The 144,179-nt window shown below is 48.3% G+C and overlaps 1 protein-coding gene across 1 annotated transcript; it reads right to left on the bottom strand.

Moving 5' to 3' along the window:
• Window positions 1-27,632: 27,632 nt before the first annotated feature.
• On the bottom strand, window positions 27,633-90,259 carry LOC144102800 (uncharacterized). The gene is made up of 3 exons (XM_077635960.1): window positions 89,331-90,259; window positions 27,923-28,065; window positions 27,633-27,854 (listed from the first exon to the last, which is right to left on the bottom strand). The coding sequence occupies exons 1-3, from the start codon at window positions 90,028-90,030 to the stop codon at window positions 27,633-27,635; spliced, it is 1,065 nt and encodes a 354-aa protein (XP_077492086.1). The 5' UTR covers window positions 90,031-90,259.
• Window positions 90,260-144,179: the final 53,920 nt, after the last annotated feature.

Below are 144,179 nucleotides of genomic sequence, written 5' to 3'. Positions count from 1 at the left end.
TACCCTGACCGGACTGTCTAGCGGGCCGAGCCATCTACGCATCTACTGGTATCTATTGGCTCTGCTGCGCATCAGGAGCTCTACAACGACGACTGCGCATCGACAGGCGCCTGCTGACGCCATAAAAAATGAAGCGCGGAATCGACTTGCTCGGTTTGGCAGCGGTGTACCGGCGGGCACACAACTTAGAACGTATCACTGCTCTTGCACCTGACAGCGCAGTGACACCTACCCAGACCGGACTGTCGAGCGGCCCGAGCCATCTACGCATCTACTGGTATCTACTGGCTCTGCTGCGCATCAGGAGCTCGACAACGACAATTGCGCATCGACAGGCGCCTGCTGACGCCATAAAAAGTGGAGCGCGGAATCGACTTGTTCGGTTAGGCAGGGGTGTACCGGCGGGCACACAACTTAGAACGTATCACTGCTTTTGCACATGACAGCGCAGTGACACCTACCCTGACCGGACTGTCTAGCAGGCCGAGCCGTCTACGCATCTACTGGTATCTACTGGCTCTGGTGCGCATCAGGAGCTCGACAACGACGACTGCGCACCGACAGGCGCCTGCTGACGCCATAAAAAGTGGGGCGCGGAATCGACTTGCTCGGTTTGGCAGCGGTGTACCGGCGGGCACACAACTTTGAACGTATCACTGCTTTTGTACCTGACAGCGCATTGACACCTACCCTGACCGGACTGTCTAGCCGGCCGAGCCATCTACGCATCTTCTGGTATCTACTGGCTCTGCTGCGCATCAGGAGCTCTACAACAACGACTGTTCATCGACAGGCGCCTGCTGACGCCATAAAAAATGAAGCGCGGAATCGACTTGCTCGATTTGGCAGCGGTGTACTGGCGGGCACACAACTTAGAACGTATCACTGCTTTTGCACCTGCCAGCGCAGTGACACCTACCCTGACCGGACTGTCTAGCGGGCCGAGCCATCTACGCATCTTCTGGTATCTACTGGCTCTGCTGCGCATCAGGAGCTCTACAACGACGACGGCGCATCGACAGGCGCCTGCTGACGCCATAAAAAGTGGAGCGCGGAATCGACTTGTTCGGTTTGGCAGGGGTGTACCGGCGGGCACACAACTTAGAACGTATCACTGCTTTTGCACCTGACAGCGCAGTGACACCTACCCTGACCGGACTGTCTAGCAGGCCGAGCCGTCTACGCATCTACTGGTATCTATTGGCTCTGGTGCGCATCAGGAGCTCGACAACGACGACTGCGCACCGACAGGCGCCTGCTGACGCCATAAAATGTGGAGCGCGGAATTGACTTGCTCGGTTTGGCAGCGGTGTACCGGCGGGCACACAACTTAGAACGTATCACTGCTTTTGCACCTGACAGCGCAGTGACACCTACCCTGACCGGACTGTCTAGCGGGCCGAGCCATCTACGCATCTACTGGTATCTACTGGCTCTGGTGCGCATCAGGAGCTCGACAACGACGACTGCGCATCGACAGGCGCCTGCTGACGCCATAAAAAATGAAGCGCGAAATCGACTTGCTCGATTTGGCAGCGGTGTACTGGCGGGCACACAACTTAGAACGTATCACTGCTTTTGCACCTGACAGCGCAGTGACACCTACCCTGACCGGACTGTCTAGCGGGCCGAGCCATCTACGCATCTTCTGGTAGCTACTGGCTCTGCTGCGCATCAGGAGCTCTACAACGACGACGGCGCATCGACAGGCGCCTGCTGACGCCATAAAAAGTGGAGCGCGGAATCGACTTGCTCGGTTTGGCAGCGGTGTACCGGCGGGCAAACACACCTTAAAACGTATCCCTGCTTTTGCACCTGACAGCGCAGTGACACCTACCCTGACCGGACTGTCGAGCGGGCCAAGCCATCTACGCATCTACTTTTATTTACAGACTCTGCTGCGCATCAGGAGCTCTACAACGACGACTGCGCATCGACAGGCGCCTGCTGACGCCATAAAAAGTAGAGTGCGGTATCGACTTGCTCGGTTTGGCAGCGGTGTACCGGCGGGCACACAACTTAGAACGTATCACTTCTTTGGCACCTGACAGCGCAGTGACACCTATCCTGACCGGACTGTCTAGCGGGCCGAGCCATCTACGCATCTACTTTTATCTACTGACTCTGCTGCGCATCAGGAGCTCTACAACAACGACTGCGCATCCACAGGCGCCTGCTGACGCCATAAAAACTTTAGCGCGGAATCGATTTGCTCGGTTTGGCAGCGGTGTACCGGCGGGCACACAACTTTGAACGTATCACTGCTTTTGTACCTGACAGCGCATTGACACCTACCCTGACCGGACTGTTCTGCCGGCCGAGCCATCTACGCATCTACTGGTGTCTACTGGCTCTGCTGCGCATCAGGAGCTCTACAACGACGACTGCGCATCGACAGGCGCCTGCTGACGCCATAAAAAGTGGAGCGCGGAATCGACTTGCTCGGTTTGGCAGCGGTGTACCGGCGGGCAAACACACCTTAAAACGTATCCCTGCTTTTGCACCTGACAGCGCAGTGACACCTACCCTGACCGGACTGTCTAGCGGGCCGAGCCATCTACGCATCTACTGGTAACTACTGGCTCTGCTGCGCATCAGGACCTCTACAACGACGACTGCGCATCGACAGGCGCCTGCTGACGCCATAAAAAGTTGAGCGCGGTATCGACTTGCTCGGTTTGGCAGCGGTGTACCGCCGGGCACACAACTTAGAACGTATCACTGCTTTGGCACCTGACAGCGCAGTGACACCTATCCTGACCGGACTGTCTAGCGGGCCGAGCCATCTAGGCATCTACTTTATCTACTGACTCTGCTGCGCATCAGGAGCTCTACAACGACGACTGCGCATCGACAGGCGCCTGCTGACGCCATAAAAAGTGGAGCGCGGAATCGACTTGCTCGGTTTGGCAGCGGTGTACCGGCGGGCACACAACTTTGAACGTATCACTGCTTTTGTACCTGACAGCGCATTGACACCTACCCTGACCGGACTGTCTAGCCGGCCGAGCCATCTACGCATCTACTGGTATCTACTGGCTCTGCTGCGCATCAGGAGCTCTACAACAACGACTGTTCATCGACAGGCGCCTGCTGACGCCATAAAATGTGGAGCGCGGAATTGACTTGCTCGGTTTGGCAGCGGTGTACCGGCGGGCACACAACTGAGAACGTATCACTGCTTTTGCACCTGACAGCGCAGTGACACCTACCCTGACCGGACTGTCTAGCGGGCCGAGCCATCTGCGCTTCTACTGGTATCTACTGGCTCTGCTGCGCATCAGGAGCTCTACAACGACGACTGCGCATCGACAGGCGCCTGCTGACGCGATAAAAAGTGGAGCGCGGAATCGACTTGGTCGGTTTGGCAGCGGTGTACCGGCGGGCAAACACACCTTAAAACGTATCGCTGCTTTTGCACCTGACAGCGCAGTGACACCTACCCTGACCGGACTGTCGAGCGGGCCCAGCCATCTACGCATCTACTTTTATCTACTGACTCTGCTGCGCATCAGGAGCTCACAACGACGACTGCGCATCGACAGGCGCCTGCTGACGCCATAAAAAGTGGAGCGCGGAATCGACTTGCTCGGTTTGGCAGTGGTGTACCGGCGGGCACACAACTTAGAACGTATCACTGCTTTTGCACCTGACAGCGTAGTGACACCTACCCTGACCGGACTGTCGAGCGGGCCGAGCCATCTACGCATCTACTGGTATCTACTGGCTCTGCTGCGCATCAGGAGCTCGACAACGACGACTGCGCATCGACAGGCGCCTGCTGACGCCATAAAAAGTGGAGCGCGGAATCGACTTGCTCGGTTTGGCAGCGGTGTACCGGCGGGCAAACACACCTTAAAACGTATCCCTGCTTTTGCACCTGACAGCGCAGTGACACCTACCCTGACCGGACTGTCGAGCGGCCCAGCCATCTACGCATCTACTTTTATCTACTGACTCTGCTGCGCATCAGGAGCTCTACAACGACGACTGCGCATCGACAGGCGCCTGCTGACGCCATAAAAAGTGGAGCGCAGAATCGACTTGCTCGGTTTGGCAGCGGTGTACCGGCGGGCACACAACTTAAAACGTATCACTGCTTTTGCACCTGACAGCGCAGTGACACCTACCCTGACCGGACTGTCAAGCGGGCCGAGCCATCTACGCATCTACTGGTAACTACTGGCTCTGCTGCGCATCAGGAGCTCTAAAACGACGACTGCGCATCGACAGGCGCCTGCTGACGCCATAAGAAGTAGAGCGCGGTATCGACTTGCTCGGTTTGGCAGCGGTGTACCGGCGGGCACACAACTTAGAACGTATCACTGCTTTTGCACCTCACAGCGCAGTGACACCTATCCTGACCGGACTGTCTAGCGGGCCGAGCCATCTACGCATCTACTTTTATCTACTGACACTACTGCGCATCAGGAGCTCTACAACGACGACTGCGCATCCACAGCCGCCTGCTGACGCCATAAAAAGTGGAGCGCAGAATCGACTTGCTCGGTTTGGCAGCGGTGTACCGGCGGGCACACAACTTTGAACGTATCACTGCTTTTGCACCTGACAGCGCAGTGACACCTACCCTTTCCGGACTGTCAAGCGGGCCGAGCCATCTACGCATCTACTGGTAACTACTGGCTCTGCTGCGCATCAGGAGCTCTAAAACGACGACTGCGCATCGACAGGCGCCTGCTGACGCCATAAGAAGTAGAGCGCGGTATCGACTTGCTCGGTTTGGCAGCGGTGTACCGGCGGGCACACAACTTAGAACGTATCACTGCTTTTGCACCTCACAGCGCAGTGACACCTATCCTGACCGGACTGTCTAGCGGGCCGAGCCATCTACGCATCTACTTTTATCTACTGACAATACTGCGCATCAGGAGCTCTACAACGACGACTGCGCATCCACAGCCGCCTGCTGACGCCATAAAAACATGAGCGCGGAATCGACTTGCTCGGTTTGGCAGCGGTGTACCGGCGGGCACACAACTTTGAACGTATCACTGCTTTTGTACCTGACAGCGCATTGACACCTACCCTGACCGGACTGTCTAGCCGGCCGAGCCATCTACGCATCTACTGGTATCTACTGGCTCTGCTGCGCATCAGGAGCTCTACAACGACGACTGTTCATCGACAGGCGCCTGCTGACGCCATAAAAAGTGGAGCGCGGAATTGACTTGGTCGGTTTGGCAGCGGTGTACCGGCGGCCAAACACACCTTAAAACGTATCCCTGCTTTTGCACCTGACAGCGCAGTGACACCTACCCTGACCGGACTGTCTAGCGGACCGAGCCGTCTACGCATCTACTGGTATCTACTGGCTCTGCTGCGCATCAGGAGCTCTACAACGACGACTGCGCATCGACAGGCGCCTGCTGACGCCATAAAAAGTGGAGCGCGGAATCGACTTGCTCGGATTGGCAGCGGTGTACCGGCGGGCACACAACTAGAACGTATCACTGCTTTTGCACCTGACAGCGCAGTGACACCTACCCAGACCGGACTGTCGAGCGGCCCGAGCCATCTACGCATCTACTGGTATCTACTGGCTCTGCTGCGCATCAGGAGCTCTACAACGACGACTGCGCATCGACAGGCGCCTGCTGACGCCATAAAAAGTGGAGCGCGGAATCGACTTGCTCGGATTGGCAGCGGTGTACCGGCGGGCACACAACTAGAACGTATCACTGCTTTTGCACCTGACAGCGCAGTGACACCTACCCAGACCGGACTGTCGAGCGGGCCGAGCCATCCACGCATCTACTGGTATCTACTGGCTCGGCTGCGCATCAGGAGCTCTACAACGACGACTGCGCATCGACAGTCGCCTGCTGACGCCATAAAAAGTGAAGCGCGGAATCGACTTGCTCGGATTGGCAGCGGTGTACCGGCGGGCAAACATCTTAAAACTTATCCCTGCTTTTGCACCTGACAGCGCAGTGACACCTACCCTGACCGGACTGTCGAGCGGGCCCAGGTATCTACGCATTTACTGGCATCTACTGGCTCTGCTGCGCATCAGGAGCTCTACCACAACGACTGCGCATCTACAGGCGCCTGCTGACGCCATAAAAAGTGGAGCGCGGAATCGACTTGCTCGGTTTGGCAACGGTGTACCGGCGGGCACACAACTTAGAACGTATCACTGCTTTTGCACCTGACAGCGCAGTGACACCTACCCTGACCGGACTGTCTAGAGGGCCGAGCCATCTACGCATCTACTGGTAACTACTGGCTCTGCTGCGCATCAGGAGCTCTACAACGACGACTGCGCATCGACAGGCGCCTGCTGACGCCATAAAATGTAGAGCGCGGTATCGACTTGCTCGGTTTGGCAGCGGTGTACCGGCGGGCACACAACTTAGAACGTATCACTGCTTTTGCACTTGACAGCGCAGTGACGCCTATCCTGACCGGACTGTCTAGCGGGCCGAGCCATCTACGCATCTACTTTTATCTACTGACTCTGCTGCGCATCAGGAGCTCTACAACGACGACTGCGCATCCACAGGCGCCTGCTGACGCCATAAAAAGTTTAGCGCGGAATCGACTTGCTCGGTTTGGCAGCGGAGTAGCGGCGGGCACACAACATAGAACGAATCACTGCGTTTGTACCTGACAGCGCATTGACACCTACCCTGACCGGACTGTCTAGCCGACCGAGCCATCTACGCATCTACTGGTATCTACTGGCTCTGCTGCGCATCAGGAGCTCTACAACGACGACTGCGCATCGACAGGCGCCTGCTGACGCCTTAAAAAGTTAAGCGCGGAATCGACTTGCTCGGTTTGTCAGCGGTGTACCGGCGGGCACACAACTTAGAACCTATCACAGCTTTTGCATCTGACAGCGCAGTGACACCTACCCTGACCGGACTGTCTAGCGGGCCGAGCCATCTACGCATCTACTGGTATCTACTGGCTCTGCTGCGCATCAGGAGCTCTACAACGACGACTGCGCATCGACAGGCGCCTGCTGACGCATAAAAAGTGGAGCGCGGAATCGACTTGCTCGGTTTGGCAGCGGAGTACCGGCGGGCACACAACTTAGAACGTATCACTGCTTTTGCACCTGACAGCGCAGTGACACCTACCCAGACCGGACTGTCGAGCGGGCCGAGCCATCTACGCATCTACTGGTATCAACTGGCTCTGGTGCGCATCAGGAGCTCGACAACGACGACTGCGCACCGACAGGCGCCTGCTGACGCCATAAAAAGTGGAGCGCGGAATCGACTTGCTCGATTTGGCAGCGGTGTACCGGCGGGCACACAACTTAGAACGTATCACAGCTTTTGCATCTGACAGCGCAGTGACACCTACCCTGACCGGACTGTCGAGCGGGCCGAGCCATCTACGCATCTACTGGTATCTACTGGCTCTGCTGCGCATCAGGAGCTCGACAACGACGACTGCGCATCGACAGGCGCCTGCTGACGCCATAAAAAATGAAGCGCGGAATCGACTTGCTCGGTTTGGCAGCGGTGTACTGGCGGGCACACAACTTAGAACGTATCACTGCTTTTGCACCTGACAGCGCAGTGACACCTACCCTGACCGGACTGTCTAGCAGGCCGAGCCATCTACGCATCTACTGGTATCTACTGGCTCTGGTGCGCATCAGGAGCTCGACAACGACGACTGCGCACCGACAGGCGCCTGCTGACGCCATAAAAAGTGGAGCGCGGAATCGACTTGCTCGATTTGGCAGCGGTGTACCGGCGGGCACACAACTTAGAACGTATCACTGCTTTTGCACCTGACAGCGCAGTGACACCTTCCCTGACCGGACTGTCTAGCGGGCCGAGTCATCTACGCATCTACTGGTATCTACTGGCTCTGCTTCGCATCAGGAGCTCTACAACGACGACTGCGCAGCGACAGGCGCCTGCTGACGCCATAAAAAGCGGAACGTTGAATCGACTTGCTCGGTTCAGCAGCGGTGCACCGGCGGGCAAACACACCTTAAAACGTATCCTTGCTTTTGCACCTGACAGTGCAGTGACACCTACCCTGACCGGACTGTCTACCGGATCGAGCCATATACGCATCTTCTGGTAGCTAATGGGTCTGCTGTGCATCAGGAGCTTGACAACGACGACTGCGCATTGACAGGCACCTGCTGACGCCATAAAAAGTAGAGCGCGGAATCGGCTTGCTCAGTTCGGCAGCGGTGCACCAGCGGACACACAACTTAGAACGTATTCCTGCTTTTGCAGGTGAGCCAATTTTTCCTAATCGCTTTCTGTACTTTACTACTTGTGCACTGCTGCCGAATATTGCTCTATATTGGCATCTCCTTTCGTTCTTTTTGTTGTGCTGCAATGCGATGACGAAAGATGCGAAAGACTTAGCTAAGCAGCTTGATGAATTCCGAAGGGAGATACGCGTTGAAATGCGCACACTCAAGGACAGTGTCAAGTTTTGATCGGACACTTGTGATAATGTGAAAGAAATTCAGAAAGGCATCAAAGAAATCAAGGACGACATGAAAGAACTCATTCGAAAAAACAGAGAACTTGAAAAGAAAAATCTGGCCTTGCATGCTCGAGTTCACGAACTAGAACAGTAGCAGAGGTCCAACAATCGAGAAGTCACAGGACTACCTGAAAGCTGTAATGAAGTTTCTGCAGTTAAAACCATAGCAGAGACAGTGGGTGAGGGAATTACAGATGCCGATATTATCATATTATCATATGCGAATTCCCGTGATAAAAACGTAATCATCCGCTTCACTCGCCGGTCAAAGCGAAATAGCATCTTGGTAAAGGCCAGGAAGAGACGCCTAACAACTGAATTTCTTGGATTTGATGGCCCAAGAGAGTGAGGTTTTGTTAATGAACATCTCACTAGAACAAATAAGGTGCTGCTTGGTGCTGCTATTTCTCGTAAGAAGGGAGCAAGCTGAAAGTTTGTTTGGACGAGCAATGACAAAATTGTTGCAATGCAAAACGAATGTCAACACTTCTACGCATAACTCGAATGCGTGATTTCAATCTCATCACGTCAGAACCTAGGCCCCTCCAAAACAGTAGACTCCTCATGAGGGAAAACGGGCGGCAAACCTAGAAATCTTCGACAAACTCCAAAATGCTTGTCCCAGTCCTTCCCACTGATTTAAAAACACACCTTGGAATTGAAAACCTTTTCGACACTCCTCTGAAATGCTTTCATATTAATTCCCGGTCTCCCTGCAATTAATTTGATGAATTTTTCATGCTACTGGGAAGTTTTGGTTTCGACTTTGATGTGCTGATGATATCCGAGACGTGGTATCTAAATGACCATGTGCTCACGCTTGCCTCATACGAAACTTTTTGCCTAAATCGCCAAATATAGGGAAAGGTGGTGGTATGTCCCTGCTGGTGAATGCTTTCATGTAGTGTGAACTGCTTTCAGAGCTAAGCTTAATAACTGATTGTTGCGAAGTTCTCACAGTTCTCAGCAACTGTACTGTTTTCTCAGTTTTTTACCGCCCTCCCAGTGGTGATAAAAATGCTTTCCTGGAATGTCTCGACTCCCTCTTTCAATTCATTGATCATAAGAAGTATAACATTGTGTGAGGCGTTGATTTTAACATTGATAAGTTGTGTAATACTACTATTCCGAACAATTTTAAAATTCTTCTTTCCTCAAATGGCTCCTCAAAATTAATAACAGAACCAACTCACATTACTTCCAACACGGACATTTGCTTGAACTTTTTGTTACTAATTTTGATATCACCCACATTAAGAGTGATGTAATCTCCTGCGATATTAGTGACCACGTGGGAATTTCAGTGTGGGAAGAAAAACATCGTTCAAAGAGGCTGTCTGATCAGCCTTAATACCGCCAAATAGTCACTGAGCATCGACTAAACCCCTTCCGCAAAGCAGTAGAAAATGAGACATGGAATGAAATTTCTTCTATAATGTGTCCTAATAGCGCATACTACACTTTTTTACAAAACTTTATCGCTCTGTATCAAAATAAATTTTCCCTTACGAAGGTAACAATACGAAGAAGAATTAGAAAGCCATGACTTTCATCTTTTTTACTGCATCACTTCAAGGTAAAAAACAAACTTTACTGGAAATTTATCAAAACGAAAGAGCCTAATGACTGGACACCGTACAAAGCTTATCGCAACCAATTAAACCGCGATATTAGGACCGCTAAGGACAGTTACTACAGTGATATCTTTCAGAGTAGCGCTGGTCGTAAGGATATATTGTTGAAGCAGCTTTCCAACATCATTAACCCTTCAAGTATTACCAAAGCTCCTGATATCTTAACAGTTAATGATGTTGAGATGAGTAGTTTCTACTTGGCTAATGCGTTTAATGATTCCTTCCTTGATAACTCGCGGTCACAATATAACCCGGAAGCGATCGAATTTCTTGAGACTAACAACTCGCAGAGTGTTTTTCTTACTGCAGTTCACAATGAAGAAGTTCGATGAATCTTCAGGGAACTACACAATAGCACATCGCGTGCTGCGGACGGACTTCAAATTTCTTCTGTTAAGTTTGTCAGACGATAATTCACCCTCACTGAGTCATATCTTTAACCTATCTTTTAAAACTGGTACGTTTCCCACGAAGATGCAAGATGCAAGAGTGCTGCCTGTATTTAAAAAAGGTGATCGCAATAATATCCTCAACTGTTGACCAATATCCCTTCTACCAGTGTTTTTCAAAGGTCTTGAAAGAGTGGTCGCTAAACGCCTGTACCAATTTTTGGATCGCCACGCTATTATCACCCTCTCTCAACATGTTTCCAGAAAGGCTTTTCTATTGACACTGCATTGGTGGCCCAAAAAAATTTATCATAGAAAACTTCGAAGTAAAAACATTACACTTGAGGCTTTCATAGACTTTAAGAAAGCATTCGACAGCACTAGTCATCAGACTCTTCTTGCGAAAATTCAGAGATATGGTATCAGGAGCCATGTGCTAGAGCTAGTTCGTTCTTATCTTTCGCACAGATATCAATATGTGGATATCAATGGATTCTCCTCACAGATGACTCAAATCAAAACTGGCGTCCCGTAAGGGAGTACCTTAGGTCTACTTCTGTTTAATTTATACATCAGTGATATTATCACTATTATTTCAATGATGAATCATGCTCAACGATGAATAGGCTCATATTAATGGTTTTAAATATAATGGCATAACATGGCATCATTGACTTGGTGTTGGTTTGGCAATTTCAGTGAAAGATTGTTATCCACATACAGTATTAGACGACTTTTCGGTAGTAACCCTTGATGTTGAATCTTTGTCAGTGTTTTTATCTAATGTCATAGTTGTCATATATAGGCCCCCCGCCGGCAAGAAGTCAAATTATTTCCAATTTTTAGAAAGTTTGCTTGAGCACCTTATTACCGCGAATCTTCCGTGTGTGGTCATGGGCGATGTGAACATCAACTTACTCTGCGAGGACTGTAGCACCCGTGATTTCAACGATATTGTTTTTCTTATGAATGTTGTAACCACATAAACTCTGCCTACCAAGCTAACTACTCAGACTGCCACATTATTGGATGTTTGTATCACTAGCCAGATGTCTTCAGGACCTTTGTCTGGTGTACTCAGTGGCGATATTAGCGATCATTTACCCGTATTGTGTTTTATCCCTGTTTAACGAAACACACCTTCTACTATTAGAGTCGGTTACAGATGTAGAGAAATTCATGACGTCACACTATCCAAATTTAAAGCACTAATGGACAATAAATGCTGTGACGTGTGTGTGTGTGTGTGTGAAAAACTTTATTTCAGGGAGGAAGCTTGAGGTAACCGGAGCAACCTCTCGCAATCTCTAAGTGGGCTCCTCATTACAGGAGCCCATTGGCGACCGCCGCGACTCGGGCTTGGTGGACCAGGGCCTTCTGGCTTGCTAGGTCCGAGCAGCCGAGCAGGGCTGCCTCCATGTCCTCCCGGGTGGGGTTGGGTTTGGGGGTGATGTTCGGGGTTGACTGGCATGCCCACACCATGTGAAAGATGTCCGAAGACTTCTCCGCACAGTGTGGGCATTCTCCTGTACAGGCAGGATCAAAGTGTTTTAAAACTGCCGGGCACAGCAGCGTTTTAGTGTAAAGGCGGAGGAGTGTGCGTTCCTCCACCTTTGTGAAGCCCTTACAAGGCTTGTGATAAATTGAATGGTCGAATTGGAATAATTCAGTAATTTCTCGAAAAGTGAGGGCCGGATTGGGTTCGGGATCCGTATCCAAAGGGTCTGAAGGCGTTGCCCGGAGAGTGAGCGCGCGGGCGGTGGCGTCTGCCGTTTCATTGCCTTCGAGGCCTATATGAGCTGGAGCCCATACAATCGTTCGAGACGCGGGGGCCCTGAGGTAGTCACTGTTTTGAAGGATGCGATGCGCAAAGCGAGGAATGTACCCCTGTTTAATATCTCTGCAGGCCCCTCTCGAGTCGGTGACGATCACTCGCGACTCCTGGTCTGCGGCGGCTAACGCGATGGCAACTTCTTCCGCATGTGTTATGTATTGAGCTCGGAACGTTAGGCCATTCACCACGATTTTTTGGTGGACGACTGCGGCCGTGTGCCACCCCCCATGGTGAGGGCCTGAGGCGTCCAGGTAGAAGATGCCATCTTTGTTCCCATAGTGAAGGGCCAGTTCCTCCGCCCGCGCAACGCGCCTGCCACTGTGGTCGTCACGTGTCATGTTGGCCGGAAGAGGGCGTACGTGCAGGGCGTATCTCCAGATTTCAGGAATGCGTACGCGCTCTTCCGTAAGTGTTGGGTGGTGGATGTGTAGTCGGGCTAATAGGCGGCGACCCGACAGCGTTTTTGAAAGCCTTGTGTATTGATTTGTCAAGTGCGCCTCCCGGAGCTCCGCGAATGTGTTAACCATCCCCAGGCCCATGAGACGCTGGTTGGATGTGGTGATCGGGAGATCGAGGGCACGCTTGTACATCTTTCTGAGAATCACTTCGAGGGCGTTCTCATCAAACTTGCGCAGGTGGAGGTAAGGAGTCGAGTAGAGGACTCGACTGGTCACGAATGCATGCGCCAGCCGCAAAGCGTCTCTGCACCGTAACCCCCCGCGTTTGTTGGAAACCCGGCGGACCATCCGGCCCACCTGGTCCCCCACCTTGCGCAGTTTTGCTAGTGTGGTATCAGCCCGTCGATGTTTGTGGATGAGGAGACCAAGTACTCTAATCTATCGTGTTCGGGTATCGGGCCGCTGGCCAGAGATAGTTCCATTTTGGTGGCGCACTGAAGCGACGGGCGAATGTGCACAAATTCGGATTTGGACGGTGAGCACTGAAGGCCGCAGCGGCGGGCGTAAGCGTCCACGATCTCCGTCGCTTGCTAAAGGTTGGCCTCAATGTCTCCAACCGATCCGTGTTTGGCCCAGATGGTTATGTCGTCGGCGTACAGCGCGTGCTGGATGCCTTCGACCTTCGCCAGCTGAGCCGGGAGTTTCATCATGGCCAGATTGAAAAGTAATGGCGAGAGGACCGCACCCTGTGGGGTTCCTCTCGTTCCCAGTTTATATGGGCCGTGTTCTTCGTCTTGTATTCGGATGAAACTTCGTCGATCCGAGAGAAATTGCTTGATGTACTGAAACGTGTTATGTCCACAGTTCGTTTGGGAGAGATGTTGCAGGATGATTTCGTGTGTGACATTGTCGAAAGCCCCCTTCAAGTCAAGGGCGAGTACTGCCTTATCGTTGAAGGGAGGTTCGACAGGGTTGAGAATTTCTCGGTCGAGTTGAAGCAGAACATCTTAAGCGGACCTCTGCGGGCGGAAACCGAACATGGTGTCTGCGAATGTATGTTCATTTTCCAGAAACCCAGACAGCCTATCCCGCACCATGGTCTCCATCAGCTTTCCCGCGCAAGACGTGAGGGAGATGGGGCGGAGGTTGTCTGTGTTAATGGCTTTGCCGGCTTTCGGAATGAAAGTTACCAGGGCGGTCTTCCATTCAATTGGTAGAGGTGCCTCACCAAGCCACATCGAGTTGAAAGCGAGGAGGGTTTCATAGGCGGGATCGGGAAGATAAGCAAGCATTTTCACAGTTATCTTGTCCCTGCTCGGTGCCGTTCCTCGTTTCATTTTAGCTAGGGCCGCCTTGAGGTCATGCAACTGGAACGGTTGATCCCGATTCGCGTTCTCTGAACCTGCATACGAGAACTAGGGAAGAACCGACAACTGAGCTAGTTGGTGCATCTTTAAGCCGTGGTAAAAACAGCGCAGCGACGACAGACACAGAGAAGACAGAAGAAGACGAACAAGCGCTGACTAACAACTAAAGTTTATTGGAAAAAACACAGGTATTAATACACTCCTAAAACAACCAGGGAACACGCCCCTCTTAACATCCTTCTAATCGTGCGAATCTAGATACTTAATCTCACATTCGTGAAGAAGCACTGACGGTGTGCTGACGCATGCATCACCATTCGCGTGGATGCGATACGCCTCACACAGTTCCCTTGTCAATTTATCCCTGTGCCTGCAAACAACTTTTGTCTCATGGAAAAGAGGGTTGCACATTTTTTTGTCGGGGGAACCTGGGATATTATTCAGGGGGCAATCTCTAAAATGTAATGCAAGGTTGGACGATGGGGGACCATTTAACGAGGTATGATGCTGACGAAGACGGGTGTTCACACATTTTCCCGTTTGGCCAATGTATTTCTTGCCACAGGAAAACTCAATGTCATACACTACGCTTTCAGCACATGACGTAAACTTCTTTTGGTGGTTTATTTTGCAGGCTCTACTCCCGGTTGGTTTCTGTTTTTTAGCCTTTGCTTTCCTATCTATTATGGCACAAATTTTTCCAAGCTTTTGCGGGGCTGAGAAGAGCACTTGAATTCCATATCTGGCGCCTACTCTTTTTAAGTTGTGTGACAAACGATGAAGATATGGTATAACCGTATGCCTCTTCATGCCTGACGGCTCTGATGGATGGCAACTCTTGAAAGATTTTAGTTTCCTCAGCAATTTATTGCAAGCAAGCACGATTACCTCTTCCGGAAATCCTGCCGATTGTAATCTACCAACCTGCTGATAAAAACTATTCTTCATTCCATGCACACACGATTTCGAAAGTGCTGATCCTAAACATGCAACGGCTATACCACTTTTAACTAATTTAGAATGGGCTGAGCGATAACTAAGCAAGGGCTTCGCTGAGCGCTGTTGAAAAGACCAGCAGACATGATCAGGGTTCAGGACCATTCTTAAGTCTAAAAACTGTAGCTCGTTTACCACCAAAAGAAGTTTACGTCATGTGCTGAAAGCGTAGTGTATGACATTGAGTTTTCCTGTGGCAAGAAATACATTGGCCAAACGGGAAAATGTGTGAACACCCGTCTTCGTCAGCATCATACCTCGTTAAATGGTCCCCCATCGTCCAACCTTGCATTACATTTTAGAGATTGCCCCCTGAACAATATCCCAGGTTCCCCCGACAAAAAAATGTGCAACCCTCTTTTCCATGAGACAAAAGTTGTTTGCAGGCACAGGGATAAATTGACAAGGGAACTGTGTGAGGTGTATCGCATCCACGCGAATGGTGATGCATGCGTCAGCACACCGTCAGTGCTTCTTCACGAATGTGAGATTAAGTATCTAGATTCGCACGATTAGAAGGATGTTAAGAGGGGCGTGTTCCCTGGTTGTTTTAGGAGTGTATTAATACCTGTGTTTTTTCCAATAAACTTTAGTCGTTAGTCAGCGCTTGTTCGTCTTCTTCTGTCTTCTCTGTGTCTGTCGTCGCTGCGCTGTTTTTACCACGGCTTAGAGAACTAGGGTTCTCCGGGGTCCTGCTTAGTGCAAAGATACTGGTCGCGCAGTTTGCGTGCTAATTTTGATGTTTTTCCATCGGAGCTATGAATAGCTCGTTGGAGATGTTTTTGTGTCTCGGCGCGGGTTTGAGTCGGGTCAATTAGGGCGCGGAAAAGGCGCCACGTGCTCGGGCTCGACATTTGTCTGGCCGCCGTGTTGCAGCGGTCTACCCAGTTCGAGTCGGCGAGTTGGGCCGCGTACTCTGCCGCTCGCTGGGTGAGCTCGGCGATGCGAATATTGAGCTTTCTGTTACGTTTTTGGGGGCGCCATCTGCGGACGAGGCTGTGCCGCGCCTCCCAGAGGTGCAGAAGGTGGTTGTCCACCTCCGGAGTGGCCTCCGAGAGCTGAATTTGTGTTTCCACCGAGCGAAGGTGTGTAACCAATCCTTGTGCCCACGCGTGGTAGCCTTGTTCCTGGATAGACGCCGAATTGATGTAGTTTTGCCGGAACTTATTCCAGTCTGGAAGCCGAGCTTGTGCGTGGGGTCTTGCCAATGGTTTAGTCCTTACGGTGGTATTGATAAGGCAATTGCCACTACCGAGGGTTTCCTCGGTGTTGATCCATTCTGCGTGTACAATGTTTTTGGTAAAGGTGAGATCCGGACATGTATCCCGGGTCACGGAATTACCCAGCCGCGTTGGATATGCAGGGTCAGTGTGAAGAGTCAGGCCCAGCGTGAACGCGAGTTCCGCTAGCTTGCGTCTCCGCTTCTCTTCACGCACGTATCCCCATAGTGTACTGTGGGCGTTGAAAATGCCCACAATCACCAGGGGGTCCCTGCCCGCAGCCTTTAGAGCGCGGCTAAAGAGTGCTGCGAACGTTACATTTCTGAGTTTGGGGGAACAGTATATGTTGAGTACGTGGAGTGGTGCATCTTGTTTCTTGAGCGGAAGAAGTGTTACCATCGCATAGGAATATTCTGTGTAAAGTTCCAAGTCAACTAGATTAGCCGTATAATTTTTATGCACGCAGACGCAGGAAGAGGGGTCCTGCTGAAAGGGGATGCAATTTGTGAGGGTGACGCCACTCCCTGGCTCCTGGAGGGCATCCACCGCGGGAAGAGAATCGAAAGTTGAAAGGTAAAGTCGGAGATCCGCCCTCTTTGCGCGAGAACGGAAGCCCCGACAGTTCCACTGGACAATTTGGACGGGGGTGGCCGAATTGGTTCTTGGGGAGCTCCTGATCTTAGGGCTGCTCGTCATGGTCATTTAGATTGAGGAGGGGTTGTACTGACACTGCTCCGGAGCCGACACTCGCAGGAAGGGGGGTATCCTCCATACCAGAGAGTGAGCAGTTGTCGTCGTCGGCTACCTCGGGGGTGCGTCTAGAAGTTTTGTGAGGGCGGCCGGGTAAGGGATCGCCGGGCCTGCGCGAGGAGCGCAAGGAATTCGCAATTTGTTGGGCAATCATCGCGGGGATTGTCTCTGCAATTTGGAGATGGCGTTTACCATCAATGAAATTTGATTTTCTGTAGCGGCGAATCGGGCCTCTGTGGCCCCGAGGCGGGCCTCGAATGCGGCCTCCAAACTTGTCACCGCCTTCGGTACCACGAGCTCACTCTCCATTACCTCAGCCGCGGGAGGCGAGGGGGGAGAAGAAGACTGGTTGATTTTAGATTCCAATTCGTTAATTTTCTTTAGCAGCATCTCATTTTGGGCCCTGAGTGCTGCTATTTGATCTTGCTCGGCGCTATGCGCCCTTGGAAAGGGAGTGGAAAGGGGGAGAGAGAAGCAGCCCCACCCGAACCGCTCACCTGGTGGCCATTTTTGACTGCGTTGACCCAGGCCCTGGTATCACCGCGCGTTTCTGTCGACTGTTTCGCCAGTCCGCCGTGTGGTGGCGACACCTTGGATGGTTGTTTTGCAGCACCTCCGGTAGGTGGGTTCTCGGTGTTGGAGATTTCCTGGCCATGCTGATCGCCGGGTGGCCCAAGATAGCGGCTTTTCTTCTTGGACGCCGTTTTTTTCTTTTTCGTCTTGGGTGTGCGGAATTTTGCTGCACAGTCACGAGAGCTGGTGGCATGGGAGCCACCGCACAGAGAACACCGGGGAACACAGTTGTGAGGAGTCCGCACCCCCTCCACTAGCGGAGCTTGGAATCCGCAGAGTCCACAGGTGTTCGATCGCAGGTTTGGACACGCATCAGCGCGATGCCCGACGACCCCACGCTGGCCGCACGCCGGGATAGTTTTTTAGTAGTTTCTCACAGAGACGACCATGTTGTCATAATGTACGTAACGGGGCTTCTCCTTACCCGCGAAAGTGATGCGTGCTTTGTTGGATGTTCCGAACTTCCGGATTTCCAGGATGGTGCCGGCGCGCCAGCACACTCGGTCTTTAAGAGTTTCCGTGGTGTCCGAGTTACGGACCACGATCACGACGTGGCACATGTTGCCGCCGTCTTGTCTTAGGTAACCCCGAAGCAGGATCGACCCACTGTCGGAATTTACTGCGAAGTCCCCGATAAGCTGGTCGGCCTCCTCGATGTCCGGGGTATGCACAATGATGAGGTTTTGCTCTCGTGAGGGTAGAACGGAGACGGCGCGGGCCCGTTTCAACCCGAGGTACGCTGAAATGGCAGTGTCGTAGCCGGTTTCTGTGAACGCCTCGTGAAGAGAAACGCTTTCTATGGGCTTTATAACTATGACGTAGTCTTCAGGTGTCGGTTTGGGCATTGGACGCGTCTTCCACTTCGAGAACGCCTTGTGATTGCTTCCCGTGGCGCGCGTCGCGGGAGCGTTCACGTTTCCGACCGACGAACCGGCGGCCGGGGCGGCGCCGAACGCCGCCATCCGGGCTTTGTCTTGGGAGCGGCGTGCAGCCGCTTGAAGCAAAGCTTGACTCCGAATTTCGGGAGTAACCGTCGAATTTGAATCTCCGGTGGTGGGCACCGAGGTCCACAACATCGCCTCAGGGTCGTAGCCACGCACTTCTCGCGCGGAAGTCACCATCTTGTCCTCGGCGGGCCAATTCCACCAGGCCAGGCGTTGGCGACGCCGTTAGGCTTAACGACGGCGCCGACGTGGTCGGCCGAAACACGACCGTAAATTTAGAGAAAATCGGCCTACCTGGACGAATTCGGAGTCCAGGTGTTCCGCTTCGTTTTCCGGCTCGTTTGACGCCAGTTTTGCCGGGGTAGAATGATTTGGGACGTGGCCCCAGCCGAAAATCGGCGGAGCCGAAGAGACACGTCTGCTCACGTCGCGCGCTCGCAGCGCCCCCAATGCTGTGACGATATATACGAAATTCAGGATGTAGAAGGCCTTATGTTGTATTTATTAAGAACTTTCTTAAATGGTACAATGAAGCCTTTTCAATCCGTGAATAAAAAAATCCCATGAAATATACCCTGAATGACCATATCCCTCTATGAACGTATCCGCAAGAAAAATAAAATTTTCATGAATTTTTCCAAACTCGTGATATACCACTGTTTAATAAATACAAGGCTTTCAGAAACAAGCTAAACACTGACCTTAAATACACCAAAACCAATTACTCTGTCCAGCGTTTCTCCAAAATACGCGATAATTACAGGAAAGTCTGGAGAGAACTCAGCTTCTTACTTGATAACACGGTGCCGTGTAATATTGATGAAATAGTCACGCCCGATGAACAACTTACTGGTCATCATTTAGCAACAGCTATGAATGAGTTTTTTGCGAATGTAAACGATTCTATTGTTGATGAGCCTGACCATTATACCACATATCAAAACCTCATCACGCCCATACCGAATTCGTTAACGCTTATCCCAACGACGCCTAATCAGGTGGCCATGTTAATGCACAACATTGAAAACAACATATCAGTTGGATACTATGACATAAAGCCTAACTCCTTAAAGTATGTGTCCGCGTCCGTATCAGAAGTTCTAGCTCATATCATAAATCTCATGTTCATAACCGGTGTATTTCCGAACGCCCTGAAGGTTGCTAGAGTTTGTCCGATTTACAAAGGTGGCGACGGAAACGAAATTACTAATTACAGACTTATTTCTGTTCTGCCCCATTTGTCTAAAATATTTGATGGCGCCATTAACCGCAGGCTACAAAATTTCTTCGCCAAATATAACATCATTAATAATTCTCAATACTGGTTTCTGAAGAACAAGTCTACAGAAAATGCGCTGCTAACAATTAAAGACAAAATCATAGATAACAATGAAGCGAGAAAATGCACGCTTGCTTTGTTTTTAGAATATAGAAAAGCTTTTGACTGCGTTCATCATACTATTCTCCTCCATAAATTAAATCATTGCTGTGTGCGTGAAATTTCTTCAGCCCTGTTTTCTAGTTATTTAGACAACCGTTTTCAGTATGTCCGCACTAACTCACAAAATTCACAGAAGCTTTCCATCACACAATGTGTGCCACAGGGCTCAATCTTAGAACCGCTCTTATTTATAACTTACATTAATGATATACGTAATATAATAGATTCAATAGACATGGTAATTTATGCTGATGACATAAATATTTTTTTCAGTGAGAGAGCTCTGTGCACACTTGAAGGTAAGACAAATGCATTCTAAAATAACCTTCACTCCTGGCTGCAGGCAAACAGTGTCAATAAATATTTCGAAGACGAACTACGTAATTTTCAGGATTATTAACACTATAGAACGACATCTGCTTAACATTTATTATGCTAACACTACGATTGAAAGAGTTTCCAGTCACAAATTCCTCGGTGTTTGGTTTAAGTGAGACATTGTTTTGGAATACACATATTTTGAAGCTTGCTTCCAGTCTAAGCAGAACAGTTGGCTGCATTTACCGACTGCCTGACATCATACCTACGTGGCTAAAGATATCAATGTTTTATGCACTGTTTTACTCCAGAATCTGTTACTGCATTCTCGTCTGGGAAACTACACCTTCCGGCAATTACGAAGAGTTAATTACGAAGCAAAAGAAAGTACTGAGAGCAATTGAAGGGTATCACGGCCGACCACAAAACCTCCGATCAGTGCCACTGTTCATCACATACAGCATACTGAAGTCAGATCAAATAACGTCTTCCGACTATTTCGACATATTCACAAAAACCGACTATACGTTTCCGTTCCTGACAATTCTTCCAGAAAATACCACTTCAGAACGCTAAGGAAGCTGGTTCCTAAATCCGATCCAATTACGGTAAACAGGCACTACGCTATCAAGTTCCTACAGCCATAAATAATTTACCGCCACCTCTTGACTTCAGTTCGTCAACTTCGTGGTCCCATAAGAACCTTAAACATTACTTGATAGATAGTAACATTCATATTTCATCATATTTGACTCGAGATTTCCGTACAGTTACTGTGTTCATCCTGTGAATCCTTTGTTTGATGATTATATATTCTGATGGGTATATCTTGGTTGTGTTGCTTGTTCTGTGAACTTCATGTAGAAAAGTGTGTGTTGCAAATTGTTTTTTCTGCATTAGTATGTTACAACCTTCATATGAGCGCTTTCTTTTTCCGAACCTAAGCTACAAATAAGATTTTTTGTTTCTTTTTTTGCCATTGCATTGCCAACTGTATATGGGTGCCGAGGCCTTTGTCAGGCGAGTCATCCTTTTGCCTCAGCTCCCCCTTTCCATGGATAGAAAATAAATTGAATTGTATTGAAATAAGAATACATACTTTATAATATACGCGGACGACACAAATATATTCTTCAGTGGTTACAACCCCGATGACCTCATTATCCTTTCAAATAAGGCTCTTTCAGCACTTGTCCGCTAGGTAAACTCTAATTCTCTACAGCTAAATGTTTCAAAAACGAAAACAATGTACTTTCGTAAGAAAGGAAAAATATTAGGCTTTTCCATACAACGTTGCTGTGCCTCGAGTAGTATAGAAATTGTTAACAGCTTTAAAACATTAGGAATCTGGTTTGCGAAAAAACTGCTCTGGGATACACATATTGATCATATATGCCTTAAGGTTTCTCGTGTAGTTGGCGTACTATCACGGCATCGCCAATTTTGTACCTCAATTAAACTTCTTCTGTTTAACACCGTCTTCATGTCAAATTTGAATTACTGCAATCAAGTTTGGAGAACTGCTCCAAAGACCACTCTTCAAAATATTTAGTTCCTTCAAAAGAAGTCCTTAAGAATTTTTTTCAACCAACCCTATGATCACGCTTCCGCATCCCTTTTTTACAACAGTAACGTGCTGAAAATACTTAGTCTCTATGATATACTTCTGTCCTTGTGCTACAAAGAGGAAACACTGGACAAAATTTCAACAATATCTCAAATCGCTAAGCTTGAGCTCCTAGTGCCTACATACCCGCTGCACCGTCTACGGCACTGTACCGCTACAGATGGTTAGATATTATCTTCCCGCACTACTCAACCACCTCTTTGGTGCAGGCATTGACATTAAGACAGCAATGCTGACCTCCGATCTTTCTTTCACTAAATAACTCTAGTTTTCTTTCACGGTTTGTGGATGTTATGTATTTCTATACGGTCAAAATATGCAGTCTCGTTGAATGCTTAGCGTAACAGGTCAGCACTCCAATATCATGTTGTCTTCATTCATGCATGTTGAAAACTGTTCTTTTTTATGCGTTGTCATTGGGTTCACTGAAGTGAAATTGAGTGCTACAACCTCTGTATATAAAATGCTTAAATAATGCTTTCAGTGCATCTTTTGATTTTTGTGTATTACTTATCCTTTATGTTATTTGCGCGCTTACTTTGAGTTTCCGCTGTTCATCCATAGATTGTGAATTAAGCCTTAGGTTTATGATTGCCTTTCTTGTTTGCATGTGACCAATAGCGCCACTGTTGCTAAATGTTGTGGGCCTCGTGAGCTTGTCAAGCTATGGCCTTTTTTTCCCGGCGCCCACTGCTCTCTGTAGCAAGAAATAAATAAACTGAAACTGAAAGCTGAAACTGAAAGGTTACGGGAACCTGCATTATCAACGATGTTACGGTGCTGCCTGAGCCTATCTTTTAAGCATCGTCCTGTCTGGCCAACAAAAAAACCTATTACAAGTGAGAGGAATGGAATACACACAATTTTTTGGCACGTCACAAATTTTCACTGATCCTTTTTGGGGCAATCGGGGATAGTTTTCTCTGGGTTGTTGACATGCAGGCACAAGCTTGATAATTTAACGGGGGCCGAAAAAACAACCTTTACTAAGACACTTTTTCCAACACTTTTCAAATTATGCGAGATCTTGTGAAGGAAATGACTTCTACTCGCTTTCTTTTTTGACATTCGGGACTGGAGGAGCGTTTCAGTTTCTTCAACAACCCATCGGCCACAGACGAAAGAGCGTGAAGTGGATAGCCACAGGCAGTTAGCCTGTCCGCCTGGTTACTAAAACTGCTTTCGATTTGATGTAGACAGGATTTAGTAAGTGCACTCGTGAAGCTTAACATAGCGATTCCTCTTCTAACAAGGCTCACCGGAAAAACTAGGTACTGTTGTCATCTCTTGTTGCCCGGGCTAGGCGGAACCCCGCGCCGCTGCTGTTTCTCGCTTTTCCACAAACTTCCCGGCCACCAAGTCGCCGCTCGCGGCGTACACAGATATGGTTAGAAAACAGCATGAATTGACGCTGTCTGCGTACCATAACCGTATCGATGCTTACGCACGTTCAACGCAGGCACATTCGCTCTTCAAAAGTTCAGCGTATGCTGAAGTTGAATGCTCTAGAGACACTCGCAACGATAAGCCTAGTGGCGCCATCTGCTTGTCTTGACGCGAACCATTATGGTCAACAAAACCGACGCTCTTCTTTAAGACTAGCAGCGGCAGAACCGTCACTCTTTATAAAAAATAAAGCAAATTTATCCTTATACGTTTTCTTATAGGTGAGGTGAGACGAAGAGAAATACCGGTGCCCCATTTATCGCCAGTGCACGCGCTGAAGAACGCAGCAACAAAGACGAATTCATTTCAAGGCGAGGGGTCCTGCTTCGAATGGCGCCCCTATGTTTGTTGCCGCGAAATTTTTCCGGCGGCGGAAATCGGTCCCCGAGCGATCGGCCTCGCCGTGCTGCTTTCCGCCCAGGTCAGCGTCAAAACCGACCCATTCCGTTTCGCTCGCCAGATATTTAAACAAGTGCGAATGCGCCCTTACTAAGAGACATGATAAAAACTATGGCTAGATAACGCCGAGAATCTTTGTACTGTTTGTTCAATATTGAAAAGTACTGACACGCGGCTTTATTGCTTTGTTTGGGTGGAAGACGGGACCAGATTTAAACTGATAGATCGCATCCAGGTGGAGCCCATTCTTGGTTGTTCAAGGCTGTTGTAACATTGCACGCCGTATCCCGAAAGTTCGCTATCATGTTTCAACTGAGGACGGTCGAGAGCGGCGGCCATTTTGTTCGACGACCGCCGACCATGGTTGTTGCTTCGCCGCCGCCGAGTCATTCAGTTCATTGTGGGCACAAGTGAGCCTAATAAAGAGCTCCGCTTGGAAGCCATTTTCGCTGTCTTCCTGCACGCCGGTCTGCCGTCACCAACAACACCAACAAATGACATCTGGCCGATGTGGTAGGTAGCCGTCCATATACCGGACACCCCTTCAAGTCGTGACGCCAGCAATCTGCGCTTCGCACCAGAAGACCAACCACCAGTTCACCGTGTCAGCCGACACCTCCTGGGAATCAACCTGAGTTCTGTACCCTGCCGGACCGCACCGGACAACGAAAAGACGCCGCAACGTCAAACCATGGCCTCGTCACAGACGTCGACGTCAATCGTCCTGCAGCAGCCGTGGATGCCGCCAACATTCAGTGACTCCCCAGGCGAAGGCACCGAAAAATGGTTGCACCAATTTGAACGCGTGGCATCATTCAACAGCTGGGATGACGCGAGTAGAACAGGATACGTTTTTTTTTCTTACTACAGGGCTCAGCACATACTGCACTTGTATGAAAAGCACGGGTCTTCCCTAACGACATGAGGTCTATTGAGGAGAAAACTTTTGAAGGCATTCACCAGTGTCGTGAGGACAGAGCCGAACGACTCCTGGAGTCCCGATTCCCGCTTCCGAATGAGCCCCTCCGCTGTTAATTACGTCGAAAAAATGAAGAGCCTCTTTCGTCGCACCAACCCCCATGTGACCGAGGAAAAGAAACTGAGGTTTTTAATGCGGAGCGTCAATGAACGAACCTTTGGCAGCCTCGTCCTCCAGCCGCCAAAAACCATCGAGGAATTCATGAAAGAAGCCTGCACCTTTGAGAAGACTCTCGACATCCGTGCTCGGCAGTACAACCACCCTTCCTCTGTCTGTACAATTCGTCCGGACACGATGACAGCCAGCAGCGAGAACTTGCGGAAAGTTATCCGCGATATCGTACGCGAGGAGCTACGCCAATTAATGCCATCCTCTCCACCGCCTCAAGCAGCGACTCTCGTGGATGTGGTAACGGAAGAAGTGCATCAGGCTCTTGGCACCCCGACTCCGACCGCCACAGAAGCCCAGGCTATGGCCTAAGTCGCTGCAGTGCGCACTCCTCAGCCTCAACGCCCCCGCCCCCCTCTACCTCATCTCCGACATGAATTACTTGTGCCAGAACCCTGCCTCCATGCCCCCGCCTCAGTCGGAGTCTCATTCCCGGCTAAAAGGAGGAAAGCAACGGCAAAAATAAAGTGGAATGAGAAGTAGCCTGTACCTGCAAAGACTCACCAGGCTTAAACTAATCAAAGAAAAAATGAACAGGGCCCATTCGGCCAAAATATTTATTTTGGTAGAAAAAAGCCAATTGTAAAAATAAAATTGTGGGCACGGTAACTAAAAACGGCGTCCTAAAGGTTCAACGAGCACAGAGGAGTGAAAAAGTCGCCACGTGAGCTGATTTGTTGATGAAGGAAAAAGACTTTAATGGTAGTATGAAATGCCCAAAAATAAAAACAAACACATAGACACACAAAGTAAATTAAAACAGTGAGAATGAAGATAAGGAGAAAGATAAGGAGAAGATAAGGAAGACAAGGAGAAAAAGTGCAGGTGATGAATGGTAGAAGTAGTGTGAAAAAGATAAGCAGACAAACACACAAAAAGGAAAAAAGAATAATGCACGAAAAATACTGCCCTGACATTGAAAAAACAGCAAACAAAAGGAGATTAAAGGGCCCCTGTAATCAAATACACCCCATAAAAAAATTAAAAAGAAACACGCACATGCACACACACACACGCACTGAAACCGTGACATGTTCGCAGAGGAGCGGACGTTAAAGACGTCGACCTCATGTAGACTGATCGTCTCCCCTGAGAAACCGCAGTGCCACGGGAGAAAGAGGGAAAAAGGAAAAGAAAGGAAAGGTAAAGAGAAAAGAAAACAAAACAAAAACAAAAATTGAAACCAAAAATAAAAAATCTAAATACCAATTTAAGGGTGGTTCGGGCAGGCGGCCCCTAAAACACTCCAGGCCGGCTCTCGAAGTGCGGAAACAGGCGAGCGGAGGTCATTCCGAAAAGAGAAAGTCGGGATAGTGGGGGCGCCTCTTGGACGCGCACCCTCTAGATTAGTCTCCGTCCAAAAGATATGTTGGCCCCGATTACATGGGCCAACAAACGACGTTAGAGCCCCACGCCTGTCGACCGGGTCGGACGATAGAAAAAAAACCGTAACAATTGAGTGCTGCGCCCAACCTAATTCGGGAGGGCAGCACCAACCAATGCGACTATTCGGCATAGGTGTGCACAAGAACGGGGGTCGCCCAGCAAGCGGCTCCAAACAGCCGAATTCCCCCCCCCCCCTTCATGTGACCGGGCAGGCCGGCCACCGCAGCGCTGGTTATAGGGCAATCAAGGATGCAATGTTTTACGTCGCCCGAAGGTGCCCCGCATGGGCACTACAGCGACGACGCGAGTCCAAACATATGGAGGTACGCGGGGAACCGACCGTGCCCAGTCACGAGCGCAACGATGGGGCGTATGGGCGGAAATGATTGCGGAATGTTAAAAACGTCGGGCACCTAAAGGAGAAAGTTCCGGTGCCCTGTTGTTCTCACGCCACCACGAGGCCCATCTGGCGCGGACGACGGCGGAAAATGCAGCTCGCACCGCGACTCAGGAGCGCAAGACGGTAATAACGCGAGGCGACAAGCTGGCGTGGGAGGCCGCAATATCAGCAATTTCGTTGCCCAGCACCCCTGCATGGCTCGGCACATGAAAGAGTTATAGTGGCCTTGTTTGGGCAAGCGTGTAGAGGTCGGATTTTATGTTCGAAATTTCGACATCACGCGTGGCATATACTGCGAACGCGGAAAGAAGTGTTAACGAATCGGTGTAAACGAAAACTGGCTGCGTTCCGCGAAGCGACAGCGCAAAGCGGACTGCCTCCGTGAAGGCAACGAGCTCCGCAGCGTAAGGGCTGGATGCCCCCTCCACCCGGAAACGGTCGACCGCCCGGAGCCGACCACGCGGACCGAACGCCACAAAGGCCGCACCCGCAGAAACAGAGGTGTACGCACCGTCAGTATAAACGTGATGCGCCAGCAGCAACGCCGTCGCCGACAGCGACAGCCTCCGAAGGGTGCCGCGAGGAATCGTTGAAGGGCTGTTGGACCTCGACAGCGCAGAAGGACCTCGTCCTGAAAGCGATGTTTCGCCGACGGGAAAAGAGGTCAAGCTCCTCGTTGAGCCTGTCGAGGTCTATCGCCAAAGGTGGGCCGTACAGGAGTACCTGCAACGCCCTCGTGCTCGTCGTGGAATAGGCCGCCGCACACACCAGAAGTGGGGACCTCTGCACAGACACGAGGCGAGAGCAGAGACCCGAGTGTGGACACTCAGTCCACCAAACGGGCGATGCGTACGCAAGCGCAGGCAACACAACCTAGCTGCAAAGCAGCCTCAGACGAGCAGGCGCCGGCGTGCAGCTGATGAGCGAGAAAGTCGCAAGGCGAGCGGTCAGCGTCTCGGCACGCTCCTTGAGCCTCTCCGCGTGGGGAATGAACGAGAGGGTGCGATCAAAGACGACGCCGAGCACCTTGACGGCAGGCCTGAATGACGGGCGGGCGCCGCCAAGGTGGACTGTAGGCACGGTGTGGCCATCGCCCTGCTGGGAAGAGAAATGAGCACGCTCACCGTCTTGTCGCGGGAGATGGTTATTCTCGCTTCACTCACCCATGCGGCGACTCGGCCGAGCGCATCATCCGCTAATTGCTCGAGCTCATTTCTGCTGGCTCCAGGCACCAGATAGACGACGTCGTCCGCATACGCCTGGAGCGACACACCCTCCGGCATGGCCACCGCCAAAAGGCCACGCACTATTATGTTGCACAGCAAGGAAGACAGCGGGGATCCTTGCGGGCTACCCAAGGTGGGACGCGCGACCGTGTCTCCCGCGAAGGAACGGAGAACCACCTCTCGGTCAGGTAGGAATGACCGGAGCAATGCGCAGAGGTTCCTCGGGCACCCCCCGTCGGCGAGAGAACTCAGGACCAAGAGGTGCCACACGCTGTCAAATGCCCCCTGGAAGTCTATGGACACAAGCACTACGTGCAGGCCGGCGTCTCGCATCTGCCTTAATTTTGAAACTAGGGCGTAAAGGGCTTAACAGCCCCCCGCCCTTTCGTGAATCCGAATCGGGCCTCGTGATGCAGTCCACGACGGCTCAACAAATGGTTCAGGCGATTAAATCACAGCCGCTCCAGCACTTTCGCCACGGCAGAATTTATATCTATAGGCCGATATGACGCCGGTACCTCGGGCGGCCGACCGGGCTTCAAGAGGAAGATTATTCTTCCCCTCCGCCAGATTCGGGGGAAGTAACAGAGGCGGAGCGCTGCATAAAAATGTAAGAAAAAAATTTTAGTGCGCCGCCAAAATTGCGTGCAGCATGCGGGGACAGATCCCGTCGTGGCCCGAGGCCGTTCCCAGCTTGGCGCGAGAGACCGCCAATTCGACCTCGCCAGACTGAAAGGGAACGTCCTCCGGACCGCCCAAGACAGGACGAGCCGCCGCTGCGCGCAAAGCCACATGCGCAGGCGCATCGAACTCTGTCGTGTCGCCGGGAACGAGTGTTCCGAGCAGGGTGCCGGCCGTCTCCAATACACACTTGCTCAGACCTCCCTCCGGCCTCAACACCGGAGGGAGCAGGGGGGCCCGCGCAAACAGACGAACGCCCTCTTAAATTGTCTTCCAAATAGGTTTTCTAAAGTGGCCTCACGCGCGTGCTCGCGCGCGGCCGCCTCCCTCGCAGTCGCCACGCTGTTCCTGAACCGGGCCAAGGCCGCGTTTAAGTCGGCCCTGAAATAAGCGCGATTTGAGTCGTCGTGCACTCGCTGATACCGCCTGCGCAGCGCGCGCACGCGTTTGCGCTCAAGGGCCAACTAGGCCGTCCACCAGGACGCCTTCCCTCCACCCGAGGGAGGCATCCCACGGGCGGACGAGTAGCGCCGGCGCCCGCGGTCGAAAATTTCATGAAATTTTGTTATCGTCATTTCCAATGTCATTCCCGATCGAAGGTCGCCGCCGACCACCGCGGAAAAGAATGAAGAGTTACGCAGGGCAGCCATAAAGCGCGCCAAACCGCGAGTCGTTAAAATTTTCTCCCAGGGCACGTCGCCCGCTCCGAAATGGACCTGTATGTGGCGATGTTCCGACAACGTTTCCGTGTCTGCCACCGGCCAGGCAAACCCCGCGAGCGCCATGTTGGAAGTGGCGAGCATAACGTCTTTCCAACTGTCTGTGTATCGTGTGGAATAGGTGGGCGGAGACGCAGGGTCGTTCAGCGCTAAAAGGTCGGCGGCCGCGGCGAAGCGCAAAAGCTCGCAGGGCGTCGCCAAGTTCAGGGCCCCAGACCTCGTGCTTCCCAATGAAGTCCCCCGCCACCACCGCCGGAGTATCGGCTGCCAGCGCGAGGGCAGCCGAAACCTCTCCGAGGACGGAAGTCATCGGACAGTGAGGCGGCGGCGCGTAGACACTTAATAATAGAAAACAGGCCGTGCGGTGCGTGAACCGAACGGTCACTTCCCGCGAGGACACGTAGTTGGGAAAAAGGTCTACGCGGGTCCGCCTAACCAGAATGGCACACCGCGGGCAGGTCGGGGCGGCAAAAACCGCCCATTCCTGGGGTACGGACGGTATCGCATCGTCGCGAACATAAGGGTCGGAGAGGAGTGCGAAGTCGAAACCAACAGCCGCAAGCAACGACTCTCATAGATGTGGTACGGGAAGTGCAACAGGCTCTTGGCACCCCGACTCCGACCGCCACAGAAGCCCAGGCTATGGCCTTCGCCGCTGCAATGCGCACTCCTCAGCCTCAACGACACCCCCCCCCCTTCCCCTCTGCCTCCTCTCCGACATGAATTACTTGTACCAGAACGATGCCTCCCTGCCCTCGCCCGCCCAGCCTACGAACGACGCTCTATCTCCTTGAAATCCGACGCCGGGAGGGCTTCCGACAGCCGACCGCTCAGGTTCCACTGCGGTGAGGCCTTGAATATAATAGCAAAAATTCATCTCGGTTTCAGGATGAACTCTACAACCGTTTCTTTGACTGTTCTTTACATTTGAATTAAGGCGCTGCGAAATTTTCTTAGTATATACAGCGTGTTCATAATTACGGTTTACTGAATTTTAAAAAATGTGAAACGCCAAACACTAATGCCGCTTTTTCAGGTTGGTAATGCTGCCAGGCGGACACAAATTGGAATAATATTTGTCTTCATAAATGCAATAATTAGAGAAAATTCATTATTAACTTTTAATTGGATGAAGTCAGCATGCAAGTTTAGATTGAGAATTTGGAGGCAGTTGCTTTCGAAGGCTATTCTATTTTGAACAATTTTATTACCGCGCCTGTGTCCTCAGATGCGTACATCTAAAATTACGCATTCGAGACAGTGGTTCTAAGCGTGAAGCACCTCCCTCGTGTGACGCCGCTGTTGCGTATGGCACTCCGCCTTGGAAGAGTGTGCAGCGAGCGTCATCACTTCTTTCCACCGGCTGCACAAGCGATGGCTTAAAGAAATAGCTCTGCCTTATCACCGACCGAACAGTGATTAATCAGTTTCGATCGCCAAAGAAAGCGCTGGCCCAGAACGAAAAGTCATCCGCGTCGCCGCTCGCTGCACACTCTTACAAGGCGGAGCTCCATACGCAACAGCTGCGTCACACGAGGGAGGTGCTTCACGTCGAGAGCCGCTGTCTCGCGTGCGTAACGAGGTGAACTGGGATGAAATTTTAGACGTCCGCATCTCAGGACACAGGCGCGTTACTAACATTGTACAACTCAGAAGAACTGAGGATTGGGCGAGTTGGTGGTGATCCATCATAATATAAACCCGCGCTAAAAAAACACAGACAAACGACGACACACTCAGAGCCTTCTGTGTGTCTAGTCTCGTCCTTTGTCAGTGTTTTTTATCGCTGGTTTTTAATACGATGATCGTATACAATTGAATAGCCATCGAAGGAAACTGCCTTCAAGTTCTCAATATAAACATGCACGCTGACTTCAGCCAATAAAAATTTGTTGAATTAATTTGTTAATTACTTAATTTACGGGTATAATTACTACTATAATTTGTGTCCGCCTGGTCGCATTACCAGCGCGAAAAAGCGGCATTAGCTTACGGCGTTTCACTTTTTTTTTTAATCAGTAAAGTCTAATTTCGAACACGCTGTCAGGAATGTCGTGAATGGGCACTATTCATTGGCCGTTTATTTTTTAGGCGCAGGAATGCAAGAGCCCTGTTTCTTTATTAAAGCCCCAAGGAAGGGTGTGTTTCCAATTAGGGAGCAATTAGTCATTAGCAGGGATGCTGTGATGGCAGGAAGCGAGTGCATCTGTCTTTCGTCCAAGAGGACCGTGGTTCGATCTCGGTCCCGCTGCTACTCTATGCCGGAAAAAAGAAAATCTAAGTGTTTACGGAATCAAAATTACCATGCCTTGGATGCGGCCTGATATTGGCGACCAGGAAGACAAGAATGTTCAGTTATGATCTCGAATTTCTATTAATTTTTTTATTATAACATTCTCATCCCTCATTTCAGGGTTATTATTGGGAGTTAAAATGCTACCTATCATAAGAATAAACATCCCACGCTTCCGATACGTAAAATTGCAGAACACAAAGAACTTAAACCAATTGACACCAATGTTATCTACCCGATTTACCAAAGAAATGTGTGCCATTCAAATACGTGCTCATCCACAGACATCTGATTTCTAGAGTCAGTCATTGACTACATTCAGAAATGCTGTTACCCTTGACGACTCAGTGGCATGAGCTCGCAGTTTGTTCCGCGGCTCCATAGCATGTGGAAAAAAATTAGAAAAGAAAGATGGTAGTTGTGGACATATATGGCGTCATTACTTTATGCTGATTCAGGCGGTAGTCCAATCTGCCTAGAGGCTGGAAATAACATTCTTAAAATTTTAATTTTACATTATATATTTGGTAATTTGTTTATAATGTCGGCTTTTGACGTCTCATGTCTATTAACTCTTTACCGCATGAGTTTAACCACTCAGTTACTAATCAGTTATTGAGTTAATGAATGCAGTTACTCAGTGAATCTGTTCATCTACTTTTTGAACAAATGAATCTCATCGCAAGTCTGCACATTTTTTATTTCAGCCAAAAAATTATCTAGTGTTGAGCCCATGCTACAGACACAAATTTTAAGGAAGGCCATTCCAGAGGTTTGTATGACAAGAGTTTAACGTTTTTCGTTGCTCTCCCCAACTTCGGTGTTAGGAAACCGAGCTTCCTATTGTACAGGGAAGTCGAAAGCTTGTTAGCTGTCCACAAGCACACTCCCTTCTAGGGGCGGGGTATGCAGCCGAATTTCCGGAGCATGTTTCTATCAATAAATATACCGAATGCTTACTCTTGGCTACGGAGGTATATTGCCACTGCAAAACATAGTAACATCATGCAGTTAGCAATGGGAGGAGGCTTTAAAAGCTGCACGGGAGGACCTGAGGTTAGCAAAAAGCTTAAACTGAAGTGTCTTAAAACCTTCGTTCCTGATAGATTATCGCATGCTTTGAAGGGGGAATAAGTTTCCGTTGCCAACCCTCAATATTCCGTATATTTAGTGATGTTTATCTACGCCATGAAATATGCCAACCACAAAAACACGCCTCGAGTAAAACTGATAGTACTGATGGAATGTTCACGAGAATATGTTTTGTCATGTTCATGGTTTGGATCGTGTTTCTAGATATTCTCATCTGAAGAATTTATTGAATTGGTATGCTACATCACAATTTTCTGCTACAAGTTCAGTCTCCAGTGTGACCTGCTTTACTGTTCCTCTTGTCTTCTCAACGAAATGAAGAAGTTTTCAAGAGAATTTTGAAAAAAAGCAATAAAAGTTTGAATAATTTTTTTTGCCTATAGTAACAAATTTATTCTGCGACGTATTACGAGTATGTCGTTAGAGTCAGATTTACTTGTGCGCAATGTTTTAAATTCGGGCTTCGTTTCAGTGATATATATCTGGTGACCCTCCGGTCTAGCTGTTTCGTTCACTTTAGTCAAGTCAGAACATGCTGATCAACAGAAATTTTGCTGAGAATTTTAAGACGCGGTCGGAACGTTTTTAATTATTCATTTCCCGGTGCAATTTTAAGTTTTACTAGTTTCTACTCGAGCCACGGGTTCTGCAGTTGCATAAGCGACAGCGAGCACATCTGGAAAATAATGTTATGAACATATATGCCATTTGCGACGTTGACTTCAAATCCGCCAAATTTGTTTGCGAGGAACAGCAAATGTATCAATGACTGTGATTTAGAGGATATCCTAGTAGTTTGTTTACATATTTGTCTTAAATTGGGGTACAATATAAGATCCACTATTTTTTCCGCACTAGCAATTTCTGCATGCCCAGGAGAAGTCAACCCCATTCATTATCTTGCAAGTTTAAATCCTCGATTATTATCAGGCGGTACTTCTATTCACATGACTACAAAGGATGGGGTCGCTCGGACGGCTGCACCACTTCCTCAATGGGCTCGAGGAGAAGGCCGCCAGGCCATTGGGATGCCCCGGAAGGTTCAAATCCATCGCATTATGATGGGGGACGGCGTCCGCGCAGTATACACGAAAAAACACAGAAAAAAGCTGGATAGCCATGACACCATCGAGTACCTCAGCGAGGCCAGCAGTGAGGACGGCTTTGAGACTTACCTCAGCCGGAGAACCAAGAGAAGACTGCTAAGAGCTGGATCGTCATTCATTGAGTCCAGTGCAAAAACAAGTGGCAACACACCGACACACACCACTCTCATCCTTCCTGTGCAGACAACCGACAACATGAGGCGGTGTAGGTTTGAAGGTTTATTTCCGCAACTAGGTGTTGCGAGGACAGCCAGTAAAAAAGCTGTATAGACAGCTTGAAAGGTCCTGGCTTCCTCTTACAGTGCAGCATTGATGGCGGCAGAAAAGGACATGAAACAAAATGTAAGGAAAAAAAACACGCATGTTCAGTACATAGAACGACACATGTACGTTCAGTACGCAGTACATTCTGCATGTAAAGGAAAAAAGAACTACTTTAGGTCCAAGAGCCTATAAAGGCAAACGCAGAAAGGAGAAAATAAGGGACAGCAAAATTGACACATCCACTCAAAATGGTAATAGCAAGAAAAAAGAACTACAGAAACAATTGGTTCAATTCTTTCAGAGAAATATTGGAGACATCAAGATTCTTGTGGCAGTACAACTGGTTCAGAAGTGTCGGTAAAGTATGCTGCAACATTTGTTTACCATAGTTTGCGCGGCATTACTTAACTTTCCAAAGCTCTGCTGCGCGGGTATCATACACAGTACAGCTTTGCTCTAACCCAGCAAGTGTAAGTAAGGAGTCATCATTTTTCATTATGGCGAGTTTATATTTATGGCACAGCCTATAATTATACATGGATTTCAATGGAATAACGTTGTGCCGGTGGAAAAGGCTCGCAGTGTGGAAGAAATACGGCACTTTAAATGCAATGCGTATAATACGTTTTTGTAAGACTGAGTTTGTTAATATTTTCGGCTGTTGTTGTTGCCCACACCATACATCCGTAGTTGGCTATGGAAGAGAACAAAGAGTGATAAAGTAACATGTTGACTGACGTAGGAAAATGAAAGCAATGGCGGCGCATGATACCAACTGTTCTGGAAAGTTTCTTAACGACGTAATTATTATGGTCATTCCACGACATATCTGCTGCAAAGTAAACGCCTAGAGTTTTCACAGTCTGCACAAATTCTATTCTGGTATTGTTTAATTCAATTAGAGGAAGTTCAAAGTGTTTGTGACGTGGGTGAAACATAATGGCTGCAGTTTTACTAACGTTAATTCTTAGGTGATTATCAGCAGTCCAAGTATTTATTTCTTTTAAGGTTTTATTAGCTCGATTTGCGAGATCAACCGTTGAAGTACCCGAAAAAAACAGACTAGTGTCATCTGCGTAAATTATGTACTTAGCAGTGCTATCGATGCGAACAATATCATTGATATAGAGAACAAAAAGAAACGGACCCAAAATGCTCCCTTGTGGAACACCAGAAGCTACCGCTTTCAACTGGGAGCATTCACCGGCAATACTAACAAACTGAGATCTATGTCGCAAGTATGAGGAAATCAGCATATGGGCTATGTCTCTAATGCCGTAGTGATCTAATTTTTTGAGCAGCACAGAGTGATTAACAAGGTCAAACGCCTTTGAAAAATCTAAAAATATTCCAAGTACCATGTTTTTTGCTTCAAAATGTTTTAGTATGAATTCTCTCTGAGCAAGGAGAGCTAACTCAGTCGATCTATTTTTACGAAACCCATATTGAGCGGTAGTGATAATGTTACATCTTTCAGTGAAGCAGGATAGCCGTTTAAGAATAACTTTTTCGATGCCTTTAGAAAACACAGGTAAGATTGATATCGGGCGATAGTTTCCCATTTCATTTTGGTTTCCTTTTTTATACACTACTGTCACTTTTGCCCTTTGCATAAGACGCGGAAAAACGCCGGAAACCAAGGATAGGTTGAAGATATGGGTAAGGCTTGATCATAGAAGGTTGTGGCCAAGTACTACACCAGGGTGGCCAAATCCTGCTCTGGTGAGAGAGTGCGTTGTCGGTTCTGGTCACCGAGATAAGGCCGCACTCCAGGCCTGGTTATGCAATTCCATCGACACGCGGATTTTTTTTTTCTTTAAACCCGGTGGAGAGTTGCGCGGCACAGGATTTGAACCCCGGTCCTCTTGCACGCGAGGCGGATGTTCTACCTCTACGCCATCGCTGCACCATAGGGTTAATTGGAGAGACATGGGAGAGGCCTTTGCCCTGCAGTGGGTGTAGTAAGGCTGATGATGATGATGATGATGATGGATGAGGCAAGGTGCAAGAATGTCGATGGTAAATCTTATGGGCTGTATCTGAAAACCTGACGCATCTGTGGCTTTACTATTATTAAGCGCTAAAAATTCTGTAATTACTTCATTTACTGTAACCGGTGTTAGAAATATTGTTTCACCATTTCGGGCACTCATATAGGACAGATTTACGTCGCCGCTTGACGTGTCAGCAAAGGAAAGGAAATAGTCATTAAAGGCATCTGCTAGATCAGAACCTTTTAATTCAATCCCTTCATGAATAATTTTTGTGGTCGGTTCGGAAGAATTACTGAAGATAGATTTTAAATCCTTCCAAACTTTTTCAGACTGTCCACCAGTTGAATTAAATCGGTTATAAATATATTGCTTTTTAGCGACGCGAAGTTGCTTTGTGACGAAGTTCCTAAATTTTTTGAATGTTTTCAGCGCTTCAGGACATCTACTTTGTAAAAACAGTCTGTAAAGTTTATCTCGTTTTCTTATCAACTGCAACATGTCCTCGTCGACCCATGGTTTCTTACTTTTCTTTGACAGGGAGAAATTCTTCAGCGGAAAGGAAGCATTATAAATGTCAGTAAGAATCTCTAAAAAATTTTCGTATGCTTCGTCAGGGTCGCTTTCCTCAAAAACATGTTCCCAGTTAACAATAGATAAGCGTTCCTTGAACTCGCATAACGTGTGATGATTTATAACGCGATAAAATGAGATTTGGTCAGGTTGTCGTTTAGAATTCGGAGCGAGATTAACAGGTATGAATATTGGCATGTGATCACTCAGAGCATAAGCAATGGTGCCTGATTTCAAGCTTTCTGTTTTGGAGTTTGTTATGAAAAGATCTAAAAGTTTTTCTGATTATGTCGTAATCCCTGTAGGTGACATAATGACATTTACACAGGAGTGAATGTTAAGTAAAGTATTGAACTCGATTGTTGTGTTATTGTTGGCCAGCATGTCAGTGTTAAAATCGCCACCTAAAATTAACTCATATTGGTTCATGTTAACCAATTCTAGGAATGAAGCAAGAAATAAAAAGAGCTCAGCAGAACTGCTTCCCGGTGGACAATAGCAGACACAAAATATCCTTGTGCCAGACTTGACTGCCAGGACTTCGTAATGGGGTGTAATACAACAAAATTCAGGCAACATTTCTGATTCCATTAGATTCGAAACTAACATTGAAACACCACCTCCCCTTCTTATGGATCGGTTCATATAGAAACACTTGTATGTCGGAATCACATAGACGTCACCTTTGAAAGTAAACCACGTTTCAGAAAACATAACAACATTGAAACAAGTTTCCACTCCTCTGAAAAAACAGTCAAGTTCTTCTTGCTTATTTCGACCAGATCTGAGATTAACATGAATGCAAGAGCAACAATGAAGATTATCAGGTTTATTGAAACTATTGATGTCAGAAAGATTAACTAGATGAGTAGAAAGAGCCATTGGAAAAAAGAGTGCCGCGTATTGCCACACATTACTGGCTTTACAACTGGTCCAAATCTGCTGGACAATGAATGACAATCGCAGGATCATGCTGTTTCCTTCTAACGAACACTTTCCCATTCCGGTGCCAAGCGTACTGGTACTCATTTTGACCTGCCCAAGCCTTTGCATAGCGCAACAGCTCACGGCTTTGACGCGTCATGTTTTCGCTGACAGATACATCCGAGTGAGCATCTCCTAAAGCTATACGCTTCTGAAACCACATGTCACGAGTTGGGAGCTTTGAAAACCGTACAATGATCCCAGACACCTTTCCTGGCTTTGAAGGAAGTCTGTGCACAACATCGACGTCATTCAAAGTAAGCTCTGGCAAATCCACAGATTTTGCTACGTCATTTACCTTTTCCATCAGATTCTCATCATTTGTCACCGTTATGGCGTGCACCTCAAGGTTCAGCTTTCTGTTTCGCCACTCAAGGTCGTTTACAGTCATTTTCAATTACTCAAAATCATCAGCGTCGACTCTGGTCTCAAGTGCACTGACACGTTTCTTTAAGGTACAGATCTCTTTCTCATGTTTTACCTGTTGCTCAAGTATATCATCGTATTTTTTTGACATTAGTTCAATAGACTTCTTCACTTCATCGACTTGGTCAGGCAGGCCAGCAAGAGCATGAAGTTTTTGACATATGCCTGCTAAACAGCCAGCAAGGTCAGGTTGCGTACTGGGTGTGTCCGAGCTTCCTGCGTTTGTTTTGCGACAGTCTGGACATCGCCACGTTTTGCGACCTTTCTCGCCTTTTCCCTTATATGTTGACGCAGAAACACCAGAGCAATTGCCAAGATGGTAGGTGTACTCACATTCGGCGCACTTGATGGCGAGTCCGCCATTTGGCAGATATTCTTCGCAGGAAGGACATGTCTCCGGCATGTTAGCCTTGGTATAGCTTGTGCAGCATACAGGCTTAAATTCGGAAAATCTTTCTCCTAACACTACAACTGATAGCACGGTAGAAAACAAGGCAGCAGAGAGCAACAAGGCAGCGGCAAGCAACAAGGCAGCAGCGAGCAAACACGGCAGCAGCAGCGGTGGTGAAAGAAAAAATGGCAAGTAGAAAAGTAGGTTTTTCACCAACCTGTAAGGCGAAAACAAAGCAGATAAGGGGCGTCCGATCACCACCGTCGCTGCCGTCCGTGTGACCCGTTTACAGCTCGGCCGGTAGAAGCGCGGGGGCGCAAAAGTCTGTGACGTCACACTTAGTGCTGTCTTGAGGCTAGCGCACAGGGTTCGTCGTTGAAATCTGCAGATGCAAGTAATTCACGGAAGCTGAGCGTCGGAAAGGCACACTGGAATATCACGCAGTCAGTCAGGGGCAGTCAGTCAGTCAGCAGGCAGTCAGGGGTAACCCACCTGTAAGGCGAAAACAAAGCAGATAAGGGGGCGTCCGATCACCACCGTCGCTGCCGTTCGTGTGACCCGTTTACAGCTCGGCCGGTAGAAGCGCGGGGGCGCAAAAGTCTGTGACGTCACACTTAGTGCTGTCTTGAGGCCAGCGCAGCAGGGTTCGTCGTTGAAATCTGTAAGGCGAAAACAAAGCAGATAAGGGGGCGTCCGATCACCACCGTCGCTGCCGTACGGCAAGTGGTATCTGTAGAACTCGAGGCCCTCATGCCTAACGAAATCAAAGACGTTCGAGAGAATGCGCGGAAGAACATTGTAGCCGTTGATGTCCACCATGCCGCTGCATTCAAACCACAGCGGGCCACGAATTTATTTGCTGGAACCCATTTTTTCAAAGACTGACTCATTCAAGCACAGTTTTTTTCCACGGACTGTTTCCGACTGGAACTCTCTTCCCGAGGCCATTTTCCAGTCCTCAAATTTTAGTAAAGCTCTTGAGAAGCATTTTCTCGAGTAAATGAGCGTTGCATTTCGTTATTCTGCTCATTGTTTGTAACCCCATGTATTTTTCTTAGTATTTGTCATTTTCAATGCTTTGTATAGCCCCTCCTACATGGGCCAATGTATTGGCCTGCAGTATTATGAAATACATAAATAAATAACTCAGCTCGGCGGATTATCAGTACGTACTATTATCCCCCTCGGCGGGAACGAGTCCTCTTCCGGCGTAATTTATGATGCCGACGAGGCTATCACGCGAGATGATTTGCCCATACTCGTGAAGCCGGCAAAGGATGGCACCGTAATTCTACGGGTATCACGTCTGGGCAATTCCCGTTGTGTGCACACTAATCTTGACCGTAACAAACAGACTGATGCCATATTTCTAGATTTTGCGAAAGCTTTTGATAAAACTCCCCACCGTCGTTTACTAGTAAAACTTGCACAGCTGAACTTACATCCTAACATACTACAGTGGATTGAGCAGTTTCTCACTAATCGTTCTCAATCAGTGTTTTCTAACGGCCACCTGTCTAACAGCCTCACGGTTACTTCGGGCGTTCCGCAAGGATCTGTACTCGGTCCATTACTCTTTTTAATATATATTAATTATTTACCTGACCACGTTTTCTGTAGTATTCGAATGTTTGCTGACGACTGTGTTATTTACCGCACTATTAATAACTCGCGTGATCAACTTAGTCTTCAAACCGATCTTAACAACGTACTTAATTGGTGTAACAACTGGCTCATGTCCCTAAATCCTAATAAACGCAAACTCTTATCCTTCTCTCGCCGCCATAGCCCGCATCGCTTCCAATATTCCATTTCTAACACCTCGATTGATTCAGTATCATCTGATAAGTATGTAGGAGTCACCTTGCCTTATGATTTATCTTGGCGCACCCATATTGGCATCATCATTTCAGCATCGAATACAACACTTGGTTTTCTCAAGCGCCATCTCCGCCTTGCCCCTCAACACGTAAAATTACTCGCATATAAATCGCTCATCAGAACAAAATTAGAATATGCCTCTGCCATATGAAGCCCGCACCAAACTTATTTAATTAATGCATTAGAAGCTGTCCAAAACCGTGCCACTCGATTCATCCACTCTTCATACTCATATGACGTCAGCATTTCTTCATTCAAAGCATTATCAGGACTACCGCCCCTTTCGTTCCGTCGTCGCATTTCAAGTCTCACCCTTTATCACAAATTATTTCATTCTTCCCTCAATCGGTCACCGTATATCACAACTGCCGCACGCATATCTCACCGCACCAGTCATCCCCTACAAGTTGCCCGGCCGCCATCGCATACTGCCACCTTTTCTGCTTCATTTTTCTTTCGAGCAGCAACGGACTGGAACGGCCTACCTCGTGACATCGTCAAAATTGCTTCATCCTCTACTTTTCAAGAACATGTAACCGATCACCTTCAGTTCTAAATAATATTCGCTGTTTTGTTTGCTCATTTCATTAAAATCCCACCCCTTATGTAATACCCCCAATACAAGGGGGCTTTAAGGTAAATAACTGAACTGAACTGAACTGAATATTTTGTTCTAAGGCGACAGCCTTCCATCACACGTGAAGGTGGGTCATTTCCGTCATGCCATGTGGCCATTCATTACGAAACCCCTGCTGTGCCACAAATGTTTAAAACTGGGTCATGTGAGCGTTGTCTGCGACAACACGAGAGTGTGCTCTCGTTTTGCCGGAGCTCAAAGCGCTGAGTCATGTAATACACAAGTGCTAAAAAGTACCAACTGCAACGGTCCTCATGACGCCTCATCTAGGAATTGTCCGCGCTTAAAAAACAACGAGCGCGCCGCTCTAAAGCAAATGGTTCGGGACAATTCTACGCACCGTGAAGCTGCCGCGACTTTTCAGAAAAGGCGTTCTCGCCGCATGAAGAACTCAAGAAAGTGTATTGCAAAAAGCCACCACATCGCCGTGCCCACGGCACCTCGTTCTCAACCACTTCCCGTCCCGCCACGTACAAAAGTGTCCAGTTCGCGAAATATCGCCAAGGATAATCACACCTCTTCGTGTGCGGATGCTTGGCCAGCGCTTCCACCGTTACGTCCTGCTGAGCCTCCTCAGCGCAAGCTTCCATCGCCGAGCTCACCTGTCGTTAGAGAAAGGCTCCCAGAGCAAGATCGCCAAGCCCTCGTGATCCTCAGGACGGTGGGCAACGCCATTCGTCCTCTGATATAGGCCCTGCAATCGTCAACCGCCCGAAGTGTCTTACTGGTGATGGACTCTCTGGTTCCAGCACTACAAGATCTTTCAAAAACACAATGGCTGGCCAGCTTCCCACATTTCGTGAAGAAGTCAGGGGCGCTGCGGTCTTCTAGTGGAACGCAAGAGGCCTAAAGTCACGAATCGCAAGTTTTCAGCAATATGTTTTCAACAACCACTTCCCGATATTAGTAATCTGTGAACCTAACTTATCCCAAGCAATCAGGATTTCCGGGTACGAGCCCTTCTTTGCTCCGACATGCAGGGAGCGCAGCAAAGTTCTTGTCTACATCCGCACCAACATTATGTACGTTTGCTGCCCAGTTCAACCCCACAATGACAATCAGTACGTGTGCTTCATAGTCAAAACAGGATCCATAGAGTTCACACTGATTGCGGCGTATGTCTCTCCGTCCTCTCAATTGGAATGCGAGAGGTTGAAGACAATTATGGAGGCAACCCGGGCTCCTTGGATTATTAGCGGAGATTTCAACGCCCACCACCAACTGTGGCGAAGTCCTATAGTCAACGCCAGAGGGTGGAATCTGGCCTTATTTGCTTCAGAAAATGAACTTTCCGTAATGAATGGGCATCCTGACATACCTGCGAGGCATTTCATACAGCAGTTGCCTATACCTGACGCCAGTTTCGTGGCCTCTGCGCCGGCGTGTCCAGTGGTTTTGTGATGTGGAGACCTACGGGAGTTACATACCCACTTACCTTAAGATTCCAGGTCTTGGGGCGTCCGGCCCAGCTAAACACGCGCACATCCACTGGACGGCATTTAAAACTAGAATGGAAAAGGTGCGTAAAGAAGCCCTTACTTCCAGTTTGGAGGACATTATAGCAACAGCAATGAAGGCTGCCAGAGGCTTCCTCACGTCAACTAGAATGTGCACCAAATTTGATGTCAAATTAGACCACCTACGTGCTATTTGTCGGCGTGCAGAAAGACGTTACAGACGGACCAAATGCGTAAGGGACCTCAGAGAGGCGCATCGTGTGCAGAGGAAAATCAAGCGACGAATGGACACGCTGGGGAACAGCGCTGGAAGTCCTTCTGCCAATCTGTGGATACTCGAAAGCCCATGTCCCTCATCTGGTGGACACTGCGGGGGCTTCGAACGCTTCCACAGCAAAGACAGCCTTTTTATGCGTTGGCTCAACATCAAAACCGTCATAAGATTGAAGTTGCAACTGACTTCTGCAGGACGATCGCGGGTGCAGTGACTACCTCGGATTCCCAGCGTGTTTCTCATGCATCACAGGATTCATCGATGGATGTTGTCTTTTCTTGTGAGGAACTTGATGCTGCCCTTGCAGAATCTAAGCGTTCGTCTGCACCAGGTCCAGATAACACAACATATGCGGGGCTGTGCCACCTTGGCCACGACGCGCGTAGAGAGCTACTCAGCCTTTACAACCACTCGTGGCAAGGCGGAGTTGTCCCTCCCCAGTGGAAATCCAGTCGCATGATACCATTACTAAAACCAGGGAAATCCCCGCTCGACCTGTCAACATACAGGCCAATAGCTTTGGCCAGTTGTGTTAGAAAAGTCATGGAAAGAATGCTTCTGGCGCGTCTTGAATGGTACCTTGACCACAGTAACGTGTATCTTAATGCCATGGCGGCTTTCCGACGGGGTCGCTCCTCTGTAGACAACGTCATTTATCTCGTGTCCACAGTACAGCAATAGAAACACCAGAAGCGCATGTGTGCGGCACTTTTTCTTGACAGCAAAGGTGCATACGATAACGTGACACGAGGCCATCCTTGATGCGCTAGAGGCTGTTGGAATCGGTGGACGGATTTATAGGTTTATCCAAAGGTATCTGACCAAAAGGACATTTTTTATTATGTGTGATGGCTCCATACCCGTGAATTACACCTACCGGGGCGTGCCCCAGGGTGGAGTGCTCAGTCATACTTTGTTTAATCTAACACTTAAAGGACTCCAGGAGTACCTACCTAATACCGTCCATATCTCTATGTATGCTGATGACATCTGCATCTGGGCCTCCTCACCGATGCGTCTCTAGGTGCGAGCAAGACTTCAGAGGGCAGAAACCATAACTTCCTCCTATCTCCGAGAGCAAGCTCTGAGCGTGTCAGCCGAGAAGTGCGCTGTAGTGGCATTCACGCGCAAAAGTATGACTCGTTATTCGCTAAATATTGACGACCATGTCATTGCCTATCGTACATCTCATCGTTTTTAGGAATTGTTATAGATCAGAATTTATCATGGAGCCCGCATTGCAGCATTATAAAGAAAAAACTATTCTCTATCACACACCTGCTCAGATTTCTTGGCGGAAAATCATGGGGATTGTCGATTCTATCAATGCTGCAACTCTACAAAACACTCTTTTTGGGATTTTTTCGGTATAGTGCACTAGTGCTTTAAAGCACACGCAAGACGAATTTGCGTGCCCTGCAAGGGGTACAAGGTCAGGCACTTCGCACATGCCTGGGTCTCCCTTGCAGCGCATCAACAGTTGCTACCATTGCAATCGACCAGGACTACCCACTCTCTACGTATATGACCCTTGAAACCCTGCGGGTCCACATGCGGCATCTAACAAGGATTCCACAGCACCACCTTGTGTCAGTGGCGAATCAAAGACCACACGCAGCATTTTCAAAGGTTATAGCAGCCCACCAGTCGTCCATCCCATCGCACGTCCCCAGGCAGCACGGCCTACCTCTGCGCTGTGGTTTCTGCGGGAGCCATGCGTGCGCCTTACAATTGCGAGCATAACAAAAATTCGAACTTATCGACACCCGCTATTAAACAGTTGACACTCTTCCTACTACTCACCGCATGCAGTGACCGGACTCATGTGTATACAGATGGTTCGGTCTCAGGTACAAGTTCAACCTACGCCGTGGTCATTCCAGCGAGACAGACCAGTATTATTCAGCAAACTTCGCATCGGACAACCTCCAATGGGTCAGAATTGGCCGCTCTTCGTGCGGCTAAGCAGTACATCGGTGCACAAACACCCAACAAATGGGCTGTGTTCTGTGACTCAAAAGCAGCCTTAAAGTGTCTTAATTCTGCTTTACGCCATGGCGATCACGATCAACTCGTAGCTGTATTACGACATCTCCAACACCAGGCGCACGACGAGGGTCATGACATCGTCTTCCAGTGTCATCGTCTTCCGGGACACTCTGGCATTGTTGTAAACGACGCAGCTGACGCTCCAGCTCGAGCGGCTCGTGGCAGTGCCAACATTGTCCAGATACCGTTGACAAGAGCCGGCGCAGCAAGTCATCTGCGAAAGCTTGCCCGAAGAAAGCGTTTAGCGTCATGGCCCTCTACTAGCAACTCCACATGCCGTCTACATCGCCTAGACCCCTTACTCCCACTCAGTCCTCCGTCCGGCCTCTCCCGCTGCGAGGCTACGCTGTTGTGTCGCCTGTGGCTTGGAGTGGCGTTCACAAATGCCTACTCCCACTTAATCGCAATGGGAGACTCTCCTGCGTGTGATATGTGTGGGTGCGACGAATCTATAGAACACCTTCTTTCTAACTGCCCTCGGTTGCAGCGAGAGCGTGCAATCCTGCCTGCAACACTTCGCCATTTAGACCCTCGGCCTCTTACTGAAGCCAAGATTCTGGTTCCTTGGGGTAAGCCTTCATCGCAGAGAACAGCTTTGAAGGCACTTAAAGTTCTTGAAGGACTCAGAACTGAGTGCAAGATTGTGAACAATCAGTGTGTGCCCTGTGTACCCAGCAAGTAACGGCAAACGGACACGTGGAAAAGTGATCATGTCCCTTTGTTCTCTCTCTTTTCTATCTCTCCCTCCGTTCCACTTCCCACGTGTAGGGTAGCATACAGGGCGCTGCCTAGTTAACCTCTCTGCCTTTCCGTCTTCCTCTCTCTCCACACAGGAGGGTTCAATAAATCAATCAATCAATCAATCAATTTATTTTTCGCATGGAAAAATACAGCGAAAAAAAGGTGACTGAAGAGAAAACCGCTTTGTTGCGGCTTCACTAAGCTCCAGTCACCCATCACCCATTAGCAGCGACGAACAATGCTCTTATGTGAAAAAATACACAGCGGAAAGAGAGAGAGAAAAAAAAGAGAAGCATACATCAGAAAATACTGGAACTGAAAAACAAAACAAAAAACAGCAAAAAGCAAACAAACAAACAAGGCATATTACATTAGTGCAATATGTAGTGGTAGCAGTATACAAAATTTTTACGAACAGCTCGGTAATACGTTTAAGGTATAGTTTTTCAATGTCTATTTGTGAAGCATTCGTGTGTGTTTTTTTTGCGTTTTCCTTCTCTGTGGGTGTGTGCTTCTTCGCTGCAATATGAATCAAGAATGTTACCAACTTGCCCAAAAACGTGTTTTACTCAAATTGTTGGTAACGTATGTTGAGCCATCATTTTACCGTAATTAGTTCGTGATGATTGGACTAGCCAAGGTGATTGATGACGAAAGCAGTAGTTAATCAAAGGTCTTTTTAGTTGCGCTAAATCAAAAAATGCATCTAAGGTACCTGCATTGGCCCTTTTGTATGAGCAGAGTAATTTATGCACGTACATGTCTTGCGCCTTAATAATCTTGTGCTTGTAAAAAAATGGTGCTGTGTGTTCTGAGAACGACACGTTTTCAACTGCTCGGAGGTCTCGTTTCTAGAGAACGGTAATTTTCTGCAAATTCGTTAGAGTGGTGTTGCCCCACACCAAAACACAATAACACAGGTTGGAATGGAATAGAGCATAAAGCCTGGACTCCATGTACGCGAAAACTCACGCGAACGCGAAGGCGACGGCGGCAAGCGACGAGCGACGCCGTCGCGCGAAGCAAAATGCATGTGTCGCTTGCCGTGTCGCTCGGATCTGCACCCACAGGAAATTTCGTAGTCGCCCGGAAGTCCCCCACGCGACTGGCCAACGAGAGCCCCCCAAAGCCGTTTCCGGTTTGTCTACGGTTTCTCACGGGTACATCTCACGAAACCCGCCCGTCGTCTTGGTCATCGCCACCGTCGATAAAATATTTGGTTTTGTAGCTGAGAGGCAGACCCGCATGATTTAAATAATTAAAACAATCTACTTGTTGGGTGCGGAGGGCTAACAGCATTTGGAGCGGGCTACGCGAGCGGGCGTACTGCAGGGAGAGATGCGTGTCGAGCCGCGGGTACCGGCGCTCGATCCACCGTGCCGCTGCGCTCCAACTGTGCAGAAACACTCGCGGCGCGCATTCTCACTGGTAAATTATAGTTTGCTCACTTACAATCAAACTGCGGTGACAGTTTATGGGAGTGTTTTTACTAAACCGGAGTGCACAGGCACCGAACGAAAGCACACCTCCCCCGTGAACTCGTGATGTGACTTCGTCTCCTCAAGCACGCCTTTGGCTATCTCCACTGCCGCTAGACCGCTGCCGTAGAGGAAATATTCCTTCGGCCCTGACTATGAGGCACACTCACAAAATTTTAAGGGAGAGAAGAGGTTACGGGTGTGTTTCTAAGCTTGAGTGCGCAAAGCACGGAGTCCGCTGCGCACGTCGCGGGTTCGCGTCGCCTGCCGCCTTCGCTTGCGTGGAGCTTGCCCACAAGCGACGGAGCAAACGCCAGCCGTCGCCGCCGCCGTCGCCTTCGCGTTCGTGTGAGATTTCGCGTACATGGATTCCAGGTGTAATAAATCACGCGTTTTACTTTAGTTGGAAGGAAATGGCGGCACTGGTTTATCATTCCTACAGCCCTGCATAATTTTGATGAAAGATAGTTAACTTGATCATTCCATGACAAATGTTGCGAAAAAATCACCCAAGTGATTTAACACATTTTTCTATTTCTACTACATACGGTGCCAAAACAACGGTCTTCGGAACATCAACTGATGAGCCACGAGCCCGAAATAGCCCGCATTTCGTCTTCGATTCGTTCAGAATCAATGAATTGTTTCTGCACCAATCTTTCAGATTGGTGTTTACCTTGTCAAGATAAGGCAAGCGTAGCAGGGGCGACAATAAGTTAGGTGGGCGGAGATTAAGAAGTTTGCGGCGATATGTGGGCTGCAGCTGGTTGAGCACAGGGTTTAATTGGACAGACATGGGCGATGCCTTTGCCCTGCAGTGGGCGTGTTCAGGCTGCTGCTGCTGCTGATGCTGATGATGATTATGAAATCGTTCCTATGGGATTTGCAGTAGCAGAAAACAATTTTGAAAAACACTGACCCCGGCATTTTTTCCTTAATACCAAAAGCGATGATTTGACATTAATGGTCCCACCACCAGAACGGGAGATCCCGCTGAACATTGTACAGCAATTAGCAACAGTGCAATAACGAGAAACTGCATAGTTGTACTATATTGCCATGAAGAAAATAATATGAGGGCGCTCTGATAACAAAAATTGCACTTCTGTGACCATGTTATGAATGTTGCAAGCATTCAGCAGACCTATTCTGAGCAATGAAATTTCTTTCGAAATGCGTTCTTCCTTATTGTCGCATGTTCCTGCGGACTCGTTACGGTTGATACGAGCAAGGTTGCCGTTGGTGGATAATTTGAGCCAAATTAGCTGCTTTGCGGCACCGTCTGGCAATGAAAATTTAAGTTTTGCTCCTTGGCCACCTTTGACTAATTCGAACTTTTATTTTGGCGCATTTCACTCCCACTTTTTCAGTGATTGCATATGCAATAGCAAGCAAGCATAAGGACGATTCATCATTTCTGAGCTCTGCTGTTGTGGTGGCCGATGCGCGTCCTGCCCGCCGGCAGGAACGTTGCGCATCGAGGCAACCGAAGATACCCGAAGCCATGGGTGCAGCCATGGGCGCAGCAATTCCGAAAAGTATGGCGGAAGAAGAAGAAACAGATTGAAGCTATTGTCGCCGCTGGTTGTGCTTAGGCAGATTCTCTTTTTACCAATCTACTCCAACCTGGGGGATTCTCCTGAAGATTGATCAAAGAACACCGTCTTGTAGATGAGCTATGTTTACGCGCACTGAACATTTAATAATTTATTTATTTGCAATATACCTGTGGCTTGAAGACCAAGCAAAGGGGCCATTTTTTCTTGTTTGTTGTGTTGACACAAAATGCCGCTATTTATTGTTCGTTAGTACCACTGTAGTCATAATATATGGCTAGTGCTCTATTTGGCTACAGATCTCGTGCAGAGATTAAATGGCATGGCTTCGTTTTGGCTAATTATAGCTTCAGATCTGGCTTCTTTTATAATCATTCCAACAGCAACCCTGCCTATGAGCCCCCTTATGTTGGTTCTGTCAAAGCAAACGCATTTTTCTAGAATAATCCGAAGCAGATAAACTGTAATCTATCTGAAGCTTATCGTGAGCCAGTGATTCGCTTTCTCCGTTTGGCTATTCAACAGCACCGGGCTGCCATAAATTGCGAGTATGTTTTTCAGGCTAGTTGGTGCCTAAGCATTCTGGGTCTTTTGCGCAAAAAACCCAGAATGCCATAAATTCTTGCGAAGATGTTCAATTTCTTTTGCATAGCCATTGTCGACGCTGATAGATCTGACATTAAGTTTCTGGAAGCTTTTAAGAAAGCTCTCTTTTTTTTCGGGAGCCGTGCATTTTTACAATTACTGGTCCAGTAGCTCCTGGTTCCTTTTTTCCCAAAACTATTAGTTTTTTCTGTTGTTTTAACCTGCGAAACGAGGCCATTCTGGAAAACATTGTCTACAGCGGCTTTTAGTTAGATTTCTATCTAAATCGGAGACTTTTTCAGGCCGCCTAAAGTATCAGAGACTGCTACTCCTCCACGGCTTCCAAATTCTGTGAATAGCTTGCTCCTTGATGGCAGCCTCAAATTTATCGATTCTAGCTCTCATTTTCTGAGTACCGCTAGGCAGTCTGATAGCCCTTCTCTCCTCGCATTCAAAACACCGATATGGTGTTCAATCGCTTTAAGTTTGCTATCCGTTTCTGCCTGGTCATTATTTATATATTTATTTTTATATTACAGATACTTCAAGGGCCCTTGGGTGAGGGCTTTACATGAGAGGTTTGCATGCAATCACCAGGAAGCATTGATCCGTTGGGGGCCTTGGATTCTGCTCAATATCACCCGACATCAACAGCAGCCAGATCACTGACCAGCAATAAAAATTGCGCCACACCTGCGAGGACACGGCAAGACTGTTACATATTTGTCGCAACTTCCGTATGAAAGAGAATTATGCCAGGAACTAACCTGCAAAACCAGCTGAGGGAGTTGACCCAGGCTGCCCCACAGGCGAGCGCCGTGCTCGTAGGGCATCTGTTTCTGTATATCTGCCGCAGCTGACGTAAGCGCCGGCTGACGCTTGCGAGCGTAAAACGACTAACATTTTCCGGGTCAGCAAACTGGAATGCCTGCATGGGCAGCACTCACGCAGTCGCATTCTGTGGTACGCCGCCTTCTATGTGATCCGGCATGTAGAACAGCAGCCCATGTGAAGCGCTTCTTGTTGAATATAAAATCCACAATACGACCTGCAAAACAAGGAGAATACGTTGAGCCATTCTGTCCGACAGGCGAGTGCTGTGCTCTCTGCTTGCTTACTAGTAAATCTCTTAGTTTACGGCCCCACACTTTATTATTGCTCTCTCAGTTGCAAGAACATATCTTGAAGAAAAAATAACAACGCACGTGCGTCTTTTGAGTGAAATCCTGCATGACGAAAGTAGCGCGGTTAGCCTTTGAATTTTTGTTTCCTTTGGGACGAAAAGCTGAGAATGTCCTTATTTTCAACATTCGTTCCACTTGCAAACATCCAGAGGCAGCAGTGTGGCACCTCATCTCCTCCCCTCTGCCCTCTCGGTCTGTCTCTGCGCGGGGTCACAAAGCCTGAAATCTTCCAGTCGTTTTATGCCGCGAGCTAAGGGGCTCCATTGTGAAGATTTCGTCCAAAAATCCAAGAGCCCCAGCCGTGCAGTGAAAAACAAAAATTCAGTTCAGTTCATGGAAGAAATGCGCATTATGAAGGCAGAAGAATAATGCCATAATAGTTTTGGTAGCTCAAAACATGCGGTGCTTGACAATCTTATCCCCTAAAAGACATTCTCCTAATTGCAGTTATTAGCATGAGAGGGTACATCAGATGAAAAGACGGAAACTTTTGCACGGTCGGGGAAAACGCGTTTTGTCTCATTCTTCTTCCCACTGGAGGGCGAACCAAAATTAATGAGGGAAACGGTAGCTCACGAAGGAAAAAAATTCCGGAAATGCGGTTTCGAAATGGCCTCATTAAGGTGCCTTGCGAATGCTTTACCCTTCTTAAGCGCACGAAGTTGTCTTGTTTCAAGCAGTTCATTTATTTATTTTTTTTGCTATATATAATTGGTCTGATTTGCATATGTACCTGCTCTTCCACAGCAGTGCAGAGAAAAAACGAGAAAGGAGCGGTTTCGAAGGTTACGATTCTTGTTCTTTAAAAACATTATCTACCTTTTAATATCGTATTAGCAGTCGGATGAACCAGCGTTTCTCTTCCACTTCAAAACAGAGGAAATGTGGTGTCTATACCTACCCCCTAAATATTTCACGAGTCGAGTATTGCAGTTGCTGCATCCTAACTCGTCGACTCCAAAGCATATTTCCAGACGCTGAACGCTCCGTAGCTTCTTAGTGCGACGTCGCTTGCGTTTGTCTTGGGGCCCCGAGAGAATATTTCACCTACTCATGGGAACAGAAGGAGGCACGAAGAAAATGCTGAGGCGCCGGGACTCAGACAGCGCAGTAATTATCAAGTTTTCGTGGTTAGTATAAGGTTAGAACTAGAGCTGCAATGGACACAGCAAAGCATGGCCGTAGGGAGAGCTCAGATTTTACCGTTCTTCTCAGGAAGGAAAAATTCGGTTGATCTATTCGTTAAGCGATTATTGATGATTCAAAGCCCATTGAAATATCTCGTGCAGCTAACAGCACTGAACCCCCCCCCCCCCCCCCGCCCCCGCCCAGTGCCTCCGAAACTGCAATAACTTCACTGCGCTGAATAAATGACGATTTGAGAATTCATATCGTGAATCGCAATTTTAACCCGAGCTTTTGCGCAAATAAGTGTAGTTTCAATGCACAGATATAGGTTTTTTCTGTTTGCAACGCATAGCATCACGAAGCTCGCGTGAATCTAGGGTCTTTGGTGAAAGTGCAAGTGTTTAACTAAGCGTACTCGTTCTGCCTCAGTTTTCTTTCTGTGAGCAGTTCTCAACAGAGCTACCCCTTATTTCCCTTGCTCAACTATTAAAGAAATGGGTGGCCGAAGGGCTTTACGATCATTAGTCTTTATTTAGCACGTAATGGCGCTTCAAATACAATCTTTCGTCTAACGTCAGGAAAGCTGAGGGTTGCGAACAAAGAAAGCCTCTTAATAGGCTCGACTGATTACACGACTCTTTATTACATCTGACCATTCTGCAAATCAAGTATTTTTTTCTTGCTGTACAGGCACACAGCTGTGTACACAAGTGTGGCTGTGTACACAAGTGTGAAACACAAGTAAATGTTATAAAGCAAACATTTTACTTCAGTCGAAGGAAAAAAACAAACTATTCCATTAATTTTGAAAGAAAAACTCCAACACGTGACATTTGGGATTGCAATACCCGTGCTACACGTACTTTTTAGTGTAGTAAACATAATGCGATTCGGCTAACTTTCCAGCCTCGTGTTGCTACACAACCTCTCCCAACCGCATTCGGTTAGATGTCATTGGAGCCGGCGGAGCTCACAGAAACATTGGAAACGCCTCCTTGTGCGGGGCGTCTTGATGCCATCATTCTGAAGCGAAAACTTTTACGATTAAGTAAGTGCCTCAGTCATGAATGTTTACCTTATGATAGAGGAAGCAGCTTTTTTTTTAAATTATACGGCCTATGTAGCTGCAGGCATGGAAGCTTTGGTGCTGATTTTGTATCTTACCAGCTTCGAGTTTGAGTCCTCAGTTAGCGAGTTGGAGTGCGTAAGAGCAGAGATCGTTAAAGTAAGCTGAAGGTCATAATTGGCGGTGTCGCATTATTTCCAATTTTACATTAAGTGCAACAGAAACGAAGGAATACGATGAAGAATAGACGACATGGGCGCTGACCTTTGTTTTGCTATGTTAAATCTAGCTAGCTCAATACGCCGTACTGTTGTCGAATTGTAAATTCGCAGCTGCGACAGACATGCATGATAGAAATGAAGTGGGCGTAATGCTTGGACAAGCACTGTTCAAGGACAAGCGTTTGACGGTCGTCGTATGTGTTTATTCTCGGTCCTTGTCGAAGTTTTACTCCCACTTCATTTACATCCTGCAAAGCCAACTTGCCCGACAATATGCTCGTCTGGGCAGACATGCAAAAGGAGCAAACAGACAGCACCAAAGCTTGAGCGGAACTTGCACACAGTGAGTGAATGTTGACTGCTCCGAACTGTTCTTGCAAATGTTAATCAACGCGGAACTCTGTTGAGTCCGAAGGCCATCCTCCGTCTGGAATGTCATTCGACTGAAATATCGTTCCGACGTGCCTGAGTAGCAGGAGTATAAGATTTTACGTCGTGAGAGAAATGCAAAACAAATAAAAACGGCACTGTTATAAGAAATAAGGTGCAAAAATACAAGTTAAAATTAGTTATAATAAAGGAAACGAATACACGCCGTATATAATTTTAGGCAGGAATTTAGTTGATGCTATAATTCAATGGCTTCATGATTGTAGAACTGCTCAGGTTTCGAAATATCAGGCGGTACAAATATTTCTTTTAAGCTGCCAGTTAGCGCTTATTTAGAAATTGTTGTTTTAAAGTGCGCCGTTGTTTCCTACTGGCATATTAATCTTGGGCAAGATGGATTTTTAAACGTCCGCAAGAACACATAGCTCTACTTCTATATACATATAAAGAGGTCTGTGCGAATGTCAAATCAAATCGGATGCCCTTGATCGCACGAACTGCTTTCTTTTAAGACTACGAAGCTATTTAACCATGGAAACTCTAGAGAGGCCCGACGATAAATGACCACACTATATAGTGGACATCAAGTGTGATATAATAGACAGTAAAAGAGAAACAGGGATATGTTATTACCGGCATGAATAAGACAGTGTAGCGGAGAAATCCTGCACAGATCTATAAAGTAGTAAAAATCTTCATGAGGAGAATGACAGATGCAGGGGCAGTGAGGAACTGAACATCGCAATAAAGAAAACCTTTCAAGGAATGCACAAGCGAACAACACATTTGGTTAGGGACAGATAACTGTATATCTGTTGAATGACGGTGGGAAAGTTGTACTAGAAAAGCTAGACGTCCTGTATACGCAATACCTCATCACCTTTAGCGGACGGGAATCTTGGGAGAACACAAAAATTCAGGGGGCCACTTTGTTGACCCAAAGTGCGGTGAGGCGAAAGCTTTTAGCGCGGTGTTGCAGCTTGTGTCACTGATGTGTGGTTCAGATTTTAATTATGTACACAATTTTTGTGAATCTTAAATATTGGTGACACTGAAAGGCGTTTCGGAAGCATTCGTCTGCTTCGACACCTTTCCGCAAATTCTCGAGCGTCCTAGACAAGGAGAACTACATCGTCGCTGGCAGGAAGTAGCGTAGTCGTTAGCACGCTCGGCTGTGGAACGGAAGGGTAGTGGTTCAAATTCAATCGTGCACAGATTTTTTTCCTTATCGAGTTGAAGAGCGTAAAGGTCGGACGGTATGAGGTCACTTCCGTTTTAGTGACTTCCGGTTGGCGATGTAACGGACGGAAAGGATCTAGACCGGGAGTATGATCCATTCAAGGCTTTAGCCTTAATATTATCATAATCGATAAGAAAGGGCCCGTCAAGGATTTGAAAAATTACACACAGACCGATCAGCTTTCTGTCTGTGGCCTACACAGCATTTCCAGAGGTAACCGCTAACAGAATCCACCTACCTTAGATTTCTATCAATCGAAGGACGGGGGAGGCTTAATTAAAGGCTACTTGAGAATGCATCTTATTCACACAAGCAACATGATGATAGAGAAATGCGTACATTATCAACAGAGAAGGGAAAATGCCCTCATTTTTACTTCTCTTACCTCACCCTCACTTTTGAATCTATCGCCCTCCTTTACCTTCGCCCTCATTTTGAAAAGTTATTCAGCTGTCCCTCACCCTCACTAAAAAAAAATTGCTGGCGCTTCCTCGCCCTCACATCATCGGCTCTCCCTCACTCTCACTAACAGTCGTTTTAAAGCTCGAGCTATTTTTTGTAGTCGCAACTTCTGGCGATATTACTGAGTAATAAACATATAAGAGAAGCCCTCAAGGCTCTGTTGGAGGAGAAGCTAGATGCTTATATTGCTGTGTGTGTGCGTGTATATTTCTGTGTGTTGTTTGAGCTAATACGTGGGACAGAACCGAGACAGTTACGAATTGCGCCCCAAAATATCACTCTGCCTTTACTTCCAGCATGCACTGCATTCATACATGTGCCGTGCATTTATAACATTTCAATGTTACCTGTCTGAACTGCTAAAATGTGTCTGCGCGTTGTTGCATTTGTGTACAAAAACTAATATGCGCCAAGAAAATTCAGAAAACAATGCAGTAGCATTTACAACAAACATTACAATAAATTCTCTGCACAGAATAAACACAGAAGAAGGCAAATTTGTAGGTTACCTAATTACCATTACCCAATGATTTTGTGATAGCATTTGATTAGAATGCGAAGCATTTATTTCGTCCGAGGGCAAAATGCAGATGATCCGTGCTAGGTGGTTATCAGTTCATGGCTAACAGCGAACTGAGTAGTCTATTCAATAGCCCAGATTTGAACGCCCAGGTCTGAACTGACCACCATGCCCTCCCATAGCTCGAGACCAGGAACTTGTATTAGAGATTCCGGTGGCGGCTCCTCTTTACAGTTCCACAATATGTAATCATAAGTGGCTATTGTGGCACATAGTGTGCATTCCGGGTTGTAATCTTCAGGTTGGATTTTTATAGTAAGTAAGGATTAATTAAGGATCGCGTCTCGAATAGCCTCCAGGTGGACTCCCGCTCCTTATCTAAGGTTTTGTCTTGAGGAGGGAAGATTTTCTTTTCTGTTTTAAAACTATTTGTAATGTCGTGATATCGTGCTAGACCGCCCATGGAGAAACGCTCAGTAACTACCGCGTCCCCTGCTCGGCTAACGAATACTCGAGCTTCGATGTAAGCCGCTTCGCTACCAGGATTCCCCGAGCCCATATCAACTCAATAGTTCTAAATTTTTTGTTTGACCCAATATGCTCTTTGCTGTCTGAGACAGTGTGCCACTCGCATACATGCATGTGGCGAATTTAGGGTCTCTTAGTATAGTATCAGCGTCGGCGTTAATGATGGACCAGCGATAGCCGCCTCTTCTGCCGTTTCTGAGGATCTGGTTTTAGTAGGTTTTTTTTAATTTCACTGCTTCTAATCTCCCGCCATTTCGTACTGTTTGCAGCATGCTCGTCAGGTGACGATTCCACGCGTACGGAAGGAAGATTATGAAGGCCGCGTTTTCAATCTACAGCATGAGAGACTGGCAGTTTAAATCACGTGAACTCGGGTGCATGACGAAGATTATGACACTGCATGCAGAGCTCTAGAGCCTGGCAGTTCGTACAGGAAGTATATGTAAGATTTCTCCCGGCCGACTGTTGATCTAAGGATGTGCATGAGTCGACTGACTTTAAACCGGAGTGGCACTGCCTGTTGATGAGCTCAGCCTTACCTCGCGTCTAGTGCTCTGTTGCTCTGTCGTTTTGCGATGTGTTTCGTAACGTTTCCTGAAAGCTATGTAAATAAATTAGTTCATGTAAATAAAATACATTTTGAATGTATTAAAAGCCATGATTTGAAAAAGTTGTGGCGATGGCGTAGTCGCCTGAAGCAGCGGCCAGCAGAGTTGGTCTGTTCGTGCCGCCGCGGGTTCAGAATACCGCTCCCCCAGCTATGAACTTTTTTTTTATTTCTTTAGTGCCGTCCCCTAGTCCTATTCTGGCTTTCCGCTGCAGTGAGGCTCTTATGATGTCGCTTAAAATAAAAATTTATTCAGACCACTTGAAAATCAAACGGGTCGCTAAAATGCAGCATATGGGCTGAATAATTGTAATCCCTAACTTCCTGAGTCCCGATATAACAATTCCTGTGGTTGCCATTTTAGTGCACTATCGCTGCCACTCCGCCGAAGAGCGGTGGTCTGTCTGTCCCAAGCCTGCTTATGACACAAAAGCTACCTTGGTCAGATGAAGTTGTGACATCATCACAAGCTGCCTGCTGGATTGCGAGAAAACTGCCCACCGTGGCAGTTCAAATAATGATTAGTCGCGAGGGATAGCTCAGGAACAGTAACCTTTGTTTCACAAGCCCCACCGATGGCAGCACCTGCCATCGCAGGGCAACCAAAGTAACTCAGCTCAGGTTCAGCGAAAGCATATAATGTCGAGATAAACTTTGCAAAACTAGGCTAATGAGGCTAGCGTGCGATAATTCGTGGTTAACCCCAACGTAAACCGCCCGTTAATTTTTTGCGTGCACAGCTGCGCATTACTTGAACGCTGATTGTCAATTCCTTACCATGCCTGCAAGAAATTTGGTTCATAAAATCAGGCGTGCAATTACGTGGCCACACGTCTCCCTATGGAACGGAAATAAAGCAAGAGATGTTCCTCTTATTTGGACAGCACTACAGCTTTGTCTTTTTTAGCACCTCGTGCAATGCAAGGCGGAGCGGACGATGATTCAGTCCAAGGTGGTCAAGCTGCTTCTTTATTTTCATGGTAAGACTACAGTGGTTGGCTTTGACCACCAGACATTGCCGCACCGCTTGAAAATAGAAAACTGAGAGCAGATATGAGTGCACTTTACTCACAATGTGAATGAAAAAATTCCACACCAACGTCGCCAACGGGCTTTGATTTGACAATGGAATTTCATAGAAGCATTTTTTCCGCTGCAGGTCTGATATCTCACTGAGCAGAAATCGGACTTCGTTGCGGAAAACAAGGCCTAAACAAAGGAATTCAGCAGCCTTACTAGGTATGATTTCTACAATTTTACTCGACAATATGATCATCTGAAAAACACGAGGCTGGTAATGAAAATGTTGACTGTGTTACCACGGTTCCTGTTGGCCCGGATGTCACCCGCACGGCCCGGTCAGTGCCCCCTTGATTGCGCAATATACAGGGTGTTTCACCTAACGCTTTACACGATTTTTAGAAAATAGGCTGTTTGAGTTAGACGGGCGCTTTTTTCGGCATAGCATTGTCAGCGGTGTAGTCGCGGCGACGGAGAAGGGGTGCGGCTCCCCGCCTTTCGTGTTCGCTTCGTGTACCTCCAAGCTGAAGAAATCTTCACCCTAAGAACTAGCGCTTTAGAACGGGAATTCATAACAGGCTGCAAAGACAAAAAACGTCAGCCCGCAGTACAGTTCGGGACACCACCCTCACCCTCAGACTGAAAATTCTCTCTCCCTCATCCTCACCTCACCATGCCTTTCTCCATCGCCCACACCTCACCATGTCTTTCCTTCCTCACCCTCGTCCTCACGAATTTCCATACGCCCATCCTCCCTCATCTCACCACGGGAAATCCTCATGAGGTGTGATTGAGGACGCCCTCACCCTCACGAGGGCGAGCCCTCGTGAGGATGTCTCTTCTGATTATGACAAACACCTTATATATTGGCTTCATAGATTACTAGAGAGCATTTCACTCAGTCGAAACTGGAACAGACTTTCCAGCATTACAGAGGCAGGGTCCAGAAGCGGCATATGCAACTGTACTCAAAAATACCTATGGCGCATGCACTGCCACTATAGTTACTTACAGAGCAATTAATAAAATAACAATATTGAAAGGTGTTTGACAAGGAGATGCGATCTCTCCAATTCCATCTGCCGCCTGTTTACAGGAGGCATTCAGAGATCTGGATTGTATAAAGCTGGGAATAAGATGTTATGGATAGTACCATAGTAATCTGCAATTCGCCGATGACGCTCCTTTCCTTAGCAACTCAAAAGGACGACTTGCAAAGCATGATGAATGACTTAGAAAAAAACAGAACTGTCGGTCTGAGAATTAGTATGAAGAAAACTAAGTAATGCGGAAGGAAACAGCTTTTTACAATTGGTAGGGAGGCGCTGGAAGCGATAAGGGAATGCGTCTACTTAGGGAGGTAGTGACTGCAAGTCGAGGCCAGCAGAGAGCAGAGTGAAATCCCTAGAATAATAAGATGTGAAGTAACCTAACAGACGATGCCGGACACCAGTCGCTTTTCCAATAAGTTAAAATTTTCGTCCTGACAGGCCCTCAGTTTTTCTGTGGTGAAATGCTTGGGAAAAATGTCTTGGGCCAGACCATTACGTTGACGGGCCAGTCATGCGTTCCACCATCAAACAAGATAAATAAGGCTCGTGCAGGAAAGCCCACATGTGCCCAAGGCTATTTTCCAAAGCATTTCGCAGCACATCAAAGAATATCATATTACGCAATATCGCATCACAGAATATTACGGTACACAAAGAAGAACAATGCCACCACTACACCCAACTGTGACCAAGGCCTTGGCTGTGACATGGCGTGAAATTCAGTCTCAAAAGTATCCAAACATATGAAAAAAACTTGTTCTTAACCACCTTCTAGCCAGACAAATGCCCGAGCCGCCAACAACACCGACCTACACTGTACCGTTCCATCTGGGCCTGCACAACATAAGCCGGTGCTGTTCCACCCATAATCCTTCCCATCCCTTCCTCTTTGGAAGATGCCCTGTCAAGCACGGGGCCGACCGACCAGCACCGGATCATAGAGCGTGCCGAGAAAATAGCGGTGGCCAACGGGGCAATGGACTGAGATCTTTTCTTTTTGAGAGCGCTTTGACCACCACAGATCCTCTAGACCAGGGAAAGCTGCTCTAGCGGGACTGCAGGATTGCGGCTGCGGATAGAGCCATGGACTGAGGGCTCCACTCCGGAAGACAAGAGTACAGTATTTAGTAAAAGGCTTTCCACCCCTTCTTCTCCCAAGAATTTAGCTTTGTATGGCTGAGCCCTAAGCAGGGGAAAGCTTGTATCCTTTAAAAAACCGCTGGCTACTGAGCGGTACTCGGGATCAAAACGAAAAGCTTCCTTCATAGCATGTCATAACGACTCCCTCATTTCCCTATCCTTGTCTGCTCAGCAGGATAAAACGATTTCGGTACAGCTCATTGGGCAAGTAATCTCAGATCATGCATGGTAGTTTACCATATCTCTAAGAAGAAAAGTACAAGCCCATTCATCTTACCTGTACTCACTTATGGGGCAGGAACGCGGAGGCTATAAAGAAAAGCGTTGAACTCCAATTGAGAACAACGCAGAGGGGTTTAGAAAGGAATTGATTGATGTGACGTTTAGCTATAGGAATAGAGTACAGTTGGTCACGCAATAAACACTAGTTAATGATATTGTAGCAGTGATCACTGGTAAAGAAGATTAAATGGCCATGGGTGGGGCATGTAGTGCGAAGGCATGATAACAGATGGTTATTAGGCTAATGGTGTGGATACTAAACGGAAGCAAGCATAGCAGTGGGCGGCGGAAGTGAAGTGTGCTGATTACATTCGGAAGCGGGCTGGCATATGGTCCCCGCAGCTGACAGAGAACATGGTTATCATTAGAGATATGGCAGAGGTCTTTGTCCTTCATGTCGCGTAATGACGCTGATGCTACGTTTTGGTTACAAATGCGAATTCTCGTTCCACATGCCAGTTCCATGTCTTATGTCGTAAAAATTCCTACAAAGCACTTGCTTACTGAAAGACTATGAATAAATAAATGGTTGAATGCTACTGAGCCGGAGTTTCCGGGCTTGAACCCGGCCGTGGTGGTCACGTTTCGCTGGATACGAAGCGCAAAATTGCCTGTGTGCTGTGCGATGTCAGTGCACGTCAAAGATTCCCCACGTAGTCGAACTTATTCCGGAGCCCTCCACTACGTCACCTCTTTCTTCCTTTCTTCTCTAAGTCCCTCCTTTATCTCTTCCTCTACGGCGAGTTTCAGGTGTTCGCCGGGATGTAGGACAGATACTGCGCAATTTCCTTTCCCCAAATACAAATTCTCAATTTTCCTCAATTTCGCTGTTACTGTCCAAGTTGTGTGAGAACCTGCGTCCAGCCGCCCCCAGACTTAACACGAATGACGTAATGCGTGGCCTGGACTGCCGTCAGCGCCAGGAAGCGATAGTAACCGGTGCGAGATACTGCCCTCGGTACGTTTACGGTGGCTGACGATAGCTGGTGTAGAGCTCGCTCTGACTTCTCTGTCACTTGTGCCTGATCGCCGCGAGGACAGCGTGCTCTTCACGGGATCATTTCTGTGCTTTTTCCTCGCCGTTGCGGCCTGCACGGCCCCGGCAACGCTCTTTGCAGTTTTTTTTTAACGCAGGAACCAGGAATTCCGCTCTAAGATGCCGCGGTTCACATCCCTTGCTTGTTTGGTCCGAATGCTGCCGGTGTAGCAATATTTATGTTATGAGAAGTGCGATGGGCTTCCAAATTATTTACTCATAAGGTCACAGGTAATCTTCGTACCAAGGACGTCAGAAACAAGCAGCAAGGCAAAAACCAGCTAATGCAGCCGGTAACGTATGACAGTAAATACATCTGCCACATGAAATTGACATACACTTCCTCATTTCCTTACTGTTCCACACTGCTTGTCGGTTTACTTTTGCAGAACAATTTACCTCAGTGTCGGGGTCCTGCTTCTTTTATTCCGCTCTGGAGATAATACATTCTGACGAGGTGTAAGAAAAGGGTTGCTCGTTTCTTGAGCACGCAAATATTTTTATGCAATTAATTTCAAATAAGTAAATGCGATAGTGTAATAGCGAAACGCGCGTACTTGTGACCGTAAAGAAACATAAGCCTGCGTTTATGCTAACTAGGAACAGGCTTGCTATCAGCCGAACGAGTCGGCTGACCTATATTAGCGGCTATTGCACTGTGGAATATTCTGTTAGGTTTTTACTGCTGCCGCATCGTAATTTGCGGGCTATCTTAAGGTTATGCTTAGAAAATGGCATCGCATGCGTGCCAAAACTTTTACGCATGGATCTATATGAATGGTATACGGACTGTAAAGACCCATAGCGATATAGGCTATTAGTGACACCGCAGTAAAGAGGTCTTGATTGATCTGTGCTACCTGGGGTTCTTCAGCAAGAGCTGAAATCGCGCAGCGCCATGGTGAGAAGGAGAAACGTCTTGTAACGACGCTGCAGCGTGTGGAAATCGTCGCGGCAGAAAAGCAAGGGTTAAGACAAGCATCATCTCAAATTAAATAAATTTGACACTGACGACCAGGGCACATGAAGCGATGATAAAGCAGTCGATCTCTTCCGCAATTGCAAACAAGCAACAAAAAATTAGCTGCTATTCAGGTACTGCTGAAAATGGTTAGAGAGCGAAAACTGTGGTATATGGGGCACGTAGACGCGGCTTGGCCTCTGTAACGTTCAGTGCGTTCCGCACACTGGATAGGCAACGCTCCCGCCCTGCCAGGTGACGGTTAAATTAATGGTTGCTAGCGAGAGGTTGGTCACCCCATGAACGCTGCGCCTTATTGCTGTATTGGCGCGTGCCTGCCGCAACGTTATCAGCGCTAATGCATGCAGCCCACATCTCTCTCTTCCCACCGCCACGTACCCCAATGTCCGATTGAGGCGTCCACGGACTCAGGGAGCCAGTCATGCGCCTTCCTTTCCTCAAATCATCGGAGTCTAGAACGTTGTCCACGCTAACGCCAATGAACATAAAGAACGCCGATGGTATGGCTTCAGTGCCGCATTTCTGCTACAACGTTGTGATTGCCAATGCATGCAGCGCACATCTGTCACTACCGCCACGTAGCTTAAAGCGCAATTCCACCTTCCTCTCTTCCCTTACGGCGCAGGGGTCATGCTAATCTAACACACCCGATAAAAAACTTGTGCCCAGAGAACACAGAGAACACAGACCAAAAACCATCGCGAAAAATATAAAAAACAAGAGAGCCGAAGAAGTAGCCTATGTCGACTCGTCAGGCGGAAAACATGGAGCGGCAGTATCGGCAGTGGTAGGTGGAGACGGTACACCCAAAATTACAGCCTCGTCAGGCACCCGAGACATAATTAAGGCATATCGCGCGTCCCCCCGGGAGAGTACGGGCATTCCCATATTATGTGGTCGATGGTCCCTCTCGCGCCGTAAATATTGCATTTATCGCTCCTGCCTCGGGGAACATGTGGTTCGCCATAACCGGGTACGGATACGTATAAGTTTGCAGTCGCCTCCACACGACTGCTTGTCTGTTGTCTAATTTCGGGTCTGGCGGGGGTACCAGTCTATGCTCGAATCTCATAATGCTGAGTATCTCCCCTTATTTTAGCATGCTCTCTCGGCTCCCTCTGTCATCGAGGGGCACTGTAGCGGCTCGGTGGTGAGATCTCGAGAAAGCTCATGGGCCGCCTCGGTGCTGGCGACGGCTTCGCGCGCCGGAGGCCAAATTATTTGAATTTTCCTACCTAGTTTTCTCTAGCCTATAATGGTGGCCGCTAACAGCCAGATTCTTCCATTGCTAAAATTTTGTATTGCAGTTTTGCTGTAAATGATTAAAAACTTCGCTTCCGTTCGACCGCAAGCTGACGCGACCGCAACTTCCTCGGCAACTTATACGCTACGCGCGCGAAGTGGCAGCTGTCACGGGATTGCCCCGGCGCTGACGACCGTTGTCAAGGTAAAACGGCCACCACCTCAGCCACTTCTACATAGGGCACCTCATGTTCCGAAATTTTCCCGATTCTAATTTATAATGCGTCGGCTCGTTTTTGCCTCCTGTGATTGATATATTCCGGGTGCACGTATTTTGGGAGGTGGGGAATGATCAGATTTTGTCTGACTATCTACCTCTAGGTTCTGCGTGGGACCCCTATCCGGTTTTATTCCAACTTTGGTCAGAATGGCTCTTCCTATCCTAGTTGTGCTAAGTCTCTCAATTATAGAGGTTCGCATCGCCTCCGCCAATTCTGCCCATGTGTTGTGAACCCCAAGAGCCATCAGTCTCGCTGTGAATGTTTACATGGGCGGACCCAGCGCTTATTTTACGCATTTTCTCGTTAGAGCCTCAATCTTTTCTTTTACCACCGCTTTCAAATTTAGATACGTACATCTTCAGCCGGGTGAGCTACGTTGAGGCCGTGAAGAAGCAATGCATCTTCACTTTTCCTTAGTCTGCGGAGCATCCCCTACCCGCGTCCCAGGCCTGCGTGCCAGGACGGGGGATTTGGGGGCTCCGAGAAGGAGCCCCAAATCATTCATTCCCCAAGTTTTCATTCATTCATTCCTAAGCACTGAGTCACCGCGGCGCTTACATTGGCCTTTTAATTCTGAGAATTTTTACACCTTTGAAAACCTCCTTTTCCAATTCTTTCAATTTTTTATTTCTTCAATCAATAAATTAATTACAAATTCGTTTCACCGCCTATCATACACCAGTCAATCATAAATCACTGGAACGACAAGTTAACAGGATACTTTTCTAAAAGCGTTAGCTCTTACTAGTTCCATTTGTCAAGGATGCGTCTGTCTGCAATAAGGTCGAATTGACCAATACAGTAGGCACGTGACAGCACCAGAAGTGGGCATTGGATTGAATTGTAAAACATTTATGGCGTCGAGAGCAGGTTGCAGGAAACACATACTAGATGGCCACTAGCCCATGGCTGGCGGCGACCTCATTGGCCCGCTCGATTGCCCGTACTTAGGGTCCCGAATTCCCGAATCTTAGGGTCCGAGATGACCAGCATGGCCTCCCACCTCTCTGGAAAAGGAAGCTGTATGAACTCTGCCGGAGGCTGATCATTTGCGCAGTTCCAGAAAATGTGGTCGTATATGGTCCTTTCGTCACATTTATGGCAGTTTGGGTCGTACTGGCCAGGGTACATGAGAGCAAGCACTGACGGATTCAGAAGGGAGCGTGTTTGCAGTCGGCGGCAGGTAACTTCCTGCGCTTTTGTTAACGATTTGCGGTTAGGGGGATATGCGCGGCTCTCCAGCCTAAAGTGATGGGTGATGTTATGAAATGAGATCAACCCATTATTCGTGAAATTCGAGTCGGAGGGCGCGCGCACTGCCCGGTCGACGAAACCTCGGGCTTGCGCGTGAGCCGACTCGTTCCTTGGATTAGACGAGTGGGCCAGGACCCAGATGAAACCAACTTCTTTTTTTTTCATTTCATTTCATTTATTTACCCTCAGGGCCGTTAGGCGTTACAGGGGGGAGTGGGAATAACATATAAGTACAAAAAACAAAAACAGCAGCTAAAAAATTTGAATATAGTTACAGCACACACTGATTTAAGATTAGTAACAGCACTAGCAAAAGGCAGCATTACACAAAGCAAACCACAAAAGAAAACAGCAGCAAATAAAATAAAACATAGATATAGACAGAGACTTATATAAAATTAGTAACAGTGTTTCGAAAGGCAACAGTATCGGTAATTTCAACAATATCGTGGGGAAGGTGATTCCAGCTGACACAAGTTCTGGGTATGAATGAATCGTGAAAACACCTCGTGCTACAAGGAGGGATCCAAACTTTGTGGCGGTGATCCATGCGTGCTGAAATATATGATGGTCTTTTTAACAACCTCTCTTTAAGATAAGGATTATGATAAATTTTGTGAAAAGTACATAATGAAGCTATTGACCTGCGATGGGAAAGAAGCGGTAGGGAAAGGTTAGCTTTCATGGCAGTTACACTACTAGTACGATGATAGTTGGAAAGTATGAAACGACAACCGCGGTTTTGAACTGATTCTAAGTCATAAATGAGAGATTCGACCCCAGGGTTCCACACCGATGAAGCATATTCTAATTTAGAGCGGACCAAAGTTTTGTAAAGTAGTAGTTTTAATGAACTCGGTGCACATGAAAAATTTCTGCGAAGGTATCCAAGGATGCGGTTAGCGTTATTTATAATGTAGTCAACATGAGGATTTCAAGACAGGTTAGAAGAGACATGAACACCCAGATATTTATAAGACGACACAGTTTCAAGAGTGATGCCATTAATGCAGTAGGTAGAGTGTGTAGTAGACAGACGAGAAATGGGCAAATGCTTGCATTTAGTAATGTTTAGCTTCATATTCCACAGGTTACACCAATCCAGTACCTTGTTATTATCTGACTGAAGAACAGATGCATCATTATCGTCATTAATTTCGCGGTAAATAACACAGTCATCGGCAAAAAGACAAACGGAAGACGATATAGTAGTGGATAAGTCGTTTATATAAATGAGAAAGAGGAGGGGCCCAAGAACGGACCCCTGAGGCACACCAGAGCCAACAGGCGAGGAATCTGAATTGACGTTATTTGCTGTTACGAACTGACTTCGGTTTGAAAGAAAGCAATACAACCATGCAAGTAATGTGGAATCGATGTTAAGGCTGTTTAGTTTAAGAAAAAGAAGCTCATGTGAAACCTTGCCAAATGCTTTAGAAAAATCCATAAATATAGAATCAGCACGGGACCCGCGATCTAGAATGCAATGCAAGTCATTTGTGAAGCATATGAGTTGCGTTTCGCATGAAAATGATTTACGGAAGCCGTGTTGGGCATTACTGAAAAAGCAATTGGATTCTAAAAAGGTAGCAAGATGAGAGTAGATGACATGTTCCATGATTTTACATGGAATGCTGCTGAGCGACACAGGGCGAAAGTTATCAGGGCAATGTTTATCGCCAGACTTGTGCAGCGGAATCACCCTCCCAACCTTCCAGTCAGTGGGAATACAGCCTGTTTCCAGAGACTGGTCAAACAGTTTGGTAAGGATCATTGAACTGTACATCTTTGTATTAACCAGAAATTTCGAATTAATGTTATCGACGCCACAGGAGGAAGAAATCTTAAGGTTCTCAATTATTCTCAGGATGCCATTTGTGTCAAAATGAATTCGATCCATGGGAAAAGCATCCAAGACCATGGTAAAAGAATGCAGCGAGAAAAAAACAACAACGAACAGAAGTGGACAGAACAGGGCGCTGACTACCAACACATTTATTCAGAAAGATGAGCAGCTTATATAACGCAGTCCAACACCCACGTGACCAAGTAAATAGCAAACGCGTTCAACTATCTAATACAAAAAAACAAAACGAAGTACACAATATCAAAGTGATACATATCTGGGTAACGCAAAGTCAGCCAAGAACCGATAAAACCGAGAGGACCACGACGAACCATAAGGTGCACGCATGGAAAATGAACAGTCAGCGACCTTTGCCGCCAATGCAGCACGAGGCAAAACGAAGACGACAATAACAAAATAGTCACCGAACAATAAGTAAAAGTCGAAGCTAAAAGCAGGGTCAGGGCCAAACGCATAACAAAACAATACAAAATGCAACGCAAAAGCTGAGTCAACCGTTCACAGTCAAACTGAGTCAAAAAAGTTGAAAGTTCTCTAGAACAAGAATTAAAAGCAGACGTGAATAAAAAAAGACGTGTTTATAGTGGGCCTAGAAAACTGGACTCCTTGTCTGTAAGTAAAATTGAAGGCGTGCTGACGCACTTGTCTCCAGCTTTGGCTATCATCCTTGCCTCAATGATGACCCTTTCATTTTCTGTCTGCGCCCGTGCTCTGACAACCGTGCGCGTGTAACATGGTTCGCAGCCTTTGCAAGACTTGCAATGGTCGTCCAGGTGCCCGCCGCTTTTGTTACGGACCCTACGGCGGTGTTCAAACAATCTCTCGTTGAGACACCTGCCGGTTTGCCCAATATACAAGCGACCACACTTCAAGGGAATCTCGTAAATGACACAGGTTGCACAATGTGTGAGTGGTTCTACATGTCTAATAGGGCAAACCTTTTTCTTTTGCTTTGTCAGCAGTGTACACACTCGTGACAATTTGCACGGGGCTGAGAAGACAAGGTTTACGTTGTTTCTTTTTGCAACCTTCTTTAAATTGTGAGACAACTTGTGAAGATACGGGATGACGGCCAAAGGAGGTCGTTTGGCCTGTTCTAATTTGCCTGCGTCTTTGCCTTGCACTTTCAATTTCTGGAGAAGAGTCTCTGAAACGCTACTCACTAGTGTTGGTGAGTAGCCAGCACTGTACAGACGTTGGACTTGGTTGTTAACACTGCTATGCATCGTATGGGGACCGCTTTTTGTGAGCGCTGCCTGGATGGCAGTAGAAACAATGCCTCGCTTGATCAATTTCGAGTAGCGCTGTCATGCGGAAGAAGACCTTTCTTAGAGCGAGGGTTGTACGTCCAACAGAGGTGGGTTTGTTCAAAACTAAAAAGTACGTCCAAAAACTGAACATCCTTGCCTCTCGGCCGTTCACAGGTAAAGTTCAGACCCCCAAAATGGGACTTGAAAAGGGCGACAATTTCAAGAATGACACGCTCCAACGAACCAGGTGGGCAACTTCTGAGGACGATCATAAAATCATCCACATACCGGAAGACCGAATGGACCACTTCACCCGGGAGAACCTGGATAATGCGCTTATCGGCTGCCGCCAGGTAGATATCACACAGGACTGGCGCGATTGATGACCCGATGCATACGCCATTCTTTTGCACGAAGTACTGACCGCTGTACTGAACAACAGTAGATTCAAGGTAGAACTGAAGAAGGCGAAGGAAATCGTCGCTGCTCACACCCGAGCTGTTCTGGAAACGCACTTCACCCGACTGTTGGATCACGTCGAGCACCACTGCGTATAGACCACCGTGCGGAACGGAATAAAACAAGTCTTCAACGTCAATTGTAAAGCCAGTCGTAGCGTCTGAACTGCCTTTGAATCGCTGTAACACCTCTGACGAGTTCCTTACCAGAAAAGGGTCATCTAAAGGTAGGCCATTCAAGTGGCGTTGTAGGTAGGCACCAACTTCAGCCTGCCACGTACCTTTTTCCGAGATGATGGTCCTCAGAGGGCAGTCAGGCTTATGGGTTTTGCCTGTGAAGAAGACTTCCAAGAAGCAGACTCGGGCCTTTTCCGCCGATGATCTTATTCTGTCGAGCTGGAAACTTGTCAGCAGCTTCAAAGCCAAAGTTTTCTGTCTGCTGGGGCGGAATTGAACCTTCTTGAAATTCTTTTCGAGCGCTACCTCAGCCTTCTCCTTGTACAAGTGGTCAGGGAGGATGACAAATCCGCCTTCTTTGTCGCTTTGCAGAGCCATAAGGTTACCCTCCTTGAGGCTTTTAGCGATGGACACGATGGGAGGCTTAGCATGCGTGAGCGAGGCCCCACAGCGACGTAGAACATCGACGCCATCCCCAATGACTCGTGCCTTGTCTTGCTCTGGTACTCGTTGTGCCAACTGCCGCACCATAGCCAGGAGCTGGTACTTGTTTGAAGGTGGTTGAAAGCTGAATTTGGGACCCTTCTGTAGGACCTTCAAGTCCTGAGACGAGATGCAAGCACCTCCGAGAACGGTGACGTTGGTCGTAGACGACTTCACTTCCTTCTTCCTTACTGGAAGGCGCAGACGGTACTGGTGTCATAGGAATTCAGCCGATTGTGCAGCGAGCTTTTTGTACTCATAATATCTGCAGCTCACCCCCGTCGAATGTGGCCTCTGGGGCGCGAACTACATAGCCAGTCTTGGAAAAGACGCACTTGTCTCGAGAGTTCTGACTTCAGATTCTTGCACATACGCCGAACATGCCCCCAAGACGGCTCCAAACCTTGTCTTCTCAGCCCCGTGCAAATTGTCACGAGTGTGTACACTGCTGACAAAGCAAAAGAAAAAGGTTTGCCCTATTAGACATGTAGAACCACTCACACATTGTGCAACCTGTGTCATTTACGAGATTCCCTTGAAGTGTGGTCGCGTGTATATTGGGCAAACCGGCAGGTGTCTCAACGAGAGATTGTTTGAACACCGCCGTAGGGTCCGTAACAAAAGCGGCGGGCACCTGGACGACCATTGCAAGTCTTGCAAAGGCTGCGAACCACGTTACACGCGCACGGTTGTCAGAGCACGGGCGCAGACAGAAAATGAAAGGGTCATCATTGAGGCAAGGATGATAGCCAAAGCTGGAGACAAGTGCGTCTGCACGCCTTCAATTTTACTTACAGACAAGGAGTCCAGTTTTCTAGGCCCACTATAAACACGTCTTTTTTATTCACGTCTGCTTTTAATTCTTGTTCTAGAGAACTTTCAACTTTTTTTGACTCAGTTTGACTGTGAACGGTTGACTCAGCTTTTGCGTTGCGTTTTGTATTGTTTTGTTATGCGTTTCGCCCCGACCCTGCTTTTAGCTTCGACTTTTACTTATTGTTCGGTGACTATTTTGTTATTGTCGTCTTCGTTTTGCCTCGTGCTGCATTGGCGGCAAAGGTCGCTGACTGTTCATTTTGCATGCGTGCACCTTATGGTTCGTCGTGGTCCTCTCGGTTTTATCGGTTCTTGGCTGACTTTGCGTTACCCAGATATGTATCACTTTGATATTGTGTACTTCGTTTTGTTTTTTGTATTAGATAGTTGAACGCGTTTGCTATTTACTTGGTCACGTGGGTGTTGGACTGCGTTATATAAGCTGCTCATCTTTCTGAATAAATGTGTTGGTAGTCAGCGCCCTGTCCTGTCCACTTCTGTTCGTCCTTGTTTTTTTCGCGCTGCATTCTTTTACCATGTTCACTGACCAACAAGCCCAAACAGCCGCTTTAGTTCATCAGATTTCTTCTACATTGGGCTCTTTTCTTTCATCCATGAGCAAGCAAAATGCAGCCATAACCTGCGTGAACCTCATCGCTATTTCCACTTGCAAGGCCAGGATCCTCTCGTTCCATATCAAAAAGAAAATTGTGCCGTTCGAAGTGCGAGTGTTGTTCGGCCCTGTGGAGCCGTCTTGGGGGCATGTTCGGCGTATGTGCAAGATTCTGAAGTCAGAACTCTGGAGACAAGTGCGTCTTTTCCAAGACTGGCTAGGTGTGTTCGCGCCCCAGAGGCCACATTCGACGGGGGTGAGCTGCAGATATTATGAGTACAAAAAGCTCGCTGCACAATCGGCTGAATTCCTATGGCACCAGTACCGTCTGCGCCTTCCAGTAAGGAAGAAGGAAGTGAAGTCGTCTACGACCAACGTCACCGTTCTCGGAGGTGCTTGCATCTCGTCTCAGGACTTGAAGGTCCTACAGAGGGGTCCCAAATTCAGCTTTCAACCACCTTCAAACAAGTACCAGCTCCTGGCTATGGTGCGGCAGTTGGCAGAACGAGTACCAGAGCAAGACAAGGCACGAGTCATTGGGGATGGCGTCGATGTTCTACATCGCTGTGGGGCCTCGCTCACGCATGCTAAGCCTCCCATCGTGTCCATCGCTAAACGCCTCAAGGAGGGTAACCTTATGGCTCTGCAAAGCGACAAAGAAGGCGGATTTGTCATCCTCCCTGACCACTTGTACAAGGAGAAGGCTGAGGTAGCGCTCGAAAAGAATTTCAAGAAGGTTGAATTCCGCCCCAGCAGACAGAAAACTTTGGCTTTGAAGCTGCTGACAAGTTTCCAGCTCGACAGAATAAGATCATCGGCGGAAAAGGCCCGAGACTGCTTCTTGGAAGTCTTCTTCACAGGCAAAACCCATAAGCCTGACTGCCCTCTGAGGACCATCATCTCGGAAAAAGGTACGTGGCAGGCTGAAGTTGGTGCCTACCTGCAACGCCACTTGAATGGCCTACCTTTAGATGACCCTTCAGAGGTGTTACAGCGATTCAAAGGCAGTTCAGACGCTACGACTGGCTTTACAATTGACGTTGAAGACTTGTTTTATTCCGTTCCGCACGGTGGTCTATACGCAGCGGTGCGCGACGTGATCCAACAGTCGGGTGAAGTGCGTTTCCAGAACAGCTCGGGTGTGAGCAGCGACAATTTCCTTCGCCTTCTTCAGTTCTACCTTGAATCTGCTGTTGTTCAGTACAGCGGTCAGTACTTCGTGCAAAAGAATGGCGTATGCATCGGGTCATCAATCGCGCCAGTCCTGTGTGATATCTACCTGGCGGCAGCCGATAAGCGCATTAGCCAGGTTCTCCCGGGTGAAGTGGTCCATTCGGTCTTCCGGTATGTGGATGATTTTATGATCGTCCTCAGAAGTTGCCCACCTGGTTCGTTGGAGCGTGTCATTCTTGAAATTGTCGCCCTTTTCAAGTCCCATTTTGGGGGTCTGAACTTTACCTGTGAACGGCCGAGAGGCAAGGATGTTCAGTTTTTGGACGTACTTTTTAGTTTTGAACAAACCCACCTCTGTTGGACGTACAACCCTCGCTCTACGAAAGGTCTTCTTCCGCATGACAGCGCTCACTCGAAATTGATCAAGCGAGGCATTGTTTCTTCTGCCATCCAGGCAGCGCTCACAAAAAGCTGTCCCCATACGATGCAGAGCAGTGTTAACAACCAAGTCCAACGTCTGTACAGTGCTGGCTACTCACCAACACTAGTGAGTAGCGTTTCAGAGACTCTTCTCCAGAAATTGAAAGTGCAAGGCAAAGACGCAGGCAAACTAGAACAGGCCAAACGACCTCCTTTGGCCGTCATCCCGTATCTTCACAAGTTGTCTCTCAATTTAAAGAAGGTTGCAAAAAGAAACAACGTAAACCTTGTCTTCTCAGCCCCGTGCAAATTGTCACGAGTGTGTACACTGCTGACAAAGCAAAAGAAAAAGGTTTGCCCTATTAGACATGTAGAACCACTCACACATTGTGCAACCTGTGTCATTTACGAGATTCCCTTGAAGTGTGGTCGCGTGTATATTGGGCAAACCGGCAGGTGTCTCAACGAGAGATTGTTTGAAAACCGCCGTAGGGTCCGTAACAAAAGTGGCGGGCACCTGGACGACCATTGCAAGTCTTGCAAAGGCTGCGAACCATGTTACACGCGCACGGTTGTCAGAGCACGGGCGCAGACAGAAAATGAAGGGGTCATCATTGAGGCAAGGATGATAGCCAAAGCTGGAGACAAGTGCGTCTGCACGCCTTCAATTTTACTTACAGACAAGGAGTCCAGTTTTCTAGGCCCACTATAAACACGTCTTTTTTATTCACGTCTGCTTTCAATTCTTGTTCTAGAGAACTTTGAACTTTTTTGACTCAGTTTGACTGTGAACGGTTGACTCAGCTTTTGCGTTGCGTTTTGTATTGTTTTGTTATGCGTTTGGCCCCGACCCTGCTTTTAGCTTCGACTTTTACTTATTGTTCGGTGACTATTTTGTTATTGTCGTCTTCGTTTTGCCTCGTGCTGCATTGGCGGCAAAGGTCGCTGACTGTTCATTTTGCATGCGTGCACCTTATGGTTCGTCGTGGTCCTCTGGGTTTTATCGGTTCTTGGCTGACTTTGCGTTACCCAGATATGTATCACTTTGATATTGTGTACTTCGTTTTGTTTTTTTGTATTAGATAGTTGAACGCGTTTGCTATTTACTTGGTCACGTGGGTGTTGGACTGCGTTATATAAGCTGCTCATCTTTCTGAATAAATGTGTTGGTAGTCAGCGCCCTGTCCTGTCCACTTCTGTTCGTCCTTGTTTTTTTCGCGCTGCATTCTTTTACCATGTTCACTGACCAACAAGCCCAAACAGCCGCTTTAGTTCATCCAAGACCGGACACTCCTGATTGGTAAGGCAAACATTGCCAGAAAAAGCAGCAACAAAAACACTATTAAGAACCCTAGCGCATTCATTAGGTAAATATGCAACGCCGTCAGAAGATGTAAGTAGTATTGACGAACTATCTTTCTGGTTCACAGTGTTCCAAAACTGTCTAGGGTTATTAATCAGCAGAGCAGGCAAAGTACTGTTAAAGAAGGAGTCCTTAGCATTTTTCGGAGCTAATTTGTACTCAGCGGCCGCAGAAAGGTAACCGTCCCATCGTTGTTGCGAATTCGATGATTTGGCTGAGCGAAACAAACGTTTTTTTCTTATTGGATAGCCTTTTTAAGATGTTATTGAACCAAGGTGATTGGCTATTACACCGCAAAAGTCTTAGTGGCACAAATGTATTAGTGAGACGTTCAACAGTGTCGCTAAACAATTCCCAATTAGTGTGGACAGAACGCTGTGAAAATTATGGTAAATAACTGTTTAAGAAAAGAGCTAATTCACGATTATTGGCATCATAGTCCGCCCGTTTGTAATCTCTAATAGACTTGAAATTGCTCCGGCGATTAGGAATTTTATTTTTACATCGAAATGAAGCAAGGAGTGATCACTAAGACCAGGTAAGTACGAGATTGAAGGGATAAGATCCGGCGCGTTGGTTAACACAAGGTCTAATACACTGGAACATGATGGCGTGGCTCGAGTTGGCTTAGTAACTAGCTGCGAAAGGTTGAAATCCAAACAGGTTCGCAAAAAGTTATTGCATTCGGTAGAAAAGGGGCGAGGATACGGCGATGTATTAGCCCACACGATGCTGGGATAATTGGTCACTAGCAAGAAGGATTGTAGCACCCGGATAACGTACTGAGATCATGTTAAGAGCATCATGCAAATCTTCAACGAAAGTTGCACACGAAGACGGGGAACGGTAGCATATGCCCAGAATCAGTTTCCTGAAATGAACATGAAGTTCAACCGAAACCAACTCTAAGGTGTTAGAAAGACTAATGGGCGAAGACACAATATTATCGGCGATGGCTAGTAAAACACCTCCTCCACTTCTGTGACCTCTATCAGAACGATAAACATTGTAGCGCTTCTTGCAATCGAACAGTTCCTTGCTCTCTATCTTTGCAGAGAGCCACGTTTCGGTCAGCAATACAACATCGGCATCACATGAGTCGATGACAGAGCTTAGATCTTCCCGCTTTGGTATAATGCTTCTGATGTTTGTGAAAAGAATTGAAAGCGCTGTCTTATCTCCAGTCGCCCGTCCACTGCCCCTCCCGTATCTCTATGGCGAAGCGTGTGGCGAGCCAGAAGCAGAAGCAGTGCGATAAGGGGCCACTAAAGATCCCGGTGGGCCAGCTAGCTCGAAAATGCTATCGCGAATAGGGTCAAAGGCGTAGCATTTGTTGTTACAATACAGTTTGTTATACCTCAGCTTATACTTAAAGTCAGCATCCTTCGCGAACTGCACAACCTTCTTTCGAGTGACACGTGTCTGCAAGGAATAATCTTCACTTACAGTGACCTTTTTATTTATAAGTTTGGTAGACTGCACTAGGATTTGTTGTTTTGTTTTGAAAGACCGGAACTTCACAACAATCGGACGACACTTTTTATCCGAGAACACACCAATCCTGTGTGTTCGTTCAAACATGTCATTCGTAAGAACAGGATCAAAGCAGCCTGAAACAAGGTTCAATAATTTTTCTTCCGTTTCGTCCCACGTTTCGGACAAACTGTCGGGTACGCCGAAGAACAGAAGATTATCCCTGCGCTGCCGGTCTTCCAGCTCAGCCTGTCCAAGACGTAACTTCCTATTTTCATTGACAAGCTGATCGGTTAGCTCACGCAAAATCCGCAATTCTCCATGCGCCGCATCGCTGGCGGATGATTTAGATTCGACTGCCGACAACCTCGCGTCAATATCGGCAATGTTTCTAATCATAGATTCCTGATTCAGTTTCATTTCACTTATAGAGGCTATTAAGTGTGACTGCTCTAACTCCATTTTAGCGGTCTTTGAATTAACGCCTTCTAACAGAGTCAACATGTCGTTAAGCTGTTTCTGCAGAGAAATATCAACAGCGCTGTCTTTGGACCGCGTAGCAGCGCCAGAGCCCGCCCCGGGGCCAGGATTAAGCTCAACATCCCCCGACACCAAAAGTAGTTGACGAGAAACATCGAAGCACTGGGCGAGCAAAATCAGCAGCACTCCCGGGCGTGGGAACAGGAGCAGGCGCATATTGCTCGATTTCTTAGCAAACATGGATTTCTTATTACCAACCTGCATGAAGAAACGCATTCCGTGAAGCAGCCGCATGAAGACGCTGTCCCCACGCCCACTGAAAAACGCAGGCCACTGCAGCCTATTTTTATCCAGATGAAAAGGTGATGTCGTGGACGATGCGCAGGACTTGTACGATGGAGCCATAGTGTAGCAGGGTTGCCAGAGTTCTCCAATTTCCACGCTGCCAACTTGAACGTCGACAGTCACAGGCGTAGCCGGAATGGCATCAGCCAGTGCCATAGGTCCCGCGCTGAGATGAAGCATTGCCGTTATCTGCATGAAGAAACGCATTCCGTGAAGCAGCCGCATGACGACGCTGTTTTGCAAGATAAGGAGTAGGTAGACGCGATACGGCCCCTTAAAAAATGCTAATGGCTGTCTTGGAGTGAGATGAGATGAGATGAGATCAGGTGTTTTGCAGGAGTAGGTAGACGTGATACGGCCCCTTAAAAAATGCTAATGGCTGTCTTGGAGTCGCTGAATATAATACCAGCACGCGTGTTCGCTATACGTAAGGCTATCGCCGCTTCCTCCGCCGTCTCGGAGGAGGTGGTTTCTATGGACGCGGCCGCCAACGGGGCGCCGTTCCCGTTCGCCGCGAGAAGTGCAAACGCATTTCTCGGAGTTTTGTCGTCGGTATTCCGCTGCATCACGTACGCCAATTTGTCGTTTCGGCCGTATTTGGTGAGTAGGGCGCGAGCCCTCGCTGTGATTCGGCCTTCGTGGTGCGTGGGGTGCATGGTCTTGGGTATTGGTTTAATCAAAAAAGCTTGCCTGATGTGCTTGGGTAGCTGCGTTTTCGAGTCCCTCTCTGAGAGCTGTTCGCACATTCTTAATCTGTACAGGATGGCCCTTCACGCGCTCGTACGAGTGAGTAGTCCGAGCTGTGAAACGAGGTGCGCCTCGCACAGCTCCGAGAGTGTGCTGTGAGCCCCAAGGGCCAGCAACCTTTCCGTGGACGTACTGTGCGGCAGCCTGAGGACCGCCTTCTAGGCCTGCCGGATTGTAGCTTCGTCCTTGGTCCTTTCCGTGAGCTGCACTTGCAGGTAAGGGAGGGAGTAGACGATCGTGCTGAGCACGAAAGCCTGCGCAAGTCGACATAGATCTTTCTCTTTAATGCCTCGACTTTTCCTGGAGATCAGTCTGATTAGCCGCGCAGTCTGATTGACCGCGGCCGTGAGTCGATTGTTTCAGTGTTTTTGCGATTGTTCTGTATGTACATGCCCAGTATGCGTACAGTTTGGACCTCCTTGACTGGAAGTACTTGCACATATAGATTCAAAGGGGGTTGACGGGGTCAGGTTTTCGTTTCTACAGCGTGGCTTGACCCTAAAAACCAGTAATTCCGATTTTAGAGTGCAAGCATTCAAGGGCCGCTCCCAACGCGTAAGTTTCAATTATGTCAACCGCCTGCTGCTGGGTATTTTCTATTTGGCAGTCATTTCCAGTGGTTACCCAGAGGATGATGTCGTCCGCGTATAAGGTGTGCTGCAGCCCTGGCAAGGCAGCGAGTCTTGAGGTAGTGTAATGAGTGCAATGTTAAAGAGGAAATGCGACCGCACCGAGCCTTGTGGCATGCCCCGGCTTCCAAGAAAATCGAATCCGATTTGAGGCTTCCTAATGCGAGCTCTACAGTCCGCTTGGATAGGAATGATCATACGTAATTGAATGTTCGTTCTCCCGGGTGTATTTTAGAGAGGTTCGTGAGGATAGCCTCAAGCGAGACGTTGTTGAAGGCCTTGTTCAGGTCTGGCCCGAGCACTGCCTTCGTCCCGGTCCCGCGTCCAGGGTCCAGCACGTCCTTCTTAAGCTGGAGCATCACGTCATGCGTGGACAAGCTAGCCCTAAAGCCAATCATTGTGGGAGGAAGTTGGTCGCGGTCTTGCGCGTAAATTTGCAATCGGTTAAAGTTGATATGCTCCATGAGTATTCCGATGCAAGACGTGAGGGAGATGGGCAAGAGATTCTCGATCGATAGTTTCTATCCCGGTTTGGGGATGAAGGTCACTCATGCATGCCTCTGTTCCCGGGGGATCCCGCCTTCCCTCTAGCAGGTCTTCATTAGGTCTGTCAGAGCGCGACAGACTTGGGGTCTAGGTTTCTGAGCGTCTTGTTCGACACTCCATCCGGTCCCACCGCGGAGGTGGTACGAAGCTGACCCAGAGCAAACCAGACATTGGCACCTACTATGTCTGCGTCCTGGGTCTCATTGGGGAGGCCTTAGTATGCGGTTCGGGAGTCTGTATGCGACATGTTCAGGTCATAATGGCAAAGCCTTTAGCGCAAAAAACGAGGGCGTGAGAGGAAGACGGGACAGCGCTGTCCCGTCTTTCTCTCACGTCCTCGTTTTTTGCGCTAAAGGCTTTGCCGCTATGAGTGAACCGTACCAACTAGCCCAAGAATCAGCATTGTGTTCAGGTAGCATTTTTACCATTCGGCGAGTGGCTCTCGGTCTGTACCTTGATACTGGTGAATTAGTCTCCTGTGTTGGTCGCGTTGTGTGGAGTTTGTGTGTGTTGGGTCGAGCAGGTGGCGGAGCAAGAGCCACATCATTTTGCATCCCATTTTCTCATTATTATTATCACAAATTTAGCCCCATTGTTTTTCTTGCAGTTCTAGTGTGTTTGTTTCGATTCGGCGCTCGAGTTGCGCCATCCGCTTGCGTAGGTGTCTGTTGTGTCTCTGTTTCTTGCAGCGATTTAGCAGGTTGGCGTGCGCTTCCCACCTGTGGAGGAGTTTAGAGTCTGTCGTTGGATGTGGCTCCTCAGTAGGTGTCTCGACCGCGGTGGTCCTGGCGTCGTCTTTGAAGGCAGAGATCCACTCCGTTAGGTTGTTGACCTGAATGGGGACATTCTGCTTTCGTGTCAGAACCTATCCCAGTCTTAATGCGAGTGCGCAAGGGGTGCGGTTTGTGCAATTTTATGTCAAATGTCGTGGCTAGTATGTAATGGTCACTTCCTAGCGTGTGTTTCGTGTTGGACCAGCGGGCGTCGCGGGTGGTTGTAGCGATTTAAACAGCCTTTTCATTTCCGTCATCTCTGCATTTGCGCAAAGGTTTCATCTCTGGACTGTATTTTAGCTAGGAGCTCCTTCTTGCGAGCCGTATAGTTTTGGGGGGCCGTATCCGGCCAGCGCATCTGCTTCTTTGAAAAGCTTTCACACCTGCTCCTTCTCGCACTCTTCCGTCAGTCCTTGCTTCCCTGTCTCGAATTGGCACCCTGGCCGCCCTGGCTCGACGACATCGGTGGGAAAGAGGTGGATCTGTCGCGGGAATTGCTGCCCCACAGTGGTTCGACGATCATTTGCCGGCCTTGTCGGCGACGGCGGCGTTGAAGGGACGCTCCCCTTATCTTTTTTTTATTACCTACCCAGGTTCGTTTCTCTTGTGAAGCTGTGCTACTCTGTTGGTACCTGCTGCTTCCGTTGTTCCTGCTGCTTTCCTGCAGCTCGTCAACGACATGTCAATCTTTCCATGCCCCCCAGACCAAGCCTGTCATCGCTGCCGTGACTATTAATCGGACCCGTGCATCCTCCCTGACTTACGTAGATGAAGCGCACAAAAACAAAGCACACAGGAAAGGAAGACACGACACACGCGCTTGCAACTGTTTATTGAAGTCAAGAATGGCTTATTTATAGCCAATTTATAGCCAATATTTATAGGCGTGGAGGAAAGGGGACAACAACAATACAACAAACAACAGGAAAATGATTAGTGCGAGGGGAAAAATACTACAGAGGGGAGAACAAAAGTGATTCAAATCTTTCTAAACTTATCTAAAAATATACTTTCATTTTTATGAATGGCCAGCAGCGGGGTGCTGACTCAGGAACTCGTGCTATTTCTAATCCGGTGGGCTTAGTTCACGGGCAGTTTTCCCTTTACTCCTGCATAATATCTGTGTTTCTTAGAGCTCTGCTTCACAAATTTTTTGCTCTTCTTTGCCGCAGTCCTTGCAGTGATGCGGCAAATGTGATCCGATACCAGTTCTTAGCAAAGTGTTTATGCTCCGTTAGGCGTTAATTAATACATTGGCCTGTCTGGCCGATGTACACCTTTCCACAAGTCAGCTGGATGCTATAAACTACCCCCACAGCACATTTCAGAAAAGGATTTGCATGCTTAGTTTCACACTCTGCTGATTTTGCATTATCATTTCCAATCTTCCGACACAGCGATGCGAGTTTTCTGGGTGCAGAGAAGACCACAGGGACTTTGTATTTTACGGCAACATGCTTAAGATTATGAGCCACTTTGTGGAAGTATGGAATCACCACCGATTGATTTTCTTTTCAGATAATTCACCATCCTCGCTCTTTTTTCTCTTTCTTTTTTACTTTTCGCAGCAATGTTTCCGTCACAGAGCTAATCACCTGGGAAGGAAAGCCTGCCTGTTTCAGTTTTTGTATCTGTGCGTCAAAGCTTTTCTGTACATTATGACAGCACGATTTCTTTAGAGCTGAATCAAGGCACATGATGGCAATGGCACGTTTCACAGTTTTCGAGTGCGTATAATAGTACGGCAACAATTCTTTGCGGGTACCAGAACTCGGCAGCAGTGGCAGCATGTGGACGCTTTTCTAAACGCAACACTGCTTTTCGCAGCTCCGTTTCTCCCGCAATCCTGTTGCCTGGCCTGAAGTGGGCGTCTACTTGGGCTTCAATCATCGTAGCAGTGGCACGTGTTTGCGGAAACCAGCGATAAACTGCAACCAGAGCGGCGCTGCAGGTTACCGGCTGCAAGGATAAAAGCTGGACTCGTGAACCACACGGCACTCGGCAGCAGTGGCAGCATGTGGACGCTTTTCTAAACGCAACACTGCTTTTCGCAGCTCCGTTTCTCCCGCAATCCTGTTGCCTGGCCTGAAGTGGGCGTCTACTTGGGCTTCAATCATCGTAGCAGTGGCACGTGTTTGCGGAAACCAGCGATAAACTGCAACCAGAGCGGCGCTGCAGGTTACCGGCTGCAAGGATAAAAGCTGGACTCGTGAACCACACGGCACTCGGCAGCAGTGGCAGCATGTGGACGCTTTTCTAAACCCAACACTGCTTTTCGCAGGTTAGTAGCGTTTCTTTTACGCCTTTGTAGCTGTAAATTTGCTGTCGCTGCCCTGCTGCCAACTTGCAAAACCTGTGTATTTTGTTTGTTGCTTGCTTCTTGAATTGGTCGTTGCTGATTCTTGAAGTCCCAATGTCGGGAAACAATACTTGCCTTTCCTGTAATGAGGCTGTTGACCCCAAAGAGGCGTTTATGTCTTGTGTGGAATGTACCCAATATTACCATATTGGAAACTGTGCTGGTCTCACAGAAAAGCAATTTAAAAACCGAAGCGCGTCATCAAAGCAAAAATGGACATGTCCCAGTTGTAAAGCAGCTAAGCAGAAATATGAAAATCAGAGTGATAGAGTAACTCGGGAAGAGTTTGCTGGATTGCGGTCCCTATTGATCAGCCTGAATGAAAAGCTCGATGGGCTGGTGCCCCTAAAAGAGACGGTTTCTAACATCGAAAAAAGTATTGAAGTAATGTCTGACAAGTATGATGAACTGCTGAAACGTCTTGCTGTACAAGAAAGCGACACAAAAAAATGTGAAAGAAAGGGTAGAGAAGCTTGAGCAAAAGGCTCGATGTAGCGAGACGAAGACTGAAAAGCTAGTCACTGAAATCAATGAACTTGAATGGAGAAGCCGTCAGTTAAACTTGGAATTTCATGGAATTCAGGTTACTCCGAACGAAGACTTGTTGATGAAAGTGAATAGCGTGGCAGGTTTGTTAGAAGTCCCAGAACTGAGCAAACTGGATGTTGATGCTATTCATCGCCTTCCGGCGAAAGCAGGCAAGGTCCCAGGAATAATCGTTCGATATGCCCGACAAGCCACCAGGGATAAATGGTTGGAAAATAGGCGGAAACTTAGAAACAATGAGAGCAGTACTTTTATACTAGAGAATATGACAACCCGATGCCGGCAACTGTTTCTAACAGCGAAAGATTTGGCAAAGAAAAAGGGCTACAAATATGTATGGTTCAGAAATGGCAAGATTTATCTGCGTAAGGCAGACGGTGATTCTTCTGTCATTGTGCGCAGTGAACGTGACCTTCCGACATGATCTATCTGAACAGTCAATCTTGATCATATTGCTTCTTTTAATATTTGATGTGTGAATCAACACGTCACAACTTTCTCCTGCCACATGAATTGAATGCTGTTGTCTCGGGCTATCAAATAAGCGCTTTGAAATGCCTTCACTTAAATGTTCGTTCCCTTTGTAACAAAGAAGATTCTATCGAGCATTTTATTTCGAGTTTTTCATTTCAGTTTGATGTGATAATGCTCACTGAAACGTGGTGTAAAAATGATCATTGTCACTTCGGGTTTACACCTTATCAGTCATTCTCCTTAAATCGCCCAAATCGTCGTGGCGGAGGCGTAATGATGCTACTAAAGAAAGGGATGCAATGTGAACTGCTTTCTCGTTTCTCTGTTTCTTGCTGTGATTACGAGGTTTTGACTGCGAAAGTGAACAATTCTGTTTTCTCTGTATGTTATCGCCCGCCCGATGGAAATGTTGAAAACTTTTTTGCGTTCTACGAAGAGTTCTTATCGTTTATTTCTGAGGCTGGTTACTTTGTTCTATCTGCTGGCGACTTTAATATTGATTTGTTAGGAGATTCAGCAGCCAAAACCACTATGAATATGCTCATTACTTCAAACGGGTGCTCAAACCAAATCAGTTTGCCTACTAGGATCACAGAACATAGCGAAACTTTGTTAGACCTAATTATTACTAACTCGGTCAGTGAAAATAACATTGCGGGTGTGATGACCTGCGACTTGAGTGACCACCTTCCCACCTTCATAATATTAGATAGACACAATCATCATAGTAAAAAACAATTTATAAATGTTCAAATAATAAATCCTACTCGCCTAGATGCCTTCAGGAATGACGTGCTAAATTCTGATTTCGAATATCTTCTTGCGATTAATTGCGCTGACAAGGCGTATAACATGTTCGTTGATCACATCGCTGAAATATATAAACGGCATTTTCCGCTTAAGCAACTGAAACTTGGTAGGAAAATACGCAAGCCTTGGATCACGCCAGAGCTCATTAAAAAGATCAATGAGAAGAATACTATGTACCATCAGTTTATAAAAACTAAAAATCCCCAAACACTTAAGGAGTTTAAGATATACCGAAATCAGCTAAATAAAGAAATAAAGTTAAGCAGACAAAACTATTTTCATGCGGAACTTGACGCCTGCTCTCGTAAGCCTGATCTTTTGTGGAAAATGTTGAACACTGTTTTAAATCGCAGTAACTCGTCCCCAAAAACAGATAAACTTAAAATCGGTGAAGTCGAGATATCCGGTTGCGCCCTGGCAAACTTATTTAATAACTATTTTGTGCAGTGTAGTGATTATTTTCCAGTGTCTGAATTTTCAAGATTCATGCCCCCTAGTAACCAATCTACTTTCTTTCTTGAGGCCGTTAGCGAAGAACAAGTTCGGTCTGTTTTTATGTCTCTTCAAAACAGCTCTAGTTGTGACGTTGAAGGTATGCAAATTCGACCGCTTAAACATATTATGGATCTTATCGCACCGACTCTTACCCATATATTTAATCTTTGTTTTTCAAGTGCCGTTTTCCCACAAAGAATGCAGGTGGCTAAGGTTACGGTATGTTCAAGAAAGGTGATCGAAATGACATCAAGAATTATCGCCCTATCTCAGTGTTGCCAATATTTTCAAAGGGTTTAGAAAAGATTATTCATGAGCGCCTTTCAATTTTTTTTCAGAAATATGACCTTTTAACCCCAGCTCAATTTGGATTTAGAAAGCATAGGTCCACGGAACTAGCCTTGATAGAACAAAAAGAGTTTATTTTATCACAGTTTTCAAGTAAGATGGTTGTACTGGGCCTGTACATTGATTTCACGAAAGCATTTGACTGCATTGTTCATTCCATTTTACTCAAAAAACTTGAATTGTATGGAGTGCGTGGGCATTGCTGGAATCTTATAAAATCTTACCTTGGCTATCGGCGGCAGTATGTTCAAATAGGTGAGCACTGTTCCGACCAAAAACCGATTGCAAGAGGAGTGCCTTAAGGCAGCATTCTTGGACCTTTTCTTTTTAATATCTACATAAATGATCTGGTAAATACATGCGCTGAAGCCAAATATATATTGTACGCCGACGATGCCAGCATATTTTTTTCCGCTACAGACTGTGCGCAAATCAGCTATATAGCAAACTCCGCCCTTGTAAAACTTCTGAAATGGTCTGTAGCAAATCAGAAGTTAACACCAACAAAACTAAGGCTGTGCTGTTTAGACCGAAATCAAAGCAGGTAAATATGAACGTAGATCTTATCTATGGCACCAGAAAAATAGAAATAGTAAGTAGTATTAAAATTCTTGGGGTCACGTTTTCGCAAAGCATGCTGTGGGATATTCATGTAGATTCTGTTTGCACTAAATTGTCAAGTGTCGTTGGTATTTTATCCAGATGTAGGTCTATATTACCTTTCAGCGTAAAAAAGCTGATATATAATTCTCTTTTTTACTCTCACCTCTCTTACTGCTTTTTGGTATGGGGATCTACCACAGTAACAAACTTAACAAAGGTGTACGTCCTACAAAAAAAGATAATTAGGCTTATTTTTGATGTCCCCTACAATTCTCATACACATGCTCTGTTCATTAAAGCAGATATAATGCCTGTCTGGAAATTGTTTAGCTATAGACTAATTGTTGCCTTTAAGTACGAATTAAAAGAAAATCGAAATTTCTTTCGCAACCTAGCCAAGCTAGAAATAAAGCCTACATCCTACACTATACGTCAGTCTGAATACTGGAAGGTGGTCACTCCCCGCGCTAACTATTCTATGGGTACACTATCGTACATTTTGCCTAAACTTCTTAATGATCTGAATAAATGTGGAATTGATTTAGGTTGCACTACAGTTCGTGAACTGCGCCACGTGATATGTGATGTTTTTGAACAATTCTAATATTGATTTCCTTGTGATACATTAAATCGAATCAATTTCGCGTTTCTGCATGTTTGTATTCCTGTATGTTTCATGTATGCTCCTGTACTGCCTTGTAGAGGGGACCGTGGGCTCTAGTCAAGCTGTTCAGCAGCTTTTACCCACGGCCCCTCCATCGTTTTGATGGAAATAAAGCTGTTATTATTATTATTATACATCCAGCAAGCACCTTCGTTAGTAATGGTTATGTCAATATCTAAAAACTGTAATTTGTTTTCTTTCGCTAGATCATATGTAAAACCCCACCCTTAGCATGTTTAAAATCCGATAAAATATCCTGCACAGTTTGCGAGTAAGTCAAGGGCGATTGTTTAGTCAATATAATTAAAAAATCGTCAACGTGCCTAAAGGTCTTCGGAACTTTGCCTGCGTCAAATGCCCCGATAGAGTTTTGTTAATGTCCGCAAGAAAGATGTTGCACAGTACGGGAGCGACGCATGAACCAATACATATACCACGTTTTTGCACATACATTTAAATTGACTGTGAAAGGAAACTCTTGTCGAAGACAAATAAAACTTTAAGAGTGCTAGAAAGATATTGTTGCAGGAAAGAATATATTTACAGTTATGTACAAAAACGAATGAACAGCTACGGGCGGCACTGAGAACACAGCCAGAGATGAGTTCTCGTCTTCTTCCTCGTCCACTCGTTCACTCGCTCAATGTCGTCGTCGTCTACCCGCTGCAGGACCCCCGGCTGATGAAACGCCGTCTCGGCGTTAGAGTGGTGGCGTAGGAGCGTCGTGATAATGTTTGAGGCGGCATACATGGACGACGTCGGTAGAGGGGCCAGAGGACGATGGCGAGGACGCAAGGGGAGCAATTTCATAGTTCACGTCGGTGACTCGGCGCACCACACGGTAAGGGCCACGGTAGTGAGAAAGGAGCTTCTCGGAGAGACCGACGCTGCGCGACGGCGTCCAGAGAAGGACGAGTGATCCGGGGTGATATTCGACGGCCCGGTGCCGGCGGTCGTAGGCGGACTTCTGGGAAGCTTGAGAGGCACGGAGCCGACTACGGGCTATTTGGCGAGCCAGCGTGGCCTGGGCGATGGCGTCCTGAGCGTAAGCAGTGGTGGGGACTGAAGAAGGCGGCATTAGTGTGTCCAAAGGCAATAGGGGGTGCCTACCAAAGAAAAGGTAGAAAGGGGAATAGGCTGTTGTGTCATGCCGTGAAAAGTTGTACGCAAATGTCACATAAGGTAAGGCTGCGTCCCAATCGCGGTGGTCCGATGAGACGTACATTGCTAACATATCGGTGAGCGTGCGGTTGAAACGTTCCGTAAGCCCGTTGGTTTGTGGATGGTAAGCTGTCGCGAGCTGGTGCTGCGTGGCACACGAACGAAGAATGTCATCAATCACTCTGGACAGAAAATAACGACCGAGGCCGGTGAGCAGTTGTCGAGGGGCGCCATGGTGAAGAATTACGCCTTGGAGAAGAAAATCGGCGACATCGATAGCGCAGCTGGTGGGCAAAGCACGCGTGATGGCGTACCGAGTCGTATAATCAGTTGCGACAGCGATCCACTTGTTACCGGAGAGGGACGTGGGAAAAGGGCCAAGAAGGTCGAGGCCAAAACGGTGAAAAGGTTCCGGAGGTACGTCGATGGGTTGTAGAAGACCGGCAGGCAAAGTGGAGGGCCTTTTCCGGCGTTGACACAGGTCGCTAGCGGCAACGTAACGCTTGACGGAACGATACAGACCAGGCCAAAAGAAGCGGTGCCGCACTCGAGCCTACGTGCGGGACACGCCAAGGTGGCAGGCTGTCGGCAGATCGTGCAATTCCTCAAGGACAGAAGAATGTAGATGTTGGGGTATGACGAGGAGCAGCGGAGGACCGCCGGAGCGTAGGTTGCGGCGATACAAAATGCCATTCTGGAGCACATAAAGGTGCAGAGACGGAGATCGGTTTGCAGAGCGGAGGCCATCAAAGATAGGTTGTAAAGGTGAGTCGTTGCGCTGTTCGTTGGCGATATCGGTGAGAGCAGTGATAGCTAAGAGGCAGGGTAGGGTCTCAGCGTCTTCGAGGTCAGGTGGCTCCACAGGGTATCGGGATAAACAGTCAGCATCCTGGTGGCGACGACCGGACTTGTACACGACAGAGTATGAATACTTTTGAAGGCGCAAAGCCCAGCGACCAAGGCGACCGGTGGGATCTTTTAGTGAAGATAGCCAACAGAGAGCGTGGTGATCAGTGACGACAGTGAATGAGCGGCCAAGCAGGTACGGGCGGAATTTAGCGACAGCCCAGACAAGTCGAGACACTCGCGCTGAGTAATGGAGTAATTTTGCTCTGTGGCGGAAAGTAGGCGGCTGGCATAAGCGATGACGCGATCTTGGCCCTGTTGACGTTGGGCTAGCACGGCACCGATCCCATATCCGGAGGCGTCGGTGCGAATCTCTGTGGGAGACGACGGGTCAAAATGGGCTAAGATGGGGTCGTTCTTAAGAAGGTCGGTGAGGGGGCGAGCGATGCCGGCGAAATGTTTGATAAAACGTCGAAAATACGAGCACACGCCGACAAAGCTGCGCACATCTTTCGACGACCTAGGAAGAGGAAACTCCTTCACGGCTTGAATTTTGACTGGATCTGGGCGTACACCAGAAGCACCAACCAGGTGTCCGAGAATAGTGAGTTGGCGGCGACCGAATTTGCATTTCGATGAGTTCAGCTGGAGTCCGGCGTTACGGAACACTGTCAAAATACTGGAGAGGCGTTCGAGGTGCGTCGCAAAAGTAGGCGAGAAAACCACAACATCGTCTAGGTAGCAGAGGCAGGTAGACCACTTAAAGCCGCGAAGAAGGGAGTCCATTATTCGTTCAAAGGTAGCCGGCGCGTTACAGAGTCCGAATGGCATGACTTTAAATTGGTATAAGCCATCAGGCGTCACGAAGGCGGTCTTTTCACGGTCTTTTTCATCTACGGCAATTTGCCAGTACCCCGATCGAAGATCAATTGAAGAGAAATATTTGGCGCCGTGGAGGCAATCTAATGCATCATCGATCCTCGGGAGAGGATATGCGTCTTTTTTGTGATGCGGTTTAGGTGCCGGTAATCAACGCAGAAGCGCCAGCTACCGTCCTTCTTTTTGACCAGGACAACTGGAGAAGCCCAAGGGCTTGACGAGGGCTCGATGGTGTCTTTTGCGAGGATCTTATCGACCTCTTGATTTATGACGGTGCGTTCAGCGCTGGACACGCGGTACGGACGTCTGTGGAGAGGAGCGGCATCACCGGTGTTTATCCGATGCATCACCACAGAGGTACGAGTCAAAACACGGGCGTCAAAGTCGAAGATGTCGCGAAAAGATGATAAGAGGCACCTAAGATCGTGAGCTTGCATCGCTGGTAGGTCAGAACAGATCATGTAGGCGTAGTCATCCGTTGGTTTCTCTGGTGATGTTGCCGCAGGCAACAGGCATTGATGAGTGGAAGGTAAGCAGTTGTCCACCACTGATATGACACATTCGGCAGCCGGGCAGAGCGTGGCGAGTGAGAAGCCTTGCGGGAGCGGTTGGATAGACGAGCCAAAGTTCAGAACCGGAAGGTACGCACGGTTTGCCGACATTGTAAAGACAGTGTGCGCAAGCGCAATACTTCGTGTGAGGGCAACGTCAAGGTCCGGAGTGACTACGTAGGGGCCATCAGGGACACGGGGAACAGATGAGAAAGAAATGTAAGTTGCGGCTTGAGGCGGTAGACGGACAAAGTCGACAGCACAAAGACGAGGTACAACTGGGGACGGCGACTCAGCAGAAAGAGGAAGGTCAAGCTGGACAACACTGGTGGCGCAGTTGATGAGGGCTGAATGCTCAGACAGGAAGTCGAGGCCAAGAATGACGTCATGAGGGCACTGGTCCAAAACAGTGAATAGAACGGATGTATGGCGGCCGATTATGGTCACACGGGCTGTGCATAGTCCAACCACAAGAGGCGTTCCGCCGTCGGCAACGCGGAGAACGGCTGTGGGTGCAGGGGTCAGTACCTTTCTGAGGCGGCGTCGTAGGGTGGAACTCATGACGGACACGTGCGCGCCCGTGTCGATCAGGGCTCTCACAGGGACTCCATCGACATGAATAGCGAGCAAATTTTGGTGTGTGCGAAGGGCTAAGCGAGGAATTTGGGACTGGGGCTGTACAGCAGCATCACCTCCAGACAATGCAGCGTCTAGTTTTCCGCTTGTGAGCGTCCGTAGGGGCCAGGAGAGGAGCGACGCCGTAGGGGCGAACGAGACTGCCGACGCAGCGGGGACGGGGAGCGGCTGGAGCGAGAAATCTGGCCGTCAACGGTAGCACTCTGCTGGGCTGGAGGGGGCGTGAAGTGGCGGGGTTGGTCATCGTTGCGGTGAGAGCTTAGATGACTGTATGTACTACGACGAGACCAATAATTGCGACAGTGACGGGAGATGTGGCCAATGCGGTGGCAGAGGAAACAAATGGGTCTGTCGTCGGATGTCCGCCAGTCGTTAGGGTTACGGCGACGTGGAGCGAAGTAGGAAGGTCGTTCAGGAGCAATCGCAGTGGTGTCGAGTGGTGATGAAGGACGCACAGGGCTGACGGGCTGGAGATCAAGGTTTGCAAGCTCTTGACGGACGACGGCTTGTACCATCGAGATGGTGGGCAAGTGGTTGTCGCCATCACGTAGAGGCAGGGAGGCAGGGGACATAGCTTCGAGTTCGCTTCGAATAATGCGGGTAACATTTTCTGGAGGCGCAGGAGTTTGCCGGTGCAGCAGATCTTCACATGAGGAAGTCGCAGCCGTGTTGGGGAGGCGTGTGTACGGCTGACTAATACGTCTGCCTTTAGCTTCCTCGAAGCGGCGACATTCCTTAATAATGCCCTCGACTGTAGTGCAGTTCTTGCAGACGAGCAGGTTGAAGGCGTCGTCGGCGATCCCCTTCAACACGTGACCCACTTTGTCAGATTCGGGCATGTTATTGTCAACTTTGTGGCAGAGGGCCAACATGTCCTGAATGTAGGAAACATTGGATTCCGTAGACGTTTGAGCTCTGGACGCAAGCTCCCTCTTAGCGGCGAGTGTTCGGCCGAGGGGCCGTCCAAACAGCTCACGCAGTTTCTGCTTGTAGACGTCCCATCTGGTCAAATCATCTTCGCGAGTCTCGTACCAGACGCGGGCGGTGTCTTTTAGATAGAAGATGACATTCGCGAGCATAAGAGTCGGATCCCAGCGGTTGTACGTACTCACGGGTTCATACATGTTGATCCAGTCGTCCACGTCAACGTTGTCGGTGCCAGAAAATGTCCCAGGGTCACGAGGGGAAGAAAGAACGAGCGATGGCATTGCCGATTGTGATGTTTGCTGGGAGGCGTCTTGGGTCATGGTGAGCGAAGTCAGCTGGCGGCCGCTGCGGAGCTCCGTCTTCGGTAGGCGTAGAGGAAAGCCGCACCTCCACCAAATATGTTGCGGGAAAGAATATATTTACAGTTATTTACAAAAACGAATGAACAGCTACGGGCGGCACTCAGAACACAGCCAGAGATGAGTTCTCGTCTTCTTCCTCGTCCACTCGTTCACTCGCTCAATGTCGTCGTCGTCGTCTACCCGCTGCAATATGTACAGATATACCGGCAGTATTTTGGAAAGAAGTCATTTTGATGCTGGCTAAGACAGGTTCGTTTCGATGCAAGCTAAGACAGATGCAATCAACTCTGCATGCCGCATAGGGTAAAAGAAATCAACAACATCTGCCGAAATAATACATCCTAGTGAGTTGTTCTCCCGCAGAAATTCAATCACTGCAAGACTCTTCCTGACGCCAAACGGACCTTCCGCAACCAGTTTATTGAGCTGTTTTGGAAGGTAGCGGCTAACTTGATTTTGCCAGGCACCTGTTTCACTCACTATACACCTGAAACTTAATTGGGTAGAGCGTAGAGCCAGTTGGTGTAGTGGCTAAGTTAAAAAACTTTGCGCGGAATAACACAGGACGGGAGGGAGAAACACGTACACACACACGCGCGAGCGCAAACTTGCAAGTGTATATTCAGAAATGATACACCGCGTGAAAAGAAAATCAAAGCGGTGGTGATTCCATACTCCCACAAAGTTGCTCATAATTTTAATCATGTTGCCGTGAAATACAAAATCCCGGTGGTCTTCACAGCACCGAGAAAACTTGCATCGCTGTGTCAGAAGATTGGAAATGATAATGCAGTGTCAGCAGAATGTGAAACTAAGCATGCAAACCCTTTTCTGAAATGTGCTGTGCGGGTAGTTTATAGCATCCCGCTGACTTGTGGAAAGGTGTACATCGGCCAGACAGGTCGATGCATTAATGAACGCCTAACGGAGCATAAACGCTCACTAAGAACCGGTACCGGATCACATTTGCCGCATTACTACAAAGACTACGGCTAAGATATGCAAAAAAGTTTTGAAGCAAAGGTTCAAGAAACTCATATATTATGTAGGAGTAAAGATTTGCCGTGAACTGCTAGAAGCCCACTAAATTAAAAAAAGCGGGAGTTCCTGTGTCAGCACCCCATCGCTGGTCATTCATAAGAATGAAAGTATGTTTTTAGATAACTTTAAAAAGATTTGAATCACATTGTTCCCCTTCTGTAGTATCCTTCCCCTTGCACTAGTCATTTATCTGTTGTTTGTTATAATGTTTTGTCCCCTTTCCCCCACGCCTTCCTCTTGGCTATAAATTAGCGGTTCTTCAATTCAATAAACATTTGCAAGTAGCGCATGTCTCGTGTCTTTCTTTTCTTGTCTGCTGTGTTTTTGTGCGCTTCATCCACTCAAGCTATGAACCAACATGCCCAAGAACGTGTTCTACTGAAATACCTTTCTTCTTCAGTGGGCCTTTTTGTATATGTCTCTTCAAGTCCACCATAACCTGCACTGGTGATCTGCCATATCGCCCTTGCGATGTGGCGTGCGAGGGTTTATGGGTACTGCATCAGGAAGGAACTTATACTTCGTGAACCTGCCGCATTGTTTGGTTTCGCCAGACCCTCCATCGGTCATGTTAAAAGCATGTGTCGGATCTTACAATCCGAGTTATGGAGACTGGGACGTCTGTTCTACGATTGGCTTTGTTTAATGTGCTTTTCCCTGGACCCTATTACCATCGCCGGCATGAAGCTACAGTCTCTGCAGAAACTAGCAGCCCAGATCACACAATTCTGGTGGCAAAAGGCTCTGCTTTTCCTACGCAAATGAAGTAAAAAAGTTCAAGATGGCAGCACGGCTCCTCAGATTCTAGCGGGAGCATACATTCCGGAAGACATCGTTGAAGTCCTCAAGAAGGGTCCGAAGTACAGCCTTGAGCCGAGGATCCCGGAACATGAGCTCCTTTCCCTGAATCGACGTATTTTCAACAAAGCCGATGTGGAGATCAAAGAAAGGCGTTTGGTCGATGGTGTTGGCAGCCTCATCAAGATAGTACCTACTAACGGGCCTCTCCAACGATCTCTAATGAAACATGTAGATTTTTTCAAGGACAATGACCTACGACTCATGCAGGCCGACAAAGAAGGAGGCTTCGTCGTCTTGCCGTCAGCCATGTTCAACAAAAAAGCAGTCCAGGCTATGCACAAGAATTTTAAGGCCACTAAACAGAAACCTGGAAAGGTAAAAAGTCGGGCAATTTTCTTATGTGAAAAAGTTGGTTTACAGAAGCTCGCAAAAAGTATTCAGGACAGCAAGCGCAATAGTTAGGATGTGTTCTTCACTGCGAAGTTACACAAGGAAGGTGTACCTTTTAGATGCATAGTGAGCGAAAGAGCTGCCTGGCAAAATCAAGTTACCCTCTACCTTCTAAAACAGCTCAATAACCTGGTTATGGAAGATCCATTTGGCATCAGGAACAGTCTTGCAGTGATTGAATTTCTGCGGGAGAACAACTCACTAGGATGTATTTTTTCTGTAGATGTTGATGTCTTTTACTCTATAACGCATGCAGAGTTGATGGCATCTGTCTTAGCCTGCACCGAAATGAACAGCATGATGTCTTTCCAAAATACTGCCGGTATATCTCTAAATAACTTTCTAGCACTCTTAGAGTTTTATTTGTCTTCGACAAGCATTTACTTTCACAGTCAGATGCGGTATATGTGTTTGTGCGTCGCTGCTGTATTGTGCAACATCATTCTTGCGGACATTGACAGAACCCTATCGGGGACATTTGACACAGGCAAAGTTCTGAAGACCTTTGGGAGCGTTGACGATTTTTTATTTATACTGACTAAGCAATCGCCCTTGACTTACTCGAAAACAGTGCAGGATATTTTATCTGATTTTAAACATGCTAAGGGGTTGGATTTTACATATGAGCATGCGAAAGAAAACAAATTAAAGTATTTAGATAGTGACATAACCATTACTGGTGTGTGCGTGTGCGTGTGTGTGCGTGTGTGTGTGTGTGTGTGTGTGTGTGCGCGTGCGTGCGTGCGTGCGTGCGTGTGTGTGTGTGTGTGTGTGTGTGTGTGTGTGTGTGTGTGTGTGTGTGTGTGTGTGTGTGTGTGTGTGTGTGTGTGTGTGTGTGTGTGTGTGTGTGTGTGTGTGTGTGTGTGTGTGTGTGTGTGTGTGTGTGTGTGTGTGTGTGTGTGTGTGTGTGTGTGTGTGTGTGTGTGTGTGTGTGTGTGTGTGTGTGTGTGTGTGTGAGAGAGAGAGAGAGAGAGAGAGATGGGCTCCCAAAATATCCCTCTGCTTTTACTTTTGGCACGCACTGCATGCATGCATGTATGTGCCCTGCACTTTTAACATTTCATTCTTATATATATGCAACGCTAAAATGAGTCAGTGCAATGCTGTGCTTGAGTACAAAAAGTATCGTATGCCAAGGATATTTATAAAAGAATGTAGTAGCGTTTAGCAGGACAATTACAATAGTGTTAAGCACACAATGCACTCACGGCAAGGGAAGTTTGCAGGACGCTTAATTATCAATACCCAACGATAATGCGATAGCACTGGGTCATCTGAATTTCAGTGCTTCTAATCTCCGGCCATTTCGTGCGGTTTGACGCATGCTCGTCGGATTGCACTTCCACGCGCGCAGATGGAAGATGATCAATACCACCCTTTCTAACTACAGAATGAGAGATGGGCAGTTTAACACGTGCAAACGCGGGTACGTGACAAAAACGACGACAATGCAAGCACAGCACGAGAGTTTGGCAGTTCATATATACAGGCAGGATGTTAAAATCCTTATTGTTCATCTGAGGTAACAGCATGACCCGACCGACTTTAAATTGCAGGGGCATTCCCCGTTGGTGCTGTGCTCAGCATACCCCGCGTCTAGTGGTCTCGTGCTCTGCTTTTTTTGCGACGTGTTTTGTGGCATTTACTAAAAGCTGTGCAAATAAGTTCCTTTATGTATATAGAATATAATTCCAATATAATAAATCTCATACTTAAAATAAGCTGTGCCAAAATCGTAGCGGTCTGAAGCTGCGGCCAGCGGAACTTATTTTTTAGCGCCTCCGCGGGTTCAGATCCTGCTCCCCCAGCTATGAAGTTTTTTTTAATTTCTTTTGTGTCTTCCCCCCGTGCCATGTCGGATTTATGCTTCAGTAAGGCGCTTATGCTGCCGCTTAAAACAAATCATTATTCAGGCACGTGAATTTCAAGCGGATCACTAAAATGCAGCGTTTGGGCTAAATAATGGTAATCACTAACTCCCCGAGTATGGAATGAAAGATTCATGTGGTTGCCATTTTTTCACCCTAGCGCTTCCACTCCGTCGAAAAGCGGTTGTCTGTCTGTCCGAAGCCTGCTTCTAGCACGTGGGCCACCTTTACCAATTGACGTTTTGACGTTATCACAACCTGCCGACCGGATAGTGAGCAAACAGCCCACCGTTACAGTTCAATTATAGATTAATAGCGAGCGATTCCTCAGGAAAAACATGGGCCTCATAAGCCCTATCGATGGCAGCACCTGCCATCGCCGGGCAGTGGCGCGTAGCTTAACCGCTGCACCTCTGCACCAGGAGAGTAATCAGGACTCCCATGAATCTCTGTGAATGCACAGAATTAACGAATTCTACCGCAGTACATGTTTAAAATAAAGCACCTTCACGCAAACTTACATCATATCATATATCAACAAAAGTAAGCCAGTACAGGTCAAGCAAAAGCATAGAAAGTGAAGGTAAACAATGAAAAAAACAGATCTGATGGGTGCTAGCGCTTGGTAATTTGTGGTTGACCCCAAGCTAAATCGCCCGTGATTTTTTTGCTTGCACGTCTACGCATTATCCAAACGCTGAGTTTGAATTCTCTGCGATGGCTGCAAGAAATTTGGTTCATTAAATCATTCGTGTGATTACGTGGTCAAACGTCTCAGCATGGACAGAAATAAAAAAACAGATGTTCCTCGTATTTGGAGAGGAGTACAACTTTTTCTTCTTTAGCACATCGTACAATGCAAGGCGGAGCGAGCGATGATTCAGGTCAAGGTCTGTCTGTCTGTCTGTCTGTCTGTCTGTCTGTCTGTCTGTCTGTCTGTCTGTCTGTCTGTCTGTCTGTCTGTCTGTCTGTCTGTTGTTGCCAGGAAGAAAGAAAAGGAAAGTGCACAGGCCTGCTCACTGGCTCAAGCCGAGCCACAATCGCTACCACGTGCAGATAGTAGGAGAGTTGAAAGATGGGATAGAAAGACAGGATAGTCAAGAAGATCGTTAAGCTTCTGTTTTATTTACATGGTAAGACTACAGTGGCTGGCTTTCCTCACCACACTGAGGCCCCGCTTTCCTATACCCCAATTGAAAATGAAAATAGAAAGATACGACTGTATTTTACTCACAGTGTGAATGAAAAAGTTCCCCACCAACGCCGCCAACAGGCTTTGATTAGACAGTGGAGTTTCGCCGGAGCATTTTCGCGCAGCAGCAGTTCTTTGCAAACTCACAAAGCTGAAATCGGACTTTGTTCTGGGAGACAAGGCTTATTAGAGCTTGGAATTTCAATAGCCTCACTAGGTATAATTGCTATACGCTTTAGTCTACACTTTGATGATTTGACAAACAGGGCTGAAAATGAAAATGCTAACTGCGGTACCGCAGTTCCTATTGGACCGGCGGCCACACGCACGGCACTGCCAGTGCCTACTTGTCAGCGCATTGTGCAGGGTGTTTCAACAAATACTTTACAAAAACTTTAAAAGTAAGGTTTTTATTTATAAGAGTGCTTTTTCGGCATAGCGTTGGCAGCGGTGTAGTACATCGCGGCGACTTAGGTGTGCGGCTCCCCGCCTTTTGTGTTCGCCTCGTGCACCTCCAGACTGCAGAAACTGTCTTCCCCGAAAGGCTTCACCCTAGGGACCGGCCCTCTAAAACAGGATTCATAACAGGCTGCACAAAAAAAAGTGTTGGCTCGTGTGCTGTGCGATGTTAGTGCACGTTAATGATCGCCAGATGGTCGAAATTATTCCGGAGCCATCCAGTACGGCACTTCTTTCGTAATTTCCTCTCTCCCTCTTTTATCTCTCTGCACGCGGTTCAGGTGTCCGCCGAGATGGGAGACAGATACGGCGCCATTTCCTTTTCCCAACAATCAATTTAGTTAGTGTCAAATGGTATGGCATGTTCGTCAGGATAAAATTACTAATTGAGACAAAGCCCAAAATATGTGTAGGATTTCCAACGGCGATCTTTCCGCTCCAAACCGTGCATTTCAGGTACCTTCAAACGGCTATAGCGGCCGAACCGTTTTCCGCAGGGAGCTGCGGATGGTGTCAAGCGATTCGTCATCTTAGGATGCACATTTTATAAAATTTATTCACAGATATAAGGAAGAAAAGTGCCGGATATAGGAAACGTGGCTGAAAATCACAGTAGTAGTGCAAAATGTATGGGGCATTGAGTAAAGATGAGATTTGGGCGAGTTGGGCCCACCATGAATGTATGGGGCAGGTAGCGCTGCTTGTGTCTGAGAGGAGTTCTGTACTTAACGGCAGATGTTCTGTCGATGTTAGAACTTAATCAGAGATGGGTTGGAAGATTAACAATAGGTGCCCACGGCAAAACCACAAACGAGGTAGTACAGATGGCAAGGGCTGGGCATCGTTGGAATCACGGGAAGCTCAGAGTAAAATACTATGTGAAGAACGCCTGAGGAAATTGGACAAAAACAGGTTTGCAGCTATGGTATTTAAATGCTTATATAGAAAGAACGTTGACTCAAAATGGCGGAAAAGAACGAGGAAACTAAACAGGAAATTTGCCGGACACGAGGACGAGGAAACAAAAAAACATTAAAATTTGGTTAAAAACGCGGAAGGTAAAAATTGGATTAGTTCAAAGGAAAAGGAGCATAGTGTAGAACTATATCGATACTGGAAACAGCGCATTACGAGGGAAGCTTTCTAAGGTAACTCAAGAGGCAGTGCCCTACTCTGAGAAGCTAGGTCAGGGTGTCTTAGAACGCGCAGCTACTGTCGTGGCGCAGGGGATCACTCGAACCCGGGCTCCATTGGATAGCGTGGCCGAGCCTTCGTGTTGAAGAAGTATGGAACTTGAAGCTTAGGAAAACGAGAAAAAAAACGGGTTTACTGGCACCTTTCAAGAAACTTGATTACATAATTTAGAATGAAACAGAAAGGGCAAACAGTTAAGAATTAAAAGATCATTGCGTCGAGCGACTGGGTGAGTCTTGTCGCCAAGGCCCAGAGTCATCGTTCTTACTCAAGACCGTCGTTAAATACACCCAGGCTCCGCCTGTTTCGCCACACGATTCACAGAAGGGGAGAGTGGCTACACATAGCCCGCAAAGTGCCGTGGAAATGGGCGAGGAGGATACGGATATCCGCTGCTACTTTGTCCGAGCAGTTACGGGAATGCGCTTTTGCCCGCTTCCTTTCTTCGTTTTGTCCATCGTGGGTCGCGTCTCGCGGTCCGACACAAGGGGAGCGTGCGTGGGAAAAGTTCCCAAGGGTGCTTTCTCCGAGACACCTGTTTTTTCTTTTCGTGGGGTTAACCAGGGGTCAAACAACGTGCCCCAGCAGGGTTGTAACCGATTCGTACCCCGCCAGACGAGGCTCGGCAGGTAGGAGTCGCCGCTGCTGCCCGAAGAGACGACTTGATTGCTTGCAGATGAACCAACATTTCTCTGTCGCTCGTAACATTGTCTTTTTAGACATTGAACAGTCTTTTGGGGCCTCTCTGAAACTTCAACCGCATGCCCAAGCAAGCAATAAACTCCCCCTCAAAGGAAACCAGTTCAAAAGAATTACTACAATTTGGTTACTAAAGCTTTTGGAGAAAAGCCAACATTAAAAAAAAATCTCTCAGGACCCACGTATGCTGAGAAAACCAAACATGCTACTAAACACATTCATACACATAACGCACGAATTAAAAAACTTCCGTACCAATTCTGGATAACTGAAGAGCACCCCGGACCGTTTAGAAAGAACGGCTAAGCGCGTCCGCCTTTCCATTCAATTTGCCTTCTTGTACTTTATGACGACATGATACTGCTGCAGAATCAAGCTCCACCTCAGAAGGCGACCGTTTTTTGATGTCGAGGTTTGCAGCCAGGAAAGGGGACAATGGTCCGTTTCTACAATGAATTTGGCGACTCCGAAGTAGCATTGTAATTTCTGGATAGCCCAAACAATGCAAGCGCACTCTTTTTCCGACGCGCAGTACGCCATCTCTTGAGAGCTCAGTTTTGGGCTCAGGTAGAGAGCGGGATGTTCGTTGCCGTCATCATCCTTCTGGCAGAGAGCGGCACATAGCCCTCGATCACTCGCATTATACTGGAGCGTGAGTTCTCGGTCGTAATCCGGAGCTCGCAGGACCGGGCGGCTAACCAGTACTGCATTCAGGTTTAAGAAGGACGCTTCCTTCTTTTCGTCCCAGACCCCATTTGTCGGCTCTATCTTGCGGAGAGCATCAGTCAGGGGGCTTTCCAAAGCGGAATAATCACGGATATAGTGATTGTAATATCCCGTACGCCCTAAGAATGCCCTAATGTCCTTCTTTGTTCTTGGCCGCGGGTAGTCTGCTACCGCCGATATCTTAACCTCACTGGGTTTCCTGAAAGCTTGGCCTACGTTGTTGCCCAAATAAACGACGGTTGCCCTCGCAAGGCAACACTTCTCGGCCTTCACAGTGAGCACAGTTTGACGCAAACGGCTCAGCGCTGCTTTTAGATGCAATAAATGGTCCGCCCATGAATCTGAGAAGACAGCAATGTAGTCCAAGTAGGGAACCGCAGATGCTTCACAGCCCTGTAGAACCCTGTTCATTAGGCGAGAGAAACAAAACTGAGCATTTTTAAGCCCAAACCTCATAATTATTGGTTGATAGCTTCCCGTTGGAGTGACGAAAACTGCGTATCCGCTGGCGCGTTCAGTGAGCGGCATTTGCCATTACCCTCGAGTAAGTTCTAGCGTAGTTACATAGGCTGCTCGACTGACCTGTTCTACTCACTCCTCGATATTCAGAATAGGGTACACTTGATCCTTGGTGACAGCATTTAGCTTCCGGTAATCTACTACAGGCCTTGGGTCTTTACACGGAGCTTCGATCAAGATCATAGGCGAAGCGTATTCGCTTTCGGATTACTCCTAATTCCAGCATGCGCTTTACCTCCCTGGCACGGATATCTCTGCCTTGGAGAGAGTCGATAGCACCTTGACCGCACTGGCTCTTCGGAAGTTAGCTCTATATCATGCTCGATCAAATCAGTTCTGTCCGGCCTGTGCACGAAGCACTCTTCAAACTCTGCTATCAGTTCGCCGAGATCAGACAACTGGGATTCTTTTAGTTCTCCTCTCCGCTCAGTCCTCGTGAGAAGTTCCTTCATGCTTCTTTCCTCTCCGCTTAGACAGATAAGGTTGTCTTCGATCTTCTCAGGAAGGTTCAGCGTTAGATTCATCGTGGCCGCTCTCTGCACGTAAGGCTTCATTAGATTGCAATGGTAAATGTTCGCTTCTTTACGCCTTCCCGGAGTTTTCACCACGTAGTTGGTGTTAGAGAGCTCGGCAGTTACTTTAGCAGGCCCTTCCCACTCTACTTCGAGCCTATTTTGCCTTGAAGCTCTCAGCAACATCAACTTGTCACCGATACAAAACATCCGTTGACGGGCTGTTCGATCATAGTAGGCCTTAGAACGAGCGTGAGCTGACTTCATGCTGGCCTCTACGAGTTCTTTAGCGTTATGCAGACGATCCAGCAGAGTCAACACGAACTCTACTACTGTCGGGCCTCTCCGCGCCTTCTCAGGCTTCGCGTACCATTCACACAGGTGAGCGCAATGACCTTCCGAACACCAACTCAGCGCGGCTAAATCCAGTGGATTCATGCGGCACGGACCGCAAAGGGAAAAACGCTGCAGTTAGGCATACGTCCCAGTCACGCTTGTTTTCATACCACAATCCCCTAAGTATGCTCTTTACAACAGAATGCCGCCTTTCTTTGCTGTTGCTCTGCGGATGATGGATTGATCTGTGCACTATCTTAATCCATATTGTCACGAGGTGGTGACGGGAACTCCGCCGGGGTCACGTAGCACCGACTGGGGTCCGGTCTTGAGGAAGGCACAGAGCAGCTCGTAAGAGAATACTTTAATAGGCTGGCTTACGCCCACTAAGAACAGCTCTGAAAACTCAGCGGCGGCGATAGCAGCGAACGTGCTCGGCGGTCGTCGACTAACAGAATGCCCGCCGCTCTTAGCCGTGCTCGATTTTAAAGGCGGCAAGGAAAGTTCCAGAACATAGTAGGCACACTTGCGCGAGGCTAGGAAAAAATCTAGATAACTCTGGTCGCGTCTCGCGTCCCAGAAAATTGATAATGCGGCGTGCCTGCCGCGATAAGAAGATCAGACAAAAAGCAAGCTTCGCGGCATTACTCCCCCCTTAAAGAAGCATCGACCCGATGCTTAAAAACAGGGATAACGGACATAAAGATACAGAGCATACAAAATAAATACTCATAATGTAAACACAAAGAGTCATTATCGCGAATAGTAAGGCTACATTAAAGCTGCGAACTGGGCGAGTTGGTATTGATTCATATTTGAACAGCGCAATAAAACAACGGGACACAACGAAGAAAGGACACCACAAGCGCTGACTCGCAACTAGATTTTAATTCACGTCCAAGCACTAAGACGAGCGTTGATGCAACGTTGCATCAACGCTCGTCTTAGTGAGCACCACAGGTCCCGAGGTAATGGGTCTTCTTGTAACCTTGCCCGCCACTGGAGAGAAGGTACTTGCACCCCTCTGTTGTCTAACACCGTCATCCTAGGAAAACATAATGACAGCCTAACGCGGGAAATTTTGGAGGCTTTTCACATCCGCTTGGAACCTGATAGCTGTATTAGTGATCCTTCTGTCACACTAACTGATAAAGAGATGATGTTTTTATCCGGCCAAGATGTGTAGTCTCGCGCTCGTGCTGATTGTCACCTTTGTGGGCATGATTAGCAGCTTTGTATCGTTTTTCTTTTGGTTTTTCCCTCTTGTTTGTGTTTGGCGTTCTTAGTATTTAAGATGCTTGGACGTGAATTAAAATCTAGTTGCGAGTCAGCGCTTGTGGTGTCCTTTCTTCGTTGTGTCCCGTTGTTTTATTGCGCTGTTCAAATATGAGTAAGGCTACAGACGGGCGACGTGGACAACTTCTGAGCGTGTGCGGCGTCTCTGGGATGCTGTAACTCCGTCAGGGACGACTTCATAGTCCAGATTACCCAGTCTGCGAAGAATCCTGTACGGGCCGAAATAGCGGCGCAGAAGTTTTTCACTCAGTCCGCGGCGGCGAATCGGCGTCCAAACCAAAACTCTGTCGCCTGGCTTGTATTGCACTGCGCGTCTTCGAAGATTGTAGCGTCGGGCGTCGGTGCGCTGCTGGTCTTGTATTCTCTCACGGGCAAGTCGTCGAGCTTGTTCTGCGCGCTGCAGGTAGGCGGCGACGTCGAGGTTACTTTCGTCGGTAACGTCGGGCAGCATGGCGTCGAGTGTGGTCGTGGCCTCCCTCCCGTGGACGAGACTAAATGGTGTCATTTGGGTGGTCTCTTGCACAGCGGTGTTGTAGGCGAACGCCACATAGGGAGAAATGACGTCCCATGTCTTGTGTTCTGCGTCTACGTACATAGAAAGCATATCGGCGATGGTCTTGTTGAGGCGTTCTGTAAGCCCGTTTGTCTGCGGATGGTACGCAGTTGTTCTCCGGTGACTTGTATGGCTGTGCTGCAGAATGGCCTGGGTTAGCTCCGCCGTTAACGCTGTCCCCCTGTCTGTTATCAGTTAAGCCTGTTATACTTAGTGGCACAGGCAGGGGCATATTGGTTTACATTCTTTTTCTGGCTGCCCCACCATACTTTTTGTCTGTTATCAGTATTTTGGGGGCGCCGTGTCGTAAAAGAATGGATTCGACGAAGAATTTGGCGACTTCTGCTGCTGTGCCGTTCGGGAGGGCGTTTGCTTCGGCGTACTTGGTGAGATAATCGGTCGCCACAATAATCCACTTGTTGCCCGTTGTTGATGTTGGGAAGGGGCCAAGTAGGTCCATACCGACCTCCTGGAAAGGTCTTGATGGCGGTCCAATCGGCTGCAGGAACCCTGCTGGTCTTTTCGGTGGCGTTTTCCGGCGTTGGCATTCACAACTCTTAACGTAGTGCGCGACGTCGGAGGATAGACGAGGCCAGTAATATCTCTCTTGAATTCGGCGGAGGGTGCGAGTAAACCCAAGGTGGCCAGCCTTTGGTTCGTCATGCGAAGCCTGCAGAATTTCCTCCCGAAGGCTCTTCGGGACGACGAGAAGGTAGGCGGCCTTGTTCGGTGAGAAATTCTTCTTCACGACGATTCCCTGTTGCAGACAGTAGGACGATAGTCCACGCCTGAAGAGGGCAGGAGGTGAAGGAGACTTCCCCTCAAGATACTCGTGCAGGCGCTGTAGGTCCGGATCAGATTGCTGCTGTCGTGCGAAGTCGCTGGAACTTAGCAGTCCAAGGAAAGCGTCGTCGTCATCGCCTTTTGGCGGTGTGTCGAAAGGGGCTCGTGACAGGCAGTCAGCGTCGGAGTGCTTTCGCCCAGACTTGTAGACCACCGTGACGTCGAATTCTTGGAGGCGCAAGCTCCATCGAGCGAGACGGCCAGAGGGGTCCTTCAAGTTAGCCAGCCAGCACAATGCATGGTGGTCGCTCACAACCTTGAACGGGCGTCCATACAAGTAGGGACGGAACTTCGATGTAGCCCAGACGATCGCAAGGCACTCCTTTTCAGTGGTCGAATAGTTCGCTTCTGCTTTCGACAATGAACGACTTGCATATGCTATTACTTTTTTGACTCCTTCGTTTTTCTGGACGAGCACGGCGCCTAGACCAAAGCTGCTTGCGTCGGTATGTATTTCTGTCTCGGCGTTTTCGTCAAAGTGCCCTAGCACCGGTGGAGACTGCAGGAGGTGCTGAAGTTCGTTGAAGGCTTCCGCTTGTGCCGAATTCCATGTGAATGGTACGTCTGCCTTGGAGAGCTTGGTCAGAGGTTCCTCGACGCGCGAAAAATTCCTCACAAAGCGTCTGTAATAAGCACACAATCCCAGAAATCTGCGAACCGCCTTCTTGTCATGAGGCTGCGGGAAATTGGCAATGGCGGCTGTCTTCTGCGGGTCGGGGCGCACGCCGTCCTTGCTGATGATGTGGCCGAGAAACAATAGTTCGTGGTAGGCAAACCGGCACTTTTCAGGCTTCAGGGTAAGTCCGGATAACTTGATTGCGTCGAGTACTGCCTTCAGCCTCCGGAGGTGTTCCTCGAAGCTCGCTGCGAAGACTACAACGTCGTCTAGATAGACGAGACAGGTTTGCCACTTGAGGCCTGCCAACACTGTGTCCATTACCCTTTGGAAAGTTGCGGGTGCGGAGCAAAGCCCAAATGGCATGACTTTGAACTCGTACAGTCCGTCAGGTGTGATGAAGGCAGTCTTTTCCCGGTCTCTTTCGTCGACTTCAATCTGCCAATATCCACTCTTGAGATCCATCGACGAGAAATACCTGGCGTGGCAGAGCCTGTCCAGAGTGTCGTCGATCCTCGGGAGGGGGTAGACGTCTTTTTTCGTAATCTTGTTCAGTCGCCGATAATGGACGCAGAATCAAAGAGCACCGTCTTTCCTTCTCACTATAACGACCGGTGCCGCCCATGGGCTCTTCGAAGGTTGGATGACGTCGTCGCGAAGCATTTCCTCTACTTGGTCCCAGATGGCCTGTCGTTCTCGCGGCGACACACGGTAAGGGCTTTGGCGGAGAGGTCTGGTGTGTTCGTCGGTTATAATTCGATGTTTGGCTATCGTCGTTTGTCGCACCTTTGATTACGAGGCGAAACATTCGCTGTAACTTTGAAGAAGGGCGATTTTCTCTTGTCGGTCCCGGGGTAATGCTGGGTTGATGGCGAACGTGGGAGCATGGTCTTGCTTTAGGCTGTCATTTGCAGGTTCGTCGGAGATGATGAAGGCGTCTAGTAAATCAGTTGCTTCGTCCAAGAACGCAATTGTAGTGCCTCTGTTGAGGTGTCGGTATTCTTCGCTGAAGTTCGTGACCAGTACTTCGGCTTTTCCATGCCGCAAATGAGCGATGCCTCTTGCGACGCCAAGTCGTCTGTCTAAGAGCAACTGCGTGTTTCCCTCGATGATGCCTTCTGCGTCTTCGAAATTTCTTGCACAGACGGGGACGAGGACGCTGGACCGGGGTGGGATGGTTAGTTCTTCATCGAGAACACTGAGGGCCTCTGAGTGCTCTGGAGTCGTTTTCTGAGGTAAAGCTTCGTCCGTCGAAAGCGTGATGGACTTGGACTTGAGGTCGATGACTGCGCGGTGCTGTGTCAAGAAGTCCATCCCCAGAATGACGTCACGGGAACATTTCTGAAGTACGACGAATACTGTCGGATATGTGTGTCCGTTGACAGTCAGTCTCGCAGTGCACCTTCCTGATGGCGTGATGAGGTGTCCGCCTGCTGTGCGTATCCGCGGGCCATCCCAAGTCGTCGTCACTTTCTTGATCCGGGCGGCGAAGGAACCACTCAGCACGGAATAGTCAGCTCCCGTGTCGATTAGAGCAGTAACGTTTCGGCCGTCGACAGTCACCTCTAGATCGGAAGTCCTTGCTCTTGCGTTGCACGTAACTTTCGGCGTCGGGTCACGGCTTGGTCGGTGATTGCGACTGCGGCTGCAGGGGCTTGTCGATGTCGGTGGCCTGGGGGTCTCTAAGTTGCGTCGTGTCGTCGTCGGTGCGGCGTCGCCGTGAGTTCTCGTCGTTGGAGGGTCTTCGTTTTTTTGCCGGGAAGCAACCTCACCTCCTAAGGTTGCTGTTTTCAGTTTCCCCTACGGGGGCTGGGGGACCTTCCTCGCACAGCCGCTGCGTAGCTGTGGCAGGGCGACGTGAAGCGCGAGGCTCGCGGCGAGGGTGAGCGGGAAAATCGGCTCGATACGTACTCGTCGCGTCGCAGGTAGTCGTCGATTTCTTGTGGATATTGGCCGAAGCGTGGTCGTGGTGCGTCAACGGCGAATCCGCGAAGACCGATGCGTCGGAACGGGCAGTGACGCAGGACGTGACCGGCTTCACCGCAGTGGAAGCACAGCGGACGGTTGTCACGGGTTCTCCAGGTGTCGCATTTCCTTGGGCCCGAACGTTGTTCGTAGGTCGGGTGGGCGGGGCCCGGAGGGCGGCGGTCCAGCACTGCTGGCTCACGTCGAATAGGGCTTGGGGTGGCACGTCGAGGCGCGGGCTTGCGTACTGCAGCGACGTATCTCATGGCTGGAGCTTGAGGTTCAGTCGTTGCAGAAGGGGAGCCAAGCGCATGCCGCACTTCTTCACGGACGACTTCCGTCAGGCTCGCTACTTGAGGTTGTGAAGATGATGGCAGCAGCCGGCGTAGTTCTTCGCGGGCGATTTCACGGATGATCTACGCAAGTCGCTGGTTGTAGTCGTCGTGTCCGGAAAGCTGGAACAGACCTGCGGTGGTCGGTTGTACTGCCTTGTGCGGGCGTCCAGGGTCTTCTCAATCGTTGACGCTTCTTCGGCGAATTCGGCGACAGTTTTGGGCGGATTTCGTACGAGGCCAGCGAAAAGAGACTCCTTTACGCCCCGCATTAGATATCCGGTTTTCTTCTCCTCCGTCATATTCGGGTCAGCTCGGCGGAAAAGACGCGGGATTTCTTCGACGTACATGCTGACAGTTTCGTTTGGGTGCTGCATCCGTGAGTCCAGCAGCATCTGCGCCTTTTCCTTCCGGAGAATGTTGGTAAACGCCTTCACGACTTCAGCCTTGAATAATTTCCAGGTCTTCAAGGTAGTCTCGTGGTTTTCGTACCACGTTCTTGCGGGGCCGTCAAAGGAAAAGAAAACATAGCGGAGCTTCATGTCATCTTCCCACCTGTTAAATGTAGCCACGCGCTCAAAGTTGCCTATCCAATCTTCCGGGTCGTCGCCAGGGTAGCCGTGGAAGGTTGGAGGCACCCGTGGCTGGTGGAGCATGACAGGGGTGGACGTCGCTGGCTCGGTCATGGTGGGCGCTGGAGCTTGTTGTCGTTGTCGAGTAGGATCCGGTAGTAATCCGTGCTGAGCTTGCAGGCCTTGAAGACGGCGGCTGTGTCCTACCTCGGGATCTTCTTGGCTCTCGTTCTCTACGGTGGATCTTCCACGTTGGGTTGGGTGCATTACCCAGCACCTCCACCAGATGTCACGAGGTGGTGACGGGAACTCCGCCGGGGTCACGTAGCACCGACTGGGGTCCGGTCTTGAGGAAGGCACAGAGCAGCTCGTAAGAGAATACTTTAATAGGCTGGCTTACGCGCACTAAGAACAGCTCTGAAAACTCAGCGGCGGCGATAGCAGCGAACGTGCTCGGCGGTCGTCGACTAACAGAATACCCGCCGCTGATCTTCTTATCGCTGCAATATGTATCAGCAGCGCGAACACAAAAGGAAGAAGGAGAAGATAGTACAGAGCGCTGAACTTCCAACTTTTATTTGAACGAAAACTGAACCCGCACTTATATATACACACCAAGAAAAGCCCACCAGAGGGAGTGGTCAAGCCATGCGAACAAACTGGGACCCACACGATTTACAGGGCATCAAAATATAACAGGAATCACACTATGCAAAGAGATCAAAGATATGTAGCATGAATGACATGTGTAAACAAAATGGAAAAACAGGGTTGAGTATGCGCGAGTGACCAAACAGAGTTGAGGGCGCGATTTTGCTATAAAAACCAAAACATGAGACGGCGAGAATACGAAAAAAAATAGCGAAACGAAGGATGAGCGCCAAAAATTAACACGGCTAGAACGAAAAAGCGACATGTGAAGTGTGCCTCTAAAAACCGGGTAAAATCAGATAAAACCAGACAGGAAGGTGATTTCTTTTTGAGATAATAAAATAGAAGGGGTGCTAACGCAACCTTCCTTAAGCCCTGAGATGTGGGCTGCTTCAATGATTTCGCGCGTTATTTGGTTTTTATGTTTTTTCAAGACAGTTGCCTTCTTAAAGATAGGAATGCATTTCTTTTTGCTGTCACATACCCGGCAATGTGCGGGCAAGTTCCTCAATGGCGCCCCAGTTAAGTCGTTCTTGTGTTTTCTTAACCTTTCATTTAAACATCTTCCTGTTTGGCCTATGTAAGCTTTACCGCAAGTTAAAGGGATGGAATTCACGGCGCCCACCACACAAGGCACAAGAGGGTCTCGGTGCCGGGTTATACAGTTACTGTTCTTTTTCTTTTTGTTCACTTTGTTGCACAGGCTGGACAAGCGCAGTGGGGCTGAAAAGACAACGTCTACACCTGCTTTTTTACCAATTTTATTAAGATTATGAGATATTTGGTGCAGATACGGCAAAACGGCAACCCTTTTGTTCCCCTGTCGCGTGTCATCCGGGGCTTCCCTATCATGCCTCATACCTATCAGGACTTTTTTTGCTATTGACGACAGGAGAGATGGCGAGTACCCTGATTGCGTCAGCCTCAACACCTGATTCGAAAAACTGTATGCAACTTGTGTTCACAAGATTTTGTGAGTGCTTTTATAAAAGTTGACTTCACGATGTTCTTTTTTCCAAGTTTTGAGTGGGCTGAGTCGTAAGGCAGGATGGGCTTATTGGCTCTTGGTTCAAATAACCAGCAGACGTGGTTCTCTCCGAAAAAAACCTTTAACTCTAGAAACCGCATTGCGTTTTGTTCTGGGAATTCATGGGTATCTTCAAGAGGTAATAAAGTATTATAAAAAACGTGGAGGACTTGAGTTGCTTCTGTTTTAAATGCTTCAGAGTCGCAATCTAAGAGAACCAGGAAGTCATCAACGTACCGGAAAATTTTGATAACGCTTGAAGACTCGAGCTTGTCCTTCAAGGATCTGTCATGCATAGCCAGGAAAAGGGCGCTCAAAATGGGGGCAATGCAAGAGCCGATAGAAATGCCTTGCTTTTGTATGAATCGGGAGCCGTTCCACTCTGTTACTGTAGATTTTAGGTAAGTGCATAGCAGCTCAATGAAGCCGTCCGCAGATACGCCACACTCATTTTGGAAGGCCACCACATTGTGTCTATCGATGGCGTCACGAACACATTCTATGAGGGCATTCTGAGGGATGGTATAAAACAGATCCTTTAAATCAATGGAGAAGCCATTGAACGACATGTTCTGTTCTCATGCAGGAATCTGATGACTTCTTCGGTATTTTTTGCAAGAAAGGGGTCATTGATCCCCAATTCCTCACACAACAGCAACAGGTCCGGCTTGTGCAGCTTCTGTAGGTCCATGATAGGTCTGAGTCTATGCTATCTGCAAAACAACTATGCAAAAATACAAAACCTCAAGGATTTAAGCACAGGTCTCTACCAGTTCTAATTTTTAACCCCATTTTAGAATCTGGTACACATCACAGGAAAGCTAAGCACTCACCCAACATGTGATCATGCCCAGAGACATCTGCTCTCTAGCTGGCCGACTGTTGTTGCCGCTTGCAGATTCTGACCTCACCGCTGGTCACCAGTTGTCGTGGCGCAGGGGTTCATTCGAACCCGGGCTCCATCGGGTAGCGTGTCCGAGGCTTCGGGTTGAAGAAATATGAAACTTGAAGCTAGGAAGAACGAAGAAATCAAGCGGGTTTACTGGCTCTTTTCAAGAAACTTGATTACATAATTTAGAAGGAAACAAAGAGCAAACAGTAAAAAATAAAAGTTCATTGCGTCGAGCGACTGTATGAGTCTTTTCGTCAAGGCCCAGAGTCATCGTTCTTACTCAACACCCTCGTTAAGTACACCTAAACTCCGCCTCTTTCACCACACGAATCACAGAAGGGAAGAGTGGCCGCACATAGCCCTCAGAGCGCCGTGACAATGGCCAAGGAGGATACGAATGTCCGCTGCTACTTCGTCCAAAGCAGTCAGTCACGGTAGTTACGGGAATGCGCTTTTGCCCGCTTCCTTCCGTCGTCTTGTCCATCGTGGGTCGCGTCTCGCGATCCGACACAAGCGTAGTGTGCGTGGGAAAAATTCCACAGGTAGTTTCCCCGAGACATCTTTTTCCTTTTCGTGAGGTTAACGAGGGGTCATACAACGTGCTCCCAGTAGGGTTGTAACACTACAAAAGAGAAATTTAACGAAGATGATGACACATGTGCTGTGGAGTTCGCTGACCTTTCTGCGAACTCGTTGGTCTTGTGTTCTCAAGGAAGGCCGCTCCAGTGGGCTCGGAAGTCCCCAACAAAGGGGCCCGTCCCGTCCCTGCCTCCCCTTCGTGCGGCGGACGGCCTCGTTTACGCCGCGCCGTCACGGGGATGACCCTCCGGGAAAAACGCTAACCATGTACAGCTGTCGACATGTGGTTGTTAAGGGGTCGACGAGGTTTCGGGGGCGCACGCGATACGGCTGAGTATTAGCCGAGTGACCGGAAACCCATTATTCCCTTAACGACTGTGTTCGTCTCGTGCGGTGTATTCTGTAAACACTTTAGGGATCGTTTTGTCGCGTGTGCGAAAGAGATAGGAAAGTGGTAACGGCTGGGCCGTGGGTGCCGTGGGAGAGGGTGGTCGCGTTTGTGCTGTTTGTCTATTTGATTGCAACCTCTCCTCTCCCAAATGTTTAATCAGCACTCTTTCCCCAATCTGTGATTAATTGGCGGAAATCCTTATTTTCCTTTCCCTAACCACTGATTGGCGAGATGGTTCGTTTGTTATCTCATTGGTTGCTGTCCCCGCTAAGGGCGGAGACAGAGGGTTTAAAACCAAGCGCTCTGGGTTGAGCGGGGGCTGAATTCGTCTGATCCACGATTTAGTCATGTAAATAGTTTTCTCCTTGCTTTGTTTCTTCTCGTTTTTTTTACCTATGTTGTAAATAAATAGTTAACCTTCTCCTTTCCTTGAGTAATGTGAATGTTTGCGAGTAGAACCACCGGGTCATCAAGAAACCCCGATTTCATCATCAAGTAGTTTCCTCTCATCGCCACCGGAAGGGGAAACTCAACTGGCGCAGTCAACACAGGATCACAACTGGCGCAGTCGACACAGGATCGCAACTTCTTTCTACTCAAGGCATTGGATGGCAGGTGAGAAGAACAAGTCGGTGGACAAGCTGTTTGTCCTAAAGAAGAAAACGTGAAGCTGCGTCGCAAGACTGACGTCGAAAGCTTCAGGACCACGGGTCGAGTTCGAGAGGACGTCGGAGGCTCAAGTCAGCTAGGAGCTGAAGGAGCCGGGCAACAACAAGCCATCGAGGGTTCGAGTCAGCGAGCTGCTGAAAAGAACCAGGCGTCCACATCGAACGGGTTCGAGTCAGCGAGCTGCTGAAAAGTAACCAGGCGACCAAGTCAAGCCTGTCAAACGAGGCAGAAGTCAGCGAGCTGCTGAGAGATCCAGAGCTCAAGTCGTCCGCATCGAGGAGCCTGTCGTCATCACGGAGGACGACGAGATCACAGGGGCAGAGAGCAAACAGTAAGGTAGGAGACCTTTCTGCTTTCTCCGAAGTCACCATGTCGGTGTAGTGTTTATGTGCTAGAAACGATAGCGCGGAAAACGGAGATGGCTGCTGTACGGTATGATCAGGAGGGCAGGATGCGACGCATTGAGCAGGAGGAGGCTGAACAGCTAAGTGAAATTGAAAATTTGAGACTGCAAATTGAACTGCAAAAGAGAAAACTTTCACAGATGCAGTTAAAATTAAGACAGGGGGCGAAAGTCGATAGCGAGGTCTTATTCGCATCAGTTCAATGTTTTGTCTGTATGAAATTTGGGCATTCGATGATTGATTGTCCAAAAGAGCAAGAACAAGATGTTCCTGCGGTGAGGGGAGATGTGTGCGAGCTAGTAACTCAGGTAGAGATACTGGCGCCGGCATGCGGTGACTTGCACACCGACGATCAGAGTTCTGAAGCCTATGTGGATTCAGGGGCCGAAATAACAAAACAGGAAGGTGATATAACGTTGTGTGCTAAGCCAAAAGAGTGTACTGCAGGCATAGGGGCGTTAGTCACAACTGTGAAGCATTTGCTGTCAGAGCAACCGAATATAGAGCAGACACAGGAGGCACTTGAGTGTGTTGCTCACAATCAAGGGTTCAGCATCGTGACCCAGTCTATGTGCGCTAACTCTGACGGAGCAGTAAGGGTCGAGGACGAGAAGGCGGATCTGAGTGCGAGAACGTGCTTTGCAGTCGATGGCAATCTAGCTGCCAAAGAGGAGTTGTCTTACCAGCCGGTGCTGACACTGTGCGCACTCACAGTGACAGCAGATCTAGCTAGAGGTGTAGGGCAGCTGGTAACACCGGAAATACACGCACTAACAGAGCATTCTGAAAGGGAGCAGCTAGAAGAAGAAAATCTGAGTTCAGATTTCGAAGGGCATGTCGAAAGTCCCCACGATTCGGTTCGCGACAAACCCGGGGCTTTAGTAGAGCTTCAGGTAGATCCGAAAGCTGCAAATGTTCCTGCAGCAGATTGGTAGTTAACAGGAACAGCTGCGAGTTTCGCAGCAGATAGGGAACTGGGAGATTCGGATACTGCACCCATCCCCGTAAGCCTAAACATGGAGCATAAGACTTCATTACGAGAAGAGCGGGAACAAGCTGGTCAGGGTAATTGTGAGAAAAGAATGCTTAAGGGCAAGGTTTTCTTTGAAGAAAATGTCGGCTGCCAGCCGTACAGGGAGCTAGCGCTACCTGAAGAGCGATGTAAAACTGCATGTGAAGTAGCCGGTGACAGGCCTATCCCAACTGTGAAATTCAAAGAGGCAGAGAACGCAGACACGATGGCAGCAGCAATCTTGGTAGAATGCAGGGAGCTGGTGAGCGTTGTTGCTTTTGATGAAAACGACGATGTAGACCCGATAACGGCGGTAGCCTTCACAACCGGCGCTGTGACGGATAAATTGGAATTTTGGTCCAATCTTGTGGACAAAGCTAGAAGGAAACATCTTCTTTTTCGAGATGTAGGTGGCTAGAAATCATTCTGCCAATTTGGTGCACCGATCTGACATGGTGGATTATGGAATGTGCAGATTGGTGTCCTAACCTTGTGTGCACGGAACGAATTGAGGCTGTGTATGTGTGTGCGCAGTGCTGCTTGGAACCTTGTGGCCGGACTTTAATGTCACACTGACAGCAAGTGTCCGCGTGACATTCTTGGTTGGGAGGTGTGGAGTTCGCTGACCTTTCTGCGAACTCGTTGGTCTTGTGTTCTCAAGGAAGGCTGCTCCAGTGGGGTCGGAAGTCCCCAACAAAGGGGCCCGTCCCGTCCCTGCCTCCCCTTCGTGCGGCGGACGGCCTCGTTTACGCCGCGCCGTCACGGGGATGACCCTCCGGGAAAAACGCTAACCATGTACAGCTGTCGACATGTGGTTGTTAAGGGGTCGACGAGGTTTCGGGGGCGCACGCGATACGGCTGAGTATTAGCCGAGTGACCGGAAACCCATTATTCCCTTAACGACTGTGTTCGTCTCGTGCGGTGTATTCTGTAAACACTTTAGGGATCGTTTTGTTGCGTGTGCGAAAGAGATAGGAAAGTGGTAACGGCTGGGCCGTGGGTGCCGTGGGAGAGGGTGGTCGCGTTTGTGCTGTTTGTCTATTTGATTGCAACCTCTCCTCTCCCAAATGTTTAATCAGCACTCTTTCCCCAATCTGTGATTAGTTGGCGGAAATCCTTATTTTCCTTTCCCTAACCACTGATTGGCGAGATGGGTCGTTTGTTATCTCATTGGTTGCTGTCCCCGCTAAGGGCGGAGACAGAGGGTTTAAAACCAAGCGCTCTGGGTTGAGCGGGGGCTGAATTCGTCTGATCCACGAATTAGTCCTGTAAATAGTTTTCTCCTTGCTTTGTTTCTTCTCGTTTTTTTTTACCTATGTTGTAAATAAATAGTTAACCTTCTCCTTTCCTTGAGTAATGTGAATGTTTGCGAGTAGAACCACCGGGTCATCAAGAAACCCCGATTTCATCATCAAGTAGTTTCCTCTCATCGCCACCGGAAGGGGAAACTCAACTTGTGCTCTGTGTGGTAAATCTGTAGAAACAATTTAACACCTCATACTCAAATGTCATGGTATCCATCCTGATGTCACTGTAACTGTTACAGTTAAAGTCAAGTTGTGCTTTTAATTCTTGCCACCCCTAATGCAACACCCCTTTTTGGGATCCTTTAAGGGAATAAAATAAAATGAAATGAAAACAGCACAGTCACTATTCCTGAAGCCCAAGAGTATGGAGATAAGAATTGTCATGTAAATAAATCTGCGGTGGAAGTTAGCAAAAAGCGATTGGAAGATTGGTGGCTCAAAAGCAGAGAGGTGACATAAGGTTAAAAGAGTAGGAAAACGTATTTAAAGATGGCGAATCCTGATAACAATTTACAACAAAGTTAAACGAAAATAAAGAAAAAAAGCCGGACATGGTGGTAACTGCCCCCACCCCGTTTAAAATGGTACGATTCATCCATCCATCCGTCCATCGTCCATCCGTCCGTACGTCCGTCCGCCCGTCCATCCATCCATCCATCCATCCATACACCCGCCCAGCCGTCCGTCCGTCCGTCCGTCCGTCCGTTCGTCCGTCCATACATACATACATACATACATACATACATACATACATACATACATACATACATACATACATACATACATACATACATACATACATACATACATACATACATACATACATACATACATACATACATACATACATACATACATACATACCTATATACATCCATGGATGTTACCGGAAAGCAAACATCCTTGATGTTTGGATTTGGTTTTCGACGTTTGCTGAGCACACCGATTCATACACTTGAAGCTCCCGTAGCCAACACTCTTAATGTGAACACTGAGGCAGTGTTGGCTGAGAGATCTTTTTATGCAGCCCCCGATTATCTCCGACACGCGGTGCCCCAGTATTACTGCTCCGACAGCTTTTCGATCGAACGAGCTGTATACTCGGTCGTGTAAATATTGAAAAAGTGGGTTCAAAGGAGTCAAAATGCTCACAATGAAAAGCCAGTGCTTGATGATTCTAATTAAGAAAATTTAGAGTGTGTAATTGATCAGTGAATGAATTGTTTAATCAAAAAATGAAGAGCTCGTTCAAAGTGTCAAACTGCTCAGGATGGAAAGCCTTAACCACCACTCTATCGTGTCATTCTCTTAAGGCGGAGCTTAAGTGTTCTCCCCAAGTTTTTATTCCTTACTGAAAATCGCCCTAGTTTGTGGTAAGGGGTAAAAAAGCGGACAGTAGCCATTTATACTCCAATTCAGGCTAATATAAGTTTACACTGTGTTACTGCTCCCCTCTTCTGCAGGATCGACACGATGCGGCGTCTTGTGCCTCGGAGGGAAAAATTGGCTGTGGTTTAGCCCTGGTTAACCCAAGTTGAATTGCGAAAGTTTCGTTTCCTCGGCACGTCGTCTACGCAGCGTGTCATTGCGACGCTCTCGAGAACTCAAACTGGTCTCTCCCGCAGTTGAAGAGTCACTCCGAACGTGGCACGACTTCTAGCCGCATCTTCGTTACGAGGCTTCTCGAGTGATGCGGCGCGTTGTTCTGTCGCTCCTTGAGCGCGTTGTCTCTTCCTCGCTTCGTTGTTTCGTTGTTGCCTCTCTTTTGCGCTTCCCATAACGACTACAATGCACTGAGGCGAAGCGCATATATATCCCCCCCGCGAGGCGACACCTCCGCTCCCTCTACCCCAGCGGAGCATTTCTGGTGGAGCGAGCGCGGCGACGGCACCGGTGTCGCCGGCGCCGCCATCTGTTTAGCGCGGGTGCGGTGTTGCTAGGCAACGGCGGCTCAAGGTTGTTCGTCGGCCACGGCATAAGCCACATGGTTGAAGCGAGCGACGAGCGCACTTGCGTGCGCGATGGCGTGCTGGCTGGCGTAGTAAAGCTTTCACTCTACAACTTAGCACTTCAAAGCTGCTTAATCGAATGTCTAGTCATAGCTCCTGTGATATAAGACAGAACGCAGGTTTCAGTGCTTTATTGCCGCCTTGCCCAGCTGGGAGCTTTGGCTGTGGACAACCGGACGACCGGGCGTTGCATCAAGCACAACCAGCGTTCCTTTTAACGCATCAAAGCGAACCGGCGTTCTATGCAGAACAAACTTTCATGCCTTGCGCATGTAATGACAGCAGAAGCTTTCCTGCTCCACTCAGTTATTGTGTGTGACGTCACGGAGGGAGTACGCAGCGCACCTGGGAGGCCTCCTTTCCTCCTCTGCGCAAACAGCAACGGACGGTGGTGATGGTGGTGGAAACTTTCATTGTCAATGAGATAAGTGGTGGGGGCGAAGCCCCCTACATGGCACTTGGATGCTCCCTATCTGTAAGAAGGTACACCCGAAAAGTAAAGGTTAGCCCTTGGAGCGCAACCCTTCTCACAGCGCTGGAGATTATCAAGTGCTGGTCTTGAGAATTTGTGGTCAGAAGAGCCTCCCAGTAAGACTCCGCCACGGTTGGTGGTGGGTGATGAAGGAAGGCGGGGCATGTGAGCAGGGTGCAACAAAGTCTCCTGGTTTTCCAGAAAGTTTGCATGAGGAGGGAATTTGGTCTGGCTATCGGGCATGTTGAAGTTTCGGGTATGGAGCAGTGCGAGTTTGCAGTTTTCGTCAGTGTGCGGCCTGCGCTATAGTGAGGGATGGGGCTGGGGGCGCTTACTTCCTTCTATTTAGCGGTAATACGAGAGGATATCACGGAAGGAGAGCAGGCGCTCCCAGGCCAGCAGACGCGGCTCGACTCCTCCGGCCCGGAATGGGAGACCTCGGCCTAAAGAATGAGCCTCCTCGTTGCCTGGGAGGCCGGCATGTAGTGCGTCCAGATGAGGGTTAGTGGGCGCCGGAGCCCCCAGCAGCGTAGTAAACGAGCAGCGGTGCGGGCCATGCAGCCAGTGGCATAGTTGACAATGGCAGATTTGGAGTCAGAAATAACTTTAGTGGCCGATGTAGAAATGAGAGCAAGCGTGAAGTTGCGTCTTGTGCCTCTATGTTGGTATTGGTGATGATTGAGCTGGAGGTCTTAAGCTTTGCTTGATTGACGGCTACCGCCAGGGCCATACGGAAGCCTAACGTCTATTCAGTTGGGTCCAAGTAGAGCGCCTCATGGTACTCACCATGCAGCTTTTAGAGGGCCCGAGCCCTTGCTACTCAGCGGTCCCCGTCTCGCTCAGGGTGCATGTTCTGGAGGATGGGGGGTACCTTGAGGTTAGAGCGGAGGATAGCGGAAAGGGTGACCCCCTCGATTAGGTGTGTGATTGGGACCTGCTCAATTGCGATAATAAAGTGTGGCCAGCCTGTGAGCTGGATTTTCCTCTCGTGGCAAATCTGTTCCCCCCTCCGTTTCGACGCGGCCGACCATCTCAATCGTCGTGTGTCAGGACAGCACCGGCTGGGCGAGGAAGGAAGTCTCCCTCCAGGGGGAAGCGGAAAGAGGGACGTGAGCGCGCCACCACGAAGGTTACGCGAAATTCCGCGGAGCCGTTGAGAGTCTCTTCGGGATCCGGCCAGCATCGCGAGCGGTTGCAGCAGGACGCGCTTGTCACCGTCCGCGGCAGGCGCACGGAGGTTGGTTCAGGCGAGTGGATGGGGTCGCGGACGGTCCGGGCGCGTCAGCGCTCTCCGCGTGCCACGTGACGTGAACGTCACCGCTCTGATCGACCTTGGGAGGGCGGGGCGGATTTTTCCGTGCCCGGACCGCGGACCGAGTGAAAAAGGCGAGCCTTTTTTCAGCCCGCGGGGTTGTCGGCGGACCAGGATTATTTTTGCTCTTTCTTGCTTCTAAGCCAGTCAACGTTTGCTCTAGCGCTCGTCTGCCTAGCTATCCGGAATGAAGTCGGCTCTGCTCGATGCTGGCGCCTTTCATTTTGGCGCGCGTTTTGCCGTGTTTGCATCGCGAGTGCAGCATTGTGTGTCCCTTTTTTTCGTGTTTTGTTCAATGCGTTGTTCACTGCACCTTTGCTGCACTGCGTGTCTGAGCTGGTGCGCGCTCCGTGAGTGCCCGCTTTTCTTTGCCGTTTCAGCTAATATGAGTGAAGTTGGAAAGAAGGCGCGCAGTCACGAAGCGCCCGTAACATTTTTAGCGCGCGTTGAGAGCTGCCAACCTATATGGAATATTGAACACGCTGACCACCTCAACTTGGCGCTAGGAATAGGTTGTGGCAAAAGATCGCCACGGAAATGGATGTACGACATCGTGAGTCGGCCCGGTACACATTCGGTACGTAATGTTTTAGTTTCTTTTACTGAAACCTTCGAACTAAGTGGGCTTTCGAAATTGCCCTTGCGATGCATTTTACTTTGTTACGATTCCCTACGCAGGAGTCTTGAAGGTGGTGTTTGGAAATAAGCGCCGGACGTTTCGAAATGAACGCAAAAAATTGAGAGCGACAAAGAGTGGCCCGGGAGCCACGCAAACAGAGCCGAAAACAGCGCGAGCACGCTGGGGGAGAGACGACCCGCGGATTGTCCGCTGCATTCATGTGAATTCTCGACGTCCGCACCGACTCGCGGATGCTTGGTCACATGAATTCTCTAAGAGGCTACGACCCGACGGAGATGGACTTCAGTCATGTACCAACATCCCAGCAGCAGCTGATGCCCCCGCAGGATCTCCCGAAGGACGACAACAGCCATGGCTGGAACATATGGTCCCGGCGCAACAACGACAGAGCGGCGCAAGCTAAATCCACACCTCCCAAGGAAGAGCAGGAGAAGAAAGAACGCCGAGAGCCTCCTGCACCGAGACCTCCGCGTCTACCGAGTCTCAAGAATTTTCCATACAAAGTCATCATCCGACCTAAAACCACGGTGGATCTGCAATCTGTGGCTCCACGCTCCTACGATCTCGAATTAGGGATCCAAGCAGCCCTCAACACCCCTCTACAAGAAAAGCCAACGCTGCGCGTTGTTAGCCAGCACTGCAATAATTGCTTTATACCTATAAATGAAGTCTGTACCCCCCTGCTGTAATGCCCTGCGGGGCGATGCAGGTAACTAATAAATAAATAAAATAAATAAAATAAATAAATAACATTATAATGGTGTGTACTCACTGTAAGGAAGACGCGTTCCGTCTCGCCAAGCTTAATTGTCTGTACCTCGACGGCAAGAGTATAACGATCACCGCCTACGTTGCCTTGCCAGAGGATGTTTGCAGGGGTGTAATACATAATATCAAGCCTGAAGTGAGTAATGACTCTATCTTCCAAGACGTCTCCTCACCCAGCCATACAATCCTGGGAGCGCGCCGACTGGGCAAGACTACGTCGGCAGTCATCGTCTTCGCCGGGCAGAAGGTTCCCTTCACGGTCAACTACGGGTGGTCAGAGCGCCGCTGCTACATCTACCGTAAAACGAGGGCTGCTTGTATCAACTGTGGAACGCCAGGTCACCGAGCAGACGTCTGCCCGAAACCCAAGGGGGCTGCTTGCCAAACCTGTGGAACGCCGAGTCCAGATGAGACGCACGAGTGTACACCCGTTTGCGCGCTGTGCAAGGGTCCACACAAGACTTACGCAAAAGACTGCAAGGAGAAATTCCAGAGACCGCTGAACAAGAACACTAGTACCGCGTCATCAAACGCGTCATCAACAACAAAACTTGAAGATCAAGAAGGCAGGAGCAGGACGAGGCAGAAGAGGCAGCCTACATCGCGACGGCGAGGAGTGTCGTCATCAGTCTCCCACTCTCGTTCCGCCTCTCGCGGCCGTTCGAGCTCAAGACGCCGGGCAACAGGCTCCAACCAGAACGCCAGTCAAGTGGAGGCGGGTAAAGAACAAGGGCAGGAGAGCCTCAACAAGCCAATCGGGGCGCTGAAGAAGACGTCCTCGGGCCAGCTTTCAGATTCGAAGGTGAGCTTTGCAGAATGGCCTCCCCTTCCCTCCTCCTCCCCTCAGAATAACACGGAGTTAGCAGCACTCAAAAACGAGATAGAAAGTCTGAAAAAACAAGTGACCGCTTTAACAATCCAAAACCAAGAGCTTAAGCGAGCAACTACTAACGCAATAACGCCGGTAGCTCAGCCGACTCCTGAAAACCAAAAACAGCAGGCAGTACCTAGCTCCCAGCCTGCCTTAGGCGAGGTCTACCAACAAATCATCCAAGAACTGAGGTCCTTCAAGGAGGAGTTTCAAGCTTTTCCAATTTATGTGAACGCTCAATTCAAAGACATTCGAAATCAGATTGCAAACAACCGACGATACACGGAGACGGCAATTTCTGGACTTCGGAAGGAACCTGCGTATAAAAGGCATAAGTCGAAATTCGCTCGTACAATGCACGTGGACGAACCATCCGATACGGATTCAACATGCCAGCCAAACCTAGAGTAAAGATCTGGCAGTGGAACTGCCGGGGATACAGGAGAAAGCAGGCTGCTCTTAATCTCCTTCTATCTCAGGAATCTGACCCACCGGCAGCTATCCTAATTCAAGAACCCCACCTAATGCCTATGAAGCTCCAAGACTATGTGACTTATCAGCACGACCAGTTAACTGCCACGTTAGTGCACAAATTATACACTGCCATATTGCACGACACTTTCGAGCCGGATGTTGCGCACTGCTATATAACTATTCTTCCTCTCCAGAGAGGAGCGGCAAGCACGCACGTATTGAATGTATACAGCCCTCCAAAAGACAGGAACGCAAAATTGGGTTCCCTCATCAAGAAATTTCTGACCTTAGCGGGCCATGCCCCCTGCGTGATTGGAGGCGACTTCAACGCACCACACCCTTCATGGGGCTACCCGGCGGCGACACCGAAAGGCAGAAAACTAGAAGAAGTAGTGGCGCAAGAGGGGTTATCGATCCTCACCGATCCCACTTACCCTACGAGGCTGGGAAACAGTGTCAGTAGAGATACATGTCCTGACCTGACGTTCACCAAGAACATACAAAACGCCATTTGGAAGAATACCGAACAGCACCTGGGAAGCGATCACTTCATACTCTCTCTGGAGATAAGCACAAACGCGTGCAAGCGCAAAATAGGTATCGCAAGAGTTACGAACTGGGACAGGTGGAGAAAGGCCCAGGCATCTACTGCAAATACTATTACCGACCTAGAGGAATGGGTTAAAGATGAGGTGCACTCTTTGAAAGCCTTTACAAAAGAGGTCTGCACGACAGAAGATTGCCCAGCGGTCGATCCGCACCTTCTACATTTATGGGAAGCGAGGCACTCATTGACAAAGAGATGGCGCAGACAACGGCTTAACCGCAAACTCAAGAAAAAAATAGAGGAGATAAACAAAAAGGCAGAATCCTATGCCATATCCTTAACCAGACAGAACTGGCATTCGCTCTGCGATGGTATTCAGGGGAAGCTAGGTGTGTCAAAGACTTGGAAGCTCCTACGTGTCCTAATCGACCCCAGCAGCAGCAAGTCGGCCACTAAAGACAGGCTCACGAAGATCGTACACACCACCCCGGGTACGGACACAGAGTTGATCGAAAAGCTCAAGACCAGGTATCTGTGCACGGACCAAGTCGTGGAACAGCCGGAGTATCCTGGACTGCCAAATCCCAAGCTGGACCTCCCACTCACGAAAGAAGAAATCAAAGCAGAAATCGCGGCCATGAGAAAAAATGCAGCTCCAGGTCCAGATCAAATAACAGCGAAGCTCTTATTTAACCTCAGCGATGACACCATCACCGCGCTGGTGGAATGCTTCAACGAGCAGCATTGGGCTACAGGAACGTTACCAATATCCTGGAAGACAGCCGAGGTTCGGTTCATTCCGAAGGCGAACAAACCCCTTAAACTGGATAATCTACGACCGATATCGCTGACCTCGTGTTTGGGGAAGCTCATAGAGAGGGTCATCAACACGAGACTGAGTAGATACTTAGAAGAAAACAACCTCCTACCTAATACTCAATTCGGCTTTCGCCCTCACCTATCGACCCAGGACGCCCTCTTGTACCTGTACAAAGACCTCCTTGAGACACCTCCCAAGTCACAGACAAGGGCCATCCTGGAACTTGATTTGAAAGGAGCGTTCGATAACGTTCTACATAAAAACATCCTGCAAAGCCTCGCCGATACCAACTGTGGCGCAAGAACCTACAACTATATCAAAAACTTCTTATCAGTCAGGCAAGCCACTATAAACTTCGGTGGAATAAAATCAGATCCCATCACTCTAGGCCCGAGGGGAACTCCGCAAGGGGCGGTACTGTCACCCCTCTTGTTCAATTTGGCTATGAAAGATCTACCAGGCCTTCTTTCCGAAATCCCCGGCGTCAAACACACATTATATGCGGATGATATCACTGTCTGGTGCAACTCGGGGAGTGACGCCGAGATCGAGGCGCGTCTTCAAGCAGCAGCCGACACGGTGGACCGGTACGCCAGGGAGAGAGGTCTCCAGTGTGCGCCGGAAAAGTCCGAGTTGCTAATCCTGAAGAACCCGAGGACACCCCTAGCGCAGAACATCTCGGTGTATATAGAGAACCACCCAGTACAGAAACCCACGGAGATCAAGATACTAGGGCAGTATATCCCGCAGGGGCGACAGAACACCACCACTATAAAGAAGCTTACAACATCCACCGAGCAAATCCTCCGCATGATACATCGTATCCGAAATAAACACCATGGCATGAAGGAAAGGGACACCATCCGCTTAGTGCAAGCTTTCGTGATCTCTCGGATAATGTACGGGACGGCATTCCTTAACCTCTCCAGGTCGGAAATTGAAAAGTTGGAGGTACTCATCAGGAAAGCCTACAAGACGGCACTGGGGCTACCAAACTCCACGCCAACAGCAAAGCTCATGGCTCTAGGAGTACATAATACCCTCAAAGAAATGTGGGAAGCACAATGGTTCTCACAACTGAATCGGCTCGCACTCACAAAACCCGGCAGAGAACTGCTCGATAAAATCCATGTTAATCTGCCCTATACAATTGACCAAAGGGAAGAGGTCCCACGCGATGTGAGAAGACGCATAAACGTGCACCCCATTCCGCGGAATATGCATCCCGCATATAACACCGAGAGGACGAAAGCAAGAGGTGAATCCCTGCAGAAGAAATGGGACAAGCAAATTAACACCCTTTACGTGGACGCAGCAGGACCAAATAATGGAGTCATGACTATTGTGGTCTCAACGCCTTCAGGGTCGATGGTGAACTGCGCCTCGGTGAAAACATCTAACCCCACTCACGCAGAGGAGGCAGCTATTGCATTAGCTGTAGCATCTAACCCCAACGCCGTTGTGCTCACTGATTCCCAGAACGCCTGTCGAAACTTCAATAACGGATTAATTCACAAGTCAGGGTTGTCATTGCTGACTAAGCATCCACCCAACCAGGTCTCAGTAATCTGGTTCCCCGGTCACCTGGAACTACCAGGAGGAAACGAAGCCGCCCACAGGCATGCCCGAGCTCTTCTATACCGGACGTCTCCCCCTGATGACCATGAAGGGTGCCGCGACCTAATAGGCTTAGCAGTGTATGCTGACAATCTTGCGCCATACAGAACAGCCAGAAAAGAGTACCCAACACCACACAAATCCCTCAACAAGTTAGAAGAGAACACCCATAGGAGACTACAAACCAACACCTACCCAACGCCAGCTAAATTACACCAGTGGTACCCTACACTATACTCTCCACAGTGTCCACATTGTGGAGCGGTAGCTAACCTCTACCATATGGTGTGGGCATGCCAATATAATCCCTTAGTTGACCCCATTCCCAACCCCTCGGAGGAGCAGTGGGAGGCTATTCTGCTCAGCGATGATCCTGACCGTCAGCACTGGCTGGTGGGGAGGGCCAGCGCAGCAGCAGCAGCCAGTGGACTACCGGACTAGGCGGTCCACCCACATGTTCGGAGAACATTGAAGAAATAAAGACGTTTGTAATCAATCAATCAATGGTCACGTGTCACGATAACCGCGCTGACGCACCCTGCACCATCCGCGATCCTATTCTTCGTCTGAACCCACCTTTAGCGAAAAAAGGCCGTGCTAAATAAGCATTTCGAACACATTGATTATTTTTGTATTTATTTTGCATTTTGGTCCCTATGCTTAAATTTGAATACGAATGCTTTCTAAGTATGCTAGGAGTAATATTTTGAACATTCTTAGATATGTATCAAAATTACATTTTCTCTCTGCTTACTATATTTACTACACATTAAATATATACTGAAAATGTACAATTAATACATTGAAAATATATAAATGTATACAATAAATACATTAAAACATGCTAAAATATACATTAAATACATTACATTACATTCGAAATACACAATAATTATATTAAGAATACGAACTTTGGCTTGGCTTAAAAATGTAGCAATAGTCGGAATCGCTGGATTATAGTGATTAATGTTTTCAACATCATACGCAATGACTTAACTGGCTATAAGTATCAGGAGACAGACAACCAGAGAAAACGCGTTGCTATCAAGAAGTCTATGGCAATGGAAGATCACGTTAGGAGGCCTGAACGGGATTGAAGTCGCAAGACAAGGAAACGCCGACAGAAAGTGACATCAGCAAACAGGAACGGCTCCGACAAGAGTGGTACTTGGCTGGGCTTATATATACCCCCCCGAGAAGACACATTATCGTGCCCATCGAGGCGCTTTTTGCGCAATGACTGTGGGCCCCCCAATTTCCGCATAAGTGTTTGAGTGGTCACGTTCGAATGTGTGGTCTATCTAGAACCGAATTTTTAGTCGTAACTTGCGTCAGGCATGGGTCAGGAGTCGAACTCTCAGCGCAAAAATACATGGTCGTCTATGGGAGCCGCTCGGCATTGGCAGTCGGGGTCCTTTTCGCTGGCATGTTCGTGCCCGGAGGCGGGCATGGCGTCATTGCCGGTACAGGGCTATCACACTGTCCACACGTAAATTAAATAAGTTGTGATTGTCTTTCTGCTAGAAGTTAACATAAACAAATGGACGACAGAAAAGGGACAGTTTAAACTGTTCGCGTGATTTCAAGCACCAGGTTGTTCCACGGCAACTTGAAGTGTGCTGCAAATATGCTGATGCGGACTACCCATTTGTTAGAATTGAAGTATACTAGGCACAAATTAATTTCGCATTTACAAAAGTAGACTTTAAATGCATTTCCAACATGTCATTTCCCGAGACGCGATTTCTAGCACTAACTGTTCAACGGCAGCTGGAAGTGTGCGCGGACAGATCATTCGTTAGAATTGAAATATACTTTGGGCGAACTTATGCCGTATTTGCAAAAGTACAATTTCAATACATTGCCACCATGCAAAGGCCATATCCCAAAACGCGATTTCGAGTACTAGATTGTTCTACAGCAGCTAAAAGTGTGCTTCAAATGTGATTAAGATACCTGCCTGATTGTTAAAATTCGAGTATACTTCAGACACATTAATTTCATATTTACAAAAGTACACATTTAATACATTGAAAAGCTGTTAAAACCGCATTCATATATTTTCACTTGTTTGAAACGTGCAGGAAATTGGCTTTAGTTGACGTATAATTCCAATGAATTAATTTTATACTTAAGACTGTACACTTTTAATACATTGACAAAATGCTAAAACTGCATACATTTTTTTTTCACGTGCTTGAACCGTGCTCGAAACATGCTTCAAGTGACGTACACTTTGGACAAATTCATTCCATATTTACGAAAGTACACTTTTAATACATTAGTAAGATGCTAAAAATGCATTCATATTTTTTTCTTGTGTTTGAAATGTGCTCGACACCTGCTTTAAGTGACGTGTACTTCTAATGGATTAATTTCATACTTACGGAAGTATACTTTTAATACATTGCCAAGATGCTAAAAACGTATTCATATTTTTTCTCGTATTTGAAACGTGCCCGAAGCATGCTATAATTGACGTATTTTTGGCAAATGTTACGAATATATTTAGAATACCAAGCATAAATTTCAGGAAATTTCCGGCATATTTTAAGCATTAATGAATACAAAATATATTTAAAATACATTTTAAATATACCGAAGTACATTCCAAACGTATTAGTTTTCTGTAAGTGGTGCCTTGCCTCTGTATTTCTGGTTCAGCGAAGTGAGCCCAGCAAACGCGCGCTCTCGGCACCTTCCCCAGCAAATACTCAGGGATGGCTTTGCCACAAGAATGCAGCGCGCGCGGGACAACCCAGCCGCCATTGTAGGCGCACACAAGCGTTCGCCGCCGATACTTCCGAAGTCGTGCCCCTGCCCTAGTCGGTAAGTCGGAAGTCATTCTTACGTAGCCTTCTGTTTCCGAGGAATGCCTCGTTGATGTTTTGTAGCCAGCTGACCCGCTCTGTGTATTATATAGCATACGAGTGTGAACGCTTTGTCGCCCCTTCCTTTTATTCCCTCGAGCCCGAGCCCCTCCGCGGTTAGCGAGCGGGAACGCTGCATCCGCGGTGAGGGAGTGCGGGGAGGGGGGGGGGGGGCGGTAGGCTGTCCCCCATAGTTCCAGAATGGCAGCCCAACGTGTGGCAAGCTCTTGGAACGAGGCACGACAGTCAGTTCGGTTCGTGGAATGCCCGCCCAGACATCGAACAACGTTAGGCTATACCGGAGTTCGGAGTTGCTAGCAAAGCTAAGATGCTTTCTTGATAGCGAGATGAGCGGAATAGCAGCGCGAAAGAACTGCCATGCATGCCACGATTTTGATGAACACTTCATCGGTGCACCTTTGGAAGGTGAACCTACGAGGTCCGCACATGGAGAGCGAGACCGAGCCGTCCCCGGAGAACAGCAAGCCAGAAGCGAGTGAATGCGGTGGCGTGATGGGTGGCCCCATTTTTTTCTTGTATATAGTTGTAAATATTCTCTGTTCTGTTTTTTTGGCTCTAAAATCCGGATGTCGTAATGATCTGATTTACATTGCAGTCGTGACTGCAGGAAAAGCGCCGGGGCGCTCCGACACCGCGAGAAGCGGTAGCCGTCCTCCTCAGTAGGCTCATCTTTGCAGAAACGTAACTCCTCGTGGCTTTGTGTTCTAGCTATGGTTCTTGGTCCCTTGTTGGCACCGGCAGGTGTCTGGTCGAGTACGCCGAAGGCTCTTAGGAAGCTGCCTGTCGCTTTTGGGAGGACATAGTCGTACCCAGAGATGGGCATCCGCACGAGGGCAAGCCCTCATGAGGGCGTCCTCACCCACACCTCTTGAGAATTTCACTCAGTGAGGTGAGGGTGATGGAGAATGGGCGCATGAAAATTTGTGAGCACGAGGGTGAGAGCGGAAATACATGGTGAGGGTTAGGAAAGAAATACATGGTGAGGTGAGGGCGAGGGAGGAAAGATACGATGAAGTGAGGGTGAGGGAGGGCAACATGCACTGTTTGAGGACGATTGTGGCTGCCTGCACCGTACTCCGGTCTTACGTTTTCTTTTTTTTTGTCTGTGCAGCCCGTTTTGAATGCTGGTTTTAACACGCTACTTCTTAGGGTGCAGGTTCCTGGGAAAGAAGTAGTTTCTGCCGTCTGGCGGTACACGAGGTGCACACGAAAGGCCAGCAGACGCACGCCTTCTCCGTCGCCACGATGTAGTACACCGCTGTCAATGTTATAGATGCCGATAAAAGCGCTCTTCTAGCTCAAAAATGTTTCTTTTTTTATAAATTGTGTAAAGTCGTAGGTGAAACACCCTTCACAGTGCGCTTACAAGGGGGCGTTGGCCGTGCTGTGCGGGTGGCTGGCGGTCAAAATTTTCATTATCAGCCCCGAGTGTGTCAGATGATCAAAGTATAGAGTAAAACATGGAAAAATATTACCTAGTACGAATTTTGAATTCACAAGTTCTGAACCTTGTTTCCCGGATCGATGTCCGATTTCAGCTCAGGGAGGCTTCAAAAAACTGGCGGCAGCGCTAGGAATGTTTCTACGAAATTTCGCTGTCAAGTCAAAGCCAGTTAGCGGCGTTGGTGTGGAAGTTTTTCATTCACACTGTAATTAGTTGAGTACAGTCGCATCTTCTTTCCATTTTCGCTGGAATTGCGGAATTGGATAGCGATGCCGCAATGTGGTGGCCAAAGCAAAACACTATAGTCTTACTATGGAAAGATAGCAGCAGCTAAACCACCTCGCTGGCCTCGCCTTGCTTTTTACGATGTGATAAAAAAGAAAAAGTTGCACTGCTCTCCAAATAACTGGACAATCTCTTGGTTTATCTCTGTGCCTGATGAGATGTGTGACCGCGTAATCGCGCTCCTAATTTTTGAACCTAATTTCTTGCAGGCATGGTAGGGAATTGACACTCAGCGTTTGGCTAATGCGTAGACGTGCAAGCAAAAAAATCACGGGCGATTTAGCTTACCGTGCGACAGCACCCATCATATCTGGTTTTTCATGGTTTATCTTCAAATTCTATGCATTTGCTTGACCTGGACTGGCTTACTTTTGTTGATATATCATATAAGTTTGCTTGAGAGTGATTCATTTTAAACGTACTGCGGTAGAATTAGTGATTCTCTATATTCACGGATCTTTGTGAAACCTGATACTGTTCCTAATCAGAGGTGCTACACGCCATTGCCTGCGATGGCAAGTGCTGCCACTGGTGGGGCTTGTGAGGCCCATGTTGACCCTGACTAATCGCTCCCGACTAATCAATAATTGAACTGCCACGGTGGGCAGCTTGCTGACAAACAGGTGGGCAGCTTGTGATGACGTCCCAACGTCACGTGGCCCACGTGGTAGAAGCAAACTTCGGGCAGACAGACAAGCGCTTTTCTACAGAGAGGAACCTCTAAAGCACTAAAATGGCAACCACAGAAATCCTTCACTCCTGTCTCGGGGAGTTAGTCATTACCATTAGTCAACCCAAATGCTGCATTTTAACGACCAGTTTGATTTTCAAGTGGCCTGAGTAATGTTTTAATTTACGCAGCAGCACATGAGCTTCACTGCATCGGAAAGCGGGCGTCGCATGGAGGGGGGGGGGGAAGACACTAAAGAAATAAAAAACTTCATAACTGAGGGAGCGAGATCCGAACCCAGGGCGGCGGTAAAATATTGTAAGTCCCTCTGGCCTCTGCTTCAGGCCACATCGCTACAGCTTTTTTAATGCATGGTATTTATTACATTGAAATATAATGTATTTACTTCAAATTATTTACCGATGTTTTAGGAAACTACACGAAACACAGCGCAAAAAAAAATGAGACGATGCTGAGGCAGCCATCGAATATCATGCGTTAACACACCTAACATTGTTCCCGGTTCGAATCCCTGCCGCAGCTAGACCTTAACTTGTAAGCTAATGGTACCCAAAACGCGGAATCGTATGCCACCACCCGAAACACCGTGACTAACGGTTGAGCCGCAATGTTAATATGAAGATTCGTAAAGATGTGGAATTGGGGGTACCTAGGTCACCTTTTCAAATCCCTGCCGCTAGCTGGGCTTTAACTTTATTCATTTTATGTTGTACAAAACGCTGAATCGTATGACCCCACCCGGAACATTCTGGGGCAAACGGTTGGCCCGCAAATGGAAGTCCGGACCAAGTGGCCTACTTTGATGCCTGCCAGGCAGGGATGTATACTCGTATTGCTCACATCGCAACAAAGACGGCACAAAAGACGAAGGAAAAGACGAACTGGATACATACACCGGACCTACTGGTTTAGTTTTGAGTTTTAGTGGTGTGCGAAAATTCAGAAATTTCGAATACCGAATCGAATCACTTGGCAGTGGTGGCGACAACAGAGCATCATCTAAGCGCCTGCTGAAGCTGTACATATATAACTTACCGCCTGCATCTGAAGTTATACCTATATCTTGCGAAGCGGACCTTGCAATGATAGGCCTCGTCCCTGAAGCTGCAGGCGCTCCTCTATCTGGTGAAGCGGACTCGGCCAAGGCGGGCCCTGAACCAAGTTCCGGTATTGATAGCTCTTCATAAACGGTCAAAATGGAATATCATGATTTCATTTTACCCTCTTGCGTTCAGCTTCCACACCAGCCTCTTAGTTCTGTTTTACATATCAACGCTAGCTCCGCTAATAATAAAGGAGACCAGATAACAGAACTGCTGAGCCAATTCAGTTTTAATTTTAGTATTATGCGAACCGAAACATGGTTCAGTACCGATAGCAGCGCACTACGTCTAAATGGGTACAGCAGCTATTTCATTAATCGACCAAACAGGCGTGGTGGCGGTGTTGCCACATACATTGAAACACAGCGCCGTGGCGTTCCTGTTCCGGTGTTCTGCATTTAAGCTAGTGATTATGAGATGTTATCCTTGAAATGCAACTTGGAAATTAAAACGGCAGTATACCGGCCTCGGGATGGTATTATTTAAAGCTTCATAAACTTCATTAAACATTTTTAGGCTACGTTAGCGCAAACAATTTTCGCCTCATCCGCAGAGGTGATTTCAATGTAGATGTCACAAGGGATAGCACCTTAACACTACTTTTTCTGATTAGCCTTCAGTCGACTGGTTTCATAAATTGAATCAACACACCTACACGTGTTACACAGACTACTTCATCAAGTATTGATCTGCTCATTACCAATATTGAAACTATCGTCAACCAAGCTGGTACCATTACCTCAGATGTGAGTGATCACTGTCTTGTGTTTATGTTCTTTTACACAGATCCGAAAAGCTGCAGGCGTCCTGAAACGCAAATTTACGTTCAATACATATCAAATAGCGCTCTGCAAACATTCAAGCATGACATTAGTATTCACGATTGGTCCCACTTAATTATACAAGATAAAAGGCACATATGTTGCGGATACAAAGTTTAGTTCCGAATTTATAACAATATATGCCTCACATTTTCCTCTCAAAGAAATTAAACACTAAAAAAAATAAAAAAACCGTGGGTCACACCCGCAATATTAAAATGATAAAGAACAAGAATAAGCTTTACCACGCTTTTCTGTGTACTCGGTCGCCAGAATTTTTGATTACATTCAAAAGCGCACGAAACAAACTAAACGCTGAGCTTATACACGCCAAGCGAACATATTATCAGCCACAATTTTCTGAACTTACAAGGAAACAGCCCAACGTAGTTTCGAAGCTGATAAATGACGTTATGGGCCGCGGCAGAACAAACGCGTCAGTCCGAAGAATGAACTATAAAGGAAGTGAGCTGTCAGGGAGCGCACTTGCTGACCATTTCAACAGTCATTTAACGAATGTTGGAATGCCTGTGAATTAGATACCCAATTCAGAAACGCCGATAAAGACATGCGCCGACAGTCTTTTTCTTGAGCCTACCGATGAATTAGAGGTTTACAGGACATTCATGAACTTAAACAATAGCAAGGCCCTAGACACAGATAACCTTAAAAAAAAACCAGTTAAGTATTTCATAGAATTTATAGCTTCTGTGATTGCTCATATTTTTAACATGATTCTAGAAACAGGCGTCTATCCTAATGAAATGACGAAAAGTAAGGTGAGCGTCATATGCAAGGGTGGTGACAGAAACGACACAAGCAATTATAGGCCAGTCTCTGTCATTCCTGTCTTTTCTAAAGGATTAGAGAAGGAGATATTCACTCACATCTCTAAATTTTTTCATTGTAAGAATAATATATGTGACGCCAAATTCGGCTTCCGGAAATGGCGATCAACAGAAACCGCCCTGCTGACGCTTAAGGAAATTATTGTGCAAAATATTCAAGAAAACCTTTTCACTCTCGGCATGTTTATCGATTTTAGTAAGGCGTTTGACTGCCTCAACCATAATACATAATTTACACGCTTTCACTTAGTGAAATCCGCGGAACACCTCTTGCTTTAATAAAGTCGTACTTAGAAAACAGGAAGCAGACAGCGTACATCGATAATCAGAAAGCCCGTTTTTTACCAGTGCAAAACGGTGTACCACAAGGCAGCGTATTAGGGCCTTTGCTTTTTATTATATATATAAATGATGTCGTGAACATTGGTCCAAGCGTAAAATTTATCATATATGCAGACGACAGTAGCAAATTAATTTCGGGTCCTAATGTAGACGATTTAATTATCAAATGTAATGAAATACTTGACAAATTACGCCTGTGGTCCAATTTAAATTGCATTAGGATAAATCTTAAGAAGACGAAAGTAGTCATATTTATAGCTAAAAATAAGATAGTCAAAACATGCCATGCTCTCAGATTTCAGGGCCAAGAAGTTCAAGTAGTGAATGAACACAGAATTCTCGGGGTTGCGTTTTCTTCAAACTTAAGTTAGGATATACACATAGAAGATGTTTGTAGAAAACTGGCCGCAGTGATGGGAATCTTACCTTGCTGCCGACATCTTCCAACACAGGCCAAAATACAAATTTATCACGCACTGTTTGCTTCACATATCGACAACTGTGGTCTAGTATGGGCTACAACGACAAAAGGAAACGTTGCAAAGATAGTTTTGCTTCAAGAGAGGATCATGTGACATATTGCAAACCTTGACTACCTGTCTCCCACGCGAAGTGCTTTTATAAGTTAAAACAGCATTAGTGCCGAATAAATGTATCCGTACCGCCTGCTCCGCTCTTTTTACTTTTCCACTGTAGCTTTCCAAGATTTTTAATGAATCTAGGATCTCTAAAAAGAAGACATGTTACACAGTCCACACGTAATGATGATGTCTGGGCCCGCCCGAAATTTCGAAATATTTATAAATTTCAGTCACTACAGCATAATCTGCCATTTATTCTAAATGAGCATAATTGTGTGATGAGTTGCGGCGTAAAAGAACTGAGAATGTATTTTCTATTCAAAGAATGAATGGCTTTGCGTGTTTACCTTTTCATTTGAAAGTGCTGTTTTTCTTGAATATATATGTATTCTATTTTTCTTTATATTTCTGTCTGCTTAACTTCTCATGTTGGTATTGTGCTGTGTTCAAAACTACAAGTAGAGGTATTGTAGACACATTTTGAAATCATATGCTGTTTACTTAATTTAATTGCATTTCTGCTATTGTGTAACTGATTGTTCTTTGCATTTCTTGATGTCAATTAATATGGACACTACCTGTTGCTATAAACGACTACTGCCTTGTAGAAGGGGTCATGGGCCTAGTCAAGCTGTGAAGACAGCTTTAAGCTCTTGACCCTTGCCAGGATCCATTATTTCTGGAAAAATAAACAATTGAACCGAATTGAACTGAATATCCTCGTATTCAATTATCCGAACGGATCGAACTTTGTATGTTAAAAATGGAACCAAACTAATCGAATATGTCTAAGTTTTCGAAACATTTCCGAATATTTGGCGTGAATTTGGAATAAGGCCAGCGGTATTTTTCTTCCATGACTTTTCCCAAAACAGGAACCATACAGGCCGCATTACCATGCTGCCGCGACGATCGGTATGCTCGGGATGGAAGGTTCCGCTCCACGGTGCTGTCAATTCGCGTGGCGGTGTTCGTAATTCTGATACATGACCTCAGAGATTGGAAGAGGACGCAGGGCCCAGGCAGGTTCAGGAACCCAGACTGCCTGATTTCGGAGGCCGTGCCTGATACATAAGCACTCATACACTATGATGTGGCACTAGTTTATTACCTTCTGTTATCAAGAGCAAAAGGTACTTTTTCTATGCGCTTAACATGCCAACGATAAAGTTAATACACCTACTTTGTGTGCGAACGCCAAGATTGAGATCAATGTCGCCTCTTTTAAAAGACACAGCTGTAACTACGAAGGCACCGCGTCGATGTTCCTCACGGCTGCTCATTGAATATTCGCACAAGTAGCGAATATTCGGCAAAACATTCGTATTCAATTCGGTTCCCTGATTGTTGGATTCGTATTGGATTCGGTTTCAATCCAAACTATCCGTATTCTATTCGGTAGCATCTCTATACTACTTGTATTCGATTCTGTTTGGAAAAAGTACTATTCGTTGTGATGACCCCCATAATGCGCAGGTCCACACGGGACGGAGAGGCAAAGAGACACCGTATGGCTCAGTTTAAACAAACAGGTATATTCAATAATTACACATGATTAAGATTATACATCAGAGGCTGGGGCGTCCGAGCTTACGTGCCGACGACTTCATGGGGGCGATGGAGTGGCTCCGGAGTTGGGCTCGAGCGGTTGCTGGCAGAAGCTGCACGCCGTCGGGCTTCGGCGCTGAAGGCCCTCTTGGCGAACGATGTCGTCCTGAGCGTGCCCCTTCCGTACTGCTCCTCGATTTTTATATCCTCTTCTCCACACTCCCTAGGGTGAGGACGCCCACGCCGGAGGGGAAGGAGGGGGGGCTAGGGCTTTCACTTGGGCGCACAAACATACCACCGCACTTATTGTCTCGCCCCCCTCACGTGTTGAGTCCGAGGGAAAGAATGTTGTCTTCGCGGTAGCGCATAGCGTCGGCTGTGGTACGGCGCGCTCTGGATCGCTGACAGTTCCCTTGTCCTGGAATGTGCCCGGGAGGGCCGCCCCTGAAACCGCCACGCCAATTGGGGAGGATAAAGCCTGTTTCCCCGCGGCGGCGGCGGCGGGTCCGGTTGGGTCCGGTTGGGCTTAAACCCCTTCGTTCTGGTTGTCACTCTCAACGAGCATGGCTGGGTAATTGATGATGCCTGTCATCTGGGTCTCCGTCTACGCCGCGCCGTCGAACGTGGAACCTCGTAGCACACACAAGGAATGTACCTCGTAGCACACACAAGGAATGTCACATCGTACACCACTATCAATATGTTGTGGTGCACGGGCATCACACTGCCGCATGTTATTATTTTATTCGGTTATATAACCACTTCGGTTACCACGAGAACCAATGGGTCACGGTTTGCATCATAACGCATAACGCTGAGAAGCGAAACGCGAAAAATAGCGCTTAACGCTCCAAAAGACAAAGCAAGGCAAGGCTGAGCACATCACAAGAGGGAGCGGCACTCCTGTTTAAAGTCGCTCGGTTCATACACTTTCCTCTTACGAACAACCAGTTGGGAGAAATTTATTATCCTGCCTGAACGAACTGCCGAGCTCTCGAGCTGTGCTTGAATTGTCGTCGTCTGCGTCACGCACCCGCGTTCACGCGTGGTTGACTGCCAGTCTCTCACGCTGTAGTTTGAAAGAGTGGTATTTGCGATCTTCCATCCATGCGCGTAGATGCGTCATCAGAGGAATATGCAGCAAACCGTGCGAAATGACCGGAGAGTAGAAGCAGTCAAGTTCAGAAGACCCAGTGTTGCCGCAATGTCGTCGGCTAATGGTAATTAAGTGACCTACAAAATTTCCTTGTTGCGAGTCTATTCTGAACTTAGCACTTATTTTAATTGTCGTGGTAAACGCTACTGCACGACTTCCTAAATATTCTTGGCGTACTAAAACATTGTACACACACAACAACGCGCTGGCTCAACTAGGCAGTGCATATAGATAACAATGAAATGTTATAGTTCAGGCCACATGTATGTGTTCAATGCGTCCGAAAAGGAAACGCAGAGTGATATTTTGGGGCTCAACTCATAAGTGTCACGGTTTTGTCTCACGTATTAGCTCAAACAACACACGTACACGCACACGCACAAAACTATGGGCATCCAGTCTCACGCGCAATAGTGCCTTTAGGGCTCGTCTTATATGTTTATTACTCAGTAATACAGCTAGAAGTTGCCGACTACAAAAAGAAACTCGAGTTTTAAAACGATTGTTAGCGAGGGTGAGGGTGAGGGAGGGCTGACGATGCGAATGCGAGGGCGAAGGAGGGCGAGCAAATTTTTCGAAGTGAGGGTGAGTCTGAGGGAGGGCCGGATAACTTTCCAAAATGAGGGCGAGGTTGAGGAAGGACAGTGGATTCTAAAGTGAGGGTGAGGGAGGAAACGTGAAAATGAGGGGATTTGCCCACCTCTGGACTCGTACCGTGGCACAAGCACGCGCAAACGGGTTTGCTTCTTTTATATTAACCTCGCCAGAGCCGAGGAGTCTCGCTCAAATACAGAAAGCTCGTTGAAACGACCTTGGTATTTTTTTTTTGGCTGTGAAGCGAATTTATAATTTCGCGGAACCAGAGACGCTAATGCAGTTCAAGTGAGCTTAACTTCACCATGCCGGAAAGAGAACCGCGAATGTGCTTCGACCAAAGAGAACCAGGTATGTTCAAATTGCGGTGGAAACATTTATTGCCAACCAATACAAATGGTGACAACCCTCCTAACATGACACGAGGCAACCATTAGGGGCTGCCCTTATAAGGCAAATGACAGCCCTTGGAGGGCTATCTGCTTCAGGGCATTGGTAATAGCCCGGCGCTTGTCAGCAGCAGCAGAGCTGGCCAGGAGAGTCTACCAGCATGACTCCTTCGTGGTTTGGGATGGAGGGTGTGGGAAGGTAGGACATGTGAGGAGGACGTCAAGGAAGTCTCCCGGTTTCCCACAGAGATTACAGGAAGAAAGGAATTGTTTGGGGTAGTGGGCATGAAGGAGAATAGGGCAGGGAGCAGTTCGGCTCTAGATCCGGCAATTAGTGGTAGGTCTGGCTAAAGGTAAGGGCGGAGCCGGCGGTGCGTAAACGCGCCGGGTATATCGGTAGTAGGTAAGAATATCTTTGATCGTAAGCAGACACTCTTGGGATGGCGGAGGAGGTCCAACTCCTGTCCGGAAAGTGAGACGTCGGGCGAGGGAGCAGACCTCCTCGTTACCCGGGAGGCCTGCGTGTGCGGGAATCCAGGGTTACGGGGTGGGTTGGGTGCCAGAAGCGTAGAAGCCGAGCCGCAGTGCGGGATACCAGGCCTTTGGCGAAATTGGATAGGCCAGATTTTGAGAAAGAGAGAATTTGGGGGGCAGAGGTGGAGATGACAGCGAGTGCAATGACCGCTTAATCTGCCATTTCCGATGAGTCTGTGGTGACGGATCTTGATGCAATTTATCGGGACTGATTATTAGCGACGGCGAGAACCATGCGGGAGCCCGACTAGTACGCTGCCGCGTGCATGTAGGCTACCTATGAACTTTTGCCGTGCAGCTTGTGCAGGGCTTTAGCGCGGGCTGCCCTGCGTTATCCGACGTGCTCGGGGTGCATGTCCTTAGGGATTGGAAAGATGATGAAATGGGAGCGTAGGTCTAAAGGTAGGGGAACCCCCTCGATAGGAGGAGTGATCGGGGCGATGCCTAGCTGACAGAGTAGAGTGCGGCCTGCAGCGGTATTCGACAGGCTAGTCAGCTGTGCGGGCTTCCGACAGCTCCTCAATCGTGTTGTGGGTGCCGAGGTTGAGGAGCCGGGTAGTAGAAGTGCTGGGGGGTAGGCGGAGGGCGACCTTCGTGCAGCTCCTGAGGAGCTCGTTGATGCGGTCCCGCTCCTTCTGCTTTAGTGGGAGGTAGGGGAATGAGTACGCCATGCGGCTCGTGAAGTAGGCTTGGGTGAGGCGGAGAGTGTTCCGCTCTCGCAGACCCGCGCGCCGGTTCGCCCCGCGCTGAAAGAGACGGGTGGCTTGCTGGGCTTTGGTCTGGAGAGTTTGGATGGCATTGCCATGCACGCCGTGAGAGTGAAGAACGAGGTCCAGGATGCAAATCTTGAAGACCATGGAAATGGGGTGGTTTCATAGAGTGAGTGAGATGGGAGGGTTGGCGGGGCCGTGTGGCCTGGCGTGGCAGAAGGGTTCTGATTTAAAAGGGGAGCAGGCTAGGCCACGCGTGCGAGCGTATGAGTCGATGATGTTGAGGGCCGAGCGTAGGTTGTGTTTCATGTCGGCATTACTGCCTCGATTAGCCCAGACAGTGATGTCGTCAGCATAGAGGTTGAAATGCATGTCGGGTATTTGGGCGAGTTGATGGGGGAGCTAAAGAAGGGCTACGTTAAAGAAGATAGGAGACAGCACAGCACCCTGAGGAGTTTCCCGTGCTCTCAGTGAGACACCGGACAGCCGGTGGTCGCCCATGGTGAGTGTGGCTGTGTGTTCGGAGAGGAAATCGCGGACGTAATTGTACATCCGCGGGCCTATGCCTAGGGCGTGGAGGCCTTCTAGGATGGCTGCGTGGATAACTTTATCGCAAGCTTTTGTCAGGTCGACGCAAAAGATAGCTTTGGTGTCGCCCGCGGGGGAGTCAAGGATGTGGTGCTTGAGTTGTAGAAACGTGCTCCATCAGCTTGCCAAAACACAACGTAAAAGAGATGGGACGGAGGTTAGCGGGGAGAAATGGTTTGCCGGATTTGGGAATAAAGACTACTTTGTCGTCTTTCCACCAATGTGTGAAGGCGCCGCACCGCCAGCATTCGTTGAAGTAGTCGGTTAAGGTTTTGACGGAGGGAGAATCGAGGTTGCGGAGTGCCTTGTTGTGCACTTCGTCGGGGCCAGGAGCTGAGGACGCGCTGAAGTTCTGCCCTCACTTCCACCTCGGTGATTGGCTGGTCGAGAAGGTCGTTGAGGGAGCCTGTGTAACCAGGGTGGTCTGCGGAGTAGGTAGGTAGGTAGGTGAAAACTTTATTGGTGGCCTTATGAGTGAGTCACTGCCTAGGCTTGGTCTGGCTCTTGATTCCGGATGGTGGCCAACAGTCCATGACGTGCGCGACCTCTCCAGCCCACTCTGCCAGCCGCCTTTGTGAGGCCTCTTCGTAGCTGGATACCGTGATCTCCCAACCCTCTTTGTCCGAAAGGTTTCAGCGAGATGGTGGTTGGAATACTCGGCAGAGATATAAAATGTGTGTCAAAGTTGGCTCTCAGAGCCCCACAAAGAGAACATTCGGGTATGTATTGGCCTGGGTGGATAAGGGCTAACAAAGCCGTTGAAGGGAATGTGCGAGCCTGGAGCTGTCTCCAGGTAGTTTGTTGTTCTTTAGAGAGGGAGTTGGCGGTGGGGGATAGAGAAGTTATTGCTCCCTGTAATGGAGTGTTATTTCATGATAGGTGACGAGCCGGTCCCTAGTGCTAACCCGGTCTACGGTGTGCCCTGCTCGGTTGACGTACGCTCCAGCAAGAGAGTCACTTCGTTGCCGACGCTGCCTGCGTGGGCTGGCACCCAAACAATATGAACTAGTCGGGGTTCTGTTGAGCAAGAATTGAGAATTTTTTCAGGTGGCAGAATGAGTCTGTCGCCATGCAAAATTCGTGATCGCTGTTTCAGAGTCACTCAGAATGAGTGTGGCAGCGGAGGAGGAAATGGCAAACGCTATGGCTGCTTCTTCGGCTTCAAGGCAGGTTGTCGCCTTAATCGAGGAGGAAGTCATGCGATGCTACAGTGATGGTGTAGGCTGAATTGTGGGTGTACTCTGCCGCGCCCACGTAGACCGCGTCTTTGTCGTTTTCATGAGCTTTGTGTAAAGCCTTGGCACGAGCTTCGCGTCTGGCCTGGTTGTGAACTGGGTGTACGTTTTTGGGCAGAGGGTGAACTATGAGTCTAAACCGGAAGTGTGTTGGGATGGCGTGGGTGTTGTTGGGGAGTGGACCTGTTGTCTTCATCTTAATACAGGCGAGAATGTGTGGACCTGTATTTGTGGAAGAGAGTGTCAATCTAAGGCATGCGATTGCTTCGGTTAGTTCTTGCAGTGTATTATGTACTTCCATGCGTAGGAGATGGGTGGTGGGAGCTCGTTGTGGGAGCTTTAAGGCTTACATGTATGCCTGTCTTATTAGTGCACCTACCTTCTCCTCTTCCGCCTTTGTGAGGTAGAGGTAGGGAAGGGAATAAACCATCCGACTAATCACGAATGCCTGCACCAGCCGCCTCAGGTCATGTTCACGCATGCCTCGGTGCTTGTTGGCCATTCTTCTAATGAGTCGGACGGTTTGATATGACGTGATTGTTAGTTTAGAGATGGTCTCCGTGTTGCGCCTATTGTTTTGTAAGAACATGCCTAGGATGCGTATCTTTTCAACCTCTGGCACTGGTAGACCATTGCCCTCGACGTGTATGGAGGGGTTTTCCTTCCTGTTGCGGTTCGGGGTCGGGTGGAGTAGCAAGAGTTCACTTAGCAGAGGAGCAGGCGAGGCCTATACCTACAGAGGCTGCACACTCCACTACCACGTCCGCACCTGCTTGAAGGTATTCTTCCATGGTCCCAACATTGCCCATAGTGGTCCATAAGGCAATGTCGTCTGCATAGAAGGAGTGGGAGAGGTTTGGGATGCGCTCTAGCTTGCGAGCCATGGGAATGAGAGTGATGTTGAAAAGTTGCAGAGATAATATTGAGCCCTGGGTTGTCCCCCTGCTGCCCAGAAGGAGAAGACTCTATAGGGCCTAGTTTGATTTCCGCTGTGCGGTCTCGTAGGAAAGCTTCTATGTAGGTATGACTCCCGACTCCTGCGAGTCCCGACTCCTAGATTGGATAAGGCATCCAGTATGGCTGTTTGTTGGACATTGTCATACGCCTTAGTGAGGTCTAAGGCTAGCAGTGCTCGTGTGCGCTTACAATGTCTGGGATGTAGGATTTATTCTGACATTTCAAGCATTATGTCTTGTATGGATAGATGGTTTCCGATTGTTAGCATTGTGTGGGGAAATAGTTCTTTTGTTTGCATGTAATTTTGCAGTCTGTTTAGTATTACGTGCTCAAATAGCTTTCCCAAGCATGAGGTGAGGGAGATTTCCGGGCTTGAGGATGAAAGTGACCCACTAGTGGGTCCACTCGAAGGGTCCACTCGTAGAGTGCCTTCCTTCCACTGCTTGTTGAAAAGTTCTGTTGGGGCTTGCATGGATTTGTTGTCCAAAATTCGTATTCTTTTGTTTATGATCCTGTCTGCTCCTGCGCAGACGTGGTGCGAAGTTTGAACATTGCTGCTCTAACCTCCCACGTTGTTATGTCCGCATCGAGCTCGCGGTTTTCTATGCCGAAGTAGGAAATGAGGGGTAATTTGGGAGTTGTACTGAGGTACCTGTCTTAGAGATTCTGGATCAGGACATCATCATCCATGCCTATTCTGTGAATGAGGCGCGTTACATTACGCTGTTGCGTACTCTTCATGTTGTAGGGTTCTAAGAGGCAGCGCAGAAATTTCTATGTGTCTCTTAGGCCCAGGTTGCTCTCCATGCGGTTGCATAGCTGACCCCATTGCTGACGGGTTAGTTGGGCCGCGTGAGTCGCTGTTTCCTTGATCAAAGCTAATATCCTTAATTTGAGTGCTCCGTTGTGTTTGTTACGAACCCATATTTTCTGCAGGATGAAGTGAGCCTCCCACATGTGAAGGAGTCTACTGTCGACAGCTTCCGATTCGCGATTTCTCGATGTCTCAGATGTCGCTGTAGCCACGTCCTTTGTGAGTTCTGCCACCCACCTGGCAAGGTGTTTGATTTGGGTGGGGGAGTCGTTCCGGAGGTTCCGAAACTTGTCCCAGTCAGTGATCTGCAGCTTCTTTTTCATGAAGGGGGCGAGTGAGTTTAGCCATAGTGAGGTTTCAATTATGTAGTGGTCGCTGCCTAGGAAGGTCTGGTTGTTCGATCACTGACATTTCGTGATATTCTTTGTGAGTGTGAGATCGGGAGTAGTGTTGTGCTGCACGCTGTTACCGATGCGCGTATGTTGTTGCTAGTTATTGACGAGGGTCAGTCCCTCGTTTTGAATTTGTGTCCAGGGCTGTGCTCCTTTCATGCAGTTCAATTTGTATCGCCAGCTGACGTGTCTGGCATTAAAGTCACCAAGCACAATAAGCGGGTGTTTACCGCTGATATGGAGTGCTTCGCGTATGGCTGCAAGGAGGGGGGCTTCTTTGCCTTTCGGGCTGCTGTATGCGTTGAGGATGTATAGGCTAGTGCTGTTTCTAGTTTTGGGCAGGAGCTCTATTAGGTGACAATCTATGTCTTCAACCTCTATGCGGTGATCTGTAGCGGTGTATGCTCTGTGAACTAGGGTTGCTACCCTTTGAATGGGTTTGTTCATTGGCGTGTGGGGAGTGTAGTTGACTAGCCTGACAGGTGCTTGAGTTTTCTGTAGAGCGATGACTGCGGGGACTTCTGTGTCGGAAAGGTATTGAATGTGGAATTCTAGATTGCTGCGCTTGGAGCGATATCATCTGCAATTCCACTGCCACGCTCTAAGTTCTTTTTGGTTTGCTGCCATCATGCACTGTTCTGAAAGCGAATTGGTTGAGTTTGATTTATGTTTGGAAAACACTTGGTCTATTTTGCTCTGCACCTGAGCAGCGATGGCGTCGTGGGCGCTAGACCTCTGCTCGAGCGTCAGCATTCTGTCGTTGAGATTGCTCGTCCCTGTGCTCATGTGTTTGGTCACGGCTTCGAATTTCTGTTCTATTTTCTCTTCAAGAATAGCGATCGCGTTTATGAGGGTTCCTAACGTAGTGACGTCCTCAGTGGTAGTGTTTTCTTTTGCTCTGCTCTTGGCAGGTGTGATTGGGTGGGTGAGTTCGGCGGGCTAGCTACCGGGGTGAGAGATGGGATATCTTGAGGGGTTTCCATTTTCTCTGTTGGCGGGATTCTTTTTAGTAGCAATTGAAGTTTCTTGCTAAGACTATCGATTTGTTGACTCTGATTTTGGATTTGCTTTCCTTTGCTGTTGGAGCTTTGCTTAAGTTGATTACTCTCACTGACAACGGCAGGAGATCGCGGACCCCAGCTCACCTGTTTGTCAGATGCTGACTCTCCAGTCTTTCCTTGTTTCTCAGACCGGGACAGGGACCGGTGACGGGAGTTGGCGCGGCTTCTCGAGCTTGATCGCTGCCTGCGGCGGGATTCCCGGAGGGTTGCGTTCTTCGTCGTATCAACCTTGGGTGTCGGCATCTTGTTACCCGGTCGGTTGAAGCGCTGCTTGCAGTCCTTGGAGCACGTGAAGTGGGATCCATTGCAGATGATGCATTTGTCTGCACACGTGGGTGGCTCGAATGGTGAATGAGGCTCTCCACAGCGCTGGCAGAGATTTTGCTTGGGTTTGATACAGGCGTCGTTTCTGTGACCGGCTTTCCGGCAGTTGAAGCATGTCGCGGCTTTCGCCAGGAAGGGATAACAGTTATATACTGCTCCGTAAAAACGTAGTTGCCTTGGAACCGAGTTTGTGTTCACAAACGTGACGAGTATAGAATTAGCCTTGGCCAAACGTCTGGCGTCCGTAATGTCATACGAACTACTTTTGTTGAAAGTCTGAAGTTCCTGAACTATCTCTTCAGGCGTCTGGTCGTATATAGCGTTGTAGAGAACGCCTCGGATAGCGCTGTCTGGTTGGGCGATATATGCCTTAAAAGTGTAGATCATGTTGGAGATTTGAAGAGATTGTAGACTAACGTATCGTTCCGCTCTATTCTCTGATGGGGTACTGATGGTGAAGGAGTTGTTTCGAGGATTTATGCGTATGGCGTCTTGTTTACGTAGTGCCTCTATGGGGAGTTTAAGGGCGGTGCATACGAGGTATAGGGTGTAGCCCCCATTGTGCTTGCGGAGATGTAGGCCTCACTCGGGCGGTACATGATTTTCAGGTGTGAGGCGGGTAGCTTGTGTAGCGGAACCTGACGTTTTATAGTTGGTGGAGGAGACTTGCCTTGCTTGGGCATGGCTGGTGTGGTGGGTCCGTCCGGTGGCTTGAGAGGCGAGCTCGAGGTGGCGGGCACGTGGAGCGGTGCTGAGTGTGCGAGTTTACGGGCTGTGAGGGGCCTGGTCCATCTAGGATCCGTAGCGCATTCTTCACGCGACATTGCTTCTCCACCGACTTGGTATACCCTGCTGCTGCATGCAGGCTCGGCGTTTGGTGAAGCCATTTGCGCACTGTGAGGCTAGGCCTAGCCTAGCCCAGGCGCGGCAGGTTCCAGCTAGGGCTACTGCGAGGCACAGCGAAGCGTCTGCCGCTCCTTGTCAAGCACAATTTTCGGACTCGGAAGTCCCGAAAAGTGGACGAAAATGGTGCAGAACACCTTCACGAACCGTTTGCAGCACTTTCAGTCCATGAACAGTCCAAAAACCGCACAAAACAGTATAAAATTACGGAGCCGACCTGAGACGCATCCGTGTGCTCCGGAAGCCACTTGGCGGCCTTCGTCTGCGGAGTGATAAGCGGGGAAGTAGATATCACAAAGCTCCTCGAGGAATTCCTGCGGGTAGGCCTCGGATGTGTGTATGAGAGTTATGAGGTTGTGTTTCTGGTGTCTTTTGGACTGAGTCGAATCAATGAGATGGCGGAATAGGTTCCAGGCCTGGGGCAGGCTCATGTTGCAGTCCAGTCTGCTACAGAGGGATTCCAAATTTTTTCATATGAACCGAGCGTTTGGCGCTCTCATTGCTCCGCATTTTACCAGGGTCTCCATTGCCTTTGATTCAAACTTTAGAGATCATAGGAGTGATATGCAGAGTTCGAGAGAAGCCGCCCTGGCTTGCTGTCTATTGTATGGGTCGCTACCTGCTGCCTTGCGGCCGTGAGTCATCGTAGGCCGCGGAGTCTCCGGCGAGCAGTTTGCAGTGGCTACGAGAGAGAGGGTCAGCGTCCTACCTTCCAACAAAGGCGCGTCACCGCGAACAACACCCTCCCGGCACGCTGATTTTGGATGCCTGACGCGGGACAAGTACGGGTGCCCGTTAGCTTGCTGCTCTTCCGATCACCACGGCACCCCGCCTGTACGAGTCGTCACCGCGACGCTCGTGGACACTTCATCGATGGCATCCACAGATCAGTTCATTCTGTAGGCCACCATATAAGGAAGGAGGTATGTGGAAACCTGCCCCCCCCCCCCCCCCCCCCCCTCCGTTTCAACGCGTCCGACTATCTTCATCGTCGTGCGTCAGGACAGCACCGGCTGAGCGAGGAGGGAAATCTCCCTCACGGGGGAAGCGGAAACAGTGACAGGAGAGCCACCTCAAAGGTTACGCGAAATTCCGCGGAGCCGTTGAGAGTCTTTTCGGTATCCAGCCACAGTCGTGAGCCGTTGCAGCCGCACGCTCGCGTCGCCTTCCGCGGCAGGCGCACGGAGATCCGTCGTGCCTTGCCGATGTGCTTGTGGTTCTAGAGAGTGATGTGAGCGCCGTAAACGCGCGCTCTCGACACCTTTCCCAGCCAGCCAATGCTCGCGAGTGGCTTTGCCCAAAGAATGGGGCGCACGCGGGGAAACCCGGCCGCCATTGTCGGCGCATACATACGTTCGTTGCCGATATTTCAGAAGTCGCGCACTGCTGGCTCTTTTATGGCCAATGAACGCGCTGAAAGAGGCAGTAACAGCTATTAATTAAGTCGAAGCGAGGCTTCC

The sequence above is a fragment of the Amblyomma americanum genome, chromosome 8 (genome assembly GCF_052857255.1).
Source record: "Amblyomma americanum isolate KBUSLIRL-KWMA chromosome 8, ASM5285725v1, whole genome shotgun sequence".
In the NCBI taxonomy this organism is placed as follows: domain Eukaryota; kingdom Metazoa; phylum Arthropoda; class Arachnida; order Ixodida; family Ixodidae; genus Amblyomma; species Amblyomma americanum.
The sequence above is the reverse complement of the archived record's forward strand: the minus strand, read 5'-3'. Positions and strand labels throughout refer to the sequence as shown.

What these genes read in the sequence shown, in the direction of transcription:
- LOC144102800 (XM_077635960.1), bottom strand. Translation starts at nt 90,030, where the DNA reads ATGACCCAAGACGCCTCCCAGCAAACATCACAATCGGCAATGCCATCG. An exon ending in CCCTGCCTCCCTGCCTCTAC is followed by an intron (nt 28,066 to 89,330) that starts GTGATGGCGACA and finishes GCAACATAATAG; the next exon opens with TGCGTGGCCTTTTGGCGGTG. An exon ending in TCGGCCGAGTCGCCGCATGG is followed by an intron (nt 27,855 to 27,922) that starts GTGAGTGAAGCG and finishes TCTTCCCAGCAG; the next exon opens with GGCGATGGCCACACCGTGCC.